Source organism: Coloeus monedula, assembly GCF_965178545.1.
Source record: "Coloeus monedula genome assembly, chromosome: 13".
NCBI lineage: Eukaryota > Metazoa > Chordata > Aves > Passeriformes > Corvidae > Coloeus > Coloeus monedula.
Window position 1 is genome coordinate 14,549,106 of NC_138793.1, and position 134,846 is coordinate 14,683,951.

The 134,846-nt window shown below is 53.4% G+C and overlaps 14 protein-coding genes across 18 annotated transcripts in view; 8 read left to right on the forward strand and 6 right to left on the reverse strand.

Moving 5' to 3' along the window:
* Window positions 1-7,787: 7,787 nt before the first annotated feature.
* PARD6A (par-6 family cell polarity regulator alpha) lies at window positions 7,788-13,002 on the forward strand (the record flags this gene model as incomplete). The annotated part of the gene is made up of 3 exons (XM_082290344.1): window positions 7,788-7,964; window positions 9,258-9,480; window positions 12,215-13,002. 3 exons carry the CDS (start codon window positions 7,788-7,790, stop codon window positions 13,000-13,002), a joined length of 1,188 nt encoding a protein of 395 aa, XP_082146470.1.
* Window positions 13,003-15,007: 2,005 nt separating this feature from the next.
* Window positions 15,008-26,789, reverse strand: ENKD1 (enkurin domain containing 1). 2 transcript variants are annotated; one of them, XM_082289824.1, is made up of 8 exons: window positions 26,756-26,789; window positions 22,438-22,566; window positions 21,933-22,163; window positions 20,642-20,814; window positions 18,391-18,552; window positions 17,125-17,294; window positions 16,100-16,236; window positions 15,008-15,621 (listed from the first exon to the last, which is right to left on the reverse strand). In XM_082289824.1, the coding sequence occupies exons 2-8, from the start codon at window positions 22,520-22,522 to the stop codon at window positions 15,461-15,463; spliced, it is 1,119 nt and encodes a 372-aa protein (XP_082145950.1). In that variant the 5' UTR covers window positions 22,523-22,566; window positions 26,756-26,789; the 3' UTR covers window positions 15,008-15,460. The 2 variants fall into 2 exon arrangements, with proteins under 2 accessions (XP_082145950.1, XP_082145949.1); XM_082289823.1 differs by lacking the exon at window positions 26,756-26,789 and adding an exon at window positions 23,445-23,506.
* A 1,192-nt stretch (window positions 26,790-27,981) lies between these two features.
* Window positions 27,982-40,399, reverse strand: GFOD2 (Gfo/Idh/MocA-like oxidoreductase domain containing 2). Of its 3 annotated transcripts, XM_082290219.1 has the most exons (4): window positions 35,432-35,592; window positions 34,895-35,238; window positions 29,428-30,240; window positions 27,982-28,715 (listed from the first exon to the last, which is right to left on the reverse strand). In XM_082290219.1, exons 2-4 carry the CDS (start codon window positions 35,151-35,153, stop codon window positions 28,693-28,695), a joined length of 1,095 nt encoding a protein of 364 aa, XP_082146345.1. In that variant the 5' UTR covers window positions 35,154-35,238; window positions 35,432-35,592; the 3' UTR covers window positions 27,982-28,692. The 3 variants fall into 3 exon arrangements, with proteins under 3 accessions (XP_082146345.1, XP_082146344.1, XP_082146343.1); XM_082290218.1 differs by lacking the exon at window positions 35,432-35,592 and adding an exon at window positions 40,274-40,399 and having other exon boundaries at window positions 27,982-30,240; XM_082290217.1 differs by having other exon boundaries at window positions 27,982-30,240.
* A 1,898-nt stretch (window positions 40,400-42,297) lies between these two features.
* On the forward strand, window positions 42,298-46,640 carry LOC309577700 (uncharacterized protein). Its single transcript, XM_082289880.1, has 5 exons — window positions 42,298-44,200; window positions 44,548-44,598; window positions 44,990-45,094; window positions 45,568-45,605; window positions 45,912-46,640. The coding sequence occupies exons 1-5, from the start codon at window positions 44,005-44,007 to the stop codon at window positions 46,098-46,100; spliced, it is 579 nt and encodes a 192-aa protein (XP_082146006.1). The 5' UTR covers window positions 42,298-44,004; the 3' UTR covers window positions 46,101-46,640.
* Window positions 46,641-49,421: 2,781 nt separating this feature from the next.
* CIAPIN1 (cytokine induced apoptosis inhibitor 1) lies at window positions 49,422-56,541 on the reverse strand. The gene is made up of 9 exons (XM_082290088.1): window positions 56,421-56,541; window positions 54,292-54,474; window positions 53,845-53,997; window positions 52,896-52,972; window positions 52,482-52,650; window positions 52,199-52,272; window positions 51,755-51,870; window positions 51,167-51,236; window positions 49,422-50,640 (listed from the first exon to the last, which is right to left on the reverse strand). Exons 2-9 carry the CDS (start codon window positions 54,446-54,448, stop codon window positions 50,530-50,532), a joined length of 927 nt encoding a protein of 308 aa, XP_082146214.1. The 5' UTR covers window positions 54,449-54,474; window positions 56,421-56,541; the 3' UTR covers window positions 49,422-50,529.
* Window positions 56,457-63,481, forward strand: COQ9 (coenzyme Q9). The gene is made up of 9 exons (XM_082290087.1): window positions 56,457-56,565; window positions 57,293-57,464; window positions 58,045-58,180; window positions 58,537-58,679; window positions 58,941-59,025; window positions 60,173-60,277; window positions 61,436-61,591; window positions 61,968-62,021; window positions 63,356-63,481. The coding sequence occupies exons 1-9, from the start codon at window positions 56,508-56,510 to the stop codon at window positions 63,389-63,391; spliced, it is 945 nt and encodes a 314-aa protein (XP_082146213.1). The 5' UTR covers window positions 56,457-56,507; the 3' UTR covers window positions 63,392-63,481.
* Window positions 63,482-63,586: 105 nt separating this feature from the next.
* On the forward strand, window positions 63,587-69,410 carry POLR2C (RNA polymerase II subunit C). Its single transcript, XM_082289873.1, has 9 exons — window positions 63,587-63,724; window positions 63,949-63,998; window positions 64,251-64,319; window positions 64,483-64,535; window positions 64,645-64,773; window positions 65,472-65,523; window positions 65,989-66,157; window positions 68,190-68,264; window positions 68,907-69,410. Exons 1-9 carry the CDS (start codon window positions 63,639-63,641, stop codon window positions 69,049-69,051), a joined length of 828 nt encoding a protein of 275 aa, XP_082145999.1. The 5' UTR covers window positions 63,587-63,638; the 3' UTR covers window positions 69,052-69,410.
* Window positions 69,411-72,055: 2,645 nt separating this feature from the next.
* On the reverse strand, window positions 72,056-74,946 carry DOK4 (docking protein 4; the record flags this gene model as incomplete). The annotated part of the gene is made up of 8 exons (XM_082290012.1): window positions 74,769-74,946; window positions 73,784-73,891; window positions 73,433-73,547; window positions 73,217-73,336; window positions 72,938-73,127; window positions 72,489-72,627; window positions 72,274-72,397; window positions 72,056-72,180 (listed from the first exon to the last, which is right to left on the reverse strand). Exons 1-8 carry the CDS (start codon window positions 74,832-74,834, stop codon window positions 72,056-72,058), a joined length of 987 nt encoding a protein of 328 aa, XP_082146138.1. The 5' UTR covers window positions 74,835-74,946.
* Window positions 74,947-76,891: 1,945 nt separating this feature from the next.
* CCDC102A (coiled-coil domain containing 102A) lies at window positions 76,892-83,655 on the reverse strand. 2 transcript variants are annotated; one of them, XM_082290269.1, is made up of 9 exons: window positions 83,633-83,655; window positions 81,337-81,903; window positions 79,986-80,188; window positions 79,762-79,870; window positions 79,407-79,523; window positions 79,114-79,323; window positions 78,687-78,857; window positions 78,432-78,535; window positions 76,892-77,403 (listed from the first exon to the last, which is right to left on the reverse strand). In XM_082290269.1, exons 2-9 carry the CDS (start codon window positions 81,853-81,855, stop codon window positions 77,277-77,279), a joined length of 1,560 nt encoding a protein of 519 aa, XP_082146395.1. In that variant the 5' UTR covers window positions 81,856-81,903; window positions 83,633-83,655; the 3' UTR covers window positions 76,892-77,276. The 2 variants fall into 2 exon arrangements, with proteins under 2 accessions (XP_082146395.1, XP_082146394.1); XM_082290268.1 differs by lacking the exon at window positions 83,633-83,655 and adding an exon at window positions 83,370-83,474.
* Window positions 83,656-90,404: 6,749 nt separating this feature from the next.
* Window positions 90,405-103,347, forward strand: LOC309577765 (adhesion G-protein coupled receptor G1-like). The gene is made up of 14 exons (XM_082289990.1): window positions 90,405-91,056; window positions 96,341-96,428; window positions 96,943-97,368; window positions 97,837-97,960; window positions 98,042-98,189; window positions 98,265-98,393; window positions 98,614-98,730; window positions 99,293-99,338; window positions 99,692-99,792; window positions 99,869-99,984; window positions 100,973-101,247; window positions 101,870-101,981; window positions 102,184-102,452; window positions 102,619-103,347. The coding sequence occupies exons 2-14, from the start codon at window positions 96,389-96,391 to the stop codon at window positions 102,723-102,725; spliced, it is 2,010 nt and encodes a 669-aa protein (XP_082146116.1). The 5' UTR covers window positions 90,405-91,056; window positions 96,341-96,388; the 3' UTR covers window positions 102,726-103,347.
* Window positions 103,348-105,670: 2,323 nt separating this feature from the next.
* On the forward strand, window positions 105,671-109,565 carry ADGRG3 (adhesion G protein-coupled receptor G3). The gene is made up of 7 exons (XM_082290024.1): window positions 105,671-105,985; window positions 106,069-106,108; window positions 106,187-106,287; window positions 106,764-106,876; window positions 107,027-107,310; window positions 107,603-108,424; window positions 108,863-109,565. The coding sequence occupies exons 1-7, from the start codon at window positions 105,803-105,805 to the stop codon at window positions 108,976-108,978; spliced, it is 1,659 nt and encodes a 552-aa protein (XP_082146150.1). The 5' UTR covers window positions 105,671-105,802; the 3' UTR covers window positions 108,979-109,565.
* A 623-nt stretch (window positions 109,566-110,188) lies between these two features.
* Window positions 110,189-115,167, reverse strand: LOC309577863 (pancreatic secretory granule membrane major glycoprotein GP2-like; the record flags this gene model as incomplete). The annotated part of the gene is made up of 8 exons (XM_082290116.1): window positions 110,189-110,289; window positions 110,627-110,771; window positions 111,065-111,224; window positions 111,393-111,638; window positions 111,839-111,999; window positions 112,514-112,719; window positions 113,299-113,466; window positions 115,029-115,167. The coding sequence occupies 8 exons, from the start codon at window positions 115,165-115,167 to the stop codon at window positions 110,189-110,191; spliced, it is 1,326 nt and encodes a 441-aa protein (XP_082146242.1).
* Window positions 115,168-117,121: 1,954 nt separating this feature from the next.
* On the forward strand, window positions 117,122-128,944 carry DRC7 (dynein regulatory complex subunit 7; the record flags this gene model as incomplete). The annotated part of the gene is made up of 15 exons (XM_082290118.1): window positions 117,122-117,255; window positions 117,729-117,903; window positions 118,773-118,898; window positions 120,041-120,235; window positions 120,548-120,691; window positions 121,014-121,232; window positions 121,945-122,055; window positions 122,853-122,928; window positions 123,430-123,558; window positions 123,827-123,955; window positions 124,439-124,665; window positions 125,551-125,766; window positions 126,837-126,947; window positions 128,031-128,132; window positions 128,831-128,944. 15 exons carry the CDS (start codon window positions 117,122-117,124, stop codon window positions 128,942-128,944), a joined length of 2,208 nt encoding a protein of 735 aa, XP_082146244.1.
* Window positions 128,945-130,636: 1,692 nt separating this feature from the next.
* KATNB1 (katanin regulatory subunit B1) overlaps window positions 130,637-134,846 on the forward strand; it is a 17,738-nt gene continuing 13,528 nt past the window's right edge. The window contains exons 1-2 of the mRNA XM_082289893.1: window positions 130,637-130,920; window positions 134,161-134,291. Coding sequence (XP_082146019.1) covers window positions 130,881-130,920; window positions 134,161-134,291 — 171 coding nt within the window. The 5' untranslated portion in view covers window positions 130,637-130,880. The remainder of the gene's footprint in view (window positions 130,921-134,160; window positions 134,292-134,846) is intronic.

The following is a 134,846-nucleotide window of genomic DNA, read 5'->3' on the forward strand; positions in this document are numbered from 1 at the left end:
ACACTTGCCCTGATACTGTCTGCTTAGCTTAGCTCACTCTGTGGCAGCAGATAAGGGGCCACAGCACAAACCAGAAGTGTGGGGTATGCCCAGCCCCTGCCCTGGAGGGATCTCTGCTGAGATAAGAGATTTCATAATCGCCCAGCAGGACTCCCTGGAAAGGCAACCACTTCTTTGGTCACGGCGAGAAAAGACAGACCCACAGTCCTTTAGGAGACCCTATGCAGTTCCTTTGTAACCCATTGGCCTTTACCCATCCCCTGTATCCCTATAAAAGCAAAGGCCTCTGCCCCTGTGGGTCAGAGAGAGCTCTCATCCCTGGCTTTCCCCTTCGCCGGAGTACGGACCCACAATGAAGCTCCTTCCATGCAGAACCAGCCACACGAGCCTCTTGTCTCTCTCTGGTCTGGCTTGGCCTGGAGGCTGCCCTGCAGAGCTGAGCTGGAATCACGAGCTGATAATCACTAAAGAGCTGACAGTCTCTGCAAGGGCCCTCCTGCCAGCAGCTGAGGGAAGACACTGGGCCTTGGGAAGGCGATTCCTTTTGGGACCATCTCCCCGGACCAGTCACCTCTTCCTGGGTCAGAGCCACTGACCCCATCACCAGCTGTAATAACTGGTGCCCGAAGAGCCATTGGACCCCAGATCTGGCCTGAGCTGTGTCTTGACATGGCATGGTTAATAAGATAGACACACTTTACATCAAAAGTTTTACAGCAACTAACTCAAGCCTTAAGAATAAAATGAGAACTACATACCCCATGGCACCCACAGAGTTCAGGACGGTTAGAGAGGATGAAACAAACTTTAAAGAGAACCTTAACTGAATTAATAATTGAAACTCAAATGTCATGGGTAAAATGCCAACCTCTGGCTTTATTGAGAGTTCAGACACAACCAGGTCAGACCTGAGAGTGTCACCTTACAAAATGATGGTTGGTGTTGAAGATGAAAGTTTGGTAAGAAAGTTTCGCAGATGTGTGGGCTTGGCAGAGAGATCTCTGAGTGTGGAGCCTGAGGATGGGATAGAAATGAAAGCAGGTTTTGATGTAGAGTGGAAGATGTTTGCTGAAACATTGATCACTGAATGGGTGAGAGGACAAAGGTTGGAGATGAATTGGAAGATTTTTGTGGTTAGGACAGAGGTATGTGACTGCAAACAAGGACGTTTTTCACCGGGTGGATGGGTCTCAGGAAGAGCAGAAGTAAATAGAAAATATGTTTTTGCCAGGAAGAGAGCTATGGCAGGCAGACAAGGAATGTTGATGTGGCAGGAAAAAGAGAGGTCTGAAAGTGTTCCACTGTGAGCTTGAATTGTAGCTTGCTTGCTCTTGTGAGTGGATGCTGCTGACTATAGGGTTCTATAGGATATGTATAGTATGGTGGTAGTAGTAGCTAAGATAGACTATAGGCAAATGTAAAGGTGTTGTGTATGGTGCTTGTTAGTTGTTATGTATTGGGATACTCAGCAAAGAAAGGTGTACAATGCTCTCTTGAACAGAAAGGTCCAGGGATGCCTACAATCTGTAGCTGACAGCTGTGGGGCTGGCTCTGGATACCCACTCCCTGAAATGCTGTGACTTGGCCTATGCAATAAACAGCTTTCAAGAGAGCTGCCTGAAGTCCAGACATCCTTCATGAGCCCTTTTCCTCTAGTTTGGGTTACCCTTTTTGAACACCCAAAATGAAACTGCTACCTATGAATTAGGGGAATGAGTGTTAAAGAATATGTCAACACAATTGCAAGGACCCTTGAAGATTTGCGGTTAAAAGGGATAATCCCTCAAACCACTCCTTTAGACTTTAAAATCCATAACATCCATCCAGGGGAGTGGGTGTTAGTAAAAACATGGAAAGAGCAACCTTTAGCTGCACAAGGGAAAGGTCTTTTTCAGGTGCTACTGACGACTGAGGCAGCGATCCAGGCCAAGGAGCGAGGGTGGATCCACGGCAGCAGAATCAAAGGACCCGTGCAGGAACCTAAGGGGTGGACTAGAACATCTAAGCCTGGGGATACCAAGGTAACTCTTAAGAGGGAACTGGGGGTTAATGCGCTGGAAAAACCCAAATGATTCAAGAGATACACCAAGAATCACATCTGATTGGGAAATAAGGCCAAGCTTATAGCAGTGGTTTCAAGTGTTGCCTGGACAGGTCCTGAGACACCTCTGATACCCTCCTTGGGGAGGAATCCTTCCACTCCAAACAGGAGGATCAGGACTATTTTGGGCTGAGGGTTCTCATATTCTGGCCTTAGCCTGTGATTTATTTCAAAAAGGAGGAGGAATTGCTACCTCCAACAATGCCATACCACATACCCTGTCTAATTCATCCTAGTACTGGACATGCTAGCTGGGTTAACTGTAAATGTCTAGAGTGTAAAAAATATTGGTATTGTAGTTCACAGAAACGACACTCTCACTGCATGAAGTGTCAAATGCCAAATCTATTCCCCATCCAGGTAGAGCAAAGAACAGCTGAAGTAGTAACCCTGCTTTGTGGATGGGAATTACTAGTGCCTGTTGAATGGGAGATACCTGAGGAACGGTGGGAAGCTACAATTAAGAAGTGTCAAAAGCAATTTGCCTGGCAATCAGCAAAAAGGAAGTGACAAGGAAATAGAGGGCAAGGCCCAATGCCCACTGTAGCTGCCACCAAGAAGATCACATACCCCTGCTGTGGGCAGCAGCACCATAGGCACGGGGGGTGGAGGTATCAGCCATATGGGACCTCTGTTATTCCTTTATCTGTCACTCCTCTTTTGTCTCTGCCCTCTGGGGATACCGACACAGCCACACCATGGGTGTTACTGAAAGCTGTACATGGAAAACACCCAGGTTCCTTTTTCATTGCACGTACCCATGTCAACAGTCACTGTTATAACCCATCCAAAGTAGAAAACTGTATGCAGAATGGGAAAAAGTACTGGATTGTAGAAAACCTAGGAATGAGTGGGAGCACTCCAAAAGGAGAAAGATGGGTTTGTTTCACATGTATTGTTGGGAATAAAGTCTCAAGCTTAGTAAAAGAACAACTGGTAAATAACGAGGCAAAGCCAGCACAACAATCTAACTCTGTATCAACCCCAATTCAAGATATGTATGTGAAATTCAAACAACAATTAAAAAAATGTTTTCTCAAAATTGAGAAGAACAATCTGTTTGTGGAATTAGGGGAAAGGATAGGTAAGGAGCTGAATGTAACCAACTGCTGGGTCTGTGGAGGGCCTCTGATGACAGAGGAATGGCCATGGAAAGGCAGTAGCTTGAGCCCAATAGAACTCCTTAAGTGGAATCGGACAAGGATAAGGGGAGAAAGCAGCCCAGCAGGGTGGGTACTGAGTTCAACAGCGATAGGAGAGGAGTGTCCCTGGCGTAGTGGGAACAATTTCCTCAACGAAGTAGGAAATAGTCCCTGTAAGTGATCGACAGTCAGTAACGGAACTTCTACCTGGTGGGTCCCCGAGAAACGAGCTCTGTATTGGACTCAGGAAAAAACGAAGGAAAAGAATTGTAAGTACAATAATAATGTCAAACTCTTTCAGTAATGATCCAAACAAAAATCCTTCTTTTGGGATCGCAGACATTTCAGAATTTTGGGAAAATAGAAATGAACGGGGTTGCATCACCGCTGATCCATCCGCGGCCAGGACTGCATCACAAATAGTCCCTCCGGCGGATCCCTCCGCGGGCGGGCCGCATCATCGCTAATACAAATATTTATAAATTCAAAAGAACTCGTTAACACAGAAGAAATCAAATATGCTTCATGCTGGGTGGGAAACAGAGTCTAAGGGGATAAGAATTTTAAAGTTGTCGGAGACCCAAGGAAAGGAGAAAAGGGAAAACAAGAAAGAGAAGGGCTGGGAGCCCCTGGAAGCATCGCCCCCTCCACTCCCGCCTGTCTCGCCCCAAGCCCAGGCTCCTGTGGCGCCGCTCGCAGCCGCAGCGCCGCTCCCGGAGCCCGAGGTCGCGCCTGTGCCGGCTCTCAGGCACCGCCCGCGGCTCCACCGCTTGTCCCGGCGGCGGCGGCTCCGCCGGTAGCCCCGCTGTTCCCGCCGCCCCCTGCAGCCCTGCGGCTCCAGCGGTAGCCCAGCCCCCCCTTACGGTGTCCCTGTGCCCGTCCCTAGCCCGGCTCTCCGCTCCACACCAGCGCAGCCCGCCGCTTTCGGTGTCCCTGTGCCCGGCCCTAGCCCGGCTCTCCGCTCCACGGTGTCCCTGTGCCCGTCCCCAGCCCGGCTCTCCGCTCCACACCAGCCCACCCCGCCGCTTTTGGGGCCCGCCCCGGCCCCGCTGGCGGCCCCAGTCCCGGCTCCGGCCCCGCTCCCGATGTCCGCGGCTGTTCCAGCAGCCCCTGCCCCCGCTGCGTTCTCTGCCGCGGCTCCATTGAACCCGGCTTCGGCCCCGCGGGCCGCGCTGGGCCCGCCGGCAGCTCGGCCTCCTGGCGCCGTGGCTGCTGCGGACCCGTGCCGAGGCTCCACGCCAGCCTCTGGTACCGGCCCCAAGAGCTGCTGCCCTTGGCGGTGCCGGCAGCAGCCTCCGCCTTTGCTCCCCCGCTCCTGGAGGAATCGGCCTCCGAGAGGATTCCCACCTCCTACCCCCTCCCTCCCTCGCCTGCACCGTTCCCCTGGCAACGACCGCTGCCGCTGCTCCTCTGAAACGAGAAGCAAAACACCAAAGTTCCAGCTCGAGGAGCGAGCCCTTGCAGAAGGAAATAATATCTGTAGACGGTTCTTCCAGATGGGTCCAAGGAAAAAGAATGTCAGGGTATGCTTTAGTTGATGGGGGGACTATGCACACTGGAATATTTCGCACACAAGAAGGGAAATACATCTACTGATTGAAGGTACGCTTTTGGAGGGGTGCATGCCTTTAGGAAAATCTGGGAAGAAAGGGGATTGCTTGGTTCAGAGGGAAAGGGGTTGATGCATGGGAGACTTCTTTTGGAGGTTTTAGAGGCATTGGAATTGCCTGAAGAGAGAGCTGTGGTACATATGGGGGGACACCGAGGGGGTGGCCTCAGAGATGGGAGGAGGCAGTTTGGCAGATCGGGGGGGCTGAGGATGCTGCAGAGAATGGGATAAAAAGGGTTGTGTTAATTTTCACCTCAAAGAGCGAAAAATTGGAGACTACAAAGTTCAGTGAAACAGAGGAAAAAGAAGTAAGAAGGGGGGAAAGCCGGATGAATGTGGAAAATGGAAACTTCCTGACAGAAGGCAGTTACTTAATAAGTCACTCACCAGAAAAATATTAGAAAACATGCATCAAAAACTCATTGGGATACTAAGGCTTTGTGTGATCACTTTCTAAGGAATTATGGGTGTATTGGAATTTATGGGTTGGCTAAACAAATAACTGAAAGATATATGGTTTGCCAAAAAGTAAATAAGAAGGTGATGAGAAAAACAACTTCAGGAGGTCATGAGTTGGCTCTCCGACCATTTCAAAGTATCCAAGTGGACTTTACTGAACTCCCCCAAGTGCAGAGGTGGAAATTCTTGTTAGTAATAACAGACCATCTTCCCCATTGGGTGAAAGCTGTTCCCACTGTCAGGGCCACAGCCAATGTAGTATGTAAAACCCTCTTAGAACAAATTATTCCTAGGTATGGAATTGTGGGGTATGCCCAGCCCCTGCCCTGGAGGGATCTCTGCTGAGATAAGAGATTTCATAATCGCCCAGCAGGACTCCCTGGAAAGGCAACCACTTCTTTGGTCACGGCGAGAAAAGACAGACACACAGTCCTTCAGGAGACCCTATGCAGTTCCTTTGTAACCCATTGGCCTTTACCCATCCCCTGTATCCCTATAAAAGCAAAGGCCTCTGCCCCTGTGGGTCAGAGAGAGCTCTCATCCCTGGCTTTCCCCTTCACCGGAGTACGGACCCACAATGAAGCTCCTTCCATGCAGAACCAGCCACACGAGCCTCTTGTCTCTCTCTGGTCTGGCTTGGCCTGGAGGCTGCCCTGCAGAGCTGAGCTGGAATCACGAGCTGATAATCACTAAAGAGCTGACAGTCTCTGCAAGGGCCCTCCTGCCAGCAGCTGAGGGAAGACACTGGGCCTCGGGACGGCGATTCCTTTTGGGACCATCTCCCCGGACCAGTCATCTCTTCCTGGGTCAGAGCCACTGACCCCATCACCAGCTGTAATACAGAAGGTGTGACCAGCACATCACCCTACTGTCCTGCTGAACAATTAACTTCAATTTACCAAAATTGGAGATGAAGGGCTGCAAGCTGCTTTTGTCACCTGCGTAAATATTAACCACGGTGTAAATCAGGATTATCTCTCTGACCTCAACACAATTACTCTGTTTAAAAAAAAAAAAAAAACCAACAAAAACAGTGGGGGCTGAGCGGGGTATTGCTGATGAGTTTACAGGTCTGTTTGTGGTCAGGCTGGTTTTCATGGCGTGGCAATCACTCAGCACAGCAGGAACAGCCGGCAGAGAATTTGCCAGTACATGAGGAGATGCCCCACAGTCTCTCAGCCTGGCATGCTCCTGTGCTCACCCAGGCACGGTGACGCAGGGGGATGAGCCTGCCAGGAGCCACAGTCCAGCTAACGCAGGCCTGGTGCTGTGGGGATGCCGGGGTGTGATGCAATTCTGTCCTGTCCAGAGGTTGCTCCCTGGGCCAGGATAGGGCAGGGATCAAAGGGCAGCAAGAATCCAGACAAGCCAAGCTGATTCTCCGGGCTTGGTTCGATATATTTATTCTGTCGGAAGCACTGTATTCGTTAGGTGTCTGGCTTTAAAAACTGTTTCATGGTACTGCTGTCATGGCCCCTTTGGCTCCAAGATTCCTCGCAGTCCATGAACAAGAATTCGGTCTCGTTCAGGCACTGGGGCAGGTGGCCCTGGTGCCGGCAGGCAGGGAGCTCACGGCGTGCTCTGGCATTGCCGGCAGAGCTGCACTGCAGCGGGGTCTGCGGGGAAGGGGCTCTTTGGCTGTCTCTGAGTGTTTCTGTGCCCGAGCGAGCCAGTTCTGCCAGAGGGCATCTGCCAGAGGGCATCTCCCAAGGGCATCACCTGTGGACACAGCCCGGCAGCACCGAGGAGATGCGCTCTAGCTGCATGTCCTGGCAGCCTGGTACTGGGACGGGCACGGAGAGGCTTTGCTGCACACCCGGTGAACTTGGGCAGTTTCCCTCCACTCCCTCAGCTGTTCCACTGCTCAGCAAAGCAAATCATCCCTGAAACAATGAACCTTCCCTGGCCCACACTGCTCCAGGGCAGCACGGAACCTCCCTGCCAGACAAGGGATAAAAACCAGAACGAACGTGTAACGAGGAGGTGGGAAACGAGGGGCACAGTTGGAAAACATTCCCTGCTACCCTCTGCCAAGGGCCACCAAACCGGTAGCATTGGAAGCCTCCCGCCAGCATGGGGAAACGCCGGGATATTCCCGGACGGGGTCGAGGCTTCCACCGGTGACACTCGAGGGGATTCCGTGCGGATGCTGGCCGCGTGCCGGAGCCCGGTGTCCCCAAAGAGGGGCCGCTGCTGGGTTTAATGCGTCGCTAATGAGGTTCCTGACAGCGATGGGATGCCCGAGGTTACCGGCGCGGTGCCCGGTGCCGTCCCGTCTCGGCGGCGGCCCAACGGGGAGCGGAGCCGTGCTCGGGTGGAGCGACGGGGCCGACGTGGAGGGGATTGAGATGAGGATGAGGATGAGGATGAGGATGAGGATGAGGAGGGGGTCCTGCCGCCCGCCCGTCCCCACCCCCGTTACCACGGCGACGTTGTCAGCAGCCGCCCGGCCCCGCCCCCGGCCCCGCCTGGGCCAATGGCGCGGCGGCGCCCGGCCTGCCCGCCGGTGACGTCATGGCCGGTGAAAATCCCCCGTGGCCGCGGGAGCGGCGGTGGCGGCGCGGCCCCGCGGCCCGGCCCGGCCCGCACCATGGCCAAGCACCACCGCACGCCGGCGCGCTCCGCCGAGCCCGTCATCGAGGTCAAGAGCAAGGTAAGCGCCCGCCGGGGACAGGGCCGGTGATGCCGATGCCGATGCCGGTGCCGGTTCCGCCGGGTCACGACCGAGCGCGTCGCCCCCGCGTCGGGCAGCACACGTGGGGTGGCACCGCGCACCGGGGAGCGGCGCGGGAGCCAGGCCGTGCGGGCTCTCCGCTCCCCTGTGCTGTGGCGGCGCTGCCCGGAGCCTCCCCGAGCCCAGCCCGGCCCGGCGGCCGCGGCGTCCCGCCACCGTGGGCTCTGCCGGGCTGCGGGCTCGCTCGGCGCGGCCGTGGGAACGCCGCAGCGGAGCGCTCGCCAGATGCGCAGGGCGCCGGTGCGCCGTTCCCGCAGCCCCGGTGTGCGGGGTGGCCCCGCCGGTGCGGGTGTGCTGGGTGTGCGGTCACCCCGGGGACACACCTCGCCCAGATGTCTACTCATCCAGATGTGCGTGCTCGCCAAGGCATGCGCATCCCCGGCTATGCCATCACCCAGATGTGCACCCCCAGCAAGGGACGAGCCCCTGTCGTGCATCCAGATGTGCACACCTGCATGACTGTGCGCTCGCCCAGTTGTGATCTCCCCCAGACGTGTCTGCTTACCCAGATATGTGCTCACCTGGCACACCCGTGTCCAGATGTGTGCACTCACCCAGCTATGCACCATTATCCACCTGTGCCTACCCAGCCATCCCTGTGCTCACCCAGATGTGTGCACTTCCTTTCTGCACCCTTATGCAGATGTGCACTCGCCCAGCTGTGCCATTGCCTGCTCGGGACCCCCGGCAGGGTGCAGGGTGCCCCCTTTCCCAGGACGTGGTGGCCACCGCCTACCCCGACAGCTGGGGTGTGACCCCCGCGGGCAGCCCGATCCTCGCAGTGTTCCTCAGCCTGTTCTTAATTGGCTTCCCCTTCGTCGTGACGGAAGGAGGCATTAATTAGCACTGTTGCTCACCAGGTGCTACGGCAGCGCCCGTGTCGCAGGGAAGGGCCTCCCGGCAGCACGGAGTCTGCCACGGCTGGTGGTACGGCCACAGGGTCCTTCCTCTGCCGCGGGGCCATCTCTCTGCCCCATCACTTCAGTGTTTGGGCAGGAAAACGGCTTCGCTCCTTTTACTTTGTTTTTGGGACGGGCTCTTCCTGACTGGCACTGCTGCCTTGGTGCTGCCAGGCTCCGGAGCCGGCAGCATCAAGGCTCTGCCTGCCCTGGGGCAGCTCTCTGTGGTGCCCTGCCTGCATCGGTCCTGCCGGCCGGAGCCAGCCCTGCCCAGAGTCCCCCTCTTCCTCCTCTTCCTCGTCCTCCTCTGCAGTTTGACGCTGAATTTCGCCGCTTTGCCATGAAGCGCTCCGGAGCCGGCAGCTTCCAGGACTTCTACCAGCTGCTGCAGACAGTGCACCAGATCCCACGGGTGGACGTGCTCCTGGGCTACACGGACATCCACGGCGACCTCCTGCCCATCAACAATGACGACAACTACCACAAAGCCCTGTCCTCTGCCAACCCCCTCCTCAGGGTCATCATCCAGAAGAAGGGTAAGCAGGGCACCGGATCTGTCCTCCTATCAAGAGAGATGAGCCACATCCCGCAGTACTGCTGGTTCCACCTTTGGACTGTGCCAGCAGGGGCATGGCTGGTCACATACCCTCCAGCCACTGCTTTGGTGGATGGATGTGGAGATGGTGGCACTGGAAGGCTCCCAGAACCCTGCCAGGGCTGTGGCACCCACACAGGCTCTCCCTGGCAGCCGAGGGCACCTGCCCCAGCCCAGCCTCGTGCGACCTGGTGAGCAAAGGCAGATCCTTGAAATTCACCCCTTTGAAGTTGTGTTTTCCATCCAAGCTTGCGTGGGCTCCCAGATAACACCCGTGTTACTCCCGTGAGCGCTGCGCCAGCAACCTCATCTGGCTCCCTGCCCTGAGGAGGCAACAGCCATCATTTTGGCAGAGCTCTCAGGGTGCTGGGTGCCGCTGGATTTTTGATATTGGGAAGAGGCTTGGTGCCTCCCTGGCAGATCAGGGGCTTGCCCTGACCTTAGTGGCATATTCCCAGGGAACCACTTCCTTGCACCTGATAACATCCTGAGAGCAGCGTCTTGGTGAGGATGAAAGCCTCCAAGTGACAAATACTCAGAGTATTTCTCCTGTTTGCAGGGAAAACAAGCCCATCCCCTTCCGCTCGGTTTAGTAGCACCGAGATCTTCTCTTTCATAGCATCATCAGTCAGCAGTTCACAGAGCCAGAGTCTGACCCAGAGCCACAGTTTCCCAGCACAGCATCCAGAGCGAGTCTGTGTTTCCAGCTCATGTTAGTGGTATGAAGTCTCTGGGTGAGGGGTGATGCTGGTGGCCAGCCCTGGCTGCTGTGCCAGTTTTCCTGGGCTTTTGCATCAGGGTGGTGTGGGATGCTCTGGACATGTGTTTCCTCTGTGGCCACATGGTGTGGGGGCTGGCAGCAGTGATCCAGGCTGCTGGAGCCCGTGGTGTGCTCAGGGGTTGTTGCTGCCAGCACCAAACCATCCTCTGTTCCTTGGACCCAGGCTGTGACATGGAGTGCTGGTGCAGGGGTGGGTGTGCCAGGGCTGCTGTGGGAGCACTGCTCCTGCTCCCAAGAGCCACCCTGTCTGCTGCTGGAAAAGCCTGTGAGGGCCCACGGCTGACTGTGCCAAGACAGCACAATGTGGAGAGCGAGCAGGCTCTACGTGCTCCATGGGCAGCCTGATAAGGAAGGCGAGCAGGCAGCACCAGGGAGCCCCAGCACCTGGCTATGCCCGCAGGAGAGGGGCCGAGGGGCCGGCAGCACCACAGGGAGGTGTGCAGAGAGGCCAGGAGCAAGTCCTGGGTGATTCACAGCTAATTTAAAATGGATCCAGGTCATCCCAAGGCTGGGCTGTCGTTGAACCGGTCTGGGTCGCTGAGGAATGTGGCTGCAGAGCCTCTCAGACCGCCGGCTGCAGGGAGCTGTGCACACACACGGGTGTGCTCCCATCAGCGGGGCTCCGCAGCAGCCAGTCCTGCCACAGTGGGGCAAAAAGCAAAGGCTGCAGCTGGGCTCTCCTCTGTGCCATCACCCCGTTGGGTGAAGCCATCCCTGTGGGGCAGCCTGGCTGGGACAACAGCACTGCCCCTCCTTGGGCCAAGGCTCATGGGAAGGGCAGGGGAAAGCGTGGGACATTGCCAGCACTACTGTCGGGCTCATCCTTGGTGTGCTGCACCTGCCTGGCCCAGCCACTCTGCGCCCCTTGGAGAGGAGCTGTGTGCTGAAATAGCTGTGGGAAAGCCTCCGCCGCCCTTCCCCGAGCTAAAAATATGCCAAGGCTGTGTGTGCAGGGAGATATTTATAAGTCAGGAGCCCTGTCAGGCTGGCTTGGCTAGGGAGAAATCCCATGTCCCCTGGCCCTGGGGGGATCCCCAGCAGCCCTGCAGCTGGAGCAGGGTCCAGATGCTGGTGGGGGACACTGTGGGGAATGTGCTGACCATGGAGCATCCAGATCTGGGCTCCCCCATGGAAAGACATGGAGAGAAACCAGAGAGGAAGCAGGGGATACTCCGCAGCACCTGGTGGATGAGGCCACACATGATGGGTTGGAGCTGGGCCCGAAAGAGCAGCCCCAGGGCACGGTTCAGAAGGAGAGAGTCAAACCCTTCGTGAAGGTACCTGATAGTGGAATGAGAGACACTGGCACAAATCACAGTCTGGGATATTCAGGGGCCCTGAGGATGCTGCAGCCCTGGGATGAATTTCCAGGAGGTGGGGAGTCTCTGTTCCTGGGGGTGGCAGAGTTCTTCAGGACACAGCGGTGGCTATCACTAATCCATGCCAGTGATAGCCCTGCTCTAGTGGGGCAGGGGACTCTGGTGCTGTCTCCTGGGATTGGACTCACGCTAAGGGAGTTGGCTGCCACCACAGCACACTCATGGGGGGGGTCCTCTCTCCCCAAACCCAAACTGGGGCATGGCTGCAGCTCCCACACCATCAGGGCTGGCAGCTCTAGTGTTAAACTGCAGAGTTTGGCTTAAAGTGTGATTAAGGCTGAATCACTGCCTCGATCCCACTAATCCTGGCCTGTGTACGCTGGGTAATCCCAGGAGACGGGCCCCAGCAGAGACAGGCTGCAGGGAAAGCCAGGCTGATGATCTGGGGAGGAGAAGTGAGACCTGTGAGCTGGGCCCTTCTCCTGACCGCTGTGCCAGCACCTGGGGCCAAGGGCACGCGTTCGTGTCCCCGGCAGCTGCGGTGCCTGACCTGTGTCCTCCCTTGCTCCCTACAGCAGAGTCTGATGCCAGCGTCTTCGCCTCCAACTCCTTGCAGCGGAAGAAGAAGGGGCTGCTGCGCCCAGCACACTACCGGGCCAAACCTCACCTCCTCATCGGGATGCCCCAGGACTTCCGCCAGATCTCCTCCATCATCGACGTGGACATCCTGCCCGAGACCCACCGGCGCGTGCGGCTCCACAAGCACGGCTCCGACAAACCGCTGGGCTTCTACATCCGCGACGGCGTCAGCGTGCGCGTGGCCCCGCAGGGCGTCGAGAAGGTGCCCGGCATCTTCATCTCCCGCCTGGTGAAGGGTGGCCTGGCCGAGAGCACGGGGCTGCTGGCAGTGAGCGACGAGATCCTGGAGGTGAATGGCATCGATGTGGCTGGCAAGTCTCTGGACCAAGTGACGGACATGATGGTGGCCAACAGCCACAACCTCATCATCACTGTCAAGCCGGCCAACCAGCGCAACAACGTCATCCGCAGCAGCAAGGCCTCGGGCAGCTCCGGCATGTCCACGGACAGCACCCCCAGCCAGCAGACCCCCAGCCCGGCCTCGCAGTACCTGAGCAACTACAGCACAGCCGAGAGCGACGAGGAGGGCGACCTGGTCATCGAGAGCGACAGCGCGTCCCACTACATCCCTGGGGGCTGCCCCAACGGGGGCCCCGCGGACGGACCCCTCCAGCGGAGCCTGTCCCCGCACAGCTCGCGGGGCTCCCTGCAGTCCCTCGGCAGCCACGACGGCAGCCCTGGCAGGGGCAGTGGACGGGAGGATGGCACCCTCCTCACCCTATAGCTGCAGGGGCCTGTGCCGATCGGTGGCCGGCCGGGTTTCTGCTCATCCAGGCTGGAAGTGGACACCGGGGTGATGATGCGGCCAGCGGGCAGGGGTGGAGAGGGGCTGCCCACTGCCCTCTCCCACCCCCCGCGTCCCCGGGAGCCCCACTGTGGCACTCACTCGAGCCGGGCACTGCCCTTCTGAGCCCCCTTGCCTCCCCTTCCAAGCAAGAGGGAGTTTTTAATTGTTTTATTGAAATATGCATCATTAATATATTGCAATGGACAGTAAAACTTTTTCTAGAAAGCACCGTGCTTGTCCCTGGTTCGTGTCACTGCAGGGAGGAGGGGGACAGCGGGTGGGTACCCCAGCCCTGTGCACGTAAGGCAGTGCCTGGAAGTGGTGGCCTTGACCTTGGCACAGCTTGTGGCTTTGCTGCTCTGCTGGGTGACCCATTGAGACCCATGGTGCCTGTCCCATGGCACATGTCCAGGCTGCTTCGGGCAGCCATCTGGCCTGATGCAATGAGCCTTGCTTGGCCCCTCCATTCGCACCTTGTCCCTGCTGCAGTGCCCTCACTAATGCAGGGGACACCTGGTCTGGCAGCAGCACCTTGGCTGTCACTCAGCCCTGCAAGTGCTGCTGGGGATAGTGCAGCCCCATCCTCCTTCTTCAGCCCCAAGCTCAGGGCAGGGGGCAGTGCATACCTGCCCCTGCTGCTCTGCTGGGGCTCCCAGCACCCTCAGTTCCTCTCCCAAAGTGCCAAGCTGATGGTGGCACTCACTGCTGCCAAGGGCTTGTGGTGGGACTGGCAAGGAGGAAGACCTGCAGCTCTCAGGGTCTGAAAAGTCAGCACCAACTCTCCATTCACAGCCTCAGCCAGGCCAGGGCAGGCAGGGAATGCAGCAAGGGCTGAGGGCACTCAGGGCACACAGCCACAGCCCAGACAGACCAGAGAGCAGATCTAGCAGCAGGGCTGGTTAGCCCAGGCTTGTTTTTGGCTGGGAGGTGCCCGGGGGCTGTGCCCATGGCCCCCAGTCCCTCTCATCCAGCCGGCTCAGCCTGGCTGTGGGGTTTGCCCTGAGGTGGCCCCAGGGGCACATGGGGTGATTTTCCAGTTGGCATCTCACCTCCTCCAGCCCTCAAGTGCCAAAGTATTTCCCAGCCCTTGGCAGTGGCATCAGCCCTGACATCCCAGGGCACTGCAGTGTGCCAGGTGACACAGGCAGGGCTGGAAGACTCCAGAATATCCCCAACCCACAAAATCCTGCCCAGGATGGAGCAACCCCTGCAATAAGGCAGCTGCTTGAGGGATCTGTGCACAGTATCCCCACCCTGTAGCGAAAGGAGACAGAGCAACAGCACAGGCTGCAACACGGGAAAACTTGATGGGATTTCAGGGGAAAAAGTGTTCCCTGAGGCTGGCACTGTCTGGAGACAGAGCCCCAGCAAGGTGATGGGGGCAACCTCATCCCTGGAAATTCTCTTAATTCAGCTGGATATGGCTCCAAGCTGTGGCATCACACCTCTGCTGAGCAGGAGATGCACCAAGCCCTCCAGCAATCCCTTACAGCTTAAATTTTCCTTTGCTTCATGCAGCAGGATCCCTGCAAAGGTCTGTGCAGGTTCCTGCATGGCATCTGCAGGTAAGGCAGCAGTGAGCTCACCTCCACGATGGCACCTGCCCAGCTCTGTGCTGCCAGCCTGTGGATGGAGATCTGTCAGGATTTTGCACAGTCTCCACTCCGTGTCCACCACCACGTCTCAGCACCCGGCCCTCTGAAACCCACGGCTCATCCCCTGCCTGCACTGTGCCAGTGCTGCTGGTTGCTGCTGCCCACACCACTCCTCAGGCCCTGCTGGGTCCCCTGGGAGCTGCACACACACTGCAGGATGGAAATGATGATTTATTGGAGTATCTCCTGCCCCACAGACAACAAAGGCTTCTCCAGACACCCCACCAGATCCTCCTGACAGCCCAGCCCTTCCCTGGGCAGAAAACACTGAAGCTCTGTGCCTCTTCCTTGTCCCCAAGCTGTCCCCTGAGGTGCTCAGGATGAGCCATGGCCATGGTCCAGCTCAGGAGAAAGAGGGTGACAAGGAACACTACAGGAAGCAGCACAAGAAAACTTCTACCAATTTCTAGAAGTAGGAAAAAAAGGGAAAGTGAGAGGTGATGCCACAGATCTGGAGTAGAGAGCTGATCTGTGAGAAGTCAAGCAGCAGAGACAACTGTTCCCCAGACCATTGAGCAGGGCCTTTACTAAGGCATCTCCCTCCCTTTTCTGTGGTCAAGACACAGCACTGAAAGGTCAGCAAGAGATGCCAGCTGCATATTGGACACTGCATCAGCACCTGCATGGGCCCAGGGTATGGAACTTGGCTTCCTCTCCTTCCCTCCCGAAAAGATGTCCATTCTTGCCCAGCAATAAAGGATGTTCAGGCAGAGCAGCACAGCACACCTGGCCCCACCAGCTCAGGAGTCCAACTTGATGAAAACCTTGGGCCTTGAGAAAATTTTGATCGCCTCTTCTATCTGGGAGAGCTTCCTCTCAAGCTCTACCCGCCTCTTCTGCATCTTGAGGCTGTCTCCACGCATTGGCAGCAGAACCAGATCCTTTATCAGCTGCTCCTGGCCTGTGAAAGAGGAAAAAAAAAGTTGTGTAAGTTGGAGAGCAAAAAAATCCATCATTTTTCTAATGTTATGACCATGAACATGATGGCAGGAGCAGAACAAGGACCTAGAATCCCTCTATTTAAAGCTCAGCTGGAGGAGGACTTGAGGGACTTGCTCCAGCTTTGAGAACCAAGGATTGGACTAGAGACCTCTGAAGGTCCCTTCCAACCAAAATACTTCGAACATTTTAGGAGCAATAGCAACCCTAACATCAGCTCCACTGGACAAGACTGCTGCAGAGAGCCAGTCCTGCAACCTGCAGGACACTGATTGATTGATTGCTCTTTCCATGCACACAGCTCACACCCTGCCTACACATGCCTTAATCCAGGCACCTCTCCAAGTGGCAGGAATCTGTGTCCCTGTGTCTCTTCTCCCTTATCCTGTCTAGGATTGCCTGTTTTTCTGAGCTGGAATTCCAGTTCCTTTTGCTCTTACTCTGCTTCAGATTGCTGAGGGTCTCCAGCCGCTGGCTCTCCGGCATCATGGTGTGACCGGGCGGCGTGTCGGGGTCTGGCAGGTTTCGCAGTCGCTCCTCCATCTGCTTGCGCCACAGCTCCTTCCTCTCCAGCAGGCTGTGAGGCAAAGGAGAGCAGCTGTCAGCACATCTGGCAGGAGGGGTGGCCCAGGGGTGCAGGCAGAGGCCAGGAATGTGCCCTTCAAACCCTGCCAGGCTCTGTGTCGCTGGCTGAACCACAGGGCCCCACGTGCTGGCACACACCCTCATGCTGGGGGACACACCGGGTCTAACCCACATGCGTGGACCAGCAAATGTGCTCCACATGCACCAAAGGGCTGCTGGGAGAGATGCACTCAGGCCAACATGTGCTCCTTGGAGACAAGGGCTGCTGCTCCTCGTTTCTGGCTCACTGAGTCCTCGCCAAACCTTCTGTGGGCCAGTGGCAGAATGAACAGAGCAGCTCATGGCCAGGGATGCTGGCAGAGGACAGCACAGCCAAAGGACTGGCACCATGGTCATTCCTAGGATAGGGTCACCAGGAACCATGTTTTCCGTGCAGAACCCCAAAATGCACGGCACTAGCTGGATGTTCCTCAGAACCCAGGCCCGAGGCAGGATGAACACTTGTGAGGCAGAGCTGAGAGATGTCTGCCTCTCCAATACCAGATCTTTCAATGCCAAAGCTACATCACGTGGAACAAAGCTTACAAAGGGGCAGGAGCACATTTCTCAAGGTACACAGAGCTTCCCCCTATCAGCATCATTGTACAACAGCAAGCAAGGGAGGAGGACACAAAACTCTCTCTGAGCCTGTCACACTGGGCATGGGATGCTGGTTAAGACAAGAAAGCAGGAGGGCCAGCGTTTACTCCCCAGGTGACAGAAAATGGCACCGCTGCACGTGGCGAGCGCGCCTCTGTGCCCAGCCCATCTCTCTGGGCAGAAGCTGGGGGTTTCAATCAAGGCTGTCACAGTCCCGTGGAGCAGAGAGGGGCACACATACTACTGGGGGACGTGGCCCTTTTGCTTGGTGTTGTATTCCTCCTGCTCCCGGTGCTTCTGCTGCAGCAGCTCGGCCAGCGCCTGCAGGGACTGGGAGCGGCGCAGCGGGGCCCGCTTGGCAGCGCAGGCGTTGTGCCTGATGAAGTCAACGCTCCTGCCCTCCACCTGCATCTGGGAGAAGAGAGAGAGAGAGGCATCAGGGGCAGGCTGGGCATGCACACAGCCAGCTGCCACTGCCCACACGAGGGAAAAAGGAAAGAGGCACCACATAAGATACTGAATTGTACGACAGCAGGACAGGCAGACCCTCGGCACAGCCTGTCTCAGTGTGCAGCCACAGACAGGCAAGAGCTATGGCCGTGGTTTGGGAAGGCAGGCACCAAAAGCCAAGCCTAAACCTGACCTCTTTAAGGTCCCCAAGATGATCACATGCCTTAAAAGCTAGAAGGACAGAAATAAACAGGCTTGACATAGTCCCCATGGCTCCTCCTGGTGCATTTTGAAGGCAGAGGAAAAACAGGTTGGACGCTCATGAGGCCAGGAAATGCACCAGAACCCCTGGCAGAGCAGGAACTTTGCTGATCCTTGGGCCACCTCCCCAAAGACAGCACCTCCACGACAGCTCCTCTGCTGGACAAAACAGGGGAGAAGGTGGCTGTGTTTGCATTTAAGGTTTTCCTGGTTTTCCTCCTTTGGAGACCATGTCCTGTTTAATTAAGTCATTTATGGCATTTAGGAACCAACAAACTGACAACCTCATACTTGCCAAGGGAAAAGGACATGAGTCATGGAGCTGTTTAGGACCTCCCAAACAGACTACTTGAAAGGTTTAACTACTCATGCTGATTTAACTCTCCTTACTAAAAAGCACACCCATTTCCCAAATTTTTATCTAACATCCAGAAGCCACAGATCCTTTGATTACAGTGGGAACAGCCTTCAAATCCCCAAGACCTCCCACAAAGCCCTTGGAAGAGCAGATTTGAGATTGCTGGCATGAGGAGGTGGAATTTTCAAAGGGAACTTCACGATCTCTTTGAGTGAAGATGAAGTCAGAAGGTAGCATTAACAACCCCTGAACACCCATCTCACCACCCCAGTGACCAAGACCCTGTTCCTTCCCTTCAGCCAGGAACAGTATTTACAGATCTCCCTACTCATGCAGCACACCTGACCCAACACTTTAGAAGGCATGAAGGGTTCAAAGCAGGAGCAATGGATGAGTGCCAGAAGTCCCTGGGATGGATGCAGGTAGTATGTAACTCACCTTGGTTTCAGCACCCTGTGCCTCTGGAGCCTCTGTGCCTGCTCCTGCTTTTGCTCTGACAGGCCTTGGGGACAGTGGTCTGCACGGCTTGATCCCAGAGCCACAGCGAGAATATGCCCTCAGGAAATTCACAGCCTCGGGATTTGGAGGTGGGGAGGTCTCCTGGGGAAAGGCAAGAAAAGATCCACCAGTGGAGGGAGGCTGGAGCAAAGAGAAACCCTCCCAACCAAGTTTGGGTGGTCAACCACGAGCTCAGCCACAGGTTTCCAGCAGGCACACGACAGCACACACCTTCTGCCATGACCTGGCAGAAGTTCTTGGGGGAAGAAAATCTGTAGTCAGCCACAGATCTGGACCTGGGATCTGAACTTTGTAAAGAATTGCTAAGAAATGGTGGGGGAATCTGCAGAAACACATTTGGATCAAACAGGGAGGCACGAAGCTGCCTGCTGAGGTGCTGTTCTCAAGTGCTGCTCTGCTCAGCACCTCAAATCTGTGGCTATATCACTCTAGAAAGAAAAAGGAGCAGAGGGTGAAGGAGTCTGGTGGAATAGCACTGAGGGGCATCTTCAATGGCTGTGGTTAGCACTGGCACCAGGTGACAGTATTTGATGTCTAGCAGGTGGTCTGGGATTATGTCAGACAGTCTTGTTGCAAACAAACCCTGAAAACTGAAAGTTGACACTGTGGCAAGGGGGTGACCTTACAATAAATGCAGCAAGGACACTGCTCTGCCCTTGGAAGTGATGGGAACTGAACAGGGCCACCCCCAGATCTTTACAAATATCCAAGGTCTCAGCTGAGCTGCAGCTCCCTGGAGATTCCTTCCTGCCTGGCCCGTTCAGCTGGGCAGAGCTGCAGACTGATGGTGGGACTGGGCAGCCACATTGCTGGGCTGGGTGTGAGGAGCAGGGTATGGGATGCCCTCAGCACTGCCCAGGCTGTTCATGCTCTAAGGATGATCAGTCTTGTTTCAACAGGAGATCTGGATCTCTCTGGTAAGTTAATGAGAATTGCCTTTACCTAGCACAGCTGGCTCAAAGTTGAGTGAGTCTATGACCTCAAGAGTGCAGAGAACAGCTTGCCCCACTTCCCTCCACGGCAGCACTGGGACTGCCAGAGCCCTTTCCAAGGCAACTGCAACAGGTAACAGCCTCAGGGACAGATGACAGAGAAGAAACTCTGCATTAGTCACCAAGATCCAGCAGAATCAACTGGAACTCTGAGCAGCAGTAGCAGCTCCACAGAAGATGAAGATCCTTCACAGAGAACACCTGAGCTCCAGGAGAGCCACAGCAACAGTTAAAGCATCATGAGTCACTGCCAGGGCCTCTCTGGAGGAATACACAGAGCACAAGTAATGCACCACGCAGAAACTGCCTGCGCAGAGACCACCCCCTTTCCCCAAAACAAAGGAAGAAATGAGCTCAATCTTCCTCTAACCCAGAGGACTTGTCAAACAAGAGCGTAGGCTTGTGTTCTTGAAGCATTTGTGGGTTTGCTCCCATGTGTGGAAGGGTCACAGACACGAAAGAGGTTGGTGACACACCAGGAAGAAGGGACACAGCAGTTGGAACCACTGGCTTGGGAATCATCTTGCCAATTTTTGCAGTTGTTATCAATACACGTCACTTTAGCATCAAAAGCTGGCCACAGATGAAAGGGAAGCAATGCAGAGATGAGGAGGAACTTAAAGGATCCAATTCAGCATGCTCACAGGCTGTGCTGATCTATGAGGCCTCGACCCTGAGTGCCTGGAGATGTCTGTGTGCCCCCACTGAGCAGTGGTTGTTCACCAGGACAATTACTCAGGGAAGAATGTGTGGATACACACTGCCCACTGTGTATCCACAGGCTGGGAGCAGTTGGACTGAGGCTCAACGCAGCCTGCAGACCTATCCCTGAGAACCACAATCCGTGGACAAAATGCCACAGCCTTCTGGCACAAACCACAGAGAAGCGCTGCCCCAAACACGGGGAAGCTGAAAAGCCAGATGGGAGCATCCCTCAGCAGGAAATATGGCTACAAGGGGGAAGCAGGACAGGGATTACTGCAGCAATCACTCTCTGGACCCAAAGCACACACTCACTCACAGCCCCACTGCCACATCTGCCCATTGTGCTTCAGCACTGAGATGCCCCCAGATCCTGCAGGCTCCAGGACTCCCCTGTCTCCATCATCCCACCGTCCCTCATGGCTGAGCCACATCCCGAGCCTGGAGAGTTCAAGAGCTCCTCCATAGATACCAACCTGCAGTTTGGCCTTCACTTTTGACTCCACATTTTCATATTTCTGGGACTTCCACAGAGCTTTCACAGGCTTGGGCTGGCTGTGCTCTTGGGCTCGCTCCTTCTCTTTGCACTTCTTCTGAATCTCCTTTATCCGCCTCACATTTTCCTTCTCGTAGTCCTTGGCCTCTTTCCCTGCTCAGCAAGGGGAGACACACTTTCACCTTCCAGACACTGCCACAGGACACAGGCTCTCGGAGTGCTGGCACCAGAGCCACAGATCCCTTCTGGTCCAACAGCCCAGAGAACCAGCAAGCTCTCCCCTCTCCTGCAGACTAGACCATCTCTACATCCTGCCCCTGTTAGGTGCACACTTCCAGACCGACTCTTCTGCCAGAGGAGCATCAGCACAGGTCTGTTGCACACTGCTGTGTCCACAGACTCCGTTGTTCTCCACTTGTTCCAGTATGCACTATGCCAGACAAGCCATGCCAGCATCCTCTCAAGAGTGAGGTCAATTCCCATGTCAGCTCCCATGGTGTTTCTGAAGTGGAGAGGGCTGATTAATGGCAGCTGCAGAGCCTTGAGCTTGCACTGTTCCTGGTTTCAGGGTCAGCCATTGTCCCATATTCAAGGGGACACAATCAAGACTATGGATTAGGGGTTTTTTCTGTTTCGTTTTAGAATCAAAAATTACCCTTCCTTGGGCTCCCCAAGACAGGGAATATCTCAGATGACATAACCAGACCTGTTCCCCACCCTACTTGGGCACAGCAGTTGTGGCATTCACCACACTGGCACCAGGCTCAGGGCAGTGCCAGCACATGAAGTAAATTAAAATGACAACAGTGCTCAGCCTTATCTCCTTCCTGGACCTCTGAATGTATTCTGGGTGACATTCCTGGAGAAAAGAACATCTTTTGGATGTTCTCACATCTACATACACAGACACTCTTCCCAAATCCTGCCTGGCTTCCCCAACAAGGAACTTGCCATGTTAAACATCCTCAATACATAAAGGTTTTACTTGATTCCTATATAAGTTTTACTATAAAGAAGTCCAAATTATTGCACTTTTTTTAAAGTCCCTCTTCCCATTCTAAACCTGAAACTGGAGCCAGGGAGGCCAAAACATTACAGGCTCCAGCACAGGTGACTCCACTGCTAGGCCAAAAGCTGGAGATGGGGTGACGAGCCCTGTGAAGCTCAAGCTGTCCTCAGGCAGCAGATCCTGGGAATCCATCCCAAATCCCCAAAGCTTCATCCTTGGCCCCAAAGGCAGCTGAGGCCAGCAGTGATTTGGCTGTACTTACTCTTGACTGGCAGCTCCCTGTCAAGGGAGATCCCTTCAAGCTGCAGTAAGAGGCTGAGTGTCCCTTTCTGTCCCTTCTCCAGGAAGTCCTTCCCGCTGGGGCGAATGCGGGGGGCTGGCTGGGTCTGGCGGGCACTGCCCAAAGTGAGGTATGGGTTGGGGACTGGGTCCAGGGGGCCAGAGGTTAAAGTTAAACACAGCTTCTGAGCATTTCCTTCCAGCCTCCCTCGAGCTGCAGAGACAGAAAAAGGAGAGCCTTGCCAGGAAATGATCTTACCTCAGTTTTCTGCATCCACAGGCTACAAACAATGTGAAGATCCACTCTCCACCTCAGCCTTATGCTTTCCCATCTTTCAACCAGCTGTACAGACCCCTTTAGGATCACCATCAGAAGGACCTTCATCAATCTGAACAGAGACTGTCGAGGATGTCAAGGGATAAAGACATCAAGCTGTGTCATGCCAAAGCACAAACCCCCAAACCTGTAATAAGCATCAAGGACTCACCTGAGAAGGGACGTTTGTAATACTCTGGAAAGAGTGTTGGGTCTGGAGGAATGGGTCCAGAAATCCTGGATGGCCCTTCACACATCCTGCCACACGTTGCTCTGCCTCTGCCACAGAAACCAACCACCACTGAGAACAGAAATGAACAGGGCCCACTGAGCCACTGAAAAGCTACATTTTATATCTATATCTATATCTATATCTGGGAATTTCTGACTTTCATTTGACAGCTCACCCCCAGCTACAGAGATGTCCTGCAGATAGAAACCAAACTGGACTTCATGCAGGTGAAACAAGGGGTCCAGCAGCCCTGTCCCTACTGTGGGTCTAATCAGTGTTTTTACTGGTGCTGAAAATGTCCACAGTTGCTGTAATATTGGTACCTTCGGTATAAAAAATCCTTCCTGGCTTTGTCCTCCCATATGGAAACATCTAATGCAGACACAGAAGGAGTGAACAGGAAACACAAGGTGGCTGGCCATCATCTGACAGGTTTTAGCCTGAGATTTGGATTATCCTGCACCTTGGGCTCCCTCTAAGTGTCTCCTGTGGTTCAAACACAACCTGTCCAGAGGAAGCTGAAGCCCCTGCACCACACAGCCATCCATATCCTCCCTGAGAACACACCTGTGCTGGCACCACCCCTGAGCAGGCTGGGGCTGACCCTCAGAAGGACAAACACTTTACAAAAAGACAAAACATTTCACTCCAGGACCATGCAGGGGCAGAAACTGGATTTCTGGGGAAGAGCCCAGATGGTTTCTCAGATTTTGGGGAGAACAGAGTTACTTGCTTAGAATAACATGTTTTTCGTTTCTGAAGTACTTTTCAAAGCAGCACAGATCCACAAGTTCCTGCCCTGGCCCACACAGGTCCCTGTTGCCTCCCTCCTCCCCACGACAGAAGCACAGACCTTTCCACCAGGAAGGGACAGGAGCAGCCAGCATCAATTTCCCTGCACTGTCCACCAAGATCTCCTGGATAGCATTTTTATGCCTACAACAAACCTGCTCAGAACATGAGGATGCAGGATGCCACACCAGCAGGCACAGACTGCTGGTGAGGTCTCAGCAGATGCCACAAGAGCCTCACCAGAGTCACACCATGATTTTGACAGGCGCCAGGGCAGCTTGGCTGGAGTCACTTCTGTAAGAGCTGGGGCTACAACCTGCACTCCCTGACTCCTGAGGCAGTAATTTAAACATTTCTGAGACAACTCGATGGGAAGAACCCCTTTCAGGATCCTCGGCATGCCAGCACTGACGGGATGCAGCACCTGCAGTTTAATTTATAAACCAATAAACGATCAGGGCAAGGCTGAGTGAGTCTGAGTCTTAGCAACTAATGCACTGCAGTCTTCCTTGCTAAATCACCCCTGTTGACATGAGACCCATTAGCAAAACGCTGTTATTCATCTCCTGGACACAGCAGCAGAGGCAATGTAAGCAGTGCTGACTGCTGCACACCAGCATGCATGTGCAGCCTGCACCCAGCTGCTTTGGAAAAGCTATTTCTGAAAAGCAGGCACAGACTCTCAGCCAGAGATAAAAGGATGCTGGCTTGGTATTATTTAATCTCCTCATAATGGATCCAACTAAGCCTGAACAGGATCTCTTATTCTAGACAAAAAAAAAAAAAAAAAGCAAGCATTCACCATGAGATCACTCCAGAGCAGCTACTGGCTTTGAAATGCACATCTGATCTTGATCTGAACTTGAGTCTCAACCCAGTGATTTACACGCAAAATGACAGGCTGAAATCAAGACCTGTAACAGAGCAGACAATTACTGTGGGGGATTGAAGGAGGAAAGGCAAGTTGATGGGAGGCAGGGATGGAAGGCTCATTTTATACCTTCACATCCCAACTGCACCCTGCCCTGCTGCAGGGAATTTGCAAATGACACCCACTCCCTGATTTGCAAGTCACATCACCTCTGGCTTGGGATCTTATAAGATCAGACAACCTCATTACAATAGAGAGCACCTTGCCTGTGTAGGGACCTATGAGGGACACAAGCCCCCAGCACCGGTGTCCCAGCCCCAGGAAGCAGCTGCCAAGCCTCAGTTACCAACCACTGGTACAGACCTCCCAAGGTGCTGCTCTGCTCCTGCTGACCACGGGCCTATTTGGAGGAGACGAGTGAGAGACCCTCTCGGCTCACTCCTGCCAGGAGGGGATGTGTGACCTCCTCTGCTGTCATTCCTACCAGCTTCATTTCTTGGGACAGCTTTGCAGCACCAACAGTCCTGGGCTGCTGAGTCAATGCCACTCACTACCCCTGCCTCAAACAAGTCACTTCTTTCACTGGCTTCGTTTTCTGCCCACGTAACCTTTTGTCCAAAAGGGACATGGCTTTTACTTCCACTGGGGAATCAGAGAAGCACTGGAGCAAGCACCGGGGTAACACAGCAGGAGAATGTACTTATGAACACAGAGGAGAGGGATGAGGGAACAGGGTCAGCCCTCTTGGGCAGGGACCTGATCACTGCTTGCACCCAGGAAAGCATCTTCTCTACCACCACATCAGAAAGCTGAACATCAACAACGCAGTACCCAACCTGCTGCCACCAGACACACACCATTTATGCATTCACAGGCTGCGAGATGCAGCCACACTCTGCAAACCAGGCTGAAAAAGTTCAGGTAAACAGATATATGTGTGCAACTCCTCTCTCTTCCTCTACCCTGCCAGCCTGCAGACTCCCTGGGGAAGAGTCACAGCTCCCAGCCACCCCGCACAGCTACAGGAGGCACAGAGCAGTTGCTGGAGTAACCCAACAACTTCAACACTGCTCATTCACCCCAGCGTGCTGCTCCCTTCTCCTCTAGAACCATGGCTTTATGCTGGCCTAGGAGTCAAGCGATGCAGGTTCCAGCCCTCTCTCTCCCAGAGTGTCTGCAAGTTTAACGGCCATTAACTCGACTCTGTGCCCTTTGCTGCAGCTGACCAAGTGGTAAAAATGCTACTTATTCCCCTGGTAAACTGAGCCCTTTCAGAGCCTGTAAGAACCACAGCTTCCTTTTGTGGTTTGTTTTTGGCATTGTAGTTAAGGTAACTGCAAAACATGGGAACAGACAAGCCTCAGGCAGGTGTATTTCACAGCCTTGAACCCACTGCATCTGACTTTGAAGCATTCCCTTTTCTTCACAGATGACATTTTCACTGTGCCTGGGTCCCTGGCCAGGAAGCTGCTACCACACACAGAGCTGATGCCAGCCCAGCTTCTTGCCTTCATGAGCCAATCTCTGCAAAAAGCATGGGAAAAAACATCCCACGGTTGTGATAAGCTGTGATAAGCAGAGCAAGTCATCTACAGCAAATCAAAGGGCTAATCTCCGTGCAGCTGGTCTTGCATGTTTGATTCCTTCCTCAACAGTTTTAGCTGAAATGGAAAGTCACATCAGGATAACTTCCATGCCTGAGGGCTGCACGGAAGCAGCGGGGTTCCTGGATCTGTGACCATCCCTCCTGAAGAACTGGGAGTCAGAACCAGAGGTCAATGTGCTGTTAAACTACCCAGTAGTTTTTGTCCCTGCGTAAGCTTTCTCCTTGCTGACTGCTATGGGAGAGATTAATATTCTCCTTTTAATACTATTCCACAGGTGGGTTTCCCCAGGTCTCACCAGCTCTTCCCCACCTGGCAGCCTCAAAGACTCATTTTTCCTTTTGTCTCTCTGAAAACAGAGGGGCAGGTACAGCCAGGTGCGATACTGGTATTTGCATTTCTGGGAGCTGGTGTCTACCAACAGCCCTTTTGGAATAAAGCCAACTTGGACAGACTGCCCAGGGAGTCAGACGCGTGTCCTGCAGCAGCTGGAGCAGGAGCTGAACGAGGGCCGGGGAAGATGGGCAGACACTGATGTGGATATTACAGAGCTGCAGCCCAGTCCTCTCTCTGGAGGGCAAGGGCAAATGACGACACGGAGGCCCCGTGCTGAGGCTGGAGCTTGTGTGGCAGCCCCCGACTCCTCCGGCCGGGCTGGCACGGGAGATCAACACCAGCCCTGCCTGGGAACACGTGCGGAGACCCGGCACCGCGGCGAGCGACAGCGGACACCGCCGGGGGACCGGACACCGCCGGGGGATGGGACATTCCTGGCTCCCTTCGCCCGGGGAGAGAGGTTCGGGAGGCGCTGCCAGCAGCGCAGTCCCGGGGTGCCAGGGGCCCACAGCTTTCCCCCGCGGGCGCTGCCTCTGTCCCGGGCCCGGCGCTTCTCGGCCCGGCTCCCCGCCGTCCCCGGCCCGCGCCGCTCCCGAGCCCCGGCGGGCGGCCCCGGGCCGGGCAGGGCCCGTGTGGCTGCCCCGAGAGGACTCACCGAGGGAGGCCGCGGAGAAGCGCTCCCGGCCGGGCTGGGCCCGGCCCCGCCGCTCCCCGGCAACCGCCGCTTCCGCCGGGAGGGGCGGGCCCGGCCCGGAGCGCCCCCGGCGCTGCTCCCTCGGCCCCGCCGGTTGTGCCGGGGCAGCCGCAGCACGCGGGGGGCACTGACCCCTGGGCCGGCCCCGGTCCCTACTGCACAACATCTGCGATAAACACACAGGGATTGCACGGGAGAATCCAGGCTTCACGGCTGGGATGTGCCTCGCCCAAAGGAGCGCTCCTGCGGTCACCATCCCGCTGTGCCTGTGCAGGGCAGCTTCAGGCTGTAGCCAGCCCACGAGAGGCCCCTTTCACGTCTCCGCACAAATCTGCGGGCATGTCTCCTTCGCACCCAGGAGTCTCGGCACCCTCCTTCCTTCACTGGGATCACCTAGAGATGTTTTGTGCTTCCTTCTTCTCCTAGAGAAGGAGCTGCACTTCAGATTTTTTCTGCCCAATACAAACTTAGTGACAAAGGCACAAAGGAAGGTTCTCAGCTCCAGAAGGACAGCTTCAAAACAGGCCCCAAACTGGCATGAAAACAGTCAGAGCTCTTCTATCTGAATGAAGGTGGTGACTTCCAGGTCAGCTCAGGACACATTATCTCATCCATTTTACATAGCACACACACTCCACATAATATTAGATGCTCACACCTATGGCAGGATCGAGTACAACTTCTGGCCCTGCACAGGACAAGTCCAAGAATCCCATCCTGTGCCTCTCAGAGCATTGTCCAAATTCTTCTTGAACTCTGGCAAGCTTGGGGCCACGACCACTTCCCTGGAGAGCCTATTCCAGTGCCCAACCACCTTCTGGGTGAAGAACCTTTCCCTTCACTACCTTCACACAGCTCACAGTAGAGATAAGATTGCACAGAGCACAAAAGCAGCCACACTCCCACCCTTTAAAACAGCACAGCAGTAGACTTGTTTCTGACAGAGTCTGGAAAGTAAATATCCAAAGGTGAATACCTAATTTACACACCAAACAAGGAAAGCGGTCCCATCAGTACTGCAGGGATTTTGCTTCTTACTTGGTGTCTTCTGGCAACTTCTATAATGAGTAGGGAAGGGCTCACCAGATACTGAGTGCCAGCTCCGAGTCTCCTGTTCACTTTTATTAGGATGGTTTTATCTTGACCAACTCAAACACAAGCACACAGCTGCAGAGAGAATTCCCTCATCAAACACAACTTTTTATTTCTGTAGAAAACATGATACTTTTCAGGAAGGTCCAGCTTATGAAACAGCAGCGTGCATGTTAATATACATAAATACACAGGGTTACAATTTAGTGGGAAATACATTTAAAAAAAAAGCTTTCAAGTACACAAAACAAATGTAGTAAAATTAGACTATCCTTTCCACATACCTGCCTCAGAGAGAAACATTTCTCAAAAGGAATGAACTTCCACCCCATCATCTGCCAACAAACCTCTCCACTGGACACCAGCTACAGGAGAGCGTGAGGGTGGGCTGGGCCAGAGGGTTAATAGCCAGTGTTTGAGATCAGGAGCACATTTACCCATGGCAGTTCAGTCTCTGTTCTCTCAACTATCAGGATGTGTGTAGTGTGACAGTTACCCAGCCAACGGGTTAAGAGAGCTGCAAGAGGTAGGAAATACCTCCTTCCTTCCACTTTCAGGTCCCTGAAAGGTTACCGCTGTACAACTTTGTTACCCACGAAACTGTGGCAATCCCGTGACCCTGGGAGGCATTTATTTATTAACAGTCACAGAAATGAGAATGTGGCCCCACAGGCACGGCACCGGTGCTGCCAGGCAGTAAACACAACTGACAGGCACAGAGCTTATGGAAAAACAGCTGCTGGATGCAGGCAGCCTCTTCAGTAGAAGGAATAATGTCTACAGATATGGAAGAATAGCTCAATGCATCACAGACTTCCAGAAGATTTTCCTGCCAAGACACCAACAACAGAGAATTATAGTATCATTTAAATAAAACACCAGTTTGAATGAATTTGAAAGACACTTACAGGAAGCCAAAAGGCTGATCCTTATGTTACTAACTTTAATCCATTCCTTCTACTTTTTGTCCTATAGGAGTTTAGAGACCTGTTACATCACTAAACTCTTTCATAAAATTTTACAAACTGAGGATTAAAACGTAAATCAGTCTCCAAGAGAGAAGAAAAAGGCATCTGAAAAACAGATACTCCCTGATCTTGCTCTACATGCTCTCATGGTTAAATCAGCAACCTGTGCAACGGGAGTTGTGTCCCATTTCCAAGCCACACAATGGCAGAGATCCCACGATTCACTTCAGCTACTGCAAGTGCAAAGGGCAATTCAAGTTTTCCTACCAGTCTCCAAGATAAAAATTAAATGTTTGCAAAAAACAGAAACATTTAAAACTCTTTAAACAATTTAAACCAGAACTGTTCCTATCAGAACATATTTTACATGTTTAAAAAAACCAAGAAACTCAGGCTATTAAATAAGAATCTACATATCTTAAAAACAGGGTTTTTTTTACATTACAGCCAGAAGTGTTTATTGTCCTATTTTCCAAGGTAGGAAAGTTCATAAGTTATTTCTTTGAAGTGCCTCACAGAGGTTCTGGTTGGCATCTGGTTCCTCATTCATCACCTCCACAGTCTCCCACTCACCTGACCTACTTGATTTCTTGATGGCCTCTACCACACTCTGCATGTACAGACCATCCTCAAAAGAGGCTGCCATAGACACAGGTTTATGATCCCATGTCCGACGGTCTTCCTGGTCTTGGAAAGACTGCCGCAGGGCTTGCACCATGTACACCATTCCTTTCAGGTAAAGCAGAGGGATGTCTTTAAAGCCCTTATCCAGAAGGCCCTTGTTGACAGGCAGAGAGTCTGTAAACAGTAGTTCTTCCTGGAGCGCAGTGTTCTTCTGCCCATACAAGTCTGTCCCACGAGCTATGAGGCGACCAGCAGACCCCACAATCATGACCTCATGGATGAACGACCCGGGCATGTTGAAGTTGAGAGTCACAGTGCAACAGACACCGTCGCTCATGAGCATCTGGAAGACGCAGAAGTCATCGCTGGTGACGTGGCGGATCCCGCTGATGGCCGTGTTCTGCTTCACAAAAGTCTTGAGCAAACCGTGCACCTTCTCTGCCCTCCTGCTGGTGAGGTGAGTCAGGAGGTCGATGATGTAGGTGCCCATCGTGTGCAGCCCACCCCCTCCCATGAGCTCGTCACAGATCCAGTTGTACTGGTGGCTGAGGAGGCTTCCCCCGTAGACTCGCACGTCGCAGATGATGACGTTGCCCACGTAGTGCTCCTCTATCAGCTGCTTCATCTTCACAAAGGCGGGCAGGAAGCGGAGAACATTGCCAACGATGCTCATCAGCTTGGGGTAATACCTGGCAGCTGTGACCATCCTGAAGGCATCCACAGAGGTAGCAGCTTTCTCACACAGCACGTTCTTCCCTATCCCTGCAGCACAAATTAAAAAAATACAGTATTTAGCACACATGAACAAAACATGCTCAGATGCCCCAAAGGCTCTCAAGAAGTGGTGTTTTTAAGAGTTGGGCTTTTGTGCTGCAATTTCTAAGGTAAAGGTCTGGGAACTAAAATAGGAATGCCAAGCAAGACTCAACGCTGTTTCCAAGATGCTCCAGTTGCAGAGCTGACAAAGTCTCACAGAGGGAGGCTCCAGATAAACAGAGGATTTTTACATCATGAAAGAGAAATGTTCAAATGGCATCACATGGCATCAAAACAAGACACAATATGAGTGCTATAGTTACAAAATTATTTAAATACCTGTATAGCCAGAGGAGAAAAAAAAAAAAAGTCATGTACCCTGCAGGGAAGTGGTGAGGGAAGGGGAGATTTGATTTTCACTTTGTATTTCACCATCACTATAAATTTATTATTTTTAATTAATTACTAGAAATGGGACATACAAGTTACTTATATATAAAAGACATACAGATTCTGAGCACTGAACACAACAATTAGAACTAATGTTTTGGCAAGTGGACTGTTTTAAAACAACCATTTCTAATCAGAAAGCAAATAATTTTGATCTGCACATACAGCCTGCTTGTACAATCAGACAAAAAGTGACTGAGTTACTTTGTGACAGGAGCTGCACCCCCAAGCCGACCCACCGAACTTTTATTGCTACTGATGCACTTTACATCGTGCTCAGCCCAAATGAATCGGGGCAGTCAATAATCCTTTTTTCCCCCCCTAACTTTAAAGCAGAAATAAAGTAATACAAAAGAGCACAACAATACAAGTTTTAACCAATTCTTACATTTGGAGCTTTTCTAGTATTCCCCTTCTCATGGCAAGGCTCTAGTTTTCCTGTTTTTTTCCTATTTCACATCTGTTCTGATCAAATACTTACCTAAACATTTTTCAGTGTAATAACCATGTTATTCCTAACATGGTTGTTACGGACACTAACTGGTGATATCAGACCTGAAGGTCCGTCATGGCACACCACAGTTTCTGCCCAAGAATTGCAGGAATCACTGCACACGGTGGTAGGCACCTGTCTGAAAGTTCCTCCTTAGCCAGAGCAGACTGTGCTCCCTGCTCAGAACAGCTTTTCATCGACTCCTGGAGAGAAGGTACCAGCACAGGCCCCTGAGTCTGTCCCCGGCACACGAGGGAAGGCAGATTCCCCACTGCGGCTCCCGCTCTCCGTGCTCCCCCTCCCGGCTGCACCCAGCCAGCCCTTCAGGAACCTTCAGGGGCCAGCGCGCTCCCGTGACACATTGCCGTGCCCAGCTCAGCCACAGGACGCCTACAGCAGACCCAGGACCTCTACTAATAGACACAAGCGAAATCCGGTCAGAAAATGACAAGACTACAAGTGAGAAATCCCCTAAATCGATACGAGTCTACAGCAGCTTTAATGAACAAAGGGTAAGGTCAAACTCCCAGTAGACACCCTGGCTGTCCATTGGTAACCCCCCCATTTCAGGGACCATTTCTAACTCCCCTGTCCCCAGTCCTGCTGCCAAGGTGAGGCACAGCACTCGGTTCAGTACTTTGCAGGGCTAGCTGAAGCACCTGGACAAGCATCTGCAGCTGCCTCAGTCCCAGTTTATCTGCCTTGTTTACATGGCACTTGTCTCCAAGCCAGGTTACAGTAAAACACCACCAGAAAAAGCAAAAGGATGCTCACAGCATCCCGAGCCGATCCGCAGCCTCAAAGCTTGCAGAAAACCGAAGTGACTCTCGCTCCATGTACACCCAGGGTACAGCTCTGCAGCCAGTGCTCTGCTGCTGCTGCTCCCCCACCCACACAGCCCTGGGTCCCTGCAGGGGGGACTGAGAGCAGAGAGAGCCAAGCCTGGGGACAGCCGTGTCACGCCAGGCGGCTCCTCACACCGGGCTGTCCTTGCTCTGCTGCCCAGCCTCGCCCTTGCTCAGTGCTGTGCCTGTTGTGGCAGCCCAGGCTGGGCCTCTTGAGGAGCTAAAACTGGTTGATGCCTTTTTTTGCGGTGGCAGCCAGTGCAGCACACTGACAGCTCAGCAGCCCACCGTGCACTGCTGGAGTGCCAGGATGGAGACCTGGGAACACCATAACAGTTCTGGGATAATCCTGCTGTTGCCATCAGTCGAACATCCCTCCAGCTGTTCCCAAGCTCACAGAGATGGCCATGAAGCAAGGACAAGGGCCAAGTCAGAGATGGCTACAAGGTCCCTTACAAAAGTAATGGCCATGCCTTTTGTTTTCCAAGGTAGTGCAACTTACATCCCTGGGATTGCTACTATTGTTTTGGTAATGAATAACCTGAACTTTGTACCATATTGTTTTCCTAAACCACAGCTGCAAAATTTTCAGCTGAGGCCCTCACCAGCCAGGAGACACGAACGCATGGATGGGTGCATTTAACTGTGGGACATCAACCACAACACAGGCATTGGGTGAAATTTATTTAGTTCCTCTGAGATCAAAAGAAGCACAAATTTAAGGAGAGCTTCTTGCTTCGCCTGTTGTGGAGATAAACAATAAGATTACACTCATTTTAATGTGAACTATCCCCTGGGCTTTGATCTGTTCTGTCTGGTTCATGAACTCAAACCATTTGTCACTGCTTTGTCCCCAGGCTTGTTCGTGGATGTCTGTCAGTAAGAAACTTAGGCAAAGAAACTGCACCACATAGAAAAACTGGGTCTCTTTCTCCTCTTTGCCAGGAACAAAAATGAAAGCACAATTTAAAAAAAAGTAGAAAAATGTAGAAAAATAAGTAATAAAAGTGTCAGCACTTTAAAACAAACAAACCAAACCCAACAAAACACAACACACAAGACTATTATTACTGCACCACATCTGACATTTCCTAAAGCCCAGTCTCTTGGTGAGTAAACACCGATCTGTTATAAACAATTCGCAGCCAATAATTCTCTGATTATAACCATCACTGTATCAACCCCAACTTCCAAAGAAGTTGGCTCTACCCTGGTTCTGTGTTCCTTCTGAACATTCAGGCACAGGAAACCACCCAACAATGGCTTTAAATAAGTCACAACATACTGAGCAGCAGACTTACAAATACCACTGCAATGAACCTGGAAATCTGAAAGGCAAGGTCAGTATCACACTGAGATGTCTGCGTCAGTTTGCAGATCAAAACATCTCAGGACAGAGGAAGTGATTGTTACCTTTTCCTGCTACATCCATCCATTTCCCTGGCTTTTTCAGCCTTCCACTTCCTAAATTTGCATTCAAGCATACATACAACCTCTGTACTTCTGAACCAGCTTTACTCCTTTTCCTCCTCTGGACAATGCCATCTTATGGGTTCCCAGCCTTCCATGAAGGGATCCCAAACCCTTTTAGTTAATAATTCACCAAAGAAGATTCAATCCTCTCTTTTTTAGCCCACTTGATCATCAAGAGCTGCAAGACCTAGCAAAATGCATATTACCTAACAAGTGCTCTAAGGAGCTTTTAGCATATTTGAAGAGATAAATTCTAACTTACAGTTCAAATATTTAAAAATCAGAATACCTTAAAATTCAAAGGACAGTACTCTAATGAGGTAAACAAACAAATCTAACAACCTAAAAAGAAAAGGAAAAAAAAGCCTGAAATCTGTCTCTGCATATCTAAGTGGCATTGCAAATGTTTGTGCAGGGACTTGTTTACTTCCAAAAGAAATTACCATAGAGCAAAGAGGAACAACAAACCACCCTGGCTCACATGGTCTGAGATTACCTGTCCTAAAATTAACTTGTGTATCTCCTGTAAACACAGTAAAAATATCACCCTTGTTATTTACAGAATTACACGCAAACCGACACCCACGCTGCACTACAGGAGAGGACATTAACACTACAAAGTCATGCTGGGGAATTAAGAAATGTCAGGATGCCCGGGCAGTTGGCTCCCATCTCCCTGCCCAACCAGTCAGACACCAAGGGGTGTCATCCCTTCTTTCTCATCTAGCTGGATTCCTCCTGCTGTCCCCAACATCTGCCCTCCTGTGTCACGTAGTAGGATTCCTCCACCCGGGATCACAGCAGCCTGCTATGGCCATGGATGTCCCAGGAGTGGTCAGGGTCACAGCTAAAACAGCATCTCTTAGATCCTAATTCACAAGATTCTACTGAGTGCATAAAAATATTTTTTCAAAGGCTTTCAAGTTCCAAGTTTGATTTTACTTGTGGGGAAAACAAATCAGAGCTGAACAACCCTCCCCTTCCAGGCAAATCTGTTTTCTAGTACAGAAAATTTGAAATTAATTAAACAATTCAAGTTGTTTTGTTTGGGGTTGGGTTGTTGTTTTTTTTGGTTGCTTTGGGTATTTTTAATTTCCATTTTACCCTCTCATTATTATCTCTGATACAGCTGATTTTTATTATAAACTCCCTACCATAAGTTCAGTCTGAACAGAACGAGATATTTTAGCCCAATTGGTTCAAGCAGAGCTATAAGCAATTATAAACAGTATTTTTACAAAAAAAACCCCAGGTAACTTTTCTCACAAATGCCACATGAAACTTCTAGCACTGCATTTGCCCTTTGGTGCAATCAGAATTGTGCTGGGATAACAGCTCCAAATTTCAGTCTGCCAACAAGCTACGGATTTTTGGTCCAACTGCAAGGATAAAAAGGTACCTAGAGCCTTCACAGCGATTTGCCGAGTTAGTGGTGGAGGGATGTTGATGCAAACCAAATCTACGTCCTGATGCAGCAAGACATCGTCAGTCCGACTCGTGTAGAAGGAGATGTTCATTTCCTCTGCCAGCTGTTTGGCTTCCTCTTCAGTCTTCCCCCAAAGAGCCTCAATGGAGAAGCCTTCTGCCCTCAGCAAGGGTACCAGGACCCGGGCAGCACTACCAGTTCCAAACACACCCACTCCAGGGAGCATTTTCATTCTTCATTCATTCAAGCATCAGGGTCTACACACAGGCCTTCAATAAAATGTTCAGCTCCTCAGCTTGGTGTTCCATCCACACTTCCTAAAATGTGAAAAGTTGTAAGTCATTATCAACAAAAGGCACATTACGGTATCAAACACATCTATCCTGAATGCTACCTTCAGTCCTTCTCATGGCTTTCAACATTCTCAAACATCCTAATGACAAAAACCAAAACCCCCAAAAGCTGCTGCCATCTGTAGAGATACCATATTAAGGGACAAGTCTAACAAACCTGTTGCAGAAGAATGGTAAGAAAGCAGCTTGACAAAGTCATCTCCTCAGCTTCAAAACTCAGCACATGGGGACAGAAATACACACAAGAATGCAGGACAAACCAGACAGAGAGAGGCACAAACTGGGAGTGACAGGAAGCACCAAGAGGACAGGACACAGAGTCTGTCACACCGGCAGTAAAAGCAGTGCTGCTCTATTTGTGATGATGTAAGTCCCCAAATGAGATAAAGGTTTGTGAGATGAGGTAATATCTTTTATTAGACCAATTGAAATAGCTGGAAATAATAGACATGCTTTGGGGCACATAAATCTTTCTTCCAAATTAAATACACAAACTGAAAACAACTACTTGGACCTTAATAATTTTATGGCAAATAGATAAGTCAGTCCAGAGAACATTTAGAAAATATGTCCTGGGGGGAAAGCCTGGATTCAGTGAGCTTTTTTTTGCCTGGGGAGGAGAAGGCTACAAGGAGACAAAATGCCAGTGTTTAAATATGCAGAAAGCTGCTTTCCGAAAGGAAAAGGGCGCTCCTCTGTGTCCACTGTGGGTAGTAGAAAGCTTTACTTAGCTCAGGACAGTCAAAAATATCTCCTTCTGCCTATGCCACTTAACCTCCAGGAATGCAGGGTTTGCACAGAATTATTATAATCCCTACACACAAACATTTGGTCAAGGCACACTCCTTTTGTTCTTTCAAGTATTTCCTGGTAAATCAATTCCTTCAATCCGTACCTGCCAGTCTGCCTTAGCACAGCTGCTGTTCACAACTGGCCAAACTGCCATTAGCATTTGCTTAGCACCAACTTCAAGGAGAGACATCAGAAGTCTCCTCAACCTCTGACACCACAGAAACCTATGATCCAGCTTTTGTTCTGTGCCTTTCTGAGTTGTCATCTACTACGCCCACTTGACCTTGTTTGAATTATTTTTTTTAGAGAGAAAAACATGATGAGTTCAGTTTTTGTTAGAAGCTTACAAAGAAAAAGCAAAGGTCATATTTTAAAAGAGAACTGGTACCTGCACCAGATCAACACCTTTGGAAAAGACATCTATGACCAGCAAGAATCATGGCCTGCTTCAGAAAGAGAGTGCTACTCATCTCCCCATCCCAAGATACTCACATTAAGTTACAACACATGAAAGCAAATCCTGACACAGCTCTGGGCAGTACCAGCACAGAAGTGAAACTACTGCCAGTGCAAGTGCTTGTTTGTAATCAGCATCTCATTAGTCTGGGGGTGCCTACACTGCCCAGCACCTGTTATAAAACTGAACCCTGACTGAATTCCCAAGTATTTTTGTAGTACAGACACTAAACTAGAAAACAGAAATGCTTGAGAATATTTATCTTCCAAAATGCACAAATACTTACAGATGCTATTAAACAGCTTATGAATTATTTACTTAAATAATTCAGTATGTTTTTCCTTATTCTGTGTGATGCAGCATTTGCAGTGATACTGTCACTGTCATTCTTTATAAGGATGAACAAAGTTCATTGGCATAAACTCCTTTTTTTCCAACATTTAGCAGTGACAAAAGGATCTTGAAAATATTTACTAGTCTACATAAAGGGGTGGGATCCTGGGATACTGGCAAGGAGGATGGCTTGTACCCAGGCTTGCTTTATATAAATCACACAAACAAAAATAAAATTTTGCAACTGGATGGACAGCAAGCATAACTCCTGAAGTCCCCACAAATCTGTTTGGCAGTTTATGATCTGGAAGAATTAAAAATTCTTACAGCAGAAAGAGCATCATCTTCATTTGAAGGGACACAAAGTGAGGTGGAACAGAGACCAGGTGAGTGTGTGCCTGCTTGCACCAGATCACACAGACGTGCTCAACGATGTCCAAATTACACAACACCACAACAGTTTAGAAAAGCTTGAATTCATTGAAAATGCTCTAAGAATGCACACCACAGCATGTGCAACAAGAGACTCAGACAAGCTGATTTCTCTAACAATTGCTCATTTTAAGTGTTACTCTCTCCTGTTTTCCATCCAACTGTATCTTTAAAAAAATCTCAGTCAGGTGTAATTAATTTTAAACTCACTTATCCTAAAACATAGCATACTTCTACACTGGTATCACTAAGACCTATGGCACAAACCTACAAAATCTAGTGATTAAGTACCACGCACCAGCTTCTGATGCGGCAAGAACTTCAGGTCACCAGCTCACCACTAGTACCACCACAAATCAAGAAGTGGCCAACCCAGCTCCAGCAATGACTTCCAGCAAGGCAGCCCCAGTTCTCTGGGTATGGAGACACGGCTCAAAGGGCCCCACAGGGCTGGAGACCCCCAAATATTGCAGCCACCAAGCTCTGCAGAGTGGCCCTGAGCAGAAGACATGCTTCTCTGCCCTCCCCTGAGAGCCACCTGCAGCCTCCTCTTCCCCCAGCAGACTTTCACCAACTGGGAAGTCCTGGTTTGGCAGGGCAGGTGCAGCAGGATGGATGTGGATGCTGAAGGGCAGCAAAAAGACAATCATTACACAGGGCAAGTCACAGAGCACACGGGGCACAAGCAGAACTGGAGCAGATGCTGAAAAACCCATAATGGGAGCTTCAAAAAAGGGGTACACATGGGTACTCCACCCTTCACACGCACACTGCAGACACACTCCTGGCAGATGAGGGATTCCAGCCCAGGCCACCCTGAGGAAACAGCCTAAACCCTCTGTGTCTGAACAAGGCACTGCTGAGGAGAGGCAGCTGTAATTAACAGTTTAGGAAGAACGAACAGACATCCCAAAAGAACAGCACTGTGCCACCACGTAAGTCCCCAGAGCACCATCGTCTGGAGCGCTATGTGCACATCTGGTACTTCTCCTCTAAGTGGGGAGGGAACAGAACTGCAAGTGTTGCAGAGGTGATCAAAAGGATCAAAATCTTCTGAAAAGGAAGACCTAAGCAAGGAAAGATTCCTCGATTTGGAAGAGACATCACAGGTAATAAAGTCAAGTGTGGCTTAGGATGGAGAAAACCGAAATTTTCACTGTCCTTCACCACACAAGAGCACATCAAATGGAGCTCAGAGAAGGCAGGATCAAAACAATCTGAAGGAGGTGGTTCCTTGCAGCAGACTTTTTTAAGTTGTGAAGTGCCCTTGCCATGAGACAATGCAGACATTTGTCATTTACAGGAGAGAAGAGAGACTCTTGTCTATCCACTGAGGCTCACTGAATGCACAGAAGTCACATCTAGCACCGAACTGAAAACTACACGCAATTGGATTCAGCAGAGCACGGAAACAGCTCTGAGAAAGAAACTGCTACCAGCACCAGCTTAGAATTAGGTTCAATTTCTACATATTTACTTTAGAACCCACCAAGCCTCAAACCTTCAAACAAGCCTCAGCAAATTAGTTACAAAAATCATGAAAAGCCTTTTAAAAGCCAATTAAAGTCCTAGTGCATCAACCTCTCCAGTGGTCAAACACTGGAATGAATACTTTAATGAGAACCCTCCCCTGGAACACCCAAAAGGCAGAGCTTTTATGGGCAACTGAAACTAGACTGCCACAGATACCTTGCATGTCAGGTGATAAAAATCAATCTAACAGAGATGAAATAATCAATTTTGCAACATCATTCTGACTAAAATTTTCCAGCAGAACCACTTAAGAGCTCTACCATTCCTTTTTTGGTGGCCACAAAACACCTCAATTCTTGCTGAATTTCACAGTGAGTTTGAAGTCCCATCCCAGTCACTGAAAGGAGCTTTTTGACTCTTGATACACATAGCAACAAGTAGTTTTGTGACCCAATGCAATGAAAAACCTGACGGTTCCTAAAGGATCCCGTTCACTTCCATGTTGAAGCAGTCTGGGAGCTCCAAAGGCAGAAGTCTCAAAAATTAAATAGTACAGTCAAAGATCACAGGGCCCAGAAACTGCTGTAGACCATTACAGATGGCCAAAGATAGTGAAAGAGTAACAGCCTATGTCCAGAAAGGTACTGGCCAGGGTAGCACTGGCTCTGCATAAAGAGAAAGCTTTTCACACTCTCCAACTTATTCTAAAAAGTTCCATCTGGGTTCCAAGATGAGGTACATGGTGGAGGAGCACACCAGCAAGCACTTCTGCCCTCTGGCATGAATATACCTGAGGCTCTGTACGAAATGGTTCACATGTTGATGTCAAAACTGACGTGCTTTCTTTACTAAACATGCTTTTGATTCAGTGCCAGCGGGTTGTGTGATAACCCACGAGTCCACAGCTTCAAGGAACTCCCACCACACCTCGAGACAAGCCCAGCACAGCATTCTGTCCTTCCTGGTCTGCATGTACAGCAGCAAAGGCCCCGTTCTAGGCACACTTCCCACAGGTGCCACCCGAGGTCGAAGGTGGCAATGAGGACCGTGCCGGAGACAGGAGCAGTTGGAAAATCCTGGAAACCAAACCGGCTTTCATGCAAAGCTCATGGCATGGCCATGGCTGCCCCAGGGATGCCTCTGGCATGGCCCACGATGCTCTGTGCTGCCCGGAGGTGCGGGGCTCGGGCAGCTGCTCGTCGTGTGCGGGTTCTTCACAGGGCTGGACGGGACAGAGCTCATCTGACCTCGCCTCACCTCTGGAACAGGGCAGGGGTCACCTCGCCTCACCTCACCTGACCTACCCCTTCAGGGGTCTGGACGGGACAGGCCCCACCTCACCTCACCTCACCTCACCCCACCCCACCGGCCCACACGGAGCTGGTACCCCCGGCCCCTTCCCAGCCGCTCCCGGCCCCGCGCCCTCTGGCAGGGCCGCGCCGCCATCGCCGCCCTGCGGCTCCGGAACAGCGGAGGAGCCCAGGGGACTCGGGAGGTCCGAGCCACCCTCACCTGTGCCCGGCCGGGCCGCCGGGCTTCTCCCCGCCTGGTGCATCCTCGGGCCGGGCGCGCTCCCGAGGCGGCCGCGCGCTCCCGGGGCGGCGCCCCTGCCCGGCCCGCGCATGCGCGGCAGCCCAGCGCCGCACCGCCCCTCCGCCGGGCAGCGGCCACAGCCATGGCGGCGCCCAGGGGGCTTCACGCGCCGCGTGAGGGACGCCCAATCCTACGGCAGGAGATGGGCGGAGAGGCGGGACTTGGTGTGACGGACAGAGACAGCAGCCAATGAGAGATCAGCTCGGGGCCGCGTCATCGCCGCGGTCAGCGCTAAGGTGAGGGGCTCCGGGCTCTCGGGCTGTGCCCGTATCGGGGTCTCAGGGCGGCCGCCTTGTGACGATGCTCTGCCCCAGGGAGCCCGGGATACCTCCAGTCTCTGCAGCCACATCCTGCTCGGTGTCACCGTACTCTTCCATGCCTAGCTCCGTGAGGGCTCAGGGACCTCAGATCAATGTGCTTGCGAGCCCCGTCAGCCCCACAGGGCTGTGAGATTCAGGCGGAGGGCAGGATGGCTTTTGGCGACCCTGCAGAGGGCAGAGCACCCAAGGAGGAGCCTCTGTAAAGCCACCACGGGCCGACTGAGGACAGCTCTTCTCACACTGCTCCTCATCCTCCCCAGCATCACACGGGAGGCTCCTGGCCGGCTCCCAGCAGTTGGGAGAGGAAGACCGTGGTGGCACGTTCTGTATTTTCCTCGTTCACTTCAAGGGAGTGGGGAGCTCCTGAGGAGCTCTGCAGCCATGGACAGCTGTTGCTGTGGACACTGTATAGTGCCTGGTATAGCTGCTCCTGATGGGGCACCCTGTGTGCTATTAACAGCAGCATTGTTATTTCCTGCTCTCCTTTCTCCTTGGCAGAGAACACCATGGAATGTTGCTGTGAAGCTGGAAGAGACTCTGATAGGAGAGGAGTTCTGTGGAGTCAGCAGAAGGCAAGACATTAACCTTTAGTTCCCCCAGCACCACAGCTGGGAAGACTGGGAAGGCACTTCCTGCTGGAGAAGGTCTTGGCTTCATCAGTGCCAGGAAACGTGAGAACCAGAATAGAAATCAAAGGGAAGGAAGCAAACAAGTACACATCATTATGCAATTGTGAGATGAGTGGAGATGACTTGAATGCAGAGAGGAAGTGAACATCAGAAAGAGCATGGGAAGAGATGAAGAGGTCCAGAGGGGAGAGCAAGAGGAACACAGAACCTCTTGCTTGTCATTCCTGTGGATCTGGTACCCTCTTATCGGCAAATATTATGCTGGTGTTGCTGTTTCCTCATGTGGGTTGGTTTGCAGATGAGACCTCAGCTTCAGCCAGGAGGTTGCACTGGCTGGTGGAGAAGAGCTCCAGTGAACACTCTTTCTTCTGGAGACACGTGTGGCTGGGCTGTGTGTGCCCAGCACGGTGTGGAGGGTGGTTACTGTGGATGCTGATAGAAGCTAAAGGGGAGGAAATGGCAGATGGGAGGAGGTTTTGCTCTGAACACAAAGAGGAAAAGCAGTGGCAGGCAGTGGGGAGCAGCAGAGATTGCACCCGCAGAAGCTGGGGAGACAGAGCGACCCTGCACCTGCACCTGCTGCCCATGTCCCTTTTGTGGCAGGGGTGCCACAAGCTGTGTCTGGCCTGGTGGATGTTCCTGTCCTAGTGTCCCTCATGCCTGAGGTGGCAGGGGAACACAGGGGCTGGGCTGGAGCTGGGATCTGGGTACTCGTGGCCAGAGCAGGGGGCAGGGCTCTGCAGGGCCGTGTACATCCCACAACCAGAACACTCAGATCAAGCCCATCCCCATGTCAAACCGCAGGTCCCTGGGGGCTGGCAGGGTGTGTGGGTTCCCACCTGAGCTCAGCGAGCACACCCGATCACCAGGTGGGTGTGGACATCACCCCACCCCCGCTGTGACAGCAGCACTGCTTCCTCCAAGGGGTCCATTCCCCGGTGTAAAACAGACTGGGGTGGTGTGGGGAGGTGGTGCTGTAGAAAACTGGGGAAGCGGCAGGCAGCTGCTGAACTGGACCCTAGAGTAGTGGGAAATGGCCATCAGCAGCTCCTGCATGCATTACTTGGGTCTTGGGGCCAAGAATGTGTGGTCAGGATGAAACCGGAGGAGGAAACAGAGAAGAGAGGAGATAAGAATTGGGCTGAGGCAAGAGAAGGGGAAGAGAGGGGAAGTCTGTGAACACAGAGGGAACTGCCTGGCCCAGTGGCGAAGGGGCGAGGTCCCAGCAAGGCTTCAGCTCCCCTTGGCTGAGCAGTGACCCCCACGCTGCAGGCAGGGACGGAGGCTCCCGACCGATCCCACCAGGCACCCAGCATGGTCACCAGTAGGCTGTTGGGAAGCATGGAGCTCTGGCTAACCAACACCTTTCTGCCCCTGCTGCTCCTTACCTGGCTGCCAGTTGGTGAGTCCCCCGGTGCCCTTGCCTCTGCTCTGAGCTCTTCCCTCTTTGCTTATGCCTGCAGAAGGTGTGGGAAGTGCCTGCTGCTGCCTTTTCCTCTCCTCCTGCATCGTTTAGCCCGTCTTCTGTGCCAGCACCTTGCCATGTGCCTTGCAGAGGGGTCCCCCTTGCAACTGTGCACACACAGGCTGTGAGCTTGAGGGGGCTTCAAACCAGCTTCGCCTTCAGCAGCAGGGAGAGAAAACAGTCAGGGGGGAAGGAAACAGGAACGCTTATAAGCCTGATTATTGCAGAAGGGGTCAGCTTCACATGGCAGATGTGGATATTCCTTAACCCAAAACCAACTGTTTATAGGGGTTTTTTTCCAGCAGGACTTGCTCACCAGATTTCAGCCACAGTTAATGTGTTGGTAGGGTTAGATCTCATCTTGCAGTGTCTGCCCCAGGCAGACTTGAGCAGCCCTGCCAGGGAGGTGAAGTGGTTTAATGTCACCTGAAACAATGGAAAACAGCAGAATGATGTGGAGAAGAAAAATCATCTGGCCCAGCTCATCTTTGCCAGCATGAACAAAGCACGTGCAGGAACGTACATACGCAGGATGGAGAGCACAACACATCCCAGAACAGATGTTCTGAACTGAGCAAGGGTGGTAAGGGACAGAAGTCCTCTAACACCCCTTGGAGTGGAAAGAAAGGACTGAAGAGAGGTGAGAGAGGGAGGACTCAGCTGAGAACATGTGAAGATGAATTCAGCTCAGAGATTCAGCAGTGATTCTGAAGTACTCCAGAGTGAGCATTAGGGGGTGGGATGAAGCCAGAGAGGCTGCAGGGATCTGTCTACTATATTTTCTTTGCTTCTCTAGGCCTGACCATTCTCCACTGCCAATCCCTCAGTCCCACCTCATGCTCCATGAAATGGTGGAGCCTGAGGCACTGCCTGCTTGGGTGCCTGTGTCACAGGAGGAAGAGGTGCCTGCCCCCTGATCCTCACGTTTTCAGTCCTTCCTGAGACACAGAAAAGTTTGTGCACTGCACAGTGTCCAGTGGCACTAGTCAACACGCAACATTTCAGTGTTGAGTGCTGAGGAATGCTTAGCAGTCAGATTTGGAAGAGATCATCAGCTGGTGCAGGAAAGGACAGTCACTTCACCTTGTCTTTCATGAGTGACACTTGGGACATGACCCTGAAAGATCATAAATATTTCTGCTATCACTTCTGGTTTTGTTTCTTCCAGGAACACTCCGTGAGCTGGAAGAGCCAGGCACCACTGTGCCGTTCGAGATTTGTTTGGAGAATCTCACAATGCAGGTGAATAGGTACAAACTTAAATGTCTGGAGGTGAAGAATCAAACCAACATTGTGGTTCCAGGAGAGAACTGTATGAATTTCACCAGCTCAAACATGAGTACAGCCCACACAGGAATCTGTATGTGTAGGGTCTTCATCACAAGACCAAACTCGACAGACACTGGAAACAGCACACAAGCAGCAGTTCTCAGTAAGTGGCCGTTGGTCCGTGTTCATGGGGGAGATGAGTGGGCAGAGAAGGATGCTATATCCAGTGCTTTTCTGGTTCCTCCATGCGTTGTTTCCCCTGAAACCATCCCAAGAACTGGAGGAGCCAACCCAGCAAGGCACCTTTTGGCAGATCCCACCATGGAGCTTCTGGGCCATTGGTTCCTTGAAATAGGACCTGCTGTATACTCCAGCTGCCATGGCTGGAGCTATGGTGGCAGGAGCAGGACAGCCCAGACTGTGGGTTCAAGGCTCCTACTCCAAAGCAGAGCAGGGTGCAGGGTGTTCTCTGCCTCTGGACAATCTCTCTCTCATGTTTCTGCCTTTCAGGCTGTGGCTCTGCAGAATCTCAGACCGATGTCACAGAGAAGATCTGGACAGGTACATCCCCACAGTCCCCTGACTGCTAGAGTGGGGGCCAGGAGGAGTCCTCAGGGAAAAAGAGGGAGGAGCAGTAAGGGGGAAAACATCCAGATGTTTTCCCATGAGTGGGTGGGACTGACTGCCAGACTGGGCTAGGCACCAGTGGATCAGAGGCTCTGATGCTGGGAAGGGGCTCTGATGTTCCAACTACCCCCTGGTTGAGTTGGGATGAGTTTGGAGACCGTTCCCCACAGGATTTTGTCAGCACCCTGATGCTGTGGGTGGTTCAGGGTCTGGAAGCCCAAGTCTTGGAAGAATCTAATCCTGCCATGAAGAAGGCAATGGCAGCATGTATCCCTGCATGGGGGGATGGTGGCTCACAAGTGCCTCTGTGATGTTTTGTGTGCAGGACTCAACCTCCTCCTGTGCATCCTCTTTGGCTTTGCAGTCGGGACGCTCCTTTACATGCCAGTAATTGGCTTCCTGCTGTGGCAGTGCAGAAGGAACAGAGCAGGTTGGCATTTCTTCCTCAACTGTTGGTCTGGACAGAGCCAGGCTTGGGAGATGTCCATCTTTGACATCCTACTGCTCCTGCTCACTCTGTGTTCCCTTCATAAGTCTGTCCTCCTGAACAAGCTGTCCCAGCATGGTGAGAAGGTTCACCCCTCTCCCTTCCTTCTGGCCAGTTGCTGGTGGGAGTCTGGTTATGACACAACCTGTTGTGTGATTGAAACAGGTCTTGCATATCCAGAAGTGTTAATCTCAGGGCTCTCCTCCAGCCCCTCCAAGGGCTTTTAAGGCCTTTCCAATCCCTCCAGCCCTTTGGCTATCTTCAGAACCACAGAGCCACAGTGCCGCATCCTCTCCTGCAACAAAAGCAGGACCAATGCAGATGTTGGCTTTATTCTTTCATTGTTTTCTTAATTTAAAATAATGATCATTGTCATTGTTTTGACTACTGTGTTTAAACTAGGTTTCCTTTTTCAGGAGAGCTCATGAGTGGGGAAGTGGTGAAGGGGAATCAGGTCAGTATGGTAAGCCAGGGACAGCTTTGCACCTATTGCTTCCTCCTCCCTGTCAAAAAAAGCTTTGGCTGTTGAATACCCACTTAAAGGATTTCACAGTAAAATCAGCTTTGCTTTCTGAAAACATGGTTCTAAACACTTATTAATTCCTGTTAAATAAGGGCTTATGAGTGTTTGAGTAGGTGGCATTTCTGAGCAAGCTGGGTAATGCTTGGGCAGCACAAAGAGTTGTGCCAGTGGAAAAATATTAGCAGGGAAGACACAGAAAGAAAAGCCAAGGCTCTACTCATTGCTCTCTCCCTGCAGGTGGCCCCGGTGACAGGGACTGCAGACCTGACCTATGCCAACCTGAACTTTAGAAACAAGGGGACAGGATCTGCTTCCTCCAATGTCATTTACACTGAGATCAAGCCATCACAACAGAAGCAGAGTAGTGGGGATGGCAGTGCTGCCAGCACAGAGGTGGATGTCTCCCCCAAGGAAGAGGGCGAATGAGGGAGGGTGAGCAGCTTGTTGTCCACCTGTTGGGGTCATCCTCCTCAAAAACTAGGTGTTAGCTCATACAGCAGTGCAATCTTGGTGACCAAAGCCACCTATTACCCCAAGTGGCTGCACAACCCTGCTTTATGTTCCCCTGGAAGAAGCCATGTCTCATGGTGAGGACAGGGCTCTTGAGCCCATTTTCCCCTTGCCTTCTGCAGCTCCAAGCACTGCCAAGCCTCAGCAACTCTTTTCAGTGTCTCCTGTCACTGACAGAGGCTCCTCTAGCTACTTGCTCCGTGTTTCAGGAATGACACTGTGCACTGTGTGGCCAACATGGTGTTCAGGAAGAGCTTGGTCCTGGATGTGCTGGGTGGCATGGCCATGAGAAATCCTGGAGGAATTTTCTGGATTTTCTCTGGTGCAGGCACCTCCTGTGATGTGTGTTGACCTTGCTCTGTTTCACTCACTTGAAACACAAGGGGAAAGGATGGAAAAGCATTTCTTGCTTCCCAGAGGTGCTGCTGCAGTGATGCACATGGATCTACTTTGTACTGGGAGTGGTTAGGTGTTTTTGCTTGTTTGGTGGTGAGCACTCTCTTTTGTGCCCTCTTTTATTGATACTGTTGTGTTTATTGTGAGTTTTTCAGTAAAAATGTGATTCCCACTTGTAGTCTCTGCTGGTATTTCCTCTGCTGTTGGAAGAGGATGGGGGAAGAGGGGCAGCTTGAGTGGAGTTAATTTTCCTGCTGGGTTTGAAACCACCGCATAGCTCTGATGATTTAGTGTTACAGCCACAACAGATGCTCAGGTTCAGAGATGACCCCAAAAAGGTAGTCCAGATCTTCTGGATTATTCTCAGAGCATATGATCCAACTTGGGCAGATGTCTAACCATTATTTGAAGTGGTGTTTGCCCTACACAAGTGTATAAAATCCAGGAGTGTAATCAAAGAAGGGGAAGAAGCAGCTGGGGGAAAACCATGGCCAATGGCTGACACAGAATGGGATCATAGTATGGAAGCAGTGAGGAACACCTTGAGATGGTGTGGAGATGGACTTTGAGAATCCTAGAGTGAGTAGAATGAAAACAGATCAGAGTAAAGTGGGGGACTGTCAGTAAGGGTTGACAGAGCACCCACTGGATTTCTAAGTTCAATTAGCTAAACAAATGAGAATGTATGGAGGGGCTAACCTTGAAAATTGATCATTGAGTTAGAATGATTCAATGTGGGAATTGTAGACAGGAAGAATAAGGAGGACCCTCCCACTGGGTTATAAGTTTGAGTGGACCCTCCTGCTTTTCAAACCTCTTCTGGCACCACAGTGCAGCTCAGTCCAGTCTTATTCTCAGACTTGGACAATGCTTTATGCTTAATGAATTATCCATACTAAGTTTATTATAATTTGGAGTAACTACATGGGTTAGTAATGTTCCATAGTATATGTTCAGCAAGCTATCAGTGACTTAATGAGGATCTGTCATAGGTGAGGGATCTCTCCACCTTGGATAAGGAAGGGTTCTCTTCATCTCAGGTAAGGTATTTCTAATTTTGAGAGGGCTCCCAGCCCAAGAGGAGGGTCACTGGTGTGCAGTCCAGCTGCAGTTCAGGGACAGCTCTAATTGGCCTTTTCCTGATAACAATATTGATAGAGTGAAGTAGTTGCCTGCTGGTCAATAGGACAGACAAGATAGATTTTGGTTTAGTACTAATATCCTGTAAGGTGAGAAGTGTATCTGTCATGGGCCAGGTTCTCACACTCACCCCATCAGCTCCTCTGCCAGGCATGACATCATCAGCACCTGCATGACCAAGTTCCATTCAATGCCCCATCAATATTCCTGCCACCAGTGACATAAACACCTGCTGGGGTAACTTGGACTCAAACATCTTTTTTCTAACCTAAAAGGATCCCATGATACTCTATAGCCAGGCTAGGTGGTCCTTCTGCTGGACCAGCACAACCCTTCTCATGTGTCTATAGCATGAAATTACTTATGTTGTTATTTTAAGGAGAAAAGGGTTTTAAAAACCTTCAACTAAGAGGGACAGACTGCTCATGAATTCAAGAAGAGCTGATCCAGGCACCTGAGACTTGTACTAACAGCGTTGGTAGCCAGTTATTATTTGCTGAGGGAAGGGGGCAAGTTTCAGAGGAGGCAAATACAGCTGCAGAGTTCTTCAGAATCCCACTGGTCAAAGTAGAAGGCCATGAGGAAAACCACAAAGGATATGAGCAGAATGACATGCTCACTAAATTGCAAAGAGACAAAAATGGAAAGCTGAGGTACAAATCAATTTAAGATTAACAAGGGCTGCCAAAGGCTCTGCATTTGCTTAACTGCCTTAAAAAGAAGTGGAGGGGAAAACGTGGCTCACTGCTTCACCAGGGAAGAGTTATTGATCAATGAAATGGAGGAAGCTGGGACATTCATAGTGCTGCATTTGCATCCTCCTTTGTGCCCAAGGTTAATGGGGAATCAGATCTGGGATAGCTTTTTTAACAGGGAACCAGGCAAGAAGATATGAAATAGCCTTGGAGCAGCAACATGAGTAAGCAAGAGGTGGGGAAAGGCAGCCAGGGCTGCTGGAGGAAGTAGCTGAGGTAACCTCTCCCATGCAAGCAGGAAGGGTGGGGGCAGCATCTTTGCTCATTGGCTATTTTTAAAAAGGTGAAGCAGCTACTACAGCCAGAGCTGAGCCTCCAAATTTCACTTCTCAAAAAGATGCTATCACAAGCAGCTAAGCAAACGTGTGAAGATAAAGCAGTAACGCAGTAACGCTCTCCTTGCCCCAAACACCTCCATATGGAGAGGGCCCCTTGTCCTTGTGTGCACCCAGGGCAGGTGGGTGAAACATCCCTGATGGGTTTTCCTGCCAGGAGCATGGAATGTGTCCTTGCTGCCCCTCAAGCTCTGCTGGCCATACAAAGGAAGGCTGACTCATGCAGAGAAACAAAAGTAAAACTGCTGCTTCTCCCAGTTCGGGCAAGAGGAAAGTGGAGTTCAGGGTAAGGGATGCCTTTTATCAGAGACATCATAGAGATCTGATTTTCTCCTACCAGTGAGGCTGAGAAAAGGCAATAAAACTCTCAAAGGCCATAAGTGTGCAGAGGCTTTTGCCCACTTCCTTACATCATGAACTAGGAGCAGCAAGTTGGTTGGACAGGTGGTTTACCACACAACTGCTGTCTCCTTGGCAGCGGTTCTTGCTGATGACAGAGGCAAGGACTGGGGAAGAGTGAAAGATAGGTGATGCAACCTAATAGTTGAACAGTTTGAGAAATCCCTGAGAGGCCAAGAAGAAGGAGAAACACACTTAGAATACCACTCATACCAGCCTTAAAACAAAGGCTTTATTATTGGTCACTTTTATTTCAAGAACAGAGCAGCCTTTCATCCCAGCACCCTCCATGAGTTTAGTAACTCAGGTAGCACACAATAAGCAGTCACATCCTGTAGAGCAAGAGCCCCAAACAAAACAATCCCCACTGAGACACTGGATGTGGGCTTTCCTCCTCCCCCTCCCTGGGTGAGAAGCAAGCCCGGCACAAAATGTGAACAGCACCCTCATCCCACACCTGCAGGATGCTTCACTAGCAGTAACTACACAAATAAATAGTATCTCACAGAGAGGGAGCAGATGGCGACCAAAGATCATCTAGAGATTAAGTTATTGCTATGTTCTTAAGTATTTGACACTGCAGGTAACTCACTTGGGTGACCACCAAGAGAGGTGACAGTCTCAGACTGCCCTTGTGTTATCAGTTTAGTTTCATCAGCTCCCTGCCTTAAAGGCAGGAGTTCTTGGTGGGACTGAAACTTTGTCATTTTGCTGGAAACAGCTGGGGGTAGGGGACTCCCAAAACACTTGGAAATTGATCATGCCTGCCAGCCTTTCCTAAGAAGATCATGCACACTGCTAAGAGTACATACTGCTAAGTGTACTCCCTGCTCCTGACTTGCCACAGGAGCTGCTGAGCCATCTCCACATGATAAGGGGCTGCAGGTTCAAATTTCAAAGAGAGCAGGAGCCCACTCATGCCGGGGGCTGAGCCAGAGCTGCTGATTCACCAGGGAAAATCAGGACTAATTAGAGCTGTAGGACATGGGCATGGGAAATGCCACAGGCACACAAGGACAACCTGACACGTGACTGTACTTCCCTCTGCTGGTGGGACACGCTGTGACAGCCAGCGTCCAGGATCAAGTCAGGTCAGCCAAAACAAGGTGTAACATGAAGTCTAATACATGACTTGTCACCAGAGGATCAGGCAGCCCAAGGCTGATGGCAAGCGGTGAGCTCACAGCAGTGTCAGTGCCCGCAGTGTCCCTCCACACATGGAGTATTAGCTGGAGAGCATGAGTTTGAGAGGATGAGGACTGCAGGAAGAACCTCAGAGTGACGGAAAAGCAGCAGAGTCCTTGGCAGGACATGTCTTTGTTAGGCATCGTGCAGCTGGTTCTCTTGCAGGAGAATCTTCTCTCCAGGCTTGAAGGCAGGCATCCCCAGGTAAGGGCAGCTGGCACAGCGGAATGCATCCCCCAGGTAGCACTGGCAAGGGAAAGAGAAGCACTGTCTGTTAGCAGGTGCCACTTTCAGGTTTCTTCCCATGACATGGTTTCTCCAGCTCAAGAGATGTCTCATGCTCCTCAGCATGTAAGAGCACAGAAACTGCTTCCCTTCTACCCCCTTCTCAACACATCTGGTTAGTGTGGATGGCAGAGCTGTGCAGGCATTGGGCTCACACAGAAATGTCTCCACCCCACCCAGTGTGCCCAGGCTGGGGGAGTCCCCTGAGCTCCCCAAAGGCAGCCCTCCTTGAGCAGATCCCTGGTTAGCTTCTGAGCAAGGGGAAAAGGCTCACTGCTCACTCTGACTCCCCTAGGGAGACAGAAAAGACAGCATGTGCTGGTACAGAGCACGTGAGCACAGGGCAAAGGCTGGAGCTCTGCAGAAGCTGCAGAGGCAGTGTGTGGAAGCAGTGATCCAGCTCAGACAGCAGTTACTAGGGAATGCAATTCTTACACAGAGATCATATACTGCAAACCACAGTATAGAGACAAAAATTACTAATTACATTTCCACAGGCAGATTTGGGCTGTGAGCTCTTCTTCTCCTGTTCCAGTTCTTCAGCCAGGCCACATGTGCTGGAGAAAAACAAAGAAGTCACCTGCATCTTTCTGCTTAAAGGTCATGAGTCATCAACACTTGTGCCAGCCCTACTCATGTGCAACAGCCCTCACAGCTGACTCTGGGAGTCATGCTCCTCACTTTGTTCTTCAGCACCATGGTTTGTATAGCAAGTGTTGAAACACTCCTCAAGTTAAAACTGAGTGGGAAATGACACTACAGCACTCGCTACTTGTGCTGTTTCTCCTTGGAATGTGAGAAACCAGGGTTTTAGGCAAGCTGCACAAGCTATGCAGCCACCTCCAGGATGGCTGTTAACAATACACACCATTGTGATAATTTGTAGCAGTCACAGGCCAATTTTCATTGTATTTGTGTTTACATTCCAATAACTAAGATAAGAAAGGACATGAACCAAGAGAATAAGGCTCTGAAGAACAGCAAATTGCCTACAATCGTTTTTAAATCCCTCCAACTCTTAAGAGTTTAATGCTCCAGTTGAAAGGTTCACCGATACATGAATTCCGGCACTGACCAGTTCTTGCAGGCTTTCTTTTTGCCCGTTTCTTTGCAGGATGGAGCTCTGAGGGATGATGGATCTGGCTTTTTCAAATCTTCTGAATCCAACAGCTCATCAGAGTCCAAAAGATCCTGAAAACACACCATGGGAAACAAAATGCAGGAAATGGACTTTTCAGTAGGGAATGACGCTGCTAAGTTACGTTCGAAGACATAGTGCTATCTGTACACTGGCATTAAAGTGCTGCAGCTGTGCCCTCTTATTCCTGCCTCCTCTCTGCCCTCACCACACCACTGAGCTCTCCAGACCCCATGAAGGAGATGAGCTATTTTGTCTTAGGGAGATTTTTCTACCTCTGAAGTTGTAAAGCTTCCTAACAGGCATGACTGAAAGTATTTAGAATAGGAAAGAATGGGGAGAGAGAAAGAATAGCAAAGCCTCACAAAGAAAACCACTTACCATCTCTTCATCATTCATATCATTGGCAGACAGTGTCCACAGCTTGGCAGCAGCTGGGTCCACAGAGGGTTTTCCTGGAGTCAAAACAAAGGAAGAAACAGCAGTTATTGCAGCTTTTGCCCCATCTACTCCCAACAAATAAAGAGTTCAAGCAACTTTGGAAAGCCCTACTTCATAGGTTTTTACTGTAGCACTCCCTGCTTGGGAACTGTCTCCCTGTTCCAAGTGATGCCTGTCACTGAGAGCCAGGAAATCCAGATATTCAGCATGCTCCACTCCTTACCTGAAGGACCAGGTGTCTTGGCAAAGGACAGTTTGAGCTGACTGGAGGATCCCACTTCGAAATTGGGCTTCCTGCCTTCTATCTGAACAATGAGAAGGTCATTGCCTTGGTAACCCAGATGTTCTCCGACAGACTGGACCTCCTCTGGGCTCAGCGCTTCCTTTTGCAGCTGCAAAGTAAGATTTTAAGTTAACCTCATGCAGAACCCCTTCTTTTAGCACCAAGCCCAGCATTCCAGTGAACAGATAGTCAGTATTTTCAATCCTGAAGAAAAACACCACGCTGACAATAACTAAAGTTTGTGCCAGGCAGTGGCCATTTACAGCAAACCAGGGTAGCTAAAAACTTCATCTCCCAGCAAATCCCCAAGCAACTGCCCGAGGGCATTTCTGGAAATGGTGAACACATGCCTACCTCCTTCACTTCCACCAACCCAGAGAGAGTCAGAGTTGTGAGGAGCTTGGCTGCTGTCTTGATTTTGCCATTGTTTCCTGCAAGACACAAAAGCATAGAGTAGCAGGAGGCAAGAACAAGAATACAGCTCACTGAGAAACCTGGAAGAGCAAGAACTTTAGAGGGAAGTTCTTGAGCCAAACCTCTGCACTAAAATTGGGCCCTTTCTGCTTGACAGCAGGAACAAAGCAGAAAAAGCAGCAGCAGCTTGTTCATTAAAGTAACAGCATGGGGTTACAAACCCATTCTAGCTCCAAGTATGTTCTATATATGCCAAAACTTTTCTCAACCCAATCAATACCCATTGAAATAAGATAAAAAACCCAGCCCCAAACCCCAAACAAACTCACTCCCAAACATTTTTACTTATTAAAGAAAACTACTCATTAAGTTTTCAAAACAGGGACTCCTAAATGAACACATTACATTAAGAAATCATCTTGTGTTCACCTTCTCATGGCTCCTCTAGCTGTACCATGGCAGGCGCTCTGGCTTTTCTCTTAAACCCCAGTCCAACCACTTTTAACCTTTTCTGGATAACTATTTCTCAACTGGCTTCTGGGGCACTCTCTTCAGCACCTGTCACCTGTTTTTAAAACCACTTTGGAAGCTCCTCAGAAAGACAACATCTACAACTACTTAACATTGCACCCTGAGGAGAAAACAGTGATCACTGAAGCTTTTCAGTGTAGTTTAGGAACAAGCCTATCCAGCATTTTTGATAGAAGCAGAGTGACTGCAAACATCTCTGATGGATACCAGCTTAAGCACAGGATAAAAACCTCATGATTTGGGTTAGTGTATCAGGAGAATGAAAATCTCTGAACGTCAATTGGGGTTCCTGTCCTTTCTATTTCAGCCTAATCCTCACGAGAAATGCTATGTTGCCATGGAAGCAAGATTCTCTCACCTGATTCTGTAACCACTGGTTCTTTCAGAAGGACACGGCCCCCTGGCTTAAGTATCCGAGCTACTTCTGCCAGGAGCTCCACACTGTGCTGTGCTGTACTGCCTGGTACCATGCCCGAGAGGATTACATCGAAACTGGACTCCCTGTGAGCCGCTGTGAAGAAAGAGGAAGATGGTACAATTTTACACATGTACACATACAGCTTAATACACCAGTTCCACCTCCCTCAGCCCTCATGCTTGTGTGCAACAGCAACAACTGACTAAAGACACCAAGCATAGAAGCACAGCCAGGGTGCATCACTTCCCCTGCTGGATTGCCCAGGTTAAGAGCCAGCAGCAGGTGATGTTCTGAGTGCTGACTCCCAAAGCAGGAAGGTGTTGGCTCACACAGCAGCAGAACCCTTACCCTGTTAAGGAAACAGTGAAAAATTAAGCTCATTCTTACACTGAGGCAGCTGGTTAACGTTTTCCACAGAGACACGATTATCAGCTCCCACCAGCGCCTGGACTTTATCCACCAAATCCTTGAGGGCTTCGACTGGCGAGGAGCTGTCCCAGACGATGGCCACACGCTGGCCTGGAGTGACTCCATACTCCCCCATTTCAGCAGCAGCACACCTGGCAGTGGCTGGGAGAGGAACAGGGCGGGAGAGGGAGAGGAAGGATAAGTGCTGAGCACAGCACAAACCTCTATGCACTGTGACGTAATCGGTTGAGGTGTTTTTTAAAAAATGGGGATAATTTTCTGGAGGCAGGCAGCACAAAGTTCCCACAAGCTGTGCGTTAGCAGGACATGAAGAAAGAGCTACACTTCAGGCCATAACTCAGTTTCTCTCCCATTCAGGCATTAGTTTTACTGGAAGACTGCATGCTGTGCTTTAAAGAAACCAAAAAACAACAAAAAAATCACCTGTTTTCCTTAAAAATCTGAATAAGACAGCATTTCTGAATTTCCTGAGCAGTGACAGCTATTTGAATATAAACACTGCCTTGTCTCTCCTACTCCAAACACAACCCAGCAGAGTTTGCTTACGCAGTACAACAGAAGAAAAAAGTAACTTTCAGCATTCCAGCATTCCAGATTGAGGCTCTTCCCACCGTTATGATTGGTTGCACAGGGTGAGCAAATTACAGGGAGGGAGGAGCAGAACAGAACCTTCAGTGACAGTTTTGAGAAAGCTGTCTCCACTGATACTTTATATGAGATTGTATTCTTTGTATGGCAATAGTATCCCATCATCACCAGTTCTCACAGCAGCACCAGCTACTGAACCCGATGACCTCTCCTCTTTCCTCTATCCAACATAAACCTATTTTCTTCATAATTTAACACAACCACAGAGAACAGAGAGCAGTAGTGACCAGAACAGTTGCCCAGCGTGTCTTCAATTAGCTGCACACCACACACCTACTTCAGGAGAGACAGCTGTAAGCAAGGTCTTTACCAGGAATCACTACATCACACATCCTGGGTAATGCCTTATTGCCACCACGTTGTCACTGAAGCACAGCTCGTGGATATGCTGTACCAAATTTAACTGCAGTCAGGTGGGGAGTGGATTTTGACCTACAGTTCCTCTGGCTCTGGGTGCTGTGGACTCCCCCTCTCTCCTGGAAACTGCAAACAAATTCAGAATGGGGCACTCTGTGCCTTTTCTCAGCTACTCTGGTAGGAATTCACACTAAAACAACCACAATGCCAACCAGGTGGGGAATGTACACCTCGGATGTACACCGTAGGTTGTAACATCTCACAGCTGGTTTTGCATGTGTGACACAAGCTAAGCAGCTACAGCAGACAGTAACACTCATGAACACACATATTAATCCCATTAAAAAGTCACCTTTCCCAAGAAGAAAGCTGAAAATATCAAGAGATACTTAAGCTGTTAGGCTAAGGTGGGAAAGATAAACCCGAAGTGACACCTTCCTCTCTGAACAGCAGGCTGCGACCTTTCAAGATCAGAGTCCAACCTGCACCAACAGCACCACCACCTTCAGTGCCCTGAGACGCGGGGAGGAGGCCGAGGATGCCGGGTGGGTGGTGTGAGGAGGGGCCCTTATCTCCGTGTCGCACACATTTAACAGTCCCTGAGGAACAGGGAAAGGAAGGGGACTAAACAATACCGCAGGTTCCGCTTCAGCGGATCAGAAACCTGCTGTGTTGGAACGGGATGATCGTGACGGTCCCTTCCAACCCAAACCATTCCAGGGTTCTGCAGCACGTCAGGGCTGTAAACTGCAGCCTCCTGACGCAGCACAGCCAGCTTCCAGCGGCCGGGAATGCTCCGGCTTCCAGCGGCCGGGACGCGGCGCAAGGCTGCGGGCCCTACAGCAGGTGCGCATTTTAAGCACGTGGAGAACAGGCGAAATTAAACCTCTCGGTCATCGAGCAGGGACGGTTTGGAGGGAGCAAGGACAGGAGACGTAGGGGAATTTCGTGAAGGAATTAAACACACACACACAGTCCGTCCCCCGCCCCCCCCCCACACCGCTTCAGGCGAGGTCTGAGAAAAGATTTTTAAGGGGAAAAAAGGGGGACCGCCGTCCCCGTCCCCCGCGCTCCCCGCTCACCTCCCTCGCTCGGCCCGCTCGGCTCCGCTCGCCCGTCCCGGTCTGACGCCGTCACCGCGACGTCATCGCGCTCTGCCCGCTTCCAAGATGGCGGCGGCGGGCGGGCTGCGGCGCGCGGGCTGGCGGCTGTGGCGGGGCCGCGCGGGTGAGGGGCGGGGGGCGCGCCGGGGGCGCGGGGCGGGGAGGGAAGGGGGGGGGCCGCGCGCGCTCCCGTGCGCGCTCCCGTGCGCGCCCCCGATGATCGGGGCGGGGCGGGGCGGGGCGGGGTAAGGTGAGGTGAAGGGCACGAGGGCTGTGAGGGAACCGCGGCGGGCGCCGAGCGGGTGGGTTTGAAGGAGAGGTTGCTGTGTGGTATTTTTCTTTAAAAGCGTCGGCCGTGAAACGAAATTTGTTAAAAAAAAAAAAAAAAAAAAAAAAAAGAACCCAAAAAACCAGCGGCTAAATTAAAAGTTCCCCCCAGAGTGTCGTTGAGTAATCGGTCAGTGATTACCATGTGGTGTCTGTCACGGCTGTTCGGCTCCCGAGTAGGACTTGCCTCTTGTCCCCTGCTCGGAGGTCAGTGCCTTCCACCTAACCCCTTAATCAGGGCTAAAAAGGGGACAGGGCATGTTTGGGTGCCTGGTTTCCAGTCCAAGACTGGGAAACTATTTGCAATACATGCCATTTTCACTGTTCTTTCCCTCACAAAACATTTTTGCTTTATTTTTTTTCACGTAGACATGAGCTCAGCTGAGACTGGCACTAATCAGAAGCGTAAAAAAAGGCTCTACGAATTTCTGTTCTTTTCAGCTGTGTTCACCACAACTCTCCACCTGAATATTCTATGCGTCCTGGTGTGGGAAGGAGATGCTGACTCTTGGTTTCCCTTGCAGTGGTCAGGTGCCAGCACTACCCACCACTTCGTGCTCTCCAGGCCTCGGCTACGCTGAGGAGAGCATCCGACGAGCACAGGAAGGAGCCATTGACATCTTCCTCTCAGCAGCGCTTTGATTTGCCTCCAGCTGGGCACCAGCCTGAAGAGGAACCGCAGGGCCCTCGCCCCAGGTAACTCACCAGCTCCTTCTGGCACTGTCCCACGGACAGAGGGATTGGAGGGATTTTGCTTTCCTGAAACTCGCGTCTGAAACTTGAAGACAACAAGATCCAGAGTTAAGGAGCCCCAGACTGTAGCAGCTAGAGAGCTGGTTTGCTGTGACAGTGCAAATTCCACCATGGAAACAGTACGGGACTTGCTTTCAAGAGGGAAGCTCTCTTGTCTGCAAAGGGTATGTCTTTGCTTCTGGATTTTTGTGTAAATCTAAAAAAATAGGGACAATATGTTGTCCATATGCCCGTGTTAGAAAAGGTTGTAGTTTAGTTTTCTGTAAAGGAGGGGGAATGTGGGGCTGATTGGTCTCTGTGTAGGCATCTGCATTGAGCCCTCCTTCCCTTATTTTTCTCTTCTCTCACAGCAAAGGTGCGTTAAGAATCGTTTTTCTGGACAGGGAAGGATTTTACTGGAGGAGGCCAGATTTATACTAAGCATGTCTCAAAATGTGCCTGGTGTCAGTGAGTGAGTGGCAGAGTCCAGGGTTCTGATGTTTGGTGGTGACATTCCCCTCACTGTAACAATACCTTCTCATAGTTACACTGGCCAGGGCGGCCAGGAGTCTGAGGACTATGAGAGCGAGGAGCAGCTGCAGCATCGAATCCTCACAGCGGCGCTGGAGTTTGTGCCTGAACATGGCTGGACTGCAGAGGCCATTGCAGAGGGAGCCAAGGTATGTGGGGAGAGAAGCAACAAACCAGTTGAAAACTGGATGGAGCTGAAGTGCAGAGACAGCCAGGCCTGCATGCTTCCCCCACATACTCTTGGGCGATGCACCTAAGTCAGCAAATGCTACTGGGCCGGAATGAAACCCAGCTGCTACAGATAACCCCCTCAGAGTTAGACTAAGGCATGAGGTAGAGTAGTGATCCTAAAGAGAGGAAAACATGTACAGGAAGTGCTTTTTAATGCAGCGTTGTTTTGTTTAAATTCATATAATGTCTTCCACAAAATTAATGAAACTTTTTCTAGCTGGATCCCTCTTAGCAGTGTCTGACCTGGTCTGTGCTTCTCCCTTCTTCCCTACAGACCCTGGGCCTCTCTGTTGCTGCAGCAGGGATGTTTCACAGTGATGGCAGTGAACTGATCCTGCACTTCGTGTCTGAGTGCAACAACAAATTGTCCAAGCTGCTGGAGAAGGAGCAGAAACTAGTGCAGCTGGGTGAAGCAGAGTGAGTACTGGGTGTGAACAAATGTCTTCCTTTGCAGATTTTGGGAACTGCATAGACAGAGAGGCCACCTGGGACACAGATAAGTTAAAAGTGTAGTCTACCCAAATAAAGCCATTTTCCCAGATACAGACTAGAACCAAAGGCATGAAGGATATATAACACTTTGCTTATCTAATGCTAAGCCAGGTGGAGATTGATCTTTCAAGATCAGAATTGAATTTAACTTGGATGTGCTTCCTAATTATTTTTTTCCTTACCCAGGAAGAAGCCTATAGATGAATTCTTGAGGCATGCTGTGGAAGCCAGACTGAGGATGCTGATTCCATATATTGAGAAATGGCCCCAGGTATAAAAGTAATACCAACATTGTCTCCTTTGCGTGTGTGTATTTTAAACACCCTGTGACTTTCAACATAGTCTCTCCACCAGATTAGTTCAAGGTTGTAAATGAAGCCCTGGCTGGTTCAAATGATTAGTAGCCTTCAAGAGGAGAGCAACCTTGGAAGGAGGCAGTTAAAGGTGACCTTAGAGCAACTATTTCTCGCAGTTCTGGAAAGGCAAAGCTCTCTGTTGTTCACTCATCTGGCATCCCCAGGGTATAACCTGTGTCTCTGCTCAGTTCTATTTGCAGTGTCACTGCAAGTCAGGCTCTGTGCAGTGTTGCTGTGGCTGCACTGGGATCACCTGACACCTGGAAATGCAGAACTGCTTTGCTGCAGGAAACTATCATTGACTGACAAAACCCTGGCAGCCTGAGGGTAGAGCTGTGAACTGAGAGGGCTCCATGCTTCAAAATACAGATTTAACTCTCAAGCCGTTCTTCCCAGCGTGGGAAAGGAATTGAATTGTGGCCACAGTGACAAGCAAAGAGTTCCTAATCTTGGGCTGCAAAGATTGCTGTGAGGTCAGCCTCTGTCCAGAACCACTGCTGGCCTCTGGGCAGCTGAATCCAGCACCCCATGCACAGAGAGAGAGTACAGGCTTCATGTTGTTCTTCCAGATTAGCATAATTTACCTTGTGAAGGATGTGGGTGGTTTGTGTCTCTCCTGGCATTGTGTGATTATGTTCAAAGGCTGCAGGATCCCAGCAGGGCCATTATGGCTGGTGCTGTTCTGCCCTTGTTGCCACTCTTGAGTTCAAAGTCAAATTCAGAGAAATGAGAGATGTGACTCCCTACCCACAAGGGCACAGCACAGGATGAGTCAGCTCAGCCTCAGATGTTTCCATGCCAGAGAGGCACAGGGATGTCTGAACTGAGCAGGGATCTTTCAGCTCCAGTACAGGGTGGGGCCTGAACTTGCCAGCCACACTGTGTGTTCCCTGCACATCCTGTTGCTTGTAAGGACTGCAAAGAGCTGGGAGGACTTGTCACTGGGAGCTGGAGGCAAGTCAGCAGCAACAGGGAAAACATAACAGAGCAGAGCACTGTTGGTCTGCTTAAATTGCATCTTTCTCTCTTGGTCTCCCATTTCTGTGTGTGTTTCCTTTGCAGGCCCTGAGTGTCCTGTTACTCCCACGTAACATCCCTTCGAGCCTCAACCTCCTCACCTGCATGATCGATGATATCTGGCACTATGCTGGGGACCAGTCCACAGATGTGAGTCCTTTTGCTTTGGGGACAAGCTGGTTCTACCCCTCAGCAAAATCACGGGTTCAAGTAGGAGTGGGGTTGAGTCCCTCTGCAAATGGCTCATTTGTTGAGTGAAGAAGACATTTCAGAGGCATCCAAGGGTCTTTATAAACTACAGTCTAATTTCTTAAGAGCCACTGAGACTAAATGCAAATTACTGCCAATGGGATTAGTGCAAATTAAAAGGACCTACTTTCCTAGGCTCTTAAGTGCTCTTCTTTTTTGTTTTTGAAGATACAGACAAAGTTGTTGAGATTTTGAGACTAAGAAGTTGATCCTGTTTTCAGTGAGTGAGCAGTGGGTCTGTCAAACAGCTCTCTTCCACCAGCAGTAGCATTTACAGACTTGACTTGAAAACCTTTAAAGAACCTACCTAAAAATACCAGTAGCTTATTAAAGCTTTCATCTTTCTGGCAGGAAATAAAAGAAAATTATAACCTTAATTATAGCAATTAATAAATTACTTTAATTCTTATAGATGTAGGGAGAGATGGAAAAAGCTAAATGAACCATTTTAACAAACTACTTTAATAAACTTCTTTTATCTGTGTATAAAAGAGAAGCTACTGCAGTGAAAAATAAATAAGATGGGCAAAAAATTAAAGGAATAAACCAGAAGACAACTGAAAGAACACAATTGCTTCAGGAACTGAAAGTCCCTTATGTGTTATGCAAGTCAAATCAACATGTTGGAGCCAGTGTCTGCACTGAGCTGTTCCTAAAGTCTCACTGATGCAGGGATTAGAAGAGGTTCTAATGTTGGTGCTTTGTTTGCACCTTCTGACTGGTTACATGAGTTTTCCGGGCAAGCCGTGATGCTGAGCCTGCTCCCTCTTTCCCAGTAAAGGGATTTAAAGTCCTCACAGCAGGTCCCTTTTCCCAACACCAGGAGCCAGGCAGAGTATTCTCATGCCTCAGAGACTCCTTCACGTGGGTTTTTAGGAGCATGAAGAGAACAGAGTTTTGTCACAGGCCCTGAGAGATCCAGCTGCATATGTCAACTTCCCCTGTATGGGGAAGGAACGTGCTGTGGGTGTGTGATTTTCCCTTGCTGTTCTCTGATAGCTGCACTCTTGATGTGCATTCAGATCACAGCTTTGTCTCTGTCCTCCTGTGCCCCTGCAGTTTAACTGGTACACTCGCCGGGCTGTGCTCACTGGCATCTACAACACCACTGAGCTGGTGATGATGCAGGACTCGTCCCCTGACTTCGAGGATACTTGGCGCTTCCTGGAAAACAGAGTAGCTGATGCCATGACCATGAGCAATACTGCCAGTCAGGTAACCTTAGGGACAAGTGTGCATGCAGCAAATCCCTTCTCCCCAAGGATATATGCAGGCACACCTGGCTTTTCCATCCTGCTGATCCCACATCTGCTGAGAGACACCCTTGTTGCTGTCAGTTCACAATCAATAAACTAATATGTGTTTTTTAGTAAAATGACATGTAGCTGCCCTCTTTGTCAGACTGTTCCAATGGTTAGGAGACATCCCAGGAAACCCCTTCCATGTGTCCTATCTGCGGCTGTCACTTGTCTGTGGTGCTGTCAGCACCTTTCTGTAGCAAATACGTTTGTTGTCCGTTCCATCTGTGTGTTTGGGGGCCACAAGTGCAACTGCAGGAAGCAAAAGGTCGTGTTCTCCCTGTGTCTCCCAGGTACAATCCACTGGAGAAGCCGTTGTCCAGGGTCTGATGGGAGCTGCAGTTACTGTAAGTAATGCTGAAACCAGCTGGGCTGTGAGAGCAGAATTGCTTCTGAATGTCATCATGTGTTTTCCTCCCAAATCTAGAGGACAACATGGAAAAACAATCGTCTTTCATAACTTAGATTTACTTAAGGGTGATTTCCTGGGTAGTTTGGCGTTAGTTCACTGTTTTGTGGTGAAATAACTTGTAATAGAGCATAAGGAAAATAAGTCAGAAGCTGCAGGGTGAGCTTTAGGGATGAGAGAGGTGACCAGAATAAATACAACTGTCTTCCCTTGCTTGTCACAAGATCTCTCCCTCTGCCAGGCCCTGTGCTGGAAATCTTGACAGAGGGTCAGTGGCCCCATGGATACTTGGGAGGTGGCACCTGTCTCTGAGCCAGCAGGGTGAATTCCTCAGGCTGTTTCATTTGACCCCAGTGCCCTTCCAAGAATTCATTCACTTCTTGGTAGTGTCCTGGACTGCTTTCTGTCCATGCAGAGGGAACTGCACTTCCTCTGGGAAATAGCTCTTTGTGTACCCAGCAGTGACTTTTGACGGGCTTCAGGGCCTCGCTGTGATTCTATTTTTGGACAACTCCCATCGCATTTAGCAACAAAGTGATTTCCTTGTTACCAGAAATACATTTACCTTGTATCAGGACAAGACAAACAGGCTGGAACATAAATTAGAAATTATTTTTACTGATGAAGCACTTCTCAATAATTTCTCTCACCTCCTTCCCCCTGCAGTTATGGTGAAATTTAGTGTCTCTCCTCTTTCATACCTGCATATGCCAAAAGGATCCTCCACTAGAGAAATCCCGGGCTCTGTTTTACATCCACACGATGCTCTCGGGTCTGGGATATCTCCCATTGCCGAGGTTTGGTCTGTCCCTGCAGCAGATCCACTGCACAGATAAACGGGAGGAACTGGATGGATTCTGAAGTGGGCTGGGTTGTAGTCAGATGGCTTTAGGGCAGAATCATCCCAATACATAACTATTAGGGGAACACATCCCGAACCTCCCACGTCCAGGGTGTCCCGAGGGTAGCACTGTCCAGGCGTGCTGGGTTCTGCAGGTCTCTGCAAAATGAATGAGTGAGCGTAAATTCACTGCCGAGGTCTGCATGGCCGCAGAAATAAACCCAAGCTGAAACCTACTGACCGGGAGTGCAGGTTCCGGTCAGAGGGGTGGCCGGAGGTGGATCCAGTTTGATCCTTGCCTGTCCCCAGACCACAGTGATGCCTCTCGCCCCCCGCATCAGTGCTCGCAGCACACGGGCCTCCCCTCGGCACCTGCTCCGGCGGCCGCCCCGGGACAGCGGCACTAAACCCCGTTCTCCCTGTGCCCACAGATCAAGAACCTGGCGGGGCTGAACCAGCGCCGGTGAGGCGGCGGCGGCGGTGGCGATGGCGGTGGCGAGCACCGGAGGAGCCGCGCCCGGCCCTTCCCCGGCACCAATAAAGTCGTACTCAGCCTGGCACGGACTCTTTTTGCGGGCGCACCGGGGCCGGGGGGAGCGGGGTGGGGACGGACCGGGCGGGCGCTCCGGGCGGCGGGATCGGGATCGGGATCGGGATCGGGATCGGGATCGGGATCGGGATCGGGATCGGGATCGGGATCGGGGCGGGGCAGCCATGCCGTACGCCAACCAGCCCACCGTGCGCATCACCGAGCTGACGGACGAGAACGTCAAGTTCATCATCGAGAACACGGACCTGGCGTGAGCACCGCCGCGGAGCCGGGCCGGGGCGGGCGGGCCCGGGGGTGAAGCGGCCGCGGGAGGCCCCGGGAGCGGCCCCACGGGCCCGGCCTCCCCGAGGGCGCCTCCGGTTCGGCCGGGAGGGTCTCTTGAGGCAAAGCCCCGCAGAAGCTCTGGTCGGCGTCTGTGCGGGCCCGCAGCCCCACGCTCCCTCATGCCTAAACACGGGTGTTTCCCTCCGTCAGGGTGGCAAATTCCATTCGAAGAGTGTTCATCGCAGAAGTCCCCATCATAGGTGAGGCCTTTTGCTTGCCTGTGGTCGCAGTCCCTCGGACTGCCCTCCCTGTGGCTCCCATCACTTCCCCTCCGTGTTCTCCCACACCTCCCCGCTGCTTTTGCCTCTCCTTACCCGTGCTCGGGCAGTACTGTGCCCTGCAGATGCTGCCTCGGTGTGTCTCTACAGTCTCTGTAATGTTTTCTGTGACCTCACAGGCTGGCTTTTCCCCACATGAGTATTTCTCAGCTTGTGACTTTCTCTCCTCTGCAGCCATTGACTGGGTCCAGATAGATGCCAACTCCTCCGTGCTCCACGATGAATTCATTGCACACAGACTGGGTGAGTGCTGGGGTGGGGAGGAAGATGAAGGCGGCTTGTGGGCAAAATCAGTCCAGAGATGCTGAAGCACCTTTGTCAGGTGCTGTTCCTCCACTGTCTTGGCAGGAGAGTTAGGGGCTCTTGTGGTCTCACTCACATTCCTGTGATTTCCTGCTTCCCACAGGTCTCATCCCACTCACCAGCGATGACATTGTGGATAAGATGCAATATTCCAGAGTGAGTCAGGCGAAATGCTGGGGGGAATCATTTTTGAGGGTGGTGGGTGTTTGATCTGATGGAAAGCTCTGGCAGTTTCTTGCATGAAGAACCCGTGTGTGTGTCCCAGGACTGCACGTGTGACGAGTTCTGCCCAGAGTGCTCCGTGGAGTTCACGCTGGACGTCCGCTGCAACGAGGACCAGACTCGGCACGTCACATCCCGCGACCTCATCTCCAACAACCCCCGCGTCATTCCGGTTGGTGCCGTCCCGCTGCGCGTCCTGCTCTGCGTTCCTGCTGAGGCAGGGTAGCAAACACATGGAATGTAGACACAGCAAGGCCTCTGAGCATGTTTCACATTGCCCAAAGCTCCACTTAAACTGTAGTGGGAGAGCAAAGCAGGAATAGCTGCAGAAGTAGCGTGTGTGCCAATGTCCTCCTCGTCTCTGCTGCGTTGTCCTTCACTTGCTGTCTGATGGGGTGCAGAGCAGTATGGCCTCATCCTGCAACCCTCATCCCAAAATCCTTGGCTGCCCCTTGACAGGCCTCTGGCTTGCTGGTTCTTGGCTCTCAGCATGGCAGAGTGTGAAGAGCCTGGGCCAGGGCAGTACTGCCAAACAGCTCCTGTGCAGTCATCTTGGGGAGGGTTGGCGGTGCCAAAGTGGGACAGATGCAAAGGGACTTACAGAGAATGTTCTAATACACTGTTGAGGTGGATCCAGATGTCACCACAACCTGAGGCTGCTCCTGCTGGTGACGGTGTCTGCCTGGGTAAAGCCCATCTGGAGCCTGCTGTCTGTTACTTGCCTTTGGCTGAGGTGCTCTGAGTGCTGTGTGTCATCTACGGCAGCTGTGGGAGTGACTTTGGGAACCGAGCAGATGTGCTGTGCAGGGCTGGAGCACTCATCCAAGCTGATCTTGTCATAATTTGCTTGCTTTTGTTCTGCTGCTGCAGGTGACATCTCGGAGCAGAGACAACGACCCCAATGACTACGTGGAGCAGGATGGTGAGTGGTGGGTCACTGGGAATAAGAGCTGGAGGAGGAAATTAACTTTTCTCTCAGGTTCTTTGAACTCATTCTTCCTTTACTAGCTGTGCAACCATAAGGCAGCCATAAATCGGATACTTCTGAGCTGCTGGTGTCACTGCATCAGTGGGGTAGTGTTTTGTCTTAATGCCACTTACAGATTGTCCCAGAACTAAAGTCAGAGGGTGCTTCTGTCTCTCCTTGTGAGAGCTTACAGACAGCAAAGAAGTGAAATGATGTGATGTTGGCTGTTCCCTGGGGACCTGGGCAGCTCCTTTTTACTTAACTGTTCTGGGGACACAGCTGAGCCCCTCTAAAAATCCAAGCAAACCCTGGATGCTGGTGACACCTTCCTGGACACCAAAAATCTGCCTTTGCTGCAGTGTGATCCTGCACGCTCATTTCTCCTCTGCAGCCTTCTCAAACCAGCGTGTGCTTTTCCAGACATCCTGATTGTGAAGCTGCGCAAGGGGCAGGAGCTGCGGCTGCGAGCTTATGCCAAGAAGGGCTTTGGCAAGGAACACGCCAAGTGGAACCCCACAGCCGGCGTGGCCTTCGAGTACGACCCCGACAACGCTCTGAGGCACACGGTGTACCCCAAACCAGAGGAGTGGTATGTCCTGGTGTCTGTCTGCAGGGACTGGGAAAGATTTTCCAGCAGCCAACAACTTACTCTTCAGCCCTGGGGATAATTTGGGTCAGTAAGTGATGGGGAGTGTGCCTGCCACATCCCCTTGCACAGACTCGGCTCCTGGGTTTGGGTAGCAAGGCCAGTCGCTTGTTTGCAGCTGCACACAAGGTGGACTGGTTTGTGGTCATCTCTTGTCCTCCCTCACGTACCATCACTGCTGGTTTACCTTGCTTTTATGCCCTTTTTCACCACTTGTTGCTGATCTTCCCTGTGCAAGTCTTTTGTAGGTCAGGTAAGGTCTGAGGAAGGAACAGATCCATATGAGAAGAAAGAAGCTGCTATGAGAGCAAAGAGTGGAAGGTTGGGTTGCAAGGCTGATTTTTCAGCCTGGCTTAAGGAAGCCCAGTATGGCTCTGATTTAACCCATACATCTCCTCACTCCTGGAGCCTGAGCTTTGGCAGGGTTTCCCTCTCTGGCCCTTTTCTCTCCTCTGAAATACCATTCTGCACAAGTTGCATGCTGCTTCTCGTCCAAAAGTGACGTGAGTTTACATTTGGAAAGCTGCTGCCCTGCTTTGGATGGGCAAGGACTTTATCCAGCATCACTTTTCATGAACAGGTACCTGAGCTGCTCCTGGCTCTGTATCCCAGTGATCACGGCAGACATCCTGCCACTGAGCATGCTGGAGCCAGGAGCATAGCGAGGAACCAGGTGCTTCAGGCAAGGCAGGCTGAGAGCAGGGACCAGGCAGGGTAGTGGATGTGCTGCTGTAAGCATTGATGGGTTGCAGGCTCAGGAGCCTGGTGTGGCATACAACAGGACACCAGGAAACAGTTTTTGAGAAGTTCTAGACAAAATATATGTAAAAGTTGGAAAAATCCCACAAGAAGATTGATATTGGAGCTGCCAGTTCTTGACGATATGTCTCTCTTTCCAAGTTCATCTGACTCCCTGTGAAGACAATACAGAGCCAAAGGCTTCTGCTGTCCAAGGCTAGCTATGATTTTTGGTTTAGTTTTTCATGGTAGTTGCTTTTTGAGGCTGTTGGCAGAACACTGGCATACAGCTAGACTCTCCAAACAGCTGTCAGGGTGGTGGAAACCTCTGCACTGTTTTGGTCATGGGTGGTTCTGCAAGTAACAAGAAATCCCAACTCCATTCATTAACACTTCATCTCTCTCAGTGGTTTGTAAAGGCAGAGGGTTTGTTTGAAAAATACAGTTTTATTTCAGGCAGCTGATTACAGGGTGCTGGGATCAGTGTTTCTGGGCAGAGGAAGGCCAGTGGGAGACCTTGGTACAGGTACAGGATTTTCTGTGCTGGCTTCTCAGACAGCTCAAGGCTCTGGGTTTTCTTACACGGATTAAGGGGTTCCACACAGTCTCTCTGGTGTGGTGCTCTCTAAACCAAGGGATGCAGCAGGTAGAAAGATGTGACACACAGGTATTGCAGTGATTTTGGTAGAGGAGTGGAGGCACAGGACATCAGGATGGAGCTCACTGATGCAGCTGATGTCTGAGGTTTTTTTCCTGCTGGGTTCAAGCCAACTGGGCTTCACAGACTTGAGTACTGGAGTATTCCATTGCTTTCCTGGCCCAGTGGAAAGTAGAAAGAAAAGATAACCCAAGGTCCATTACTCCATAAAAGCATCTAGGCTCCATAAACACAGTCCCTTCAGGAATTGATATCCCTTCACTGTGAGCAGCTGCCAGATTGTTTGTACCAGTGTAGGTGGTTTATGAGCCACAGTACAGGGCTTGCTGAGTTTGGGCAGAGCAGGGCTGATCCTCTTCTAGCAGTGCTGCTGGATTACTCTGTGGCATTAATGAGGAGCCAGAAAGAGCAATGTGAGACTGAGCTCTTTTCTGTAACTTGATGTTTGATAACCCCCCTGTTGTGTGCTGGATGTGAGCCCCAGAGCTTGCTCTCTGGGGCCAAACTGAGTGCCTGGGCTCTCTGGGGCCAGGCTGGAGCAGGGGCTCTGTGCTAACCTCTCCTGCTCTCTGATTCCAGGCCCAAGAGTGAGTACTCAGAGATCGATGACGAGGATGCTCAGGCTCCCTATGACCCCAATGGGAAGCCAGAAAGGTAGGGACCTGAATGCAGTGCTGCAGCTGGAAGATGGGGTGACTGGCTGGGTGCATCTCACGGGCTCTCATTAATAGAGGAGTGTCTACTTTGTGCTGAAATTGCCAGACCAGGGAGCTGACATTCCCTGAAAAGCAGGGCAGGAGTTGGTGTTAAGTGGTGATATGCCCAGGTCTGGCAGGTTTTCCCCTCTGGGAGATACTAGACAGTTCTCCTGAGTTTGTGTTGCCAGGTAGGGTGGTGCACACTCGGTGGAGTGTGAGGCCTGTGGGGGAAATACCCTGGCTTAAGGTATTCATTCACCTGTGTGTGTCTCACGCTCTGATTGCTGGTGTTGCTTGCGCTGCAAAAGTGCCTCAGCCAGCCCTAGTCCCTGGCCTGGGGCTCTGTGGTGGCTCGCAGGTCACAGTGCTGAACAGAAATCAATATCAGAAGTGCTCTTACAGCCCATGAAGTTGTGAGTGTTGGTGTGATGGTTGTAGAGGGGCAGCACTGGCTGTACCCTGCTTGGGAGGTGAATGATGATGATGATGATGGTTGGGATTCCAGGCAGATCTCCCTGCTGTGGGTATGGATGGCTGAAATAATGTGCACCTCCTTGCAGAGCAGATGGTGACTTAACCCCTTGCGTTGTAACCTCAGGTTTTATTATAACGTGGAGTCCTGCGGTTCTCTGCGTCCCGAGACCATCGTCCTGTCTGCACTGTCCGGCCTCAAGAAGAAACTGAGTGATCTCCAGACACAGCTGAGCCACGAGATCCAGAGTGACGTCCTCACTATCAACTGAGGTGGCTCCTTGCAAGAGAGTGCTGAGCTGTGAGTGATGCCTGGCTGAGATCTAGGGAGAGGCTTTTACCTCCCCACCATCTCCCTCTGCCTTTCCTGGCCCAGCACCTGGTTGGTGACGCCTCTTCCCTGGCCTTATTTCCCAGGGAAAGCCATTGTGATGTGTAGGGTAAAACAGGAAGGGAATCAGTCAGTGAGCATCTTAGCTGGGACAGGCTTTGTCTCTTAAGTGATCCCTGAGTTTTGGTTCTGGTGCTGGATTTTGGCCATGTGGTGTTTGGGATCGGGAAGCGTGTACCTTTGTTACACAACCCTGCTTTATTTACATGTCCATTTTTTACTGTGCTGAATAAAGCCTTACCCCCACATTTTTCTGTCATCCCTGAAAGCTCATCCGAAGCTGCTGGAGGAGATGTCACATCATTTACTTCTCTCGAATAGACATTAACTTAATGAGATCTGCTTTGGAGGGAGCATTGCTCACTGATGCTGATTGCTGCTTGTGACATTATCTCCTGAGGAGAGCAGCACCCCTCCTGTTGGCAGCCCGTCGTTCATTGATCCGGGCTTGCTTTTAAAGCAGATGTTTGAGGCTGGGGTGGGTGAGTTGCTGCAGAAGGCAGCGCTGTAGGGGAGCTCAGCTGGGCCAGGCAGGTGAAGCTGTACTTACAGACTCCTCTGGAACAGACTCCACCCCTGTGCTGTATAACCTTTCTCTGAGGAGCTGGGTGGCACAGGGTCTGTCAGTAATGGCCTCTGGCTGATACCTTTCTTTGTGCCCACAGCCTGCAGTGTATGCTGGGCTAGAGCTTGGTGCAGATCCCATGCCCTGACCCCCCTGGCAGTGGCTGAAAGGCTCCAGCAATGGCCTTTGTCACCCCTCCTCCTCCCCTCCATCAGTGCCCAGCATGGCTTGGGATGAGCTTATTGGTGACACTTTCCTGGAGAGACCCGCAGCTCCTGTACCATGGAGGCTGGGAGGGAGGGGAAGGCCTGTGTGCCCCTGTGCTCATCCCGCTGTGGATGGGGATAGTTCAGGGAGTAGTGACAGGGTCATGCTGAGCTGGGGAGAGCAGCCCATGTCAGCACTGCCTTCCTCTCCAGGCTGCTGCTTCCATTTCCTTCCCATGGCAGAGCTGGCTGCAGCATGGGTCCGCATGTCCCCGTCCCTGGAGGGGTCACTGCGCTGGCTGGTGGGGCTGTCTTACCTTGAGGCCAGTGCTGCCAGGCAGTCATGGCATGGATAACTTACCTGGCACAGCTCTGGGAGAGCTGGGAGATGGTGTGCCTTGAAACACCTTCACATGGGGACTTGGAGCCACCACCGCCCTGGCACATCCCCGGAGCTCCGGGGAGCTGGAGGCAAGGGTGACAGTGGGCTGCTGGCATGCTGTTCCACTCCGGGTTGTTTGATGGAGAGTGGCAACTCGCTCCACCCTTCTTCCTCTCCCAGTGGTTTTAGGGCTTCACTTGAAATGTCCTGGCCATGGCTGGAGGCAGAACAAAGCCCTGAGCCAAGCGTGCTGCCAGGAACCTCAGGAAATCTCCCCCCATCAGCATTTTTCTCTCTGGCAGGCACTACTCCCACTTGCGCTTCCCGAGCGCGCTTGGATGGAACAGACAAACAGGAAGGGTGGATGTGGATAAGGGTTGTTTATTCATTGAGCAACTCCTTAAAAAACAGAAAACCCAAACATTTTTGGTAACAAATGTTAAATCTTTTCCAGATGAGGTGCGTAGCCAGAAAAAGAGCAAGTTCCACCTCTCACCCCAGGGGGGACACACTGCTGGGCAGTGCTGGGGTCCCAGAGCCCCTCTGTGCCCAGCCATGCTGCGAGGAGCAGCCTTTCTCTGTCCCCACGTCCCCTCAGCCTCAGCCACAAGCTACACCACCCTGAAACACAGTATTTACAGACCACAGATTCCCACATCACGACACTCCCTGTGCCCAACACATGGACCTGGAGCTTTAAAGGGCAGAAATAAAACCACCAAGCATCCAACCCAGACGGAAGAGGACTCCAAAGAAACACCAAGGTTTGCACGGCAATAAAAAGATAGCCCTTCTAAAGGAGGTCAATAAATAGGAGAACTAGAAAAAAATCAATTGCTTTTAAGTTCAGCACATGAAGCCCAGTTCCAACCCCAGTGGGTGAGGAGGGAGTGAGGGCTATGGGAATGCACAGAGGAATGTGGCTCTCTCCTCATCAGCATGGGTTTCTCTGCCCTGGGGCTTCTCATATCCACAAAACTGCCCCTTGAGACACAGATGCTACTGGCCAAAACCAGTCCCATGGTTGCCCACCAGCAGATAAACCGGGGGCACGGCAGGGGGACACAGCTGTGGGAGGAGTGAGGAGTGTTTGGGTGGGAGAAGCCAGGGAGCTCAGCTCTGCCCGGCCACTCACCCCAGCCAACCCCCCTGGAAGGAAAACCAGTTTCTCCTGAGACATCTCAATTCTACAGCGAGTGTTTAAATAGCTTGAAGTGCAAAAATCAGCTCAGGGGTGGCAGGGTGTCCTCAGGAGCACCCCACTCTTCATAGGGGGGTGGGACCCTGCACCATCAGCCTGGCACAGCTGCATCCTCCAATGCTGCTCCATGGCCATGGCAGAATGATGCTCCAGCCTTCCTGCCATGCAGAAGACTCCGAATTTCTTGACCCCCCCAACTCTCTTCACCTCCCAGCTGGATCCCCGAGAGTCAAAAACCTCTGGGCATCTGCCCAAGGGCTCTTCAGCAGCCACCACATTTGCATTCATGTGAGAAGGAAATATCTCTTACAATACAGATATTCAATATATATTTGAAGTCAGTTGAGGCTGAGCCAGCCATCGCCTCCACTAACGCCAGACCAGGGCGTGAGCCAGTGCCTGCTTCCCAAGGTCTTGGCACGGAGGTGCCCCAGCTCGGTCTCCTGGGGATTCTGAGGGGTGGCTGCCTTCATCCTTGCCACCCCTTGGAGAAGAAAAAGGGGACCGCTGCCACAGTCCCCCTACACCAGCTCACGGGGACGATGTGGGCTCCCTGCCTTCAGGCTTGTCGCTTTTGGAGGACTTTGGCTTCAGCAAGATGAACCTGTTGAGGAGGTCGGTGTCCGAGCTGGCCTGGGCACCTGCATACGCCTCTCCTGGGGACAAAGCAGAGGATGGGTTCACCTGGTGGGGAAAGCTCCAGGGGCTGGGGGAGCAGCAGCTCCTCGGGGTGGGGTGGGGACACTCACCGGCATAGCTGGAGGACTCGGCCATGTTCTGGGAGCCGGTGATGTGGTGCCAGTAGGCACTGCGGGGCAGCATGGTCGTGGGGGTGCAGGGGTAGGAGAAGTGCTCAGTGCCCTTGTTCAGCAGCTGCAGTGGATGAGAGGGGGGAGGAGGGTGACACAGGGCCCCTGGAGTCTCCTCCAGCTGTGTCCCCCCCTTAGCGTGGGCTGGAGCTCACCCTGACATTCTTCTCCATCTCCAGCAGGACCCTCTTGTGCTGCTCAGCGATGGCCAAAGTGGCGCTGTGCACGCGCTGGTAGATCTGCTCACCCTCCTGCGTCTGGAAGGTGTAGAGACCTTCTCCTGCGTCGCACATCCTATGGGGATGTGGCACAGGATGTCACCAGGGTCTTCAAGCCAAGGGATGATAAAAAAAAACCCCACCCCAGGTGGCAGCTGGTACAGCTCCCACGCTGTTAGAGCTGTTCCTATGTCCCCTTCATGGTGTTGAGCTGGGACCAGAACCAGCTCCAAGCTCCTCCTGCCATGGGCACACTGTACAGGCCAAGGCCACCACCCCAGCCTCAGGCCAGCCTGTGATGATGCCAGCAGTGCCACTGCCTGGAGCACCAAGCTGGACGAAGGCACACAGTGGTGATCCCTGTCCCAGCAAGGGTGACTTCTCACCGTCCAGCCTCGAAGGTGAAGCGGGTGGCGTCGCGGCCGTAGCGGCGCAGGGAGCAGAGGGGCCAGGAGACCAGCTTCACCCGGGGGTTGTGCGTGTCCCAGAGGTAGATGTTTTCGTGGGTGATCTGCAGCTTGCACTCGCCATAAACGTCCAGGTTGGGGCAGGGGAGGAGGAACACGTTGAACCGGTCTGGAGACAGGAAAAAAATAGAAAATAAAATAATCTGCGAGGGGTGCAGCGAGGCGGAGCCCCGGGCGAGCACTCGCCGCCGCGCTCACCCGTCTGCTCGCACTGCACGCCGGGCGCCAGCAGGTCGGGCTCCCCCAGGCTGATGTCGTTCAGGCGGGCGCCCAGGCACTCCACCGACAGCGTCTTGTACCACTCCTCCGCCTCCAGCTCTGCAAGACACCACGGCAGCCCCTGGGCGACCCTGGCCACGCCGGGGTGCCCCACCCAGCACCCCCAGCCCGGCTTCCCTGGGCGCTGCCCCGTACCTGAGTCGCAGGTGAAGGTCCGGGCGGAGTCGTCGGTGAAAACGATGGCCACCGCCTGTCTCTTGGTCTCCTTGGGCAGCCGCGTGATGCACTTGACATTGCTGATCTCGGTGACCTGCAGAGGAGTTAAGGGGTCACCGAGGGCTGCACCCAGACCCCAGCTGCTGCTCCCAGACCCTGTCACCCGCTGCACCCAGCCCCTGTTCCCTGCTGCACCCAGAGCCAGCTGCATCCCCCTCCGGAGCGCATGGGGACAGCCACCCAGCAAGTTTCGGCAAAGAAGGACCTGCTCTGGCACGGGTCCGCGAGCAGCGGGCAGCACCCCAGCACCCCTCCAGCGCAGCCCCTCACCTTGGGGCACCCACGCAGGCACGCCGACTTCTCATCCGGGTACTTCTCCAGGCGCTGGGGCCCTTTGCTGGAGGATTTGCGGAAGACCAGCCAGCACCGGCGGTAGATCTGCCGGACAGACAGCGGCGGCTGCTCGGGGCCCCTGGGGGTCCCTGTCCCCACCACATCCCCACGTCCCCCTGTCCCCATACCCAGGACCCGTGCCTGGTTCTGCTGACCCTGCTGGCCTGGGGACAGGAGGCGATGCTGGCGATAGGGATATGCCGAGGCTGCCATCATCTGCCCCCACCCCCCGCCAGTGCTAATTACAGAGCTTAATTAATGAACACAGACAAAGCTCTCAAGGGGACCGCTGTTCTGGCATTTCCCCGTCCCCTCTCCTACAGCCCCTGCTTCTGAGGGTGGTGGGGCCACCGTCCCCGGGCATGTCCCCCCCACTCGAGCCCGCTCCCTCTTTGTTCTCCCTAATTAGCATGAAATTACCCAGCATGCTCGTTGCTGCCGGCTCCAAGCCATGGAGATGGGCGACCAAACCCCCTGACCCCCCACCTATGGGTGCTGCAGTCCCACACCACCCTAATTTGCACCCAGCAGCTCCAACCTCTGCCGGTGAGGAGCATCCCCGATGCCAAACTGTGTGTGCAGGGAAACTGAGGCACGGGGGTAAGGGAGGGCTCAGGAATATCCCCCACACCCTGGGTGACCTGGGACAGGTGAACGGGTGTTACTCGGTGCAGGATCCGGCCGGTGCAGGAGCTGGACCCCTGGGGCTGCTGGGTGATTTGGGTACCAACAAGTGGCCTCTCCCTGCCATCCCCCACTCCTCTGCCACCACAGCCCCCAAAATGCTGCTTATTCAACCCCAAAACAGGGGCACAGGATGCCCCAAGAGGGACCTGGCCACGTCACCTCACAGGGAAACCAGCACCCCAAATCCATGGGTGTTCTCCCCCACACTCCCCCATTCCCCAAGATCCCCACTCACCCCCAGCTTCTTGCTCTTCATCCTCACATAGCCCTGCTTGATGATGTCGTTAAAATTCGTCGCCATGGCGATGGCTCGATAGGGTAGGGGATATTTTGGGAGGGGGGGGCTGCCTTCACTTTCGCCCCCCCCCCTCCATCCTCTTCCTCCGTACCCCTCCTGTCTCACCACCGGCCCAGCTTGGTGCTAGCAGTGTCCCCCATGCTGGCTGAAAAAGAGAAATGACAGACCGACGGGTGACATCTTCCTCGTCCTCCTCCCCCTCCTCCTTGTCGTCCTCCTCCTCCTCCTTCCCCTCCTCCTCCTCCTCCTCCTCTTCCTCCTCCTTTCGCTGCCTGAACCATCCGAGTGGAACAGTCCGGTGTTAACCCCTGCCAGGACAGTGGAGCCAGGATGGCACAGACAAGTGGTCGGTCCCCTGCCACCATCTCCAACATGTGTCCGAGGGGACACCCACACCAGACCTCGCCCGCAGGTCTCCATCACCTCTCGCACCTCCATCACCTCCTTCCTCCCAGGCTGCTCGCTTGGGCAGCAACATGGCCCCGGTGGCCGGGCACCAGTACGGTCCAGCGGTAACGACCTCCTGTTGGCCAGGCCAGCTCTGGTGTGGGGTGTTTCGGCCAGCACCAGCTGCCAGAGGGACCCCGGCTTCCAACCTTACACCCCTTGGTGTAACCCAGCCTCTCTCCAGTGCTACCATGAGCTCAGCCTCGCTCAGCCTGGTCCCTGCTGGTTCCCCCAGCCCCAACCGGTGGGACCAGGTGGGGACCAGGTTCCTCTCCCAGCTGGAGAAGTCCCAGGTAGAAGGCAGTAACCCAGGAAACAGAACAGGGCCATCCCCGGGGATGCTCCTCCATGCCAGTGACGCCCTATCCCCCAAAGCCCAGCACCCAGAGGACTGGGACAGCACCTTGGGGACCTCCCGCTATCCTGACAGAGGCCGGGGGCAGCGCTCGCCTCTGAGAGGAATATTCCCCCCATTTCCCCATCCCCATCACCCCACCCCACGCACATGAACACCCCAAGGGAACTCAGAGATGCTGGGAGATGCCTCCTGCCCCCAACCCCCGACCTGTCACCTCGGCACTCCCACACCTGGCGGCCCCCAACCCCTCATCACCCATCACCCGCAGGGCTCCCACCGGCACGTCCCTCCCGGCGTTGTCACCCCCCGCCCGCTTGCCCCCGACACTTGTCAACCCAAACCTCGGTCAAGCCCCGTCCTGTGTCACCCTCTCCGCCCGCCCCCGTTGCTCCGCCGGTCCCCCCGCCTTACCCGGCCTCCCGGTGCGAGCGGACCCGCCGGAGCCTCCGCGTCCTGCGAGCCCCGGAGCCGCTCGGCCCCGCCCGGCCCCGCCCCGCCCGGCCCCGCCTCTCCAGGGCCCGCCCCCGCCCCGGTACCCCCCCTCCACCCCCGGGCTGCCCAACCAGAGGCACAACCGGCCGCCCTGGAAAGAGGTTTCCATCACTAGGCTTCAGAGTGAACACCCCGCAGCGACTGACGGGCGGCGGCAGCAGCCTCTTGTCTGTCTCTCAGCTCAGGTGTGTCTCCATTCCCCCCTCTATGCCCCCCGAAGTGGTTTCCAGGCCTCTCACTAAAACTGCCCCCCAGGCACCCCCACCCCTGCAGCCTCACTTGTTGGGCCATAAAAATATGAATAATCGCTGGAAATAAAAGGGCATTAAAAAACGCCATGAGCAGCAAAGAGCTGCGCTTTTATCCAATCAATTAAAAGGCAGAGCGAGGGGATTAGCTCATTGAAATATTAATTTTTAATAAGGTTGTGTCTGAGCGCTTCCAAAGCCCCCAAGGCCCTGCGCTGGGGGGCTGGGCTGAAGGGGCTGTGCTGGGATGATCAGCACCCACAGGTGAGCACCTCTGCAGCCCTGGGTCAGCACCTGCCCAGGGTGAGCAGCTCTGGGGGAACACCTTTCACTGCACAGGCCCAGGGACAGGCTTTAGCCCCACACCAGGCATGGGGACAGGGATGCCAGTGGGTGACATTCAGACCCGTGCACGGCTGGTGAAGAAATGCTGATTCTCCCCGAAGTGTCCCCTCCCCACCCTCGCTCCTGCGTGGGGACAGACCAGCAGCTCACACCACCACCAGAGCCTGGGCCCATCTGGGCTCTGTATTTATAATAAAAAATCATATACAAATACATACATATATATAATATATATAAAAAGAAGTGGGCAGTTTTTTGGCTGCCAGGCTTGGTGCCTCTCTCTGCCTGTGCCTCCTCCTCCTGGGCTCCTCAGCGATGCTGGCTTTGGTGGCCACATCAGTGTTCTGGGAGATGCCAGTGGCTGAAGGGGCATCCAACACCATCCAAGAGGCAGTGAGTTTGGAGCACCCCTGGGCAAATTTCTCCCCACTGCTCCATGCCTCAGTTTCCCCATCTATACAAGGATCACTGCACAGCTGGGCCCTGTGGCAACATGCACTTGAATGCAGAGGACTGATGTGGGACGTCCTGCGGTGGTGGTACTGGCCCTGGGCTCTAGGGCACCTGTATCTGCAGGTCCTCGTCCTCGTCGGGGTCACTGGTGCCGTCCCCAGCGTCATCAGGGCCGAAGCGGGTGCTGCGCATCTTGCCGAAAAGCGGAGTGCTCTGCTGCCGCCGCAGCCTGCGAGGAACAGCTGCTGGGGTGGGGGCAGCAGCACAGCCCTGGGGGGGCCCTGAAGCTGAGCCCATCCCCCTGCACCCCTACAGCATGACTGCACCCTGGGGAGACTCCTTCCTGCAGTGCTCACTAAGCTCTGGGTGCAGGATGAGCCCCCCCAGCCTGGGGCCAACACTCTGGCATGGGGCCAGGGGGCTGTGGATGGTGCTCAGCACAAGTGGGGCACAGGCTAAACCCCTCCAGGGCTGGGCAGCACAGACCCAGACAGGAGTGCAGAGCAGGGAGGTGTCATCGCCCTAAAATGAGGAACCCACAAAAACCCCAGGAGTCCCCATTCCCAGGAGCCTGCGGTGGTTGTAGCTCCTCACTTGCTCTTGCGTGAAAATTCATCAAGGAAAATTTATGAATCAAATTTGAAATCCAAAGGCCCAGGATCCAGTGAGATCCGACCAGTCCACTACACTTTACTGGAAAGCATGAATTATTTAGGGTTGAGTGCACAGGGAGTCTGGGGGGGGGGTGATGAATCCTCCATTATGCTTCCATGATTTAATGCAGATGTCCCAATAAAATAAAGGACGATTATAAACCCCCCCCCCAGCGCCTCCCGGAGCCGCAGCATCGATCCCACAGCCATTTCAGCTCTTTACTGCTGGAGAGGCAAAGCAGCGCTGGGGAAAGTTTTGAGGGCAAGAAAACTCAGCTCCCACCTCCCCAAACTGATGTGGGGATGCTAGGAGCTTGCCCTGGCCCTGGGTACTGGTGGGTGCAATCCTAAGCAGCATAAAACTGGGCTGTGCTGGTCTCTGGGCAGTCTTATGCTGGTTTAACTGGGAGGTGAATGCCACCCAGCTCACAGTGGGGTGAAGACTGCTCAGAGGATGGCTGTGCCCCTTCCGAAGGTGTGGGAGGCACTTTGGCCATGCTTAGCCAAGAGTTCAACCAGGTGGATGCTGGTTGAGGGATGGTGGCAAGGAGAACATCATGCCATCCTTGCTGGTCCCTATGTGGCTCACCCAGCCCCTGCTCACCGGGACTGCAGATGCTCCAGCTGCACCTGGAAGCTCTCGCTCTGCTCTGTCTGCTCGTCCAGCGACCGCTGCAGCTTCCGTGTCTGGTTGTGGGCCTCATCCAGCTGTGGGATGGGATGGGATGGGATGGGATGGGATGGGATGGGATGGGATGGGATGGCATGGCATGGCATGGCATGGCATGGCGCTGTTGGCAGCTGTGGAGGGAGCAGAACAGCTCTCCCTGACCCCCTCCACCAGCATGAGCTTTCCCACCTCATCCTCGGCTTGGGCCAGCTCCTTCTTCAGCTCCTCCACCCTCAGGCGCAGCTTCTTCACCTCTCCCTCGTGCTGCTCCACGCGGCGGTTGGCATGGGCCAGCTCAGCCATCTTCTCCTGGTACTGCTTCTTCAGCTTGGTGTGGATGTGCTTCAGGTCGGCCAGCTCCTGTGGGGGGTATGGGGCACAGGCTGAGCGTGGGACAGCCACCCCCACCACTGGGTGTCCCCTTCTCCCTCCCCAGGGACGTCTCCCATTGCACCACCCCATGACCCAGGAGCTGATGGAGCAAGGACGGGGTCACCACCATCCCTTCAAGTGTGGTGGCAAAATTTGGGCTGGAGGGAGTCCTTGGGGACGCTGAGCCCCATGACAGAGTCAGCTAGGGATGCGGTGGAGGGGGACAGCACCACCCCTATGGCACCTTGTTCTTCTCGAAGAGCTCAGCCTGGATGGTTTTGAGGTCAGTGTCCAGAGCACTGGCCGTCTGGCGCCGCTTGCGAGCCAGCACCTCCTCCAGGTCCTCAATCTGCGCCCGCAGCTTCTTGTTCTCCCGCTCCAGGTTGAGCTTCTCCGTCTCCAGCCGCTCCCGCCGGCCCCACTCAGCCGCATTCTCTGCCTGCAGCCGCTCCATCTGGGACAGGGGCACGGGGTGGCTGGGGGGCAGCAGGACCCCCTCGCTGTTCCCTCTGCCCCCACACTGGGGTTCAGCCTCACCTCTGCACGCAGTTCAGCCAGTTTCTTGTCCATGCTGGAGCGAGCCCCCAGCTCATCCTCCAGGTCCTCGGAGATGCGCCCCAGCTCGTCCTGATGAATCTCCTTCAGGATGTTGAGCTGTGGGGGGACATGGCACCCAAAGGGGGCTGTGAGCACCCACCTTCCACCTGAGCCCTGCCCACACTCAGCCACCCAACCTCTGCGAATGTTGGATCCATAGCACTAATGAAGACCCTTAACAAGCAACCTGGAGTTGGGGAAGTGGCTGAGGGCCACCACGTCCATCAGGATGTGCCATCCTCTGAGGGACAGGCCACCCCCTGGGGCACCTCTGCTCCCCAGGCACCTCGCTCACCTGCTTCATCACCTCCTGCTTGCTCTTGTTGAGCTCCTCGTACTTGATCTTCCACTGGCTGAGCTCGCCCTCCAGCTTCTCGATGTTCTTGCTGAGCGCCAGCTTGTCCCTGGGGAGAGGCAATGCTGGTGACAGCCTGCAGGACCCCATGGGACATCCCATCCCAGTGGGGATCGGGCTGGTATCAGCTGGCACCCTGCAAGGATGATGCCCCAAGCACTCACTCCCGCTCCTTGAGCAGCACTTTTTGGGACTCATCCAGCCTCAGCTTCAGGGCAGTGACTTTGGTGGCATCCTCCTCCATGACACTGGCGTCCTCCCAGAGCAGGCGGCTTCGTTCCTGGCGGCTGAAGGAGGCCCGGGGGCCCCGCTGCTCCCAGCTCTCGTCCTGCTTGCTCGTCAAGATGTTTTCCATCAGCTCCAGCTCCTGTGGCGCCGTGGGTGGCCCAGCACAGGGGACAGGGTGAGGGGGCAGCCCTGGCTTCCCAGCCTGTACAGCACCTAGCCCTCACCCCATAACCAAGAGCTTCTCTCTCTCCATTCCCCAGGGATCCCCTCAGGCTGATGGAGAGGGACTTGCCCCATTCATGGAGGGGAGCTACCATACATGACCACACTCTGCTGCCGGCTCCCTGCTGTGCTGGAAATTTGGTATCCAAACATTTAAAACCAATTTATGACACTGATCTCACCCAGGACTGCCACGTGGGTGACCTTCTACCAGGTGCTCTGAGCACACAGTAAATGAGCCACAGGGGTTTCTGGGGGACAGGGTGTCCCTGGGGACCAAGTGTGGAGCCCACGGGGGATGCTCACATTAGTTTCAGATTTGTCGCTTGGCAGCTGTGCTGTCAGGTGGACTGAACTGTCACGGCATGGCACCCCAAGCAGTGACTTCTGTGCTGTGACAGAGCCAACAGCAGCAGAGGAGGGATGGCTGGAGCAGCTGGGAGCATCCCTGAGGTGGCTCTGGGGTCCCCTTCGTCCTCCTCCTCCTTCCTTCAGCACAAATCTCTGCCAGAAGCCCATATGGACACCCTAACATTTGAGCCATGGCTGGGAGATGCCACCAGCACTGCCAATGCCACCATCCCCTGTACTGGCACAGTGATTTTTGCCTAGTGCCTCCAAAGGGAAAGCCCCAGGAAAGGGACTGGTGCCAGTGCCAAGGTGATCTCGCTGCATGGGGCTATGAGGGCTCTGGACCTCCTCATGACACTGCTCTGAGGAGTCTGATGCCCCCAATGCTGTTCCAAGAGGGGTCTGACTGCTCTGTACTGCTCCAAGAGGTGTCTGCCCATCCTATGCTGCTCAGAAAGGGGTCTGAGCCAAAAATCCTGCTTGGAGGGGTCTGACACCCCCCATACTAATCCAAGGGGGGGTCTGAACACCCTGTACTGCTCTGAGTGGGATCTGACCCTCCCAATCTTGCCCCAAGAGCGGTCCCCCCACACTGCCCATCTTTACAGGACAGGCAGTGGTGATTTGGGGATACACATGGGTAGCTGACAAGGATGAGGAGCTCCCCTGTTCCCCTGCCAGCCCTGCTCACCCGGGGCAGCCCCGCACCCTCACCTTGGCTTTTTGGGGCACCTCAGCCCCCACATCCCGCACAGGCTCTTGCTCAGGGCCAGCGTCCCCCTCTGCTCCATCAGCGGGTGAGCTGCCGGCGCTGGGTTGTGGCGGTGGCCGTGGCGGGCGCTCGTCCGGCCGGTCGCGGTCACGGTCGCGGCGCAGGCTGGCGAGCTCCTTGGTGAGGGCCTCCAGCCGGTGCCGCAGCTGCCGCACCTCCTCGCGGGCCCGGTTGCGCTCGGCTCGCACCTTGCTCCATTTCTCACGCCAGTTGGCCGTGCAGTCCGACCACCAGCGCATCGTCTTCTCCATCTGGGCCGCCCGCGCCCGCGCCTCCTCCAGCTCCCGCAGCCGCAGCTCCTCCCGCCCTTCCCAGTCCCCTTCCAGCAACGCCGGCGGGGGCCCGGGCGAGGGTGTCCCGCTGGGAGGGGACGGGGAGGGCTCGGGGGCCAGCAGGGCCAGGAGCGAGCCCCCCGGCAGCGGCGGGGAGCCGGCCAGGCGAGAGGCCCCGCTTTGGCTCATGGCAGGGCTCCCCTAGGGCATGGCCATCACCGTCCTGCACCCAGGGACCTGCAGGAGACAGGAGGGGTCAGGTGGGGACTGCGGTAGGTGGCTGGAGGGAAGGGGCGGCAGGGGCACGGTCCCTGGCTTAGGGGAGCAGCACGCTGAGTGACAAGATCCCTGGAATGGACCCCAGCCAGGTCCTCAGGGAACACTCTGGCAATGTCCCCAGCCAGGTCCCCAGTAAGCAGCCGAGTGATGGCTCCAGCCAGATCCCCAATGAAGACATCAGTGAGGTCCCCAATGAGGACCACAGCCCACTGCTCAGCCACCGGCACCTTGTCCCAGCTTGGCTCTGCAGGCACCTCTGCCAGCACACCACAATGAAGGGAAGACATCTACATGTTATTCGCATGATGTCATCTGCATGAGGTCATCTGATGACATAATCTGAGAGCCTCCAAGACTCTCCCCGGTGCTGGGGTTGGGGTACTCAGATGCACCCCAGCAGCTCCAGCGAGGATTACAGCTTGGATCCGGCGCCAGCAAAGCAGGAACAGCTCCGGAAGGAGAGCCGGAGCTGCCGGACTGGTGTGGCATGCTGGCAGGACAGTGTCCCGGCAGCTGGATGTGCTCTCCGGTGATGCCGCAACAAAGGGCCGGTGCTAAGTGTCTCCACCCCGGGCATGGACCTCACATCTCGGCACAGACCTCACATTCTGTCCTGGATCTCATATCCCGGTGCGGCCAGGCAGGCAGACCGCCCCAGGAAACCTCAATGGGAGGCTGCTGTGTGTCCTAATGGGATAAGTACAGGGTCCAGCCGCGGCTGCCCGCAGCCCCGGCGGGTTTTTGGGACGGTGCAGCCCAGACCTGCTACGAAATCCAGCTGGGCTGGGAGAGCCAGTGCTGGAGCAGCGGGAGCAGAGGCCGACGGCAGTTCTGGGATTTGCATGGGGGAAAAACCTAATTTTTCTGGTGATATTTGCTGAAATGGTGAAGTTGTGCTAAAACTCAGCAGCAAGCCCAGGCCTGTACTCTCTGGGCTGCTCCTGGAGGAATCCCAGGCACTGGCAGGACCCGGCACAAGCAGCGCCCACGGGAGCACAGATGGTGCACAGGCACCCACGCAAACCCCACGGGAGCACATGCGGAGCACCGGCAACCATGCAGCGCCCACGGGGAGCACGCGTGGACCCAGGGCACCCCTGGAACACCCACGGGGAGCACGCATGGATCACAGACACCACTGCAACACCCTCAGGGAGCACGTGTGGAGCAGACGGGACATGCGGGAAGCATGCGTGGCTCACGGACACCCCTGGAACACCAGCAGGAAGCACGCGTGGAGCACGAGCATCCATGGGACGCCCGCGGGAAGCACGCGTGGCTCATGGACACCCCTGGAACACCCGCAGGAAGCACGCGTGGATCACCGGCCCGCGCGGATCGCGCCCCCTCCCCGCGGGCTCCGGGCGGGGGCGGCCCCGCCGGCCCCCCGCGCCTCCCCGTTGGCGGCGGGCGCTGTCGCTCACCCGCCGCGGCCCGGGCGGCGGGAGCCCCGCATTCCTCCGCTCCGCCGGAATTCCTCCGGGTCCGGCCCGGGACGGCCGGCACCGCCCAGCACCGCTCGGCCCGGCCCCGCCCGGTTCGCCACGGCCCCGCCCGCCCCTCCGCGGCCCGGCCCGGCCCGGCCCAGCGCGGCCCCTCCCCCGCCAAAGTTTCTCGCAAGTTTCCCGGTGCTGCCGGTGCCGCCGCCCGCCCGCCCGGCCCAGCCCGGCCCGGCCCGGTCCCTCACCCGGCGGTGCCGGCGCGGTGGCGGCGGTGGTGCGGGCGGCCCGCGCGGGCCGGGGCGCTGCGGCCGAGTCTCCTCCTCCTCCTCCCCCTCCTCCTCCTCCCCCCGCCGCCGCTCCCGCCCCCCGCCCGCGCCCGGGGGCCGGTCCCGGGCCGTGCTGCGTGTCCTGCCCCGTGGCACGGGCGGGGGGGCCGCACGCGTGGGGTTCCGGTGCTCGGGGGGCTGCGCGCAGCCCTGCACACGCGGATCGCGCGTGGGGGCCCGGACACGCGTGTGACGGGTGTTCGCCCGTGGGGGTTGCTGGGCTGCACACACGTGTCTGCCCCAGGGCGTGGGTGCCGGGGCGGGGGACACGGGGCCCCCCGGGTGAGCGGTGGCCACGCAGCATCTGCCTCCCCACAGATACGCGTGTTGGCTCCCTCCTGACCAAGCGGCAAAACCCCAAACCACCATTTTGCCCGTCTCTTTCCTTTTGCTGGATGCCTTTCAGGCAAAAAAATGTGGGAATGCTAGCGGCCGAGAGGATTCGTGTCCCGCGGAACGTGGAATCGATGCCATGGGACACCAACACCTTTTTCTCCCCCAAGACCGAGCGCAGCAGGGAAAACCAAAGCAAATTAAAGCAAATCTGCAAAGCTCGTGCGTGTTCTTTCCAAGATCGGAATTTTTCTGCTGGAAACAACCCCAAAAAGCTGGAGGCGAGGGATGCTTTGCTCTCCTACGCCCCTATCCCAGTGTCTTGTGCCAGGGGAGCCGGCGCCGTCTCTTGCAGCCGGTGAAGCGATTTTGCAGGCGGTTTGGCCAGAGCTGCGGGTGCGTGGTTGCGGCTTTAACCCGCTCCCGGCACTAAAACCAGCAAAGTTTTTTCCAAGCACGGGTTTACTGTTTGCTAGGACATGCGTGTCTTGGTGACACCAGCAGGCTCAAGGATGCATTGCAGCATCCTGGGATTTGTGGGGTTTACCCTTGCAAAAATCAAACCTCCTTGGTCCGGAGCACGTCACCTGAAGATGTGGCCAGTGACCCATCTCTGTGGTCCAAGCATCATCGTCCTGGCGCCCTTCTCCTCCAGTTCTGGGTTTCCAGCGTGACGCAGGGTGCCTGACCATGGCCAGCAGGCCCCCTTAAATCTGTTCCCAAGGACCTCCCGTTTGGGACAGGTCAGATTGAAGCGGATGGTTGCCCTACGTCATAAACTGAGACCTAGAAATGTTGCACAAGTGGCTGCAGGCGCTGGGCAAGCGCAGGGTGGCATCGCTGCCCCACAATGAGCACTGGTGTGGCTGAGCCATCCCTGCTCCCCGCCCCTCTGCACATGGCCACAGCCCTGCCGTTGGACCCAGCAGCCTCTGGAGCACAAGATGAAGCCTCTTGGGGCAAACCTAACCATTTTGGGTAAAAAAAAAAAGACCTTTGTTCCCTCAGCTAGGCCAGCTGGCATTGCTGGAGAGCTGTGCAGTGGTGACTGGGGGTGTCATGGAGGAATCTGGCTCCATCCTGGCAATAGCATCAAACTGTGGTATCTCAGAACCAGATTGTCCTGAGTTCGAAGGGACACAGAAGAAACATCGAGTCCAACTCCCTGCAGGACAACCTGAAAGTAAACCATATGATGAAGAATGTCATCCAGACACTCCTTAACTCTGGCAGGCTTGATGCCATGATCTCTTCTCTGGGAAGCCTGTTCCTATGTCTTACCATCTTCTCAGTGAAGAGCCTTTTCCTAATGTCCAAACTAAACTTCCCCTGAAGCAACTTCATTCCATCTCCTGTATCCTTTCTCTGGTCACCAGAGAGTGGAGATCAGCACCCCGTACGTCCCAGGAGTCCCTGGCACACCGTATATCCCAGGCACACTGGGCACAGCGCAGGCTGCACACACAGCAAAGGTGTCAGGCACAGCACGAACCTCGGGCACGGCGTGCATCCCTGACAGTTTGAGCACCCTGGCCCTCTGGGCACAGCACTGGGGCTGAAAGCCGAATCTCTGGGCGGTGGGAGCTGCTGCTGCTGGGGGGCTGCAGCTCGGCTCCTCTGGGTGCTGTCTCTCCTGGGGACCACGGCTGCCCCCCTGCCCGTGGTGTCTCTGTTAGCGACCAGTGCTGACCGCTGCTTCTCTTTAGAAGCGCCTTTTGATTGCCCGTGTGTGTCTCCTCCACTGCCGGGGGAGCCGGGCGGCTCTGGCCGGGGACCCGCCACCGTCCGCTGCCGCTCGGGCACCCCGCCGTGAGGTTGGTGCAGGTCCCACTAGATGGCACAAGGATCGCAGGAATGGTCCCGGACCGGGACTAAGCACGCGCAGGGACGGCCGGTGGCGATGCGGGACTGCGGCGGTGCCGGTGAGCGGTGCCGAAGTGTCCCCTGACAAATGGGAGGGGACCTCTGAGCCCCCTTGAGGAGCTGCCACTGCGCATCTCACAAGGCACAGTCAAAAACTGGGGCTCTCCGGCTTGCATCCCCCAAATCCATTTGGTGCCAGCACGGCTGCAGGCTGGCAAGGGTGTTTGTAAGGCTGGGGCACCTCAAAACCACCACAACCCTGGGTTTTCACCCACGATAGCACCACACCAAAAGCTCTCCCTCTCGCCCCAAATCCAGCTCAGGGATGGAGGCCATCTGCAGCCCTGGGGCGGCGGGAAAATGGGTGAGCAGGGCTTTGTCTTGGCATCGGGCAGAGGAGTTTGGGTGGAGGAGAGGATGAGAAATGAGTAAGTGAACTGATACTCGGCTTTCCTCCCGCTCTCACTTAAGAAGCCAGACACCAAGCAGAGCTCCTCAAGGTGAGCAAAGACTTTTGGAGTTGAAGCAATCCAGACTGTGGAAAAAAAATAGCCAGGAAAATTGCAGGGGCTAAATCCAACAGCTGGGGGCAGCGAGTCAGCCCTGATCCCGTGGTGCATCCCCATAAACCAGACTTCACCTGGAAGTGTGGCCAGGGTTTGCCACTCCTAATGACTGAGATTTTGGAGGTGAGCATCCCGCTCCGCCTGCTGGGACGCAGACCAGCATCACGGCATGGCAAATCTGCCTGTGGTGACATCAGGGTCCCCACCGCGCCCGTGCTTGTACCTGCAGGGTGCGCCAGGGAGGTGCCCTTAGCTGGTGCTGCCGGTTTCTGGGCCGGTGGCAGGGGACCGAGCACCACCGGGATGCGCTGCCCATTTCTGCCGAGTGGCGTTTCCCTTTCTGGCTCCTTCCCGCTTCTGGACAGCGAAGGAGGCCTCTGGCTGTTGTTCTTTGTTCCGCGCACAAAGGGCAGCCAGCGCCGCCGCGTTCCCGTCAGTGCCGCCGGCATCCCGGACAAAGGCCGGTCCCGCCGGGGCTCTGTGCCCCCTCCCCGCAGCCCGCAGGGCCCCGCCGTGCCCCCGGCTCACATCTCGCCGCGCGGGGATGAGCTGTGCATGGCTCACCGCTCCGGCGGGTGACTTCAGCTATTCACTGAGAGGCCTGCGGGTTTGGTGAGGTGCCAAGTGCCCGACTTTCCCCCACGAGCCCCAGCGAGGGAGAGTCACATCCCAGCGCTTTACGTGCCCCTTCTCCCCATCTCGAGATTTCAGGGTTTGTGGTGTGAGTCACGCTGGCTGCCGATGTCTGCATACATCCACCTTGTTCCGGTATCCGGTCGCGCTTGGAAAACAATCACTCAGTGGTTGCCTCCTGGCAGCGGGAACACTGCATCCCTGCATGGTCTCCCGGGAGCTGAGCCTGTTGGGGACTGGTGGGACATGCTGGTTCTTGAGTAGCTGCTGGTGACCACTGCTGGTGACCAGGGATCACCCTTTTCCCACCCTGCCACACCAGGAGCAGGGTCAAAGCACTCCCCAAGGCCTCCAGGGAGCACGGGTTGGGATCAAGCCTCCCACCTGCTCAGTGCCACGGTGCCAGGGCCGGCTCAATCCAGCACCTGGCAGCACGGGCAGGAGGGGGCCCGGCCCCTATGATCTTCTCAAGGAGAAATGGTGCCATTTACCTTTCCAGGCACCTTACCTGGCAGGAGGCCAGGGTCAGGCTGCTGGAGGGATTGTGCCATCCTTTTCTCCCCAGGAGAGGCAGGTTGGTGGCACCACGGTGCCTGGCTTCAGGGGCAAAGCTGTGGAATTATAGCAGATGCTCCAGATTTTGGGGAAACAAGCAGCCAGGAAAGACACTAAATCCATGTGGGAAATGGAAGGTTTGAAGAAGACCTTGGCTTCATTTTGGGATCTGCCTTTGGGACTTGTCTGCTGGGGAGCTGATGAGCCTAATTACCGCATCCCATGGGAGCATCCTCACCTGGCACTTGTGCAGATACCCCCAGGGACCAATTTTCCCCCAGACTTCCCTGACATCACCAGGGGTTTATTTGCAAAGCTGAGCCTAAACAAATAATCCGGGTTTGTTGCTGTGCCTACAGGTTGAGGTTTTACAGCCCTGGCACCTGTTGAGCCGCTGGTATTGTTGAGGGACAAATCCCGACGTGGGGTGGGGTGGACCCACCTCCCCACCGGATGTTTTTCCAGGAGGAAGGCTGAGGGAGGTGGAGCAGCAGCAATGGGGGAGCATCAGCACCCACAGCCGCTCAAAGGTAGCTGAGGCTCTCCCCTAGGGTCACCATCCTCCGAGATTCCCGAGGCTGCCCTGGCATTGCTCACCAGATTTGGATGAGAGATCTGGGGGCATTCCCTCCCACCAGCACCCATCTGCTTCCTCATCCTCTTCCACCTCCCTCCAGCGGAGCTGGGCTGAGCCCTGTTTACGGTTGCACTTTTGCTGGGGGCACCCAAGTGGCTTTTAGGGGGTCTGAGCACCGTGGCAGTGGGGCTGGCACCGCTGGGTAGTGTGGCTGGCACCACTTGGCAGTGGGGCTGGCACAGCCCTCGGCTGCAGACGGTGCCAAGGCTCCCCTGCCCACACTTGTCTCACTTGTTTGGCAACAGCCTGGTGCGACGTGCCCTCTCCTGCCGGAGTCTGCCCATCCCATCGCCACGCCGCCGTGATCTGCTGGCACGCTCCCTTCCGCCTGCTGCCGGCGCCGGAGCCTTAAGGAGCTTTTAGGAAGATTTTAGAGGATTTTGTAAGTCTTTGGGTTCTTTTGGAGCTTTAAGGGCTTTCAGGTAATTGAAGGGGTTTTAGGGACTTTAAGCCTTTTTGGAACATCTGAGGCTTTTAGGAACTTTTGAGGGGTTTAGAAGCTCTTGGGACTTTTAGTATCTTTTAGGACTTTTAGGAACTTCTAAGGGGGTTAAAAACTCTTAGGGCTTTTAGTAATTTTTAGGGCTTTTACGAACTTCAAGGTTATTCAGGAACTTTTAGGGCTTTAGGGGATTTTAGGGCATTTAGGACGTTGTAGGGCTTTAGGAACTTTCAGGGCTTTCAGGATCTTTTAGGGCTTTCAGCATCTTTTAGGACTTTCAGGAACTTTAAGCATATTTAGGACCTTTAATGGGTTTAGGAGCTCTTAGGACTCTTAAGATGTTGTAGGGCTTTTATAGGAATTCCCCATCTTGAGCAATAAACCCTTATCAGGCCGAGCCCAAGGGCAAATGTCCCTTGCAAGAGACAACACAAGGATTTCCTCCCTCTTCGTGCTCGGGCAGTGTCTTTGAAGGTCTGTCGATTTACAGATAATCCCGACAACACCAGCAAGTGCAGTCGTTGACCTAAAAATAACTCCTGATAACGTCAAATGCAGACAAAAGGCTCTTTGTTCCACGAACAGCAGCAAAAAGTCCTTTCCTCGCTGGTCCGAGGGGTCTGTACCTAATTCCCCTCTCCAGGAGAGCCTAATCTTGGGTTTAGCAGAGTTATTCCCGGGAGGTGGATTTATGGCGTTTCCCGAAGGAGCCGGTCGGGGTGACCCGCAGTGGGAGGCTTGGCTCACCGCGATGCTCCCGCGGCTCTGGTTGCCATGAGCGTGCGTTTCAGAGCTGGCCCAGCTCCCCGAGGCTTGGGGACCTCCGGACTTCAAAGGCGGCTCTGTTAGCCATGGTCCGGCCGCTTTAGCCACGGTCCGGCCATGTGAGCTGCTTCCCATGGGAGCCTTGTCCCGTGGCAGCCAGGAAAACTGGGGGCTTGGAATGGAAATTAAACCAAGCGGTGGGGCGATGCAAGCGTGCGGGGTGTCTCCTGCTCCAGGGATCCCAAAGCAGCCGTGGCACCTGTGGTGGCACAATCCTTGTGGATCAAGGTCCATCACCTTGCCTGCTGGAGCGGGTCGTTGTTTCCACCCTTCCCTCTGCAGAAAGAAAAGTCTCATTCAAGCCATTGAAAATATCTGCAAGAGCAACTATTTACCCAGGGCACTTCCCGGAGCCCTCCCCCCGCCCTGCTGCCTCCGCTCCCTGCGTCTCGGCTTTCTCCAGCCTGGCTGTTTCCCGGGGCACACAAAGGGCTGGATGCAGGCGCTGCTTGGCAGCAGCAGCTTTACCCACTCCGACAGTGCTGCCTCTACGCTTCCAGCCTCAGTTCCCACTCAGGGCCATCTCCAGCCTTGGGGTGGGTGCTGGGAGCTCTGGGGTCGTATGCAAGCTCTACACCCCAGATCCCAGCCCACCTGCTCCGGGGGAGTGCTGTGTATGCCTCTCCTGGGATCTGGGCTCCTTGCCCTGCTCCTTTCCTCCCTCACACCCTGCGGGGAGCGGGACAGGGGTCACGGGGACACTCCGTCCCGGCTGCTTTCCCATTAATTGTTATTTTTTAATCCCGTTGGCAGTCAGGCGTGCAGCCTCCTGGCTCCGGCTCCTCCGGCCCCGGGCCGCCGCTGGATGCCCGCCAGCCCGCTGAAGGGCGGCGGGACCCGGCACGCCCGGCTGTCCCCAGCCGAGCTCCCCCAGCCCATCGTGGTGCCGGTGCCGGCCGGGCGGGGGGACGCAGCCCGGTGCTCCCAGCGCGGTGCTCGCAGCGCGGTGCTCGCAGGCTGAGCCGGGCCCAGCCGAACCGGGCAGGTGCCGTGACCGAGGGCAGTGGCCCCGCAGCCCCCGCAGCGACCTCGGAGGGTCTCGCTGGGGGACGGGGTGCGGCCGCTGGTCCCGGGATACCGCTCTGAGCCGAGCCGGGCTGCGAGGTGCCGAGCCGGGCTGCGAGGTGCTGAGCCGAGCCGTGCCGTGCCGAGCTGAACCGAACCTGGCAGAGCCGGGCCGGGCCGGGCCGAACTGGGCAGGTGCCGTGAGCGACGGCGGTGACCCCGCGGCTGCCGCAGAGATCGCGGGGGTCTTGGAGGGGTCGGTGCGGGGCACTCCGGTACCGCCCCGCTGAGTCACCGCCTCCGGGGGTACGGGACGGGGCGGGGCGCTGCTCCCGGGGCACCGCGCTGAGCGAGCCGGGCTGCGAGGTGTGGAGTGGTGCTGAGCCGAACCGTGCCGAGCCGTGCCAGCCCAGCCGAGCCGTCCCGTGCGGAGCCGGGCGGTGCCGGGCCGTGCCGGGCCGTGCCGAGCCCGCCCCGGGTCCAGGTATGGGAGCAACGGGGAGTGGCTGAACCGGGGACGAGGGAGGATCGGGGCGCCCGGTGTCCGCCGTGGGGGTCCCAAAGGCCGCGTTGAGGGGCCTTTGCTCCGCATCGGGAGCCGAGAAGATGCTGCGGCGCTCCGGGCGCGGGCAGAGCGGCGGGAGCACGGGGTGGGGAGTGAGTGGGGTGGGCGTGAGCCGGGGCTGGGGCAGCCCAGCAGGGCTGGGAGGCACTGGGGCTCCGCGCGGACGGTGGCATCGGGCAGCGCCCCGGCTTGCTTGGGCAGGGAGCAGCCTGGACGGAGGGAGCGGAGGGGTCTCTATGGGGGGGCCCGAGCTGCACCCCGCTCCGGTGGGTGCGGGGGCTCAGCGGTGGGTGTGATGCCTCCGGCTGGGCAGAGCCCGGGGTCTCTGCTCGTGGCCATGGTGCCAGTTTTCTGTGAAACCAACCTTCATCCCTGCTCCATGGGGCTCGCACTCGTCTGCCCGGGAGCCAGGCTGGATTCCTGGGCCATGAAGCCACAAAGCCCCCTGAGCTGCCCGGGACCGGCTGTTCCGAGCTGCTGCCAGCGGCAGAGCTGAGCTCCACGAATCTCCACCGGCCGTCGGCCCGGTGTGTGGCCATTGCTTTCCACTTTATGGGAACCACCAGCACACCCCATTCCTTCCCTTCCTCCCTCCCGGCGGAGGGTGCAGCATTCCCGTGGGATCGCTGGCATGTCTCGACAGGGTGATCTCCCTTCCCTAAAATGCCTTTTGGGGGGATTCCTCCTGCAACATCCCAGTTTGCTGCTGCCGGTCCCGGCATGTCTCTGCGGGATATGGGATGTAGGATGCTTGGGGTGGTCCCTGCCGGCTGTCTGTGCTGCCCCTCCAGAGAGACCAGCAAAACCCAGCGAGACCAGCTGGAGAATTTAAATGAAGTCTCCTGGAATAACCTCCTGGCAGCAAGTCCGAATAGCTGTTGAGGAGGGAAGGCAGCCAAAGCTCATTTCATGGTCTGAGGGCTGCAGTAACCCCTCCCCAAGCTCCACCGCCAGCGGGGAGCCAGGAGTGTTTCAGAAATGGGGAGGAGGGGGGCAAATCCTTTGAGCCCGGGACTACAGCCACAGGGGGGTTTGCCATGTCCCTTGCTGGGTTCGCAGCTCCCATGTGAATTAAGCCAAGGACTGAAATGCTGCATACTTGGTTGCAGTCCAGCTCTTAATCCCACGGCCTGGGGGCTGCTATTCGCAGAGTAACAGGTTTGCAAACAACTGTGTGTTGCCTGAACGGGGATCCCTGGGATTGGCCATCCCTGCACCTTGTGCTGGCACCCGTGGGTGCAGGCGCAGAGCTGTGTGGTTTGCAGACAGCAGGCTGGGTGGCTCCCAGCGTGCCAATGTCTGCACGGGACCAGCTGGGCACAGCCTGTCGGCGCCTGTTTTTCAGGAGCGCTTGGACTCACCATCTCCTTTCCCATCAGCTCACCCGACAGCTGGGGTCTGGCAGGAATCCGGGGGGCCCACAGTCTCTTACCTGGCTCCTTGGGTGCTGCAGGCTTTGCCCTCACCAGGCTCCAGCACCTTGTTTTCTGTGCCAGGTGCCTGGGAGCCTGATTTGGGGTGGTCCTGAGCTACTTTGTACTGCCCTGCACCTCCCTTCCCTGGCACCTGAAGCACAGGCAAGCAATGGGGACCCAGCTCATATGAAGGTGAATAAGACCTGGGAGGGGACAGGGTGTTTTGGGAGCCATTTGAAACCCAAGGGAGTGGTTTGGAAGGGGGATGAAGGGAAGATAGGACTGATGTGCAGGAGGAGACATGGGGTCACTCTCAAAGAAGTCTGTGTGGTGGGAGTACGTGGCAAGGACAATTGTCTGTAGCCCCTGTGGCCAGAGATTTGCTTGCACCACTTTGTTGCTGTGTCACATCAGCCTCAGCCCAGTGTAGGTGTACCTGGCAGAGCGTGTGTGGCTGCTGCCGAAGCCGCAGTCTTTGTGTGCCACCGACCCAGGTGCCGTGTTGCCCTGGCACTGAAGGAAGTGCTGGTTTAGTTCACTGTGATATTTCTGTTTGTGGTGTTTTTTAGGAAATGGAAAATTTTAAAAAGGTTTTGAATGTCAAGACCTAGCTCTAAGCAAACTCTCTGTCTCAGGAGCCCCGGGCACTGTCAGGCACCTGTGCCAGCCTCCCCTTGGTTCTCCCCACGCCTGTGTGGGAAGAGACGGTTGCCAGTGGCTGGCAAAGAACAGATCTGGCAGGGAGTTGTGCTGCTCTCGTGGGAATCACTATCAGATCTGGTTTCATCCTGCTGGGAAGACTCATCTTGAAGGTGCTGGGCCTTCTGTGCAGCACCGTGGCCTGGGAAAAGCTGAAGCACTGCACCTCTCCCCGCGGCACAGCTTGTCCCTGCCGGGCTGCCGGCGCAGTGCAGCTGCCCCTCGACTCTTAGGGCATTAACAAACGCGCCCGGTCGGCCCCGGCCGCCCACCGGTGCCGGGAATCACATGCCGATGGCATGAATAACGTGTGGCTGGCCCCTGCCGGACACACGCCACTGGCCAAGGACAAGGGCACTTTGTGAAGCACTCAGATACCGACACTGGGGCATGCCTTTGCAGGGGGACCACGATGGGGTCCTCACATCCTTGGGCAGCTCCAGACCTAGGGCACATTTTCTGTGGCCCCTGCTATAGGAAGCTGTTTATGCAAAGCTGTTTTGTATCTCTGGGAGCCCGTCCTGGCTTGCCTCTCCGTGCCACAGTTTCCTCATCATGTTGCTGAGTCCCTGCCTGAATAACCCACTGTGGTGACGAGCTTCAGACTCATTAATATCTCGAGGAACAGAGCGTCACTTTCCTAACGGACCTGAAAGGAAAAGAGATAAAAGCCCCTGGATCTCCCTGTTTCCGGTGTTTGTTTGAGTCATCAGAGCATCTTCCCTTCTCCTTGGAAAAAACGTCATATCCAAAAGCCACATGCCACCTCCAAAAGCTTAAATACCTGCTGCCAAGTTACCCAGAAAGCAGTAAGGTGGTAGTAAACACTGGGCTTTTTATTCATGGGTTTTTTTAGTCTTTTTTCCTCCCCCATTCACCTAAGGTTTAGAGACCTCAATATAATGCTTTGGCTTTTCTTTCCAAGACCAGTATATTAATGGTGATGGAAGGATACGAACTGGTGTCCGGGCCTGAGCCTCCCTCTCTGCTGATAAGGGAGCCTGCTCCAAGCTGTGCAGCCCTGGAAGAGTGTCTGCCACCTCTTTGTACATAATCTGCTTGATTTTGAGGCCAAACCAGCAATTTTTCCCCACTGCCATCTGGGTTTGGGAAGATGACGAGGCAGGATTCAGCTCTGATGAGAACTCAGCACATCCGGCTACCTTTCCTATTCTTATTGCCAGCGTGGATGGAAGCCATGGTTTCTCACTGTGAAACCATTTTCAGGGGATTTTCTCTTGCTATTGTTCAGCTCAGGAAACGACAATCGGAGTCAGGGCAAGCGGGACCATACAGAGCTCGGAGGGGAAATACCGGCCCCCCCACCCACTTTCCCGTAGGGATTTCTGGTCCCAGTTGAGTAACAGCTGAAAAGGGCTGATCCTCTCCTCCAACCATCCCAATAAAACCTTAAAGATGTCAGCATAGTGGGATGGGCTGAAGCCTCGTTAGGATTCAGCATTTCCCATCCAGCGGCGATGCTTTATTGGCGTGCCAGCTCTGTGCTGCCTCAACACGGTTGGAATTCACGTGCAGCTCCATTGCTTTTAAGTGATCCAGGTGTTTCCCATCTCCAATAGCATTTTGCCACCCCAGGTCTATGTTTTTTGGATATTTATGCATCAGTCCCAAGTACGTGGCAAGGCACCGGGATGCCAGCCCCATCCAAATCCATTTACTGCTGCCAAGTCATGCCTGTGCCATACCCTCCCACCTCACACTGGGAGACCTCGTTAGTGTCACTTAGTTACAGCCACGGCAGCGGTTAATTAACAACCCGAAGCCGCTGTCTTCTGATGATAAATTGCCACAAGAAATAGACAGGGAGGGACAGGGAGTGGGCTGTACACCCATGCAGGATGTGTGCTGGCTACAGAAACTTCCAGACAAAGCCTGTGCTGGTGGGAGAAATATGCTAATGAGTTCTCAGGCAAGTGATTTTTCCCCAGCCTTCCCATCGCAAGACTCCTGAGCACCTGGGAGCGCTCACAAGCCTTTGCAGGTGATGCTGGTTGGTGCCCCAGCAGCCACTCACAGCAAACAGAACAGGACTTGATGGCTGGTGGGCTTTGAAGGGATGTTTGAGAGCGGTACAGGATGGGGGTGCAGCAGTGGCAAACAGGGTGCTGGCTTCACTTTGGGCATTGACAAGTGTTCTGCTGGGCCAGCTGCTCCAGCAGCCCCCCACCAATACTGTGTCAGTCCTGGGGGGGCTTCTGCTGGCTGCCAGACTCTGACAGGGTGTGTCCCATGGTTGAGGTGACAGCAGGGTGAGGAGGAGATGACACTTGGTGCATCCCAGCAGAGCTGAAGATGCAGTTTGTGGCCTGGGGCAGGCAGAAGGCAGGATGAAAAAGGCTGTATGTGTGAAGGCGTAGCTGGGTGAGCTCAGGGGTGTGGCAGCACCTAAGGGTGCTCAGTGCTGGCCTGGGTGGAGGTCACAGAAGCCCTGTTCTTGTGCAAAGACAAAGAAAAGGGTGGTGGAGCAGAATGCCAGATGAAGGGATGGGCAAAGGGGCTGCGCAGGATGTAGCCCAGCTGGTTGGGGCCAGCAGATTTGGGCAGCCATGGTTGCTGTGCTGACCTTGCCAGGATGTGCCTGGGAGAGCCTGCTGATGCAGGATGAAATGATGGAGCGGTTTGCAACATGCCCAGCTCCTCAGCTAATTTGCAGGAGCTGAAAGCACCCAAGAAAATAATTTCAGGGCTGGCAAGTTAGGAAACCACAGTTTCCTTCTGTTCCTATCATTTATGATAACAAGGCAAGGTGTTAAGTGAGATATGGAGCAGAGAGCGGAAGAGGGGACCCCTCCTATGTGGATTCATTGGTGATTGGAGCCTGTGCTGGAGTGCTGGGGCACCCTCTCTGTGCTGAGAGCTCAGGGGCTTCCAGCCTCTGCCATCCTTCCAGCCCACAGCCAGGTTGGATGCCCAGTGATCCTGGCTCCTCATGGAGACAGAGGCAGCAGGGAGCTGGCTGTGACACTGGCTGGTGTCCCACCTGCACAGCCTTTGCTCTCCATCCCTGCCCCCATGGCACGGGGGATACTCAAATGCTCATGTGGCCCCTTTTCCTTTCCCTTTTCCAGGCTCTGCTGTCTCCTCGAAGGCCAAGCCAAAGTAGAGAGCTGCCCAGGATGAAGGTTCTCTTCCTGCTCCTTCTCTCCCCTCTCCAAGGTAGACTATCCCAGCTGTGCCCTGCCTTGGGATGGTGAGCTGGGTTTGGGCTGCTGGGAGTAACTGGCAGCCCCAAAACTTTGGCTGGGGGCCACCATGAGGTGTATGCAACCAAGGCTTCCACAAAAGTCAAACATCTCATGGGCCAGTGTTCCTCTGGTGGGTCTTTTGGGCAGAATGTGTCCTTTCCAGGGAAAGGAGATGGTCTCCATCCATCCCTTCTGGGAATGGAGAAGTCCTCTTTCAGTCTCTGCTGATGTGGGTGGTAGCACATGGGAGAGGGTGTCCCTGAAAGACAGGAGGTCCTGTTGCCCGAGGGGCCCTGGCAGATCCTTGCAGCGTGGCTGTGACATTGGGGAGGTGGCTGGTGTCCTGCAGCCCATAGGACAGGGTTGGGGTAACTGGGGTGGAGAGCCTGGCGTGCGATGTGACAGCTGCTGCAGGGCTGCAATGTTTGCCAGGGCTGGCTGTCCCTCCAGCTGATCTGCTGTCTCTGTGTGCTTGTACAATGCAGGGGTGGGAGCCAATGGCCACAGGGAAGAGGATTTCCGCTTCTGCGGTGACCGAAACCAGACCCAGGAGAGCTCTGTCATCTACGAGCACGACCGCGACTCCATCATCATCAGGAACACGGCCCAGGCACTGATAATAAAAGCGCCCTTTTCGCCAAACAGGAGAAAATCTTCCTACATGTACAGCCTGCCCCCCCCCTTGGGCAGGTACCGCTTCTGCATCTACTGGTTCGAGTCCAACAGGACCCTGTGGCTGGCATATGGGAAGCAAAGCATCCTCCTGGGTGGGGACCCATCCAGCAGCATCCCCGGGGGACAGGAGAGTCAGAAGACTGAAAGAACCAGCGCGTACATCTTCAACGTGTCCTACATCGAAAAGGGTGGGAAGAACACCTCCATGGATGCTAAAGTTGAATACGCCTTCCTTGGTAAATGCAGTTTAATGTTATTTTAGGGAAATTAAAGAATTGTTTTATCCCAAGTCTGTTCTCTAGCATCATCAGAGCACTGGTTGTTTCCCAGTATATGGTTTAGCCTGGTGATATGAAGATAGCTGAAGGGTGATGGAAGGGGATGCAGGTTTTCTTGAAGCAGCCCAAAGACAGCATCCCTAAAGGTGGAGATTTTCAAAAATGCCGCCTGAAATCCTGGAAAATTGAGGTCTTTTCAGTGGTTTCTTAGGGTCCAGTCTCCACCATGAGGTCCCCATGGCCTCAGTGGGAGCTGAGCTCCGTGTGGCAGAAAAGCCCTGTGGGTTGGGGTCACTATCAGCTTCCCTGGCTTGGGGTCACCTTGAAGCTCTCTGCTTTCTGCTCCCACCAGGGCTGTGCCAGGTAGTTCAGGGCATGAAAAAGCCAGATCTACCCCTGCATTTCATGGCATTTCCTTTCCATCAGCCTTTTCAGAGAGCATGCCTGTCTGGGAGCAGGATGTGGAGGAGCAGCTCACCTCCTTGAACAGCCTCCTTGCCCAGCCCCCAGCACCAGCCATGGGAGCCACGGAGCAGCAGAGGCTCCGGCGGTGAGTTCCCAGCTCGCCCCATTCCTGCCGCCGCCGATGTGTGCCTGCTGCATCCAGCTCACTGTGCCCCTTCCCCAACAGCAAACTTGGGAAGCTGGAGAAGATGCTGGCCGAGGTGGAGCTCGAAGGGCAGAACCAGACCTTTGGGAATGCCACTGTGCACGCAACTGTCCTGAGGGTCCAGCCCAGTCGGGCTCCTCAGCACCTGACCTTTGCTTCCCAGAGAGAGGTGGGTCCTGGAAAGTCTGCCTTAATGCTCTTGTGCTCTCTCCTGACCTCTCTCCTGATGAGTCTTTCCTTGCAGGAGGGTGGAGAAGTCCAGGGATTCACAGTGGACCTGCCAAGCAGCCTGTTCATGATGGTGAAGGAGAGGGAGGAGGTGGTGGAGCACAGAGTGCTCCTCATGGACATCAACAGGCAGACCATGTTCCAGGTAATGCCCACGTGAATGGCATGGTGGGGTGTCCCATGGTACAGGGCTGTAGGGATGCCACCAGACCAGGCTGCTGGTGCTCACAGGGACAAGATGCTTCAAAGATGAGCTAAAAGCTTGACAGGGAAAGTCCTGGGATCTCCTTCTTGGGGACTCTCCTCTGCTTCACACCTGGCAGCTCTCCTTTCCCACACTGCCACCTTCTCCTCTTCTCTAACAGGATGAAAACAGCAGTCATGTCCTGGGTAACAAGGTAGTCAGCATCTCCCTGGTGGACACAGTTGTGGCCAACCTCTCTGACCCAGTGGTCCTCACTTTCTTCCACGACCATCTGCCGGTAGGTGGGGAAACAGCCTCATAGAACCTGATCCCACCAGGAATGGAGGGGGAAGGAGGGCTCAGACCCCACCAGCTTACGGTGTGGTCACAATCCAGCACTTCCATGCCCTTGGCCTACCTGTGCAGGGTCTGCTGTGTCTTCTGGGGCTGTATTGCAATCATGGCTTCACTGTGTGCACTAGTGGTGGCACTGCCTTCCCCTCTCCAGGAGATGCCTCATGGTGGATGTGTCACATCCAGAACAGTCCCCAGGGCTGGGGACACTCTGAGTTAATAGCCCCTTGGCTCATTCATGGCTCTTCCAGGTGCCTGCTCAAAGCTGAACCCCTTGTTTGGAAAAGAGGACCTGGGAGGAGGTATCTGCTCCATCAGATGGTTAACAGAGTGGTCACTGCCAGGAGCCCACTCCCATTGTAGGGGGAGCCTGGTTTATCAAAGTCATAGCTTGTCTCCTGAGACCATCTTGCCTCCTGCCTCATGTTGTTCCCTAACAAAAGTTCTGGGCAGGCAACAAACCCACAACTACATCCTGACCAGGGCCTGTGGTTTTGTCATTGCAGACGAACGTCACCCCACTGTGCGTCTTCTGGCAGGAGGACGCCTCTGGTGAGTGCCCCTGCCCTTGGGTGTGAAGTCAGGCCCTTTTTCCAAGGTGCCACAGCCCTGCCAGCAGGGCGAAGGTTGCTCTGCACTTCCCTTCCTCACTCCATCTCCATAAGCTGTTCCCACAGGGCAGATGTCAGGTTTTCCCTCCATAGCTAACCTAAGAGCTTTCCCCTTCCCTAGGGATGGGTTCTCATGCTGAGGGGGCTATTTGAGTATGTGTGCTTGGCCTAGGACAAGCTGGGACTCGCCACTCTTGTTCTCCCTCTTTCCATGGACACCTTGCCCTGAAGATCCTTTAGCCCAAGGCAGATGTTCCTGCTGCTCACCAGATGCTCTCCCTTTCTCTTGCACAGCCAGTTCTGGGAGCTGGGACAGCTATGGGTGTACAACAGTGGCAGGGAGCAGCCAGACAGAGTGCAAGTGCAACCACCTCACCTACTTTGCTGTGCTCTTGGTGGGTAGCACCTTCCCTCACATCCCTACATCATTCCCACTGGCTGTTCTTCCTCACCACCTCTCCTCCTCCTCAGGTATCCTCTCCGGACATCACCCCCGTGCACAGGAATTACCTGAGTATCATAACCTACGTTGGCTGCCTGATCTCGGCTTTGGCATCCATTTGCACCATTTTCTTCCTCTACTTCAGGTACAGTCTGATGGCTCACCCCACGCTCCCTGTCCGTGTCCTGTCCCTGGACATCAACACCTGGGTGGGCACAAGCTGTCCATGGGCAGTTGGTGGCCTGTCTAGAAGCATCATGAAGGAGCCTTGCTTGAAGAAAGCAGAGTTCTCCTGTATAGGATCCACCCTCTTGGTCAGGTCTCCTGCAGGGTGCTCAGGAACACCAGCTCTTTTCAATGATTTTGGAAAATCTCCTTGGTTATTGTTATGGATGCAGCAAGCAGAAGTCTGCAAAGATCTTTTCAAGGACCTGGAGAAGAACATGGGTGTCTTCTCCTGAGTCATGCCACTGATCCTAAGCAGATGATTCAGACCTGAAATCATAGAATCATAAAAACATAGAATGGTTTGGGTTGGAAGGGACTGAAAGATCATTCATTTCCAACCCCCCTGCCATGGGCAGGGACACCTCTCACTAGACCAGGTTGCTCAGAACTCCATCCAGCCTGGCCTTGAACACTTCCAGGGATGGGGCAGCCACAACTTCTCTGGACAACCTGTGCCAGGGCCTCACCACCCTCACAAGGAAGAATTTCTTCCAAATATCTAATCTAAACTTGCCCCCAGTTTGAAGCCATTCCCCCTTGTCCTGTCACTCCATGCCCTTGTCCAAAGTCCCTCTCCAGCTCTCTTTAGGCACAGGGGGGTGCTTTAAGGTCTCCCTGGAGCTTTCTCCAGGCCACACAACCTCAACTCACTCAGCGTGTCTCCACAGGAGGAGTGCTTCAGCCCTTTGAGCATCTTCAATTCAGGGTCAGCTGCAGGGGGCTGGATTTGCATGGGGGATGGGTGTTCCCACCTGTGGGGTTGGTCTCTCAGTCCCTCGCATTACCAGAGAGTCTCCTTGCTCTTCTGCTGGGGCGAGTTGCCCCATGAAGGGCTGTGGGTTGTTGTGGGCACCATTGGTGCTGGCCAGGCATGGTGGTGAGGTCTGCTGCTTTTGATTCTCCAGAAGCAAGCAACGAGACCAGATCATGAGCATGTACATCCACATGAACCTGCTGGTCGCAATCTTCATCCTGGACGTCACCTTCCTCATCTCCGAGCACTTGGCTGGCAGCGGCAGCGAGGCCGTCTGCAGAGTCGGGGGGCTGCTTCTGCACTTCGCACTCCTGAGCTGCCTCACCTGGATGGGCATTGAGGGCTACAACCTCTACCGGCTTGTGATTGAAGTCTTCAACGCCTACCATGACCACTTCCTCCGCAAGCTCTGCCTGGTGGGCTGGGGTGAGCATGGGGGAGGCAGAGACACCCTGAGGGCACAGGGTGGAGGGGCACTTGGGTAGGTCTTTCCCACCAGACATGATGCCTAGATGGGGATGGAGACACAGCTGTGGGGGAGCAGGTGTCTGTCAAGAGCCTTGGTGGAGAAGGAGACTTGAAGGCTGAAGCAGAAGCTGGTGCTAGAGCAAGGGTGGGTCACCCTGGGGGTCACCCAGCAACGGAGACATGTGAGAGCCACCACTTGGGATCTTTAAATAGTAATGGGATCATCTCTTTCTGAAAGAAACATCCAGGACAGCCCAGAGAGATGGGCTGGGTGAGGGAAGCGCCCATGCTTCTCTGCCATGCTTTGGGCTAGAGGTCATGGCAGGAAGATCTTAGGATCTTTCATGGCCTAAAGCTCCACATCCCTGGGAGGTCCCCAGCTGGGATCAGCACAGCACTGCTCCCTCCCAGGCTGGGGCTTATGCCAGGTGCCCTTGTCATGTGCTCCATCCTTGGTTTCCTGGCAGGAGGGAGGATATTGGCTTGTGCTCTATGCAGAGAGAAAGGGGCAACAGGTCCTTCCAGAAGGTCTAAAGGCCAGGGGGTAGGGCAGCCACTTCACTCTGCTCTTTCCACCCAGGATTCCCCATCTGCTGTGTGATGTTGATCTTCCTGGCTAGCTGGACGAACTACGGCTCCTTCTCCATTCCCATCTATGAATCCATTGATGGCAGATCCATCAACGCAACCATGTAAGTCATGGGAGATGGGTTACCTGGTCTCTGCTCACAGGTAAAGTCAGCTGGCTAAACCTTCACCATGGCCTGGGGCTTTTCTGAGGTTTTGTGCCAGGGGCATCACCCCTTCCTGGGTTTTGGGCTGGTACCACACTTCCCAACTCGTGTCCCTGTGGGATGACACAGCGTAATGCTCTGCCCTTTCTCCTCCCTCCAGATGCTGGATCACGAGCCCCCTGATCCATAACATCGTGAACCTGGGTTTCTTCAGCCTGGTGTTCCTCTTTAACTCGGTCATGCTGGGGGCCATGGTCCGGGAGATCCTCCGGCAAAACAAAAAAGGTCACAAGCTCAAGCACATCCTGGCCCTCTTTGGGCTGAGCATCCTGCTGGGCATCCCCTGGGCACTGATCTTCTTCTCCTTCACCTCTGGTGTGTTCTGCCTTGTCTCCCTCTACATCTTCACCATCATCAACTCCCTCCAAGGTGAGCCTGTGACTCTGGGCTCCTCTGAAGGGCACCAGGATTTTCACGGGGTGTTGGTGGGGTGGTGATGGGGTGCAGGAGGAACTCTGTCAGGCTGGGTGGCTCGCTCTCAACTGCTGTTTGTCCTTCAAGGAGGTTCACCAATGCTTCCTCTCCCCTCTCCCAGGTTTCCTCATCTTCCTCTGGTACTGGACCATGGTGCTGCAGGCGAGGAAGTCCCCTGACTCGCAGAGCAGCTCTGACAGTGCCAAGCTGCAGCCCAGCAGCAGCTGAGCCCCATGGTGGCTGTGCCGTGCCAGAGCTCCCCACGCCAAGGACGGCCGCAAGAAGGACCACACCATCTGCTTTGCTACTGCTCTTGCCCCGTAGGGCTGCAAGGAGCCCAGGGACCCACAGTGGGGCCGGCCACCCCTCACCGCTGCTGGCCCTCTCCCCAATTTCCCCACCCACTCCATTCTGACAGGCTTGGCATCCTTGGGGCAGGAGGGAGGGAGGGAGGGAGGGATGCTTACCCAGGCAGTGGGGGCTGTAAAAAGTGGAAGGGAGAGGGTCCCCAGTGCCTTTGGATGTCCCCTCCCATGTCCTGAGGCCAGGGATGATGAGTGGGAAAGGCCCAGTTTTCAGCCCCTGCTGGTGGTCACCATGAGGGTTCTTGCCCAGGGAAGACAAAAGGACTCTGCCCCCACCACACCCTCAGGCAGCTGGAATAATCTATTTTTGTTATTTTGTTGAATGTCTATTTTTGGGTTATGTAGGAGTTCAGTGAGCGTGCCTGCACACCAGAGTTGTGCCCATTAAAGTTGTTCCTCTTGGAATGTGTCTCGCTGGGGTCTCTGCTTGGTGTGTTGGTGGGCTCTCTGATGGGATCCACCTCTCCTCTGGGTTACCCCATTTCTGGGCCAGGACCCAGCATTTTACCCTGTAGGATCCTGCTGAGCTGGGACCGATAATGGTGCTCCTGGCAGAGCACTGGCTGCCTGGTGCCGTTGGGGTTGGGGTGACGGAGGGAGATACCATGGCTTGGGAAGTCTCTCGGGGCCATCACTACCCAGCAGAAAGGGAGGCAGGTGGAGGACAGGGATCTGAAGAGGGAGACATCACAGGATGGGGATCATCCCCTCAGTGGCTGTGGGGCCAGGCAGAGTCTGGCTGTCCTGGCTGTGCCTCTTGCAAACACAGCACCACGTCTCCCATCCCACCATTCCCCTTCCGGGTGGTTGTGGATCATCCCCCTCCACCCACCTTCCAGCACCCAGCTGGGGCAGGGGCGCCTTGCCAGGCACGGGATGGTTTATCCTAGAGGGTTGTGGTGATGCCCCATTTAGGAGGAGGATGCTCCAGCATTTGCCGGGCTGGTGAGGGCCATCAACTGTGGGGAGAGGGCAGGACTGTGGGGAGAAAGGGAAAGCAAAAAGCCCTGGGGCGGTCATGGGAAGGAGCCACGGGGGAAACTCGGCAGCTCTGGCGGTTGTTGCCGTTGCTGTGAGCTGGGACAGGTCACTTGCCAGCCACAGGAAGGCGTGAGGGGTTCCCAGAAGGGAAATGAGGAACGGCTGTTGCCTCGGAAGTGGCCACAAGCCCCGGGGGAGCCTGGGGAGGAGCAAAGCTGCCGGGACGAGGGGAGCAGAGTGTGGTGGGATGGCCGGGGGCAGCCAGGAGACCCCACAAAGAGGCATGAACCTGTTCCTGGGCACTGTCTTGCTGCTTCTGCTGCTGCCTGGTGAGTGGCAGGTGAAGTGGGGATTTCATCCCTAACCCAGGGGATGCATGGGCTTTGTGGGAAGGTTTTCTCATGGGAAAGTGTTCACCAAAAGACCATGTGGGGATTTCATCCTGAAATGTGGACAGGCCAGAGGGGGGCATCCCCACTGGGATGTACAGAGGCTGGGGGGGTTGTTGCTGGGCGCTTTTTTAAAACCTGGGACCAGCAGTCTGGGGTCTTCTTTGTGAGCCCCTCTGGCAGGCTGGGCACAGCAGTTTTGCCCTCACCAGCTCTGATCGCTGTCCAGGTGTTTTGAAGCCCACGTAACTGCAGGACTGTTCCTTTAAAACCTGGCAGCCGCCAGACTCTCCTGCCTTCCCTTCCCCTTTCCCTCTGGACAGGGGGAGGGCTGGCCCTGGATTTTGGTGTTTCCCCCCTTGTTTCTCCATGTACTCCTCTTCCAGATGTTGCCAAAGGATGGGAGAGCTGTTCTGGTGAGTGGTCCCCTCCCCTTCCTACCCTTGCTCCCAGAGCCCACCCACTGCTGTGGTGCCCAGTGGTCACCTGCTCCCACCCTCCCAGCCCTTCCTCGGGGTGATGACCACCATGAGTGCTGCAACGTGATGGTGAAGCAGCAGAACCCAGGCAACATCACCCTCCTCCTGCACTTGTCCCAGCACTGCCTGGAGCTGTGGCACTCTGAGAGCCACGCCTGTGCCTGCCTGCGGGAGCGCTTGTTCAGGTAGTGGCAGGGGTGGCCATGGCAGGGTTTGTGGGCTCAGTCCCCGTGTCCACCTGTCCCACAGCCCCTCTGTCCCGCAGGCTGCTGCAGTCGGGGCAGCAGAGTTTGCTGGCCGGGCTCAAGACGCTGCTCCTGAATGTCAGCAGGGAGGACGTCACTCGAGACGTCCTCATCACCTTCTCCCCCACGTTGGTGAGATGTGCCCCTCCCTCTCCCTTGCTTGGAAGGACCCACACCTTGCAAGCATCCCTCAGCCCCTGCCCCAGGGCTTGGTGTGCCCCGCTGTGCTCTTCCTCCTCCCTGTGGGGTTGCATCACAGGCCCATGTCAACTTCAACATCCCTTGGCAAGGAGTCACATGAAGTGGTGCTTGGGAGGAAAGAGCCCTCCCCAAGGAGCCATCTCAGCAGACTGAGGTGGTCAGAGGGAGGGTGAGGTAGGAAAGGAGGAGGAACATGTGTGACCTTGTGCCTCCTGCCCACCCACAGGCTCTCCCAGGCTCTGAATGTCCCAGGGGACCATGTGTGTGGGTGATGGTGGGTAGAGAATCTGTGAGGACCCACTGCCAGCTCTGCCCCCATGGATGCTGGGTGCTGGGGATGAGGTTCTCCCCTTCTGCCCTCAGGGCTCCTGTAAACCCACCTGGGCAGGGCTGAATTTGTGCCTGGAGCAAGATTGGTGGGTCCTGAACAGAGAGGTGACCTGCCAGCAACAGCCTCTCACTGCTCTCTGCCACAGGGCTCCAGCAGGCTGAACACCACAGAGAAAGGAAAGACAGGTAAAATCCACCTCCCCAGGGAGATATTCCGGTCCCTGAGTAGCCAAACAGTGAGTGTGGTGGTGACAGTCCTCAATATCGAGCAGCTTGGCATGTTCAAGGTATGAGCTGGCATTGCCAGCATCCTTCATGCTGCCACCAGCACTTGCTAACCACCAGCTCAGCTCTGGCAGCGTTTCCCCTCCACAGGAAGTCAACCAGACAGCACAGGTGTTGGACAACACCGTGGTGGGCATCACAGTGGGAGAGAGCAGCATCTCGGGGCTGCAGGACCCTGTGAAGCTCACCTTCACCCACAGGCAGCTGCCCCACGTAAGTCAGCCCTGCCTGCCCTCCATCTCCCCTCCAGTGCCCCTCCCCGTGGCGCCGGCTGATGCTGCTCTTCCCCACTGCAGGGCGTCACCCTGCAATGCGTTTTCTGGGATCCCAGCAAAGGTACATCCTCGTCGGGTGCGGGGCAGGGCACAGGTGCTGTGCCCAGCACTCACAGCCATCCCCACGTGCCTGTTGCAGGGCGGGCAGGAGGCTGGAGCAGCAGTGGATGTGAAACGCAGCCCGGGGACAAGGGGACAGTCTGCTCCTGCGACCATCTCACCTTCTTCACCCTCCTCCTGGTGATGATCCCACTTCCTGCAGCTCCTGTGCCCTGGCGGTGCTGCCTTCTCACTTTGGTGGCCCCTCGGGTGTCATGAGTAGCCACACAGAGACAGTTATAGCTGTTCCCAGGCAAGCCCAGGCCCCAGCTCAGGAGGGCAGCAGCAGGTCAGCTGAGCAGGACAGGCTGGAAAAGGCCTCAGCCTTGTGCAGGCTCTGACACAGCAAGGCTCGAGGTCCTATATCCTGCGGGAGACTCCCAGGAGGGTGTGCATGGTGGTCCACTTCACCCACCCCTCACCCCACCTCAGAGCATCTCCTCTGAGCCACCACTGCTCTGTTTCCCCTGAAGACCTTCTGGGGGCCAGACTGGGGGCTGGTACGGGGTCTCTGCAGCAGCCCACTGGGGTTATCAGCCCCATGGCTCTGGTAGCTGCAGTCAGGTTTTCTAGGCTGGTCCAGGGCCTGTCTAACTCAACATCTGCATGTTTGGCAGAACCCAGCTCTGGACAGCTCCACAGCAAAAGCCTTATTAGCTGTTGCCACTGCTGGCTGCGGGGTAGCCATGGCTTTCGCCATCTTCACCATCGCCTTCTGCATCTTCATAAGGTGGGGTGTGCCAGCAGCTCCATGAGGGCTTGTCAGGCTGGGAGAGATGTGAGGCAATTTCAGTGCCTGTGCGTGGACCTGCTGTGGTACAGCACAGGGCCCTGCTCCGCTGTGACCCCTGCCTTTCCTGGTCCCTCTGGGGACACTCAGGTGCAAGTTCAAGTTTGAAGAGACCGTCCACATCAACCTGGGGCTGCACGTCAACCTCGTGGGCAGCCTGTTCCTCCTTAACCTGGTCTTCCTGCTCAACAGTGGGCTCTCTGGCAGGAGCCACCCAAGGACCTGTAGAGTCCTGGGGGGGCTCACCCACTATTGCCTGCTCTGCTGCTTCACCTGGACGGCGCTGGAGGGCTGTCAGCTCTACCTCCTCTTTGTCAAGGTCCTGGGCATCTACATCCACCACTACCTGGCAAAGCTGTGCCTGATTGGCTGGGGTGAGCACCACCAGCCTGGACGAGAGATGGGGGGTGAGAGAGGCAGTGGGAGGTTTGGATTGGATATTTGGGAAAAATTCTTCACTGAAAGGGTGTTCAAGCACTGGAACAGGGTGCCCTGGGCAGTGGTGGAATTACCATCCCTGGAAGCGTTCAAAAGATGTGCGGCTGTGGCATCTGGGGATATGGTTTAGTGGTGAATGTGGCAGTGCTGAGTTAATGGCTGGACTTGATGATCTTAGAGGTTTTTTCCAACCTAAACAATTCCGTGATTGTGTCTCCCTTCTTCCAGGCTTCCCCGTTCTCGTGGTGGGAGTGGCAGGAGTTATTGGCAGCTATGGAGAATACAGCATCCAGAACATGGAGCACCAGGTCATAGCCCACCTGTGCGTGTGCCACTGCCCCCAGGGCTCAGGTGGCCCTTTGGCACGGGGAGGGGTAGCTCAGTCCTGCCAGGAGCGCACCGGTCAGGGATTGCACCCATCTGGCTTGGCTTTACGCCATGCTTCTGCTTCTGCTTCCTTAATTGTGATTGCAACACATCAGCCACCCCCACCTCTCATGCTGAGCCTTCTCAGTGACACCTGCAGCCCTCCCAGGTCATGGAGGGACGTCCAAGGTCCACCTGGAGCTTCCCCAGGCTCCCTCCCAGCTGAGCAACACGAGGGCAGTGATATGCACCACTGTCCCTCTGCTTCACCTGGCCTTGGAAAATCCCCCAGCACAAGGGTGTCCCTCCATCCCCAAAAAGACCCACAGGGAAGGCTCCCATGGGTGCTGCTGGGGTTTGCAGGGCTGCTGGAGGCACCACGGTTGTCTCTTTTCAGGTGCTGGATCACTTCCGAACATCTTCTGGTCCACTACATCACCAACTGTGGCTACTTTGGCCTCATCTTCCTCTTCAACATGGCTGTCTTCGGGGTGGTGACCCAGAAGAGCTGCAGCTTGCGGAACACTGGGGCAGTGCAGGGGCACCGTAAGCCCTGGAAGGTGGCTCTGGTGGCAGCAGGGCTCTTCTGCCTGCTGGGAGCCACCTGGGCCCTGGCATTCCTCACCTACGGCATCTCTTCCGCGGCCGTGCTCTACATCTTCACCATCCTCAACTCTCTCCAAGGTCAGCACTCACTCTGAGCTGACTTCCCTGGGCTTGGGTGGGGAAGATGGAGGAGGCAGGAGCCGGCCTGGCTGTGGGTTGACCAGGGATCCCAAGGTACCACCATCTTCCCAGCACTGTCATACCCTTCCTTTTGGCAGGGCATGTCAAGCAGTAGGTCTCAGCCACGAGCATGGAGCTGCTCATGGCTTCCAACTACATCCACCCCACCTGTGGTGGTGGTTTTCCTGCAAGGAAGACATTCCTTAGCAGAGGACTAGGGACATTATCCACTCATGGTGTGTCCCAGCCAAATGGTTCACCTGAAGGAGGGGGGGACAGGAGTGAGATGAGGGAACCCCCTGGAAGTGGAGGTGTCATGAGCATCCTGGCAAGGTAAAGGCAAGATACTTCCCAGTCTCCTGCTGCTGCTGAGTGTTTGTCTTCCTTTCCCTGCAGGAATCTTCATATTCATCTGGTTGGTCATCCTCTACTACCCGAAGACAAAGGAGATCACTGGTTCCCTCTCCTACATCACCAGACATGACAAAACCACCACAGCCTCCCAGGACTAGCTCCTGGCTGGACCTCTCTTCCTGCCTGCACCTACATCCACTGAGAGCAATCTTTGATCCTGGCAGATGCAGCTTCCTCACAGAGGGAGGGATCAGTTTACCACACCTCAGTTTACCCCTCAGTGGGCATGATCCACCTCAGCAGGGCTCTTTGCTTCATCCCTTTCATTCCTGGTGGGTGGCCCTGGGCAAGGAGCTCCAGAGATGATGCTTCTGCAAAGTCTCTCCAGGCTGCACTTCCACGGTCTTGAGGGGCTCCTGATCTCATTCCCCAGGGGACAAGGAGGAAGCCCACAAAGCACCTGCCTTCAGCCATGAAAGAGCCATCACCCTCTTTGTCAGAAGTGGCCTTTGGTGCTGAACCAGCCCAGCAGTGAGTTTCCTGACAGTGGAGGGAGAGGATTGACTTGCTCCAGCCCAGATGTGGGAGGTTTGTGTCTAGGAGTCGGCAAAAAGAAGAGGTAACCCATGAGCTTCTTTGCAGTACATCTCCCTGCTCTCTGGCAGAGATATGCTGGATATCCTTCCTGCAAAACACCTTCTGGAGCCAGTGACAATTCCCTCATGGACACTGTGCTTCAGCCAAAATGCACACACAGCTGCCTTGCAGGGCAACTACTGTCTTGTCCTGATCTGTATTTTAATATTAAATCCCTGCCAGCTGTCTGAGCACTGTGAATTTAGTCTTTAATACCTACAGTATTGTTTGTTATTTGCTTTATATTAGGGATGTATCAATGGACACAAGTTTTGCTGGTAATTTGTCATGAATGAAAAGAGAAATGTCATGAATTAAGGCAGAAATCACTAAGGATGAGTGCACACACACACGTGCATGCACAAAGCAGCCCCTTCTCTGCTAATGCTACTTTGGTGTTGCACAGAACTATGTAAAGACCAGCTTTGGGAGGGCAGGTATCTAGAGTGGGGTACTTCCATCTTCCCACATGCCAGGGTGACTCTCTGGGAAGCAGGAAGAAGGCTCCTCCCATCCCTAGGTACATACTTTGAGTTTAGAGACCGTGGGCCTGGAGGGGCTAAGGTCCAAGAGATGCTACAGGAAACAGAAACTCTGAAGCACCTCATCCTTCAAGCACTGTTTGCATCCAACCATTACCCCCTTCCCTAAAACACCCATAAAGACACAGCAAGAGCCTCTCTGCTACTTCATTTATTGAGAAACATTCGTTTATTGGGAAACAGCTGTTTCCTAAACCATTCGCCGCCCCACGCTGACGGCGGCAGCAGCCACGGTGAGCACAGCGAGCACACACAGCGGAACGAGGGCCCCAGAGAGCCACGGGCTGGGTCCTGCCAAAGAGGAGAGAGATTGGTTATGTATCTGGGTCCCCTGAGCCAGCTCTGAGCCCTGGTGTGGCATGTCTGACTGGGGATAGATTCAGGGAGGTCATCTCCTGTGAAGGGCAGGAGCCACTGGAGCTGGGGGTACTTTAGGATTCTGAGGGCACTAACAGGACTCAGTCACCTCAAATGGCCTCCACCCACCGCTGCTGCCCAGGAGTTCCACACAGCTCAGCATGCATGCCTGGTCTGAGCCATGCTGTAGGTGGGCTTGCCCCCAGCCCTGCTCCTGGACTGCTGCTTGGATCTCCTGGACTGACCTCGGTGCTCAGGAGGATATACATACCCGCTGGGTCCTTCTGGTCAGTGCTGGAATGATGGGTCTCTGCTCCTGAGGAAGGAGCAGCCAGCAGGTGGATGGGCCCGTAGGAGACAATCCTATTGTAGTCATCTGCCAGCGCCCGCCTGTTCCTCCAGTGCTCGGGGCATTGCTGTCAACAAAGCCAAGGGAAGGGTGATGGGAGGGCAGAGGAGAAGCACCCTGCACTCGGGTCAGCCTGTTGACCTCCCTTCCTTTCCCAGTGAAGAGGGAAAGGAGCTCTCTGGTGGGTTCAGGCCCTCGTACCTTTGGTTCAGGGCACTGAGCTGAGTTCCTGATTCTGGGCAGTGTTTATTTTGTGAGGCACCCAAAACCAGAACAGAGCCCCTTCTCCAAGCAGCAGGCCTAGGGAAGGGAGGTCCCACACCCAGCCAGGGCACAGTGCAGACCAGCGAGGGAGCTCACCTTGGCACAGGGCTCTGGGCTGTCAGGAAGACAGAGCTGGACACGGCAGTGCAGGAACACCTCGGGGTAACCAACAAACTGAAACATCTGGAAGCTGAACTTGGCAGAAGTGCTCTCCCCAATGGCATTCAGATAGGTCACCGTCTCATCATGGGGACACCTGGGACATGAGGGCTGGATCAGTGCGTGGCAAATGAGGTGGAGCATCCCAGCCTGGGACACCACATCCCACAGGGACACAGGCTTAACTGAACAGGCCTATTTCTATCTCAGTCCTTGACACACTGTGGTGCAGGGAGACTGGATGTGCTGGGGGCACTGCACTCACCCCTGCTCAATGAGCTTGTGCTGCATGTCCTGGTGTGGATCCACACTCGGTGTGGCCCAGCAGTCCAAAACACTCAGCAGGAAGTACTTGACCTGGTGCTGCCCTTCCATCTTCAGCAGGACATAGAGTGTGTCCGTAAGGGGGACAGCCACACTTGGCAGGTGGTAAGGCTGGAGGTAGGAGGGGGACTTGTACAGTCTCATGCTGACGTTGAAGTGTCCTTCTCTGACCACGAACTGTACCAGCCTGAGAGCAGAGGATGAGAGCTGACGAGCAGAACAAGAAGGTGGGAAGGACATAGTATAAGTGAGGCCACCAGAGTGCCTGGCATTGCTCTCAGAGCTCTCTAGGGGCTCCCTAGGGCCTTTGCAAATTATCTCACTGAATCTATTTTTCTCCAAACTCAAAGACACCATGCCAGCAGCAAGGTGAAATGGGACACTCACTTGTCAACAGCAGTGAGAGCAAAGGGCAGTCTCACAACCTGCTCGTAGGCATAGATGCAGGAGAAATGCACCTCAAGCTGAAAACTCCGGGAGATCATGGCCCTGCGGGCTTCCTGCTCTGACTCAATGACGTTGGAGTACGAGATGTGGGAGCTGTTTTGCTGGAATGACACAGAAATTAAGTCTCCATGATTAAAGCCATACACAGAGCTGCAAGTTCAGAGGGTGCAATTCAGCTATAGCTGCTCCAGGCCTGGATTTCTGCAGGGGTTCTAGCTTGTGTCTGGGGGCTGCTGGCACAGGAGTCACTGTAGTGAGCACAGGGCTCTTCTGCGCAATGCAGAGCTGGAGCACCATTTCCTCTGCACCCTTCCTGCTCCATGAAGCAAGTGAGGGATCAAGGGGCCATGGCTGCAGAGCTCAGAGGATGTTTCCAGAAAGCTGAGGGCTGTTATCAGTGCACAATGAGACTTCCAAGCTCTCCTAAATAAGACAAAATGTGCTGCCAGCAGGGGTTTGGCAGAGACAGAAGAGCTTTCTGACATCTGCAGGGAAGACTTTCAAGGGGAATGAAAACTTTACAGCACCCAGAAGGAAAAGCCTTTGGGGCTGCTCTTCGCTGTACCCCCTCAGCATGTCTGCTCCTCTCACAGCTTCGGATCTATGGATCCTCACCTGGATTACTGATCCACAGGCAGTGTGGTTTTCACCTGTGAGAGTGGCTGCAAAGAACAGCTCACCCTCTTCTTCCTTCTCTGAGACCTTGCATGCCTGGTTCTTCAAGTGGACAAGCTCCAGTGGGATTTTCAAGAGCTCAAACACCTCCTTCCTCACCATCATCTTCATGTGCTCTTCCTCGCAGGCCAACTTCAGTACCACATCTGGGGGAAAAAGTCATCTGCAATAGCAATAAGGGAGAGGCCTGAAGGAGCCCTAGGTCAGCTGGGGGATGGCACAGTCCCATTGAGCTCAGCAGCCCCTTGTCCCATCCTTGGTGCAGGCTGCTCTAGGGCTCTTCAGAGACACTGGGCAAAGGGCAGTCTGGTCCCTTTCGAGGGCTGAACCCCCCCAGTCTGTCAAGGGCACCAGACAGGGACAGTGACCCTTTCCTTCAGAGGAAGACACAGTTTTTGGTCAGTGTCTGGAAGGGGCTTCACTATATCTGTGCCAGGGTGCATGTGCTTGTTCTGAGACTGTGAGGCAGCTGTGCCCTGCAGCATGCCCTGCTACACCATGGCACAGCCAAGGAATGAAGGCTTTTGGGGAAGAAGAAAATGGCCTGTGGCTGCATCTTGTACTAGCATGTAGCCAGAATATGGTTATATTGGTGGGGAATGCACCTGAATCAAGAGCTGGGATGTGCTCCAGGAGTGGAGAGCAATGGTAACACCAGCATACTGTGCCCATCACCCTTCCCTCCAGTGCCCATGGACAGACTGGGGAGGGCTCACCAGCCCTACCTTGGCAGAACTCCCCTGTGAAGCCTGGCTTGCAGCTGCAAACTGGTCTGTCCTCTGTCACCTGGCACTGCCCCTGGTGCTGGCACGGGTTTGGCAGACAGGCGTCTGGGCTCCTCTTGACACGGAGGGCAACCCCTGGCCCCAGGCCATGGGTGCTTGCCAGCTCACCTGCAGCAAAGGAAAGGCAACGAAGCTGAAATGCAGCAAGAATATCTCCCTGATGAGAGATTTGAGAACTCACCCCACTGCAGGAAGCTCTGCACAGCTCTCAAGGCCTGAGATCTTTGCCTAGAGCCAGAGCAGACACATCCGAGGAAGAACCTGCTGCCTCAGCTTGCTGGGAAGCTGTGAGACCTCCTCAGCACAGCTGTAATCTGGATCAGAGCCACAGGGCCTGTCACTGTCACCAAGAAGCATGGTGGCACATTGCAGCACCTGTGCCCATTTCCATGGGTTACACACCCTCTGTGGCTGGGGTGCAGAGCCTGCAGTTTCTGCCTATTTTGCTGACTCCTGCACCCCAGTTCCTGCCTCACTGAGCCCTACTCTGTTGTTCTGCCTTAACAGCTTTCAGCAGTGCCCTGAATGAGGAACTTGAGCATGGATCAGGTGAGGGTTTGACCTCTCCTTTCCATACTACCCATCCATGACCCAGCAGGGACAGAGCACAGGGAGACTCACTCTTGTTGCCTTCACAGCCAGCCAGGCAGAGCACAGAGAGCAGCAGCAAACATCTCACAGTCCTTTCCTGGAAAAACAAGCAGGCTCTGGATAATTCGGATTTGTTATTACATTCACTGGAGATGTTTGCAGTCATTCAGAAAGAGTGAACCCTCAAGCATGGGTGCAATAATTTCTGTACTGTATTTCCTAGGTTCCGTGGCACAAAGTCATTACCCAACCCAAAGGGCCTGATCAGCCTTCCCCCATCAGGTTAACACAAGGGTCAAACACTATCCTGAATTTAGGTAGCTATTCCAGAAAGAGGAGGTGGGAGAAATAAGCCCTTAGACCCCCAGGGATGTGCTGACAGTGATAAAGCCACATTTAAGTAAGAACAGGCAATTTAAGTAAAACTGCACAGCTGAGGCATCAGTCTGGGGTCCCCAAAGAGGAAAGGAGTTACCCTCTTCCCACTACAGCTGTTTTGAAGAGTTAGGATTTGTAAAAGGATCCTCACTGTTCCAGTAAACCATATCCATAACAAGGAGACAACGGGGTAAAAAACCAAACCCAAGCCTTGAACACGACTAAAATTAGTGTTAAAAGGACTCAGATTAAGTCAATATCTTCTGTTGGTACAGATAATGGATTTCTTTGGGGAAATTATTGGCACCGTGCTGGATTAGCCCTGGACACCAGATACTCCTTATCAGAGATGTGGATGTGAGTCAGCCAGGACTGGTGGCTGGGCAATGCTCTGTCAGTGCTCTGAGAGCAGGGCAAAGCCAACACCAAAAGCCCCCCTCACACAGCACACCCGTACCTGCCTCCACCGACCCTGTGCAGCTGAGACTGCCAGACTGCTGGGCAAGGAGGGTTCATTCCCTGCTCTGCTCCTTGCTTGCTGCAGCAAGCCTGAGAGATCCCACCACCTTGTACTCATCCCACTTACCATTGCCAGGCTGCTCTCTGCTCCTCCATCCACCACTGCCCTGGTTCCTTCTCATTAAGGGTGGGTCGTCACACTCGGGGTTGCTCTGTGCCTCCGGCTGTGTGCCTTATATTGCCTTCCGGCAGCTCATCCCTCTCCCCCACGCAAACTGGCTGCCTCTGGGATTGCACAAGAGCCAGTTTAGCATCCCTCGGCGGCTGGGGAGGAAAGGACTCCGTGAAAGTCCATCCTCCGGGCACAGACGGCGCTTCCATGAGCCGACAGCTCGTGAATGCCGACCCAATTCATGGCCCTGATAGGATCCCAAACAGGGAGTAACAGCAAAACCCTCAGGAATCTGGGGTCTGTGCATCCAGCTGGTTTTGTGGTACCTGTTTTTGATGCAGCAATAACAACAGATACCACAGTGGCACATGCGAAGGCCAGATAACTTTGGGTGCCCAGTACACACAGTTTTGGAACCACAACATATATTTGCCTTATCTGTTTTTTTATTGACTTCTGGCATCTAAGAACTGCTGAGAAGTACTGTCGAGAGATGGAGGGTCCTACCCCACTTTGTTTCATAGAATATCCTGAGTTGAAATGCACCCACAAGGATTGAGTCCAACTCCTGGCCCTTGCACAGGACCACCCCAGCAGTCCCACCCTGTGCCTCTCAGAGCATTGTCCAAATGTTCCTTGAACTCTGGCAGGCTTGGTGCTGTGACCATTTCCCTTGGGAGCCTTTTCCAGTGCCCAAACAACCTTTGGGGGAAGAACCTGTTCCTAATATCCAACCTAAACCCCTGCCTCCTGCCCTCAAACCCAGCTTCATGCCATTTGGGCAACAGTAACCATCTGCAAACCGCCTTAATCACTCAAAATGATGTTTCTTGATATATTTTGACTGCAGTCTGTGCATTCTCAGAGCTTTAATTGCTACAGTGACCTTAACAGAGCACCTAATGTGAACATCCGTCCATCAATCCATATTTTTTCTTAACCACAACAACAAACCAGAAAAAAAAGTGTTTAGCACCTGACCCTGTGTACAGCCTAGTGAACTGCCAATTAAAAATCAAATAGGAAAAAAAAAATTTCAAAAGTAAAACGAAAATAGAAAAAGGAAAAAGAGAAAGAAAAAGGAAACGGTAAAGAAGAAGAAAAAAAAAGAGAAAGAGAAAGAAAAAGAGAACAAGTTGTCTTGCCATCCCTTGGTGCCAGCTTTTGGGTAAGTGCCTCTGCAACAAAGGAGAAGGATGGCTGGGGGTGGCTTTCATTTTAGGAGAGCCGAACTCGCGAGTTTCGGAGCAGGTCTCGGAGTGCGATGGCTCAGCCGCGGTGGCGGGCAGGCGCTGGCCGATGTCCCCTCCTTTTGCTCCCCGATCCCCTTCTCCCTGCGGCCCCGGGGAGCGGTGCTGGGAGCCGGGCGGGGGCTGGGGCAGCGCCGGGGGTGCGCGGGGGTCCCGAGGAGCCTCGGGGCCCGGGGACTGTGGCGGGAGGTCTGGGGGGACCCTGGGGGTGTCCCGGCCGGGCTGGCGGCGCGGGGGAGCCGCAGGTCCCTGTGCCCGGTGCCGCGGCCGTGGCGTTGCCAAGGTGAGCGCTGCGGAGCCGCGCCGGGCCCGGGAGCGGCCGCGCTGCCCTTGGAGCCGCGGGTGAGGGGGCGGCCGCGCGGGGCAGGGCCGGGAGCGCTGCGGGGCCCCCCCGGGTAAGGTCTGTGCCTCCCTGTGCCCGCCGTGTGCCCCGCTCGGGGTCAGCCTGACCGCAGGGACGGCACACGAACACCGCCCGCGCCGGCGGGTGATACAGGGCCCCCGCTGCCCTTGGGGGCTGCCGGCTCCGCAGAGCGTCCCGCTCCCTCCAAGGCCCCTGCGCGGCTGGGGCACGGCCGGTGCCCAGCGGATTGATGGAGCTCCTGCCCCGCCAGCAGCACCCCCGGCAGAAGGGAGGACACGGGGTACACATTCTGAACACGGGGACGTGCTCTGCCCTACCGAGCCAGGCTCTGCCTGCTCTGCCACGCTTAGGGTGTCCAGGAACACAGGGCCCCTTATTTACCAAACCCAGCCCAAACTCCGTGCTCTCCCTTTACTCTCATGGTTCTGGCTGGCTCAGCCATGCTCATGTACCAAACCACTGCGGCCGCGATGTGTTTCTCTGTTCCTGTGTAGCTGGGTCCCGCCCCTGAATTCACCTGGTGTGTGCGTTCCTGTAGTGCCAGGCAGAATGGAGGCCCTGGAGGAGACGGAGGAAGTGGGGCAAACACCAGAAGACGCGAACTCTTTAAATAGCAGTGATTTCCTCGATGACTTGGAGGCAGATATAACTGTGGAGGAAGCCTCTGTCCCAAGTGATGTACCGTAAGTCACGTGTGTCTGCCCATGGCTGGGATGAGCAGAGACGTTCCCTTTGGGGCCCACAGGGTATGGATGGATGCACAGGTGTGGATGGCACGTGTGGATGGATGCACAGGTGTGGATGGATGCACAGGTGTGGATGGCACGTGTGGTCCCCCTGCACAGGGATGGGACTGAGCAAGTTTCATGTGCCTGATGAGTTTGTCCAAGAGCATGCATGTGCAAGTAAGACAAGGTAACTTGGTTGATTGTACATCCATTCACCACTGTATAAAGATCCCCTGAGACTCTGGGTATATGTCAGCTTGCCATTGCTCCAGAGATGTTTGGCTGTGTCAAAATCGTATCCTTGGATATGGTCCCCATTTTTCACCTGTAAAACAGGGAAGCCCTGCCATGTTTTGATAGCAGGTCACCTTGCCTGTATTGCTCCTGGCTTATTACTTGTGTCTCTCTGCCTCCCCCTGCCACATAAGTGGTTTTGACTGGAGCTCCATTGACACATCCCACTTACCATCTTCGTACAAGACAAATTCCCGGCAGGAAAAGGAACTGCTGCAGCTTGCCGACCATTTCCTCGAGCAGTACACTCACCTGTGCCCTGACCGCAAGCCGCTCTTCGTCCACCCAGTCAACGAGTGTGGTGTGCAGGTATGGGGTGCTGTGGGGCTGGCCCACAGCACACGGAGCACTTGGCTTCCATAGTGCCAAATGCTGTGAAAGAACAGCAGCCCCTCCTGCACTCCTTCCTGGCTAAAGGGAATGGGAACCTGCTGGCTGAGCCCACAGCCCCTGAGCAGGCACACAGAACCCTGGGAACACCCTGGCTGTCCAAATCCATGAGCACATTGTGCCATATAAGTGGTGGTGTTGCCATGTGGGCTGCAGAGTGATGCTTAGGAAACAGGAGAGACCACAGAAACATAAAGAGAAGTAAAAGAAACATGAAATAGATAAGGCTCAGGCTCAGCCACAGATAGGGAGTATGGATGCAGAGTTAGATCTTACTCTGAACTTCACAGAAGTTACAGGGAAGGAAGTAAATGTGGAAGTTTGTGGTCTGGTTTTGTTTTTGCTGGGCCCAAGCTGTACAACTGTTGTCGAGTTCTGTACCTGATGTTCCCCCTGGGCACCTGGAATTGTTACTGTGTACTAGCTTTCCCCAAAATTTGTTGTATCATTAACAGGCAAGGCAAAAAGAAAAAAAAACACTGGAGGATGTAAAAGCCAGAAAGGGCAGTAGTTATTTGACTTGCTTGAAAATGAAGAGAAGAACTGGCTCACATCGGGAATGTGTCTGAGACGAGCTTGAAGTTTCAGCCACAGGCAAGCAGACGACCTCCCAACTCCATGAAATTTCCATCTTGGAACTGGAGAGGAGGGATACTGATGCTGTTGATATGCTCTAGGGAGGTCCTGATATGAGCTGCAACATCCAGGGGTGGTCTGAGGATGGCTTTGGGCAGGAGACTCTGCTAAGGGCCTGTTGGATAACCAAAAATCCTCTTGTTGCCTTGCAGAAGTTTGTGAGCACGACATTGAGGCCAACCCTGCTTCCTTTCCCAGAGCTGTACTACTGGTCAGGCTGTGCCAGCTTTGTCTGTGATTACCTCATCATGGAGCCCCTCAAGTGCCCAATCACACTGGTAAGAAAGGGGCTGCAGTCCCATCAGAGACATAACAGAGGTGACAGAAGGACTTCTCAGTGGGGAGGTCCCAGTGGCTGGGCTTACAGAGGTCTTTGACACTTCCACCATCCCCTCACTATTTAGGCAACCCCCTGATTTTCCCAGCCCCTGTGCACTCTGTTGGACCCACAGTCCCGGTGCATGTTCAGTGTGGTACCTTCTAGGTAATTAAACACCATTTCTTCAAGACCAGACCCTGCTTTCAGCCAGCCCAGATGAGCAGCTGGTGTACTGTGGGAGGCAATGGCTGACAAGCTTTCCCTCCAAAAACCAAGACACCTTGGAACAGAGGAGCACATAAACCCTAGGGGATGATACTTGACCTCCATGACCCATTCTTAGGGACTTTTAGGCATTTCTATTGCCATATCTGGGGATATTTTGGGATGGTTGAAGGGAGATTTCTAGGTTAGCAAAAAGGGATAATGCCAGAGTTGCAGCAAGTTCTTGATGAGAGTCAGCTAAGAGAACACACTCCTTGCTAGCAAGGACTGCAGAGTGACCCAAACAATCTACACCAGCTGCAGGCTGTCCCAAGAGTCCCAAGGTCTCAAGATGAGCTCTGGCACTTTGTGACCACAGAGAAGGTATCTCTATTTAGCAGATGGAGACTGCCTTGATCACCTTAGGTGATGTCTGAGATCTGAGTGGGAGTAGAACCTCTCTGTATGCAGTATGTATGTACTGATCTTTTTTTGCTCTCCAGTGAGGGCCAGAAGGAAATATATTTCCTCCTGTGAACTATAATTTAGCTTATGGGTGTTTTCCTTGGAAATACTGCAGCCAGAACAGCAGGAGATAGAGGGAAATCCCATTCCAGGATTGTGATTAGCATTAGGTTTTCAGCAGTTTAATGAGTTTGGCATGCCCTTCTCTTCCTGTGGGTAAATTTGTCACCAGATTTGGGGTCAGAGTTTCCCCAGATCACTTTGGAGGGGACTTTTTAGAGTCTGTGGCTTTTAAATGAATGTTATATAACAGATTCCCAATGTGTGCAGAACCCAGGGATGGGGGCAATGCCTCTCTCCCCCGCTCTCTGCCTGGTGCATGTTTCAGCTCCATATGACAAGCACTATGAACTTGCATCTCTCTCTTTCAAGCCCAGTTCGCTCTATTCCCCAACCACCATCCTGAAATACCAGCGAGGGAACTGCTTTGACTTCACTGTGCTGCTGTGCTCCCTGCTGATCGGGGCTGGCTACGATGCCTACTGTGTACATGGATATGCCACCCGTGAAATGTGCTCCCTGGACCAGACTCAGGAGGTGTGCCCACTGCTCAGGAAGCCACTGGAGGTGAGACCTGCAGTGAGCAGGCAGGGAGGAGCCCAGCACGCATGCTCAGCCTGTTCATGTCCAGTGAGTTCCAGAGCTGAGCTAGGGGTCCACACTGGGTTTCAGTCTGTACCCGGGACCTCACCAAGGGAATCTTTTGAGTGATTTTCTACAGTTCCTTACAAGGCCTCTTTGGCTTCACTGAATTTCTGCTCACCAGGTGCAATATTGCAAACTGCCAAGTGTTGGGAACTGGGAGGCACCTGTAAGCCATACATTTACTTCCTTCTCTTGATCTCTGCTGGGTTTCATAGTAATACCCTGCTTTTGCAGGAACCAAAAGAGGAGGACCCCAACAAGTACAGAATTAAGTACCCTTTAGAGCCACAGAGCAAGTTTGAGCTTCAGCAGAAGGACAAGAAGGAGGAAGAAACTGAACCTGGACAAGAGGAGGAAAGAGAAGAGGAGGTTGTCATGGTGAGTTAGCAAGGTCCATCTTCCTGTGAGCTCCAGGAAGGAGAGCTGAGACACAGGTAATGGCTGGCCAAAAAGAGGAGCTCACACCCTCCTCTGTGAAGTATGACACGACCTTGATCATGGCCATGAGCACTTGGCCTCCAGGAGCACAGTGTGTGCTGGCACAGGAACATGTGCTGGGTATGTACTAGCTCACTTTTAAAGAGCATTAAGAGCCTGGAGTTCTTTAGAAGTGGGCAGAGGAAAGGATGAGATTGCCCTTGGGTTGGATTATAGTGGCAATAAAATGGCAATAACTATTGCTGTATCCTCTGTGCTACAGGAGGTGGAAAAGCCCAAGCGAGACCCTTTGCACGGCTTACGGGTGCACGCATGGGTTCTGCTTCTGTCTGGGAAGAGGAAGGTTCCCGAGACCTTCTTCATCAACCCGTTCACAGGAAACCACCACAGCACCACGGATGAGTGCTTCCTTGGGATTGAGAGCATCTGGAACCACAGGAACTACTGGGTGAACATGCAGGACTGCCGGCAAGGCTGCAAGGTAGGGAGCCCTTAGTACCCTGGGCGTGTGAGGGACAGCTGGGCTAACCTGAGTCCTGGGGAAGTCCAAGACCTGTAGTGGTCCAGTTTCCACTTAACCATTCCTTGTGTTAGTTTTGGTCATGTTGCTCTGATTACATAGACTATGGAACTACTCCAGGACATCCCAGACTCTGAGTTAGCAAATACAGATCACCTCTATTAAATCCCTACAGTGCTAGAGTTTCAGCTTTTAGGCTAGGCAGTCATTCTCTCAAACAACAGCTTTTGAGGCAGAGGATGTTTTGGGTCCGTCAGGCGTGGTTCAAGGCAGGTAAGATCTCAATTAGGCTCTTCCCACACCTCAGCTACTCCCCAGCACACACACAGTCTGGAAGGTGAGGGTCTGAGTTAGATCAGCTTGCCCTTGGGGCCATGCTTGCTCCGAGGAAGGAGGCAGAAGTATTCCCAGCCACTTCCTCTCATCTGTGGAAGACACACCACGAGGAATGGGTTCTGCAACCTCTAGGCACAGGGACAGTCTTTGGGGTCCCACCAGCCAGCCAAGGGTCTGAGGAGCTCACCTCACTGAGGTCCAGATCTCTAGAGTCCTTAAAGTCTCTGACACCCAGGCAGGTCCAGAGCACCACAGACATATTGAGGCAGTGGTCAAGTTTAGTGTCAGGCCCTTGACAATGCCCTGTAGTTAAAAGTGTTTTTCCTGTATGCCCTAGGATCTCAGCTTTGACTTGAGTGATTCTATCTGCTGGGAAATTATGTTTTCAGAGAGCAACGAGCCCTCTCAGTTGCCCACAGAGTCACCCAAGAAAGACACAGATGACATGGTGAGTGACCCAAGCGATGCTCTTGTACACTGGGGACACTGTTTGGAACCAGTGTGTCCGTAGGCCCGTGTATGTCTGCCTGCCTGCTGCCCTCTCCAGGTCAGACCCCTTCTACTCTGGCCAAGTTGAGATTCCTTCTCAATCTTGAAGAGTTCTGATGCTTTCTGAAGCAGGACCCCAAGTGGTACTTCAGGTGTCATAAGTGGCTAGGGATCTCTGTAAGCCTCCAGTGCATTGACATTTGGGGTGAAAAAATTTTAAAAAATAAAATCCAGAACGAGATTTTTCTGGACATTCTTTCTGTGCTGGCCACTTTCCCCTTCTGACTGCAAGGTGGAGCTGCCAACAAAATGCAGAAATAATGTATGTCAATATACAAAAAGTGCTGTGTACTAGAAGCAAAAAATGTTGTCCTGTTGGGAGAAGACACCATGATAAAACAGCCATGCACAGCAGGACGGAGGAATGCCAATAACAATTCCCTCTTGCTCTCTACTCTTCGCAGCCTGTGCCCATAACTGGGGAGCAAAGAGCCCTCCAGGGTCTACATCAAATAATCTGGTCATTTTGGTGATTGCCACCTTCATTCCCTGGCCCAGCACAAGCAGTGGCCAGGAGAAGATCATTTCACCAGGCTCAAGTAGGGATGTGCTGTCGTAACTGTGCCATGGTGTTCCTCAGGACCAGCACAGCCTCGCACGAGCTGAGCTCTGATCACTGTGGTTCACCAGAACCAAAATGCCTCCTGGCACAGTAAGAGACGCTGCCAAAACCACAAATCTCTTCTTCTGTTTCAGCAGGAAAAGGAGGAAATAGACATGAGGTTTGAGATGCCACTATCGTGGGTAGCCCCAATTAAGGTATCTTGCAGAGGTATGTATTCTTCCTTTGCCTTTTGCTTGCCCCCAGCTGACCTTTCAGTGGATTTGGGACATTTGTTTATCTCACTGGGTTCTCCCTTCAGGGTGGTCAAACAGTAACAGTGAAGCACAATAGATGAAGGCCACAACAGCTATTGGTTCAAGTGGCTGCCCTCAGTGCTGCACTCTCTCATCCTCCACAGACACACACCCACACCCACGCTGTGTTTTCCTGCCAGCTGGGAATTTTGTCTGGAATGGTCTTTCTGTTACTGCTACCCACAAGGAACTGCCCCTGCATTATCAAATACCTTTTTTGGGAGAGAAAAAAGTTATTATACCATTATAACATTAAAGGACAATAGGCAGGGTTTGAACAGCTTTATTGGCAGCAGAATGCAATAAATAAATGCATAGTGTCCCTTAGACCATGGTTTTCTCCCTCTTAATTCTTTTTTTTTTGGGCTGAGTACAGGGGAGTCAATTTGTCTGACATTTCTCTTGCCCACTGCAGAATATGAGAATCCCTTTTCCCAGGGGAAGAAGGTGATCCTGTACAATAAAGCAAAACTAGAGAAATGGGCGGCGTATGCGAATGGAGATGGGCTGGTGGAACGTGTCACTGTCTACACAGACTCAGACTGTAAGGGGGACAAATGAACAGTCCACACACTGAGCAAACAGCCTGGGGCACGCTGATGGAGAGGGGGAGGTGGTCTGCTTTCTGACAGAGTCTCTCTTCTCATTCTCCTTTCACCTTTGTGGGGGAATTATCTACCATATCCTCAACCTTTTCATCACGCTCACTGTCTGTCGAGCCCCTAAACTTTCCAGCATTGCTAGAGCTCATCAGAATTTTGCCACCTCCAACAGGGTGACCTAAGGTTGCAAAATGACTTGTCTACTGCCAGGTACTGAAGAAGTGGAGGTGAAGGAGTGGTTCAAACATCGAGAAGACCTGTTGTATATGAGAGAAGTGAATAAACAAACACAGCTGATCACAGACTATTTCAGGCCAGGACACCCCCTCCTTCTTAAAGGTATTCCAGCTCACTTGGGCAGCCCCTGCAGCTGACGGGATTCCACAGGATGCCTTTCTAGCAGTGGCAAAAGCCCAAAGCTGAAAGGTGGGGGGACAGGATACTTGTGGGATAAATTGCCTAGACAAATAAAATGGTCTCCAGTGAAGAGTAGAGAGTTGGATTGGTGGCTTGCAGTCCTGGGCAGTGCTTACCCAGCTATGTAGTGTTCTATGTATTAGAAAAATACATAGTTATCATGTATATCAGGGTAATACATTTCTGCCTTTATCAGTAGAATTGATAGAAGCTGAAACTTTCTCTTTAGGATTATGTTTGTTCTCTCAGTGTTCAGTGAGAGATTATGTTTGTTCAGTACAGCTGGGGGTAAGTCCTGCATCAGATCTGTTGCTAAAGCTGAAGAAAATGAGACATCCCCTGGACACGCTTGTGTTCAGTGTATTATGGCTGCTAACTCTGAAAACGTGTGTGATATGTTCTTAGCTCACTCCTACACGTCGCTGGAACCTGAGACTGGACACACAGTGGAGTATTACCATACAGCACGAGTTGATGGCCTCTGGAAACGTTTTGAAAATGCTACTGAGATAACAGAGTACTTCGTGGGGCGGGAGGACTTCCTGCACATGCGGCACATAGAGCTTGGCGAAAGAGACAAGAAAATGCAAACGGCTGGCATCAGAACTGATGCTAACCCCCGGCCTATAGTGGTATGGCCAAGGCAGGAACAGAAAAATATGTGTCTCTCTGATATTTATAGTATGTAAAACATACTGCCTGGGGCTTGAGTTCATTTTCAGTGGGCATGGCTGAGGTAAAACTCCAGATGAGACATCCAAGCATTGTTCAGCTGCTGTGTCTCACAGTTGCTTGCCTGACAGACAGCTACAGTGTGACCAGTTGTCAGAAATGGCATTGAGCACCTAGAATTAAACTGGGAAACTAAGGCTTGGAAACTGTGTGTCAGAGGAAAGAAGAAAACCTGACCATGACTTTGGAACAAAATTTTCACAAGATTCAAAACTAGGAAAATGATTTTGTGTGCTGAGCCCAAACTAATATAATTTTAGGTTCCTGATGAATTGTCCCATCACTCTGATTTGTTACAGGCAGGTAATCTACCTCTTCCTCTTATCAGATCTGGTTTTCAGAACAGGAGGAGGAAATCTGACATCTGGCAGTGTGTATGGCTCAGACACATCACCTGCCAAGACAGAGCCATGCAGTGGCCTGTCTTTGAACTAGCACCCAACATGCTACCTTTTCCTTCCCTATATTGGGAAATGTGGGAAAGTTTGCTTTTCTCCAAAATACCTTGCTTCCTGAAGTACCCTCAGGCAGGGATGCATCCCAAGCTAACTTGGAGCTCAGAAAGCATACTCAACTCCACAAATAGGAGACTTCTGTATTGCTTTAAACAGCTTTATGGTTGGGTTTTTTTAAGACACATGCAAGAACAGTAGGACCATTGGCCAAGAGATGCAAGTCCAGGCAGAAAAGCACAGTTTTTACCATGGGTTTTTACTCAAATCTGTAAATCTTGCCAATTTTGTGTTTCTAACTTGCTTCCATATCTTTTTTTCACTGTCCATTAGCAAATCAAGGAGTATTTCCATAGAAATCCAGAAAAGCCTGCTGACGAAGATATAGAGGAACGTATCTTTATGGTCATAGATGATATCATCCAGCTGACATATCACCTCGAGGTTCATGACACCATTGCCTCAAAGGTGGTTTTCTGCAGAGTAATAGGGAGGGAGAAGAGAGAAGACGAAATCTTCCTGAGCCGAGAAAACTCTGTCACATACCAGGTATGAAGATCACAAGACACAAAGGGAAGGTGAAATGTCAGTGGAAGAACTACCAGCATGACATGTTCCATGCTGCCCCTCTACTCCACCTGCACACCTCCAGGCTGACAACACCAACTGCCTGGCAGATGTGCTGCCATGCTGGGAGTGACTGGGAATGCAGGACATAATGTGGCATGACAGGCCTGCTCTAGCCATGCTTGAGGTCATCTTCCCAGATTTGGTCATCAGGCAGATCCCACATTCCCTGGTATCCTGCAAAATGCAGGTTCAGCAGCTGTTGGGCTCAGTTCTGCAGATACGTGGCAGGGAAGCTGAAACTTCCTCTGCTGTTCCCTCTTCAAGAAGAGAGAGAACAGAGCAGCAAAGGCAGACACTGTGTATTGTGGTTCTGTTTCTGCCATGGGCTTCTTGAGTCCTGTCATTCCTTAAATCTCCCAGTGTTTACCCTGCAGATGCAGAGCAAGATGCTGAGGCTTAATACATTGCAGATAGATAGATAGATAGCCTTAAATTAAAGGTATTCCCCAAAAAAGGGAGTGCTGCCATTAAGCCAAATGATCTCATCAGGGGTGAGGGGTCACCCCACTAACATCATCAATGCAAGTCTGTAACCAGAGGCAGAAGTCTGCCAGTAAATTCTGCAGAGATGCTGCACAATTACCCTTAAAAAGCCAAACAGAGATTAAAAATAGGGCATTTTTTTTTAATGTTATGGGGTTTTTTTAATTTCTGTTTCCCACTGGGGAGAATACACAGAACACCATTACAGGAGTCCCATTTTTTTCATCTCTGTTTCTATACATTCCTATTCATCTAATTTCATTCCAACTATAAAACAGCAGCATCAGCAAAGTGCAAGACATACCATCTGGCTCACATTACTGATGGATTCCAAATCAAAATGAAGTCTGAGAAACCCATGCTGACCATGGGTTCGATGTTTCAATGATGGAAATTAGGGTTGCTTTATTGGCTATAGCAGGATTGTGCCAGTTTCTGTCAGCAGAGTACCCGATCCTGTGTACCCAGAGAGTGCTGCTGTTTTTCACTGACTTATCTGCTTCCAGCCGTGGGCCCCGGAGAAACACAGGAACATGCTCCATCTGTACAACTTGCTGTGGGAGCTGAGAGCAGAACAGAAGCTGCTGAAGCAACAAGTCCGGGACTCTGAAGCAGAGGTAAGAGGGAGGTGTCCACAGTGTCAGGGCTGATCAGGTGTGGAAACAGTTTCAGCTGACTGGTTGCCAAAGCCTCCTCAGCATAAACTGTGATAAAAGAGAAAGCTGGTCTCCATGCTGAATTATCATGCTTGCTACCCAGGCATTGTTCAGTGAAGACGTAGCTGTAGTGTATTTATGGAGAGTCACACACTTTCCTGCTCCTGCTCTTACTCTTCCTCCCCCTTGAAGAAGAGTTTCAGAGAGCAAATGACAATATATGAACTGGGGCATCTGGAAGCCTATCTGCCATTTGCCCAGGAATGAGGCCAAAAGGAAAGGATACTGTACGTAGTGCTGTATCTAGGTACTAGGCATTGCCAGGAAATCCTATCCAAAATACTGAAGTGACTTGTTGAGTGAGAAACTGTAGGGAAATACTTCATAAAATACTTTGCTTGTACTGCTAATCACACTGACTGGTATAACACATCCATGTTCTTTGTGATAACTTCATGATAAATATAACCATTCTAGCAGATGGAGGCACAGCTATTGGATTTCTTTAATGTTTTTTGAGGAAGAGAAACCCCTGAAGGAGCTGCAGAGGGAATGCTTAACTATATTAGCCCAGAATATAAGTAATAATTAAGAACAACTTTGCAAAAATCGCATTTTTTCCTCAGAAATTTGAGGCTAGTTCAGTGTGACCCCATGAACCACCTTGCCGAATTTCTCAGTGTTGATGTATCAACAGACAAAATATTCCCATTGCTTGTGCTGCATATCCTATATAAGACAAAGAATAAGCCAAAGCTATCTGTGCAATTTTAAAGTAGTGCCAAAACTGTGATGCCAGAAAAGCTTTCTTAATGGTTAATATCAATAACTGGATTCAAGAATTTCATACAGAGTAACAATCTAAAATTAAGACTACTATCAGCTTGATCTATCAGCAGGACATGGACATATTTGTACAGATCTATATTTAACCTTATTCTACAATTCTTGTATGCAGCATCTGCTCTGTTAGCAGGTCAAGCATGTAAGGGTACAGTCATTTTGTGGGGATGCTGAGGGGTCTTTCTTCTGATTTCTTGCAAGATGTTAAATATTTTGACGGTCCGTGAGCATGAAGAAGCCAATATTAAATTGTCAGTTTCAATGTATAACACTGCAAGGAGAGGACAACAGCATGAAGCCACGGTAGGTAAACTTCATTAATGTCAGCATTCAATACATGTGGTCAAAGAAATCCAGAGTCAGCTCTTTCTCTCTCAGGAATTATCTCTGAAGAGCTTTTAATATCATTAAAATATTTTGGGACAAATCACAGTACAGTGTAAGTCAGCACAGTTTCAATTGCTCTCCCAGGGAAACATAAGATGGTCACGCTATGGTCACCTTCTACTTTCTGGAAAAACTTGCATCTCCAAGAAATATTACTGTGTTACTGTGTTTAGTTAATAAAGAAAATAATTAAGAATGTTTAGTTGATAATAGGGATTATGGGGGGAGTATTTTAAGAGAGCCATAAATATGCCTGTATATATAGATATATATTTATTTGTAATTAGCATGTGAGATCAAAGAACAAAATAGCTCCAGGGTGAAATTTAGTCCTTATCTCAATCACAGATGCTTTGGTTCTTCAGGGCTTCTTGACCCTAGTGAGGCAACACATTTGGATTTGCTGCCTCTTCCTGCTCCACATTTTGATTCCCCTTGTTTTCTTCTTCTCATAAGACCTCATCTCAAACTTTTTGCCTCCTCAAAAATAAATCTGCTCCAATTTGTGGTTTCCTTCATCTCAGCTCCCTGAATTCTGAGTTGTGCTTTTGTGTGCCTTTGTTCCTCACTTTCCTCTCTATTTCCCTGACTTCTGGTTGCTTGTTCCCTCACAGGTGCTGAAAGAGGAGCAGAAGAGCTCCCAGAGTTCCTTCGAGAACAAGAATCAGCTCATCAGAGGGGAAGATGAATCCCTCACCCATCACACTGCAACCAACTCCTCGTTGTAGAGACTCAGCAGGGACTGGGAATGACTGCCTTAGCAGGGGAGGTTTATCAGTCAGCCCCCCAGAACATGAAACTGAAGCTACTCTGTAAAATATTCTAGTCCATGTCCCACTGCAGTTTTTCTCTGATATCCCCCTTCTTCTTCTACAGAAAAGCAGTTGGCACAATAGAAACTTAAAGAAATGGTGCTCAAGAATCCTCTCCTGGCTGGGCACCTCAGGCATTACTGATTTCTTCATTCCTTTTCTGGAGCTGCCTGCAATAAATCTTTCACTATCATCACATTTGTGGAGATTTTAATGAATTTGCACCATTTCCTTTCCCCTATTTTTTTCTAAGGCCCATCTGCAATTACATCAGTTGTGTCCTCATGAAACCCCATCATTTTTGAGACTGAATTGGAATGGGACCTTGGCTCTAAGGTCTGCTTCAGAAGGGGAGACAAACCATACACAGTCTTTCAGGGCTCTTCTTTTCCAAATCTGCTCCATAGCTGCTTGGTATCAGGAACAGGATTATTTAGGAATACTGATTCTTTCCCAACATAATATTTTAACGAATTTATAATTCAGTTTTGCGTAAGCGAAGGTTTTGAACTGGTGAGTTCATAAATATAACATTTCTTTGACCTCATTTAGAGCCCTATAATGACAAAACCTTGCCCTGTATAATGCTGTAGTTATGAACTCATCAATGTTAATTCAATACCAGAGGAGACATCAGAATAAATTAATTTAAAAATCCTTTTACAGGCATTAGGGACACAGCAGCTGCCAAACCATCAGCAAATGCATATTACAGAATCATAGAACATTACGGGGTTGGAATGGCCCTTAAAGATCATCTAGTCCCAACCCCCCATGGGATTTCCCTGTATTCCTCCAAAGCCACCTGTCCTGGTTTCCACTTCCTGAAAGTTTCTTTTTCCTTTCTGAGAAAAAAACTCGTCTTTTCTACGGCCTTTTTTTTTTTTTTTCCTCTACTGCTCAGCAGCTCCTTATCCATCCACGGAGGCCTCCTGGCATTTTTGCCCGATTTCCTCTTGCCGGGATCCATCGCTCCTGCGCTTGAAGAATATGATCTTTGAAATTCAGCCTGCATTCTTGGGTCATTATCAAGGAGTAGCGTCAAATTAATTTGATTTTTCTCTGTTGATGGAGTAATCGGCTTCAGAGACGGCGAGAAACACGCACAAGCGGCGCGACCGCACCTCAGCCGGGCGGCGAGAGGCACAGAAGCCTCGCAGGAGTCCCGCTCCCACCATGCCCGTGACACCCGGGAACCGCCTTCTGGGACACGACGGCCTCAACCGCCGGCAGACCCTGAGCTACGAGGTCCGGGAACGACCCCGGCCGCCCTCACGGGAGCTCCGGGGCAGCTGCGCGCTCCGAACCGGCCGCAGAGCGGGAGCTGTCCGGCCCCCGCCCCTCAGGGCGGCCCCGCAAAATGGCGGCCCCCATCCAGAGCGCCGCCTCCTCATTGGCCGCGCCTGCGGGGCTCCGCCAATAAGCCGCGCTGTGAGTGGCGGCCGCGCTGCTGTCGCTATGGCAACCACCCCGCCCTCGCTTGCCATTGGCCGAGCGGTGCGCGGAGCCCGGGCAACCGCCCGGCGCGGCGCGGGGTTGTTGTGAGGGGCCGGTTGTAGGGCGGTGGCGGGCAGGGGGTCCCGGTCCGGTACCGCCGGGCCCCGCTGCCACCAGCGTCCAGGCGATCGCCCTCGGCCCGACCAGCGCTCCCGTCCCGTGATGTTCATCAGCGGTGAGGCCTCGTCCCCCGCCGTGCCGCCTCTCAGGAGGGTCTCGCCGTGACCGTGTTTGTGTGCCCGCAGGACGGCCGGGGCAGCCCCGGTGCACGGCCTGGCCGTAGGACGCGCTAGCAGAGCGGAGCCTCGCCGGGAGGAGAAAGGCGCTGCCCGCCCGAGAGGCGCCGCGCTGAGCCATGGCCGTGGCCGTCACCACGAAGACGGCATGGAAGCTGCGTGAGTGCCGGGCGGGGGAGCCGCCCCGGCTGGGAGCGGGGAGGGATGGGAGCCACCTCATCCTTGCCCTGGATGTGGTGCCCCGGCCCTCTTTTTACATTGCTGGCTGGAATATTTAACTCCTGGAAGTCCTGTTGGAAAACATAGCGGCACAGTGAATAGCGTGGCCTTATCAGTGCTATTTTCAAAGGGTCACGGCCTTTATTTTTTTCTGACTAGTTGATGCAGCACGAGGCTAAGAGCCTGTCTAACCCCACATGGTTCTACTGTAGTACAAGAACAACCGAGGCAATGAGGGATGGGGCACCTGTCAAGGGGCAGCCCTGGATGTAGGGAGAGGCTGGGGAATGAGAGGCTGGAGAACAGCCCCACAGAAAGGGATGTGGGGTTCCTGGTCGATCGCAAGTTGAAAATGAGTCACCAGTGTGCCCTGATAGCCCAAAGGGCCATCTGTGTCCTGGGGTGCATCGAGGAAGGTGATGGTCCTGCTCTGCTTTGTGCTGGTGCAGCCTCACCTCGAGTCTGGGGGCACCACAGTTCAAGAAGGACCTAAAGGTGTAACAGAACATCCAAAGAAGGATTATGAGTATGGTGAAGGGTCTAGAGGAGAAGCCATGCAAAGGAGTGATTGAGGTCTCTTGGCTTGTTCAGCCTGGAGAAGAGGAGACTGAGGGCAGAGCTTATTTTGGGCTGCAGCTTCCTCATAAGTGTGTTGGAGGGACAGCTCTGATCTCTTGCTGTCTGTGATCAATGACAGGACCTGAGGGAGTGTCTGGAGCTGTGCCAGGGGAAGTTTAGGCTGAATATTAGGAAAAGGTTCTTCACCCAGAGGGTGGTTACACAGGGGAACACACTCCCCAGGGAGGTGGTCACAGCACCAACCCTGTGTTTGGACAACGCTCTCAGGCTAAGCGGGGTTTGTCCTGTGCAGGACAAGCAGGAATAGGATTTGATGATCCTTGTGGGTTCCTTTCAACTTAGAATATTCTGTCATTCAATGGAGACTGCCACATTGTGGTGGGGAATTCCCTCAGTATCAGGGAGAAGGTCCCAAACTTAGCCTCTGTTGGGTTGTCCTTCATTGGTGCTCACTTGTTACGGAAGGTTTACTGAGCTCTCTGCTGCAGGAGGACTGGGGTAATCTCTGCAGGGCCTGTGTGTCCCACTCTCTTGAAATTGCTTTGAAAGAGACAGTAAGAATCTGCTGGTTTCATGTCCATTATTCTTCCTCTGAAGGAGCAGTAGACTGTTGCTGACTACCAGTTTCTAGCTGGTTACTGGTGAGTTATTTCATAGGGGCTGTTGGGGAATGCTTAGAAGCAATAGGATGTGATCAGTTGCTTTAGTCAATGAGTGGGGTCTGGAAACTGGCTGGTAGAAATAGTGTTGTTGACTGGTAACACATGAAGTCATCTGAGATAACGGACTGAGGAATTTTGTATCTTTTTGAGCAGAAAGCCAGTTTGCTATGTTATCTTCCCATCCCTGAAACTCCAGTTGCAGGAAGAGCTGGTAGTCTATGCATCTCCATTCTCTTTAGGTGGGCAGAAGTTCTCGATCTTCATTTTTGCTAGGCTCTGCCCCATCTTAGCATCCTCTTTAGAGCATTCTGAGTGTTAGGGATGTTTCAGCAATGCTAGTTAGGAGTTTAGTGGTGCTGGGCTGGTGGGTGATAGCTGGTGACAAGAACTTCATGAAACAAAAAATTTGTGTGTGTAAGGCATTCATGGGGGAGCGCATGAACCTCTCTGGCCAAGGCAGATGTCAGGTTATCACCTGGCTTTTATGAAGAGAGGCTTGGATGTTTCCACAGTGACTTTTAAACTTACAATATATTATTAAGAAGGAAATCAAGAGGGAAAAAGTGGAGCTGCTGACATACTTGTTCCAGCAGCAGTGCTCAGCATCTGTCCTTTCAATTTTAACTAGTGAGTTGGTCTATTAATGCTAATTGTACTTTTGGTTACCTTCTAGTCTGTGTATCCATACAGGCTTTGTTTTAGCATTTTTATGTGGAAGTTTGGTCTTTCAACACAATGCAGGTGTATTTTCAGATTTGCCCTTCACATGTAATTTATGTCCCAGTTACCTTTGTAATTTGAAAGGTATTTCTCCAGCCCAAGTGAAAGTTGCGCAGTTTTGCTTTCAAAAAAAGTCTTGAGAGTTCGAGATCAAAGTACCTGTAATTATTATTGCAGCCATCTAATATCCTTTTGGATTAGTGTTGCATGTAAAATGATCAAATTGCTCCTCCCAGCCAAACAATCTGAACGAAAGCTGCATTGATGCTACCTAGCCTTTTTACAGACTCATAACTATTTTTACAGTTTCATAACTATTCGGTCAAAGCCTATGACCTTTCAAAGCAGAGAACAGTCAGGTGAAGATATTGGTAAATGCATCTGCCAAAAGCCCTTGCCAAAATGTTGAGTGAACTGAAAATTCCGCTGTGAGATGTCTAAGCAAAGATGCTCATTCGGCTTCTTTTTTGTCCCAAATTGGTTTCTTTCTGATGAGGTTGCCATAGAGTTCTGTTGTTGCAGTGTCAGAACTTCCTCTCAGCTCCTGGCTTTTTAACAGTCATTTAGCATCAATCAGATTTGTTATTTTCTGCCCTTTTGGATAGATATTCACTCTCCTTTGTCATAGTTGCATGCTCTGCAGTGCTCAGTTTTGCCTGTGTTACCTAGTGGGGATGTAGCAAAGCCTCTGCCAAAACTCAGGGGAGGGAGCTCCACCTCTCCCCGCTGCTGAGTCTGACTTTTCTTCTGGGTAAGGCAGCGAACAGTACTGCTGCTCCTCTGCCAGTTCCTCTCAGGTTGGATTGTCTGCTGCTGCTGTCTAGAACAGGACTAGAGGGCCTTTCACTAGATGACTCTGGCTGCTGTGCATTATTGCAGGTAAAGCACCTTCTGTGATCAGGTTGCTGCATTTGAGCAAATCTTCAAAAGCTCATGAGCTGCTGCAAGTGGGAGAAGATGCTTTTTGTAAGCCATGTGAGCACTGGAGTTGTGAAGCTTTGGTCAGCAAATGTTTTAAGTGCAGCAGGCAGAGCCAAGAGGGACTGTTCAAAGCAAGATAATAGTGTGACTTCTTATCTGAACAGTGGGCTGCTGCAGCTTGTCCAGTGGAAACTGGAAAGAGTTTCTGGAGGAAGAATATTTTTTTTAGACCTTTTGGAGGGATGGGATGAAAATTTTTATACTAATCTGTAATTAGTGTTTGCTTTGTTTTGTGCAGAAGAAATCATGGCCCACAGCAGCAATGTATCCTCAGTAGTCCTGGGAAAAGGTTCAGGCCGGATGCTGGCCACTGGAGGTGATGACTGTCGGGTCAACATATGGTCAGTTAGCAAGCCCAACTGCATCATGGTAAGAACAGGCCTGTTTTCAGCTTTTGTGGGATGGGAATATTAATTCTGGGGTTTGGAGGGTAGGGAATGAGGGGAAAGATTGTTGGGGTGGAGCCTGTGGGACTTGTGAATAGAGTTTGCCAACACAAAGCTGTGTAACCAGATTCTAGCTAAAGATAGGGACAGGTGGGTCCACTGCTCTAGAGGTATAGTGGGAATGCTTGAGCTGGGCCAGTGCTTACTCAGATAAAGAATATTGTGCTTTATATATTACCAGTCTACAAATAATTAAAGGAAGAGTTTTGTGCAAGAATAGCTAGTTTTATAGTGCAGGCTACAGGGGCCAGTTTTATACCCTGGGGTTCGCAGTCACAGCAGGAGCTATCCCCAGCAGGATGCATTCCCACCTGTGCCACCATCCCTAACTGTCAGCACAAAGGTTGCCACAATAGTTTGCTGTAGGCTGGGGAGGAGTAACTCTGTTGGCAGCGTGTTAGCAAGGGTAGGGTTACCCCAGCAGTGATCACTAAAGTGCACCATAAATATATATTTAACAGATATCTATCCTGCATCA

Excerpts from the sequence above, each read along its gene's own strand:
- ENKD1 (XM_082289824.1), bottom strand. The coding sequence starts at position 22,522 with ATGTGTGAAGGGCCATCCAGGATTTCTGGACCCATTCCTCCAGACCCA. Across the intron at positions 18,553-20,641 it reads AAGTGAAGGCCAAACTGCAG|GAGACCTCCCCACCTCCAAA; the intron begins GTTGGTATCTAT and ends GCCTTTCCCCAG. Across the intron at positions 16,237-17,124 it reads AAGGGCCACGTCCCCCAGTA|CCTGCTGGAGAGGAAGGAGC; the intron begins GTATGTGTGCCC and ends TTTGCCTCACAG.
- GFOD2 (XM_082290218.1), bottom strand. The coding sequence starts at position 35,153 with ATGAAAATGCTCCCTGGAGTGGGTGTGTTTGGAACTGGTAGTGCTGCC. Across the intron at positions 30,241-34,894 it reads AATCGCTGTGAAGGCTCTAG|GGATAGGGAAGAACGTGCTG; the intron begins GTACCTTTTTAT and ends TTTGTGCTGCAG.
- LOC309577700 (XM_082289880.1), top strand. The coding sequence starts at position 44,005 with ATGCAGGTGAATAGGTACAAACTTAAATGTCTGGAGGTGAAGAATCAA. Across the intron at positions 44,201-44,547 it reads CACACAAGCAGCAGTTCTCA|GCTGTGGCTCTGCAGAATCT; the intron begins GTAAGTGGCCGT and ends TCTGCCTTTCAG. Across the intron at positions 44,599-44,989 it reads CACAGAGAAGATCTGGACAG|GACTCAACCTCCTCCTGTGC; the intron begins GTACATCCCCAC and ends TTTTGTGTGCAG.
- CIAPIN1 (XM_082290088.1), bottom strand. The coding sequence starts at position 54,448 with ATGGGGGAGTATGGAGTCACTCCAGGCCAGCGTGTGGCCATCGTCTGG. Across the intron at positions 52,273-52,481 it reads CAAGACACCTGGTCCTTCAG|GAAAACCCTCTGTGGACCCA; the intron begins GTAAGGAGTGGA and ends TTTTGACTCCAG. Across the intron at positions 51,871-52,198 it reads ATATGAATGATGAAGAGATG|GATCTTTTGGACTCTGATGA; the intron begins GTAAGTGGTTTT and ends GTGTGTTTTCAG.
- COQ9 (XM_082290087.1), top strand. The coding sequence starts at position 56,508 with ATGGCGGCGGCGGGCGGGCTGCGGCGCGCGGGCTGGCGGCTGTGGCGG. Across the intron at positions 57,465-58,044 it reads CCGCAGGGCCCTCGCCCCAG|TTACACTGGCCAGGGCGGCC; the intron begins GTAACTCACCAG and ends ACCTTCTCATAG. Across the intron at positions 60,278-61,435 it reads CTGGGGACCAGTCCACAGAT|TTTAACTGGTACACTCGCCG; the intron begins GTGAGTCCTTTT and ends GTGCCCCTGCAG.
- POLR2C (XM_082289873.1), top strand. The coding sequence starts at position 63,639 with ATGCCGTACGCCAACCAGCCCACCGTGCGCATCACCGAGCTGACGGAC. Across the intron at positions 63,725-63,948 it reads ATCGAGAACACGGACCTGGC|GGTGGCAAATTCCATTCGAA; the intron begins GTGAGCACCGCC and ends TCCCTCCGTCAG. Across the intron at positions 64,320-64,482 it reads ATTCATTGCACACAGACTGG|GTCTCATCCCACTCACCAGC; the intron begins GTGAGTGCTGGG and ends TGCTTCCCACAG.
- CCDC102A (XM_082290269.1), bottom strand. The coding sequence starts at position 81,855 with ATGAGCCAAAGCGGGGCCTCTCGCCTGGCCGGCTCCCCGCCGCTGCCG. Across the intron at positions 79,871-79,985 it reads GTGCTGCTCAAGGAGCGGGA|GGACAAGCTGGCGCTCAGCA; the intron begins GTGAGTGCTTGG and ends GCCTCTCCCCAG. Across the intron at positions 78,858-79,113 it reads AGCTCTTCGAGAAGAACAAG|GAGCTGGCCGACCTGAAGCA; the intron begins GTGCCATAGGGG and ends TACCCCCCACAG.
- LOC309577765 (XM_082289990.1), top strand. The coding sequence starts at position 96,389 with ATGAAGGTTCTCTTCCTGCTCCTTCTCTCCCCTCTCCAAG. Across the intron at positions 99,985-100,972 it reads ATTTTCTTCCTCTACTTCAG|AAGCAAGCAACGAGACCAGA; the intron begins GTACAGTCTGAT and ends TTGATTCTCCAG. Across the intron at positions 101,982-102,183 it reads AGATCCATCAACGCAACCAT|ATGCTGGATCACGAGCCCCC; the intron begins GTAAGTCATGGG and ends TCCTCCCTCCAG.
- ADGRG3 (XM_082290024.1), top strand. The coding sequence starts at position 105,803 with ATGCTGCCACCAGCACTTGCTAACCACCAGCTCAGCTCTGGCAGCGTT. Across the intron at positions 106,109-106,186 it reads TTTCTGGGATCCCAGCAAAG|GGCGGGCAGGAGGCTGGAGC; the intron begins GTACATCCTCGT and ends TGCCTGTTGCAG. Across the intron at positions 106,877-107,026 it reads GCCTTCTGCATCTTCATAAG|GTGCAAGTTCAAGTTTGAAG; the intron begins GTGGGGTGTGCC and ends GGGGACACTCAG.